This window comes from Psammomys obesus, unplaced genomic scaffold (assembly GCF_907164565.1).
Source record: "Psammomys obesus unplaced genomic scaffold, mPsaObe1.curated_primary_1811, whole genome shotgun sequence".
Taxonomy (NCBI): Eukaryota; Metazoa; Chordata; class Mammalia; order Rodentia; family Muridae; genus Psammomys; species Psammomys obesus.
Window position 1 is genome coordinate 50,550,173 of NW_026585644.1, and position 123,084 is coordinate 50,673,256.

The 123,084-nt window shown below is 50.0% G+C and overlaps 3 protein-coding genes across 5 annotated transcripts in view; 1 reads left to right on the top strand and 2 right to left on the bottom strand.

The window, feature by feature from the left end:
- Mcfd2 (multiple coagulation factor deficiency 2, ER cargo receptor complex subunit) overlaps positions 1-1,211 on the bottom strand; it is an 8,302-nt gene extending 7,091 nt beyond the window's left edge. The window contains exon 1 of the mRNA XM_055619428.1: positions 1,116-1,211. Within this exon, the coding sequence (XP_055475403.1) occupies positions 1,116-1,154 (39 nt within the window). The 5' untranslated portion in view covers positions 1,155-1,211. The remainder of the gene's footprint in view (positions 1-1,115) is intronic.
- Positions 1,212-14,421: 13,210 nt separating this feature from the next.
- Positions 14,422-15,146, bottom strand: LOC129687731 (uncharacterized). The gene is made up of 2 exons (XM_055622291.1): positions 15,023-15,146; positions 14,422-14,927 (listed from the first exon to the last, which is right to left on the bottom strand). Exons 1-2 carry the CDS (start codon positions 15,144-15,146, stop codon positions 14,422-14,424), a joined length of 630 nt encoding a protein of 209 aa, XP_055478266.1.
- Positions 14,608-116,677, top strand: Ttc7a (tetratricopeptide repeat domain 7A). 3 transcript variants are annotated; one of them, XM_055619378.1, is made up of 20 exons: positions 14,608-15,348; positions 22,690-22,853; positions 25,546-25,714; positions 39,498-39,628; positions 41,154-41,269; positions 53,764-53,842; positions 54,743-54,900; positions 55,393-55,456; positions 65,012-65,149; positions 65,673-65,756; positions 69,910-70,014; positions 75,818-75,935; positions 76,881-76,938; positions 78,199-78,271; positions 83,011-83,171; positions 95,148-95,264; positions 98,211-98,305; positions 99,753-99,887; positions 105,828-106,030; positions 114,738-116,677. In XM_055619378.1, the coding sequence occupies exons 1-20, from the start codon at positions 15,165-15,167 to the stop codon at positions 114,957-114,959; spliced, it is 2,574 nt and encodes an 857-aa protein (XP_055475353.1). In that variant the 5' UTR covers positions 14,608-15,164; the 3' UTR covers positions 114,960-116,677. The 3 variants fall into 3 exon arrangements, with proteins under 3 accessions (XP_055475353.1, XP_055475359.1, XP_055475366.1); XM_055619384.1 differs by lacking the exons at positions 14,608-15,348; positions 22,690-22,853; positions 25,546-25,714 and adding exons at positions 26,244-26,503; positions 26,995-27,052; XM_055619391.1 differs by lacking the exons at positions 14,608-15,348; positions 22,690-22,853; positions 25,546-25,714 and adding an exon at positions 36,103-36,267.
- Positions 116,678-123,084: the final 6,407 nt, after the last annotated feature.

Consider the following 123,084-nt stretch of genomic DNA (forward strand, 5'->3'; position numbering starts at 1 on the left):
AACTAAAAGCCTAGTAACAGGAAGAGCAGCACTGAGAAGGCTGTGAGAAAAGCGCTGTTGCCCGGCAGGACTCTTCTCTCACAGGTCACGGCCTAACGCAAACAGAGGCCACTAAAGGGACACCCAAGGGCTATCACATAAACCCCCACCCACACTTGGAATAACACAGGAGGGAAGAGATATTTCAACCAAAAAAAAAAAAAAAAAAAGTGTGCCCCTCATAGAAGGAACATACAGTAGTGAACACCTAAACTCAGAAAAGACTTGGGTCCAATCTAGGAGCAGAATACTCAGTTGAGGAGAGCCTGGTCTTCAGTAAAGCACATAGGCGAGTCACAGCAGGCTTTGCAGGCAGGGTTGTAAAAGCCAGAGCTTGAAAAGGCAACAAAAACCCACAGAAGGACAATGCAATGGGGCAGGGGTGACTGAACATATGAGATTTGTTTTCAGAGAGTGTCTCTAGCTCCCCTGTACTGGAAGAATTGAAGAGGCTCAGAAAATAGTCAGAGGAGCAAAAAGGGGCTGCTGATCAGCTAACGCAAGAAAGTGTCTAGGAAAGTCAGAGTTCTGAATGGGTTCGATGTATTTGAGGAAGTTCATGGGAACGACGCCCAGGCCTCTGGTTTGGGCTTCTGTGTGGATGGAGGTGCCATGCCCCAGGGAGCGAAGAGAAAAGGGCATCCCCTTGTCTACACAACCGCTCAGGCTCAGGCTGGCCAACGCCGCCGCAACAAGACCTGTGGGTCTGCCCCGAGGAAGATGGGGGAGCCAAGGGCAGGCGGAGTAACGCCCGCGGCCCGCGAGCTTCCAGGCCAGCCGGGGCCAGAGTGCAGCCCACCCAGCTGGCCCCACAGCCTGGTACTGAGTCGCCCTCCTCCCCGCCCGGTGGGTAATGGGTACAACCAGCACCGCGGGGCTCAGCCCGGCTGACACGTCTGGCCCGGAAGCCCCCTCGGAAGATAGGCTGCCGCCGTGGGCCACAGGTCTCGCTTGCACCCCGGTGGTCGGCGCCTTTCACCCCGCTGCTCCGGCCTCCCAGCCCTAGCCCCAGGCCCCGGGTCCGCCCGCCGACCTCTGCCCCGAGGGTCAGTCCTCCCACCCGAGGCTTCGCTCACCCAGACAATCCCCGACCCAGACGCGAAGCACTCCAGCATGAGCCTTTCCAGCTGCCGTCCCCCGGACACCTTTTCTCGGGCCGCCAGCCCCGCCCCGCCCATCCGCGCACGCGCGCCGCCTCCTCCCCGCCCACTCGGCCCCGCCCCCTGCGTGGCCTGCTTCCACGTTTGCCCCCGCGGCTGGCCGGGCGGGACCCGCCCCTAGAGGGCGACACCCTGCTGCTTGGGCCGTGGGGAGGCCCAGCGGCGCGCATGTTGCTAGGCAACCCCGGAAGCCCGAGGACGTGGCTCGACGTGGGTTGTGGACTGCAGGATCCGGATGGGGTGACCTCGCGAGCTGGCCAGCCCCGCCTTCCCTCTCCTTTGGCGTGTCTCTCGGTTCCTCTGGTCCTCCTACTGCAAACTGGGGAGAGAGAGTGTGAGAGTGTAAAACCCCATCTCCTGACCTAATGAACCAGCTAGAAAATGCCGGTGCTCGCCCTGGCTCCTGCCTTTCCTAGATTGACCTACTTGCATTTTCTCTTTGCTGCGTTCCTGAAGCCGCATCAATCTCTGCCCATTCACTCTCAAGCTCCACCAGGATTCTATGGGCGACCCCGTTCCAGAAATTGGCTGTTTTTATTTTTAGCGAGAAGGCAAAATATTTTCAAAAACGATCCTGCCCTTTACTCCTACACAAAATTGTCATTCAGCAGAGGCAGGCGGATCTCTGTGAGTTCGAGGCCAGCCTGGTCTACAAAGGGAGTCCAGGACAGACAGGCTACACAGAGAAACTGTATAGAACAACAGCAACCAAAATGTCGTTCAGTGAATGTGTATGCGCTTAGGACTGTACTTTTTTTTCAGATGCCTGTGAACTGAACTGCCACCATGAACTAGAGCTTTGCTGTAGGATTTAAATATCCAGTGTCTTTGTGTGCTTAAGTTCCAGCCAGCGCACGTGGAGAAAGAAAGTTATTATGAGAAAAGACTGAGGCCCCACGTAGACAGCAAATTTCTTTCCTCAAGCGTGATTTTTAATTGCCTGAAAATGATGTCTATGTCTACGGATTTCTGGATGAGGAAGAATAGGATGAAAACAACACTTCAATTTATGGTTTTGAGTGTTGCTATGAGTGTTCAAAATTATATAAGTGTATGATTGATGGACACAGGGAAAAATCAATTTGAGGCCGATACAGAAAGTGCTGCTTTAAACATGTATTTTGTTGCATATCTGTTCACATCTGGAAAAAAATAAATTGAAATATTTAATACAAAGCAATTTAAGATGAGCTGTTCCTAGGTGAGCTATTTCAGCATGATTACTTACACATTGACTAGACATCTAATAAATGACGAAGTCGCGTGTCCCTGACATTTTAAGCCTTTTCAGCAACAGTCTGCTGCTGCTCAACCCTGTGGCAGTCTGCAGACCCCAGACTTTTCTTCCATCAGGAGTGGAAGGCAACTAAAGTGTGATCTGTAGAATTAGAGGACAGATTGAGGGCGGGGCTTCTGTGTTCTCGCACTCAGGACTTGCTACCTTGCTACAACAGAAGGAACCCTTCAATTCCTATTTGGCGGCCCTAGTAAATTGCTGACTGACCGTACTGTGTTTTCCATCCTCCTCTGTTTTTTTCGTGAATGGAAACTCTTGGCGTCTGTTCCCACTGCAGATTGAATGTTTTTCCCTGCAGGCTTATTCACACTGTGTTAATGTACAGTATAGACAAAGAAAAACACGTGTGCAGAAAAATGTTCCAGTGGGGTAGAAGAGGTTGCTCAGTGGTTAAGAGCACTTGTTCTTGCTAATGAACTATATTCGGTTCCTGCACCCACACTGGAGCTTCACAGTGGAGTTACAACCATCTGTAACTCCAGTGCCAAGGAGCTCTGATGCTCTCCTCTGGTCTCCACTAGCACCGATGTGATACACAAACACATGTGCATTCAAAACACCTATTACATAAAAATCATAGAAATGTCTTCAACTCAATGAGTTTTCAGAAGCTGCACACATCAATGGAACCAGCACCTAGAACAAGAATTGAAACTTTATCAACACACCAGGTGTGGTGGCCCACGCCTTTAATCCCAGCACTCAGGAGGCAGAGGCAGGCAGATCCCTGAGTTCCAGGCCAGCCTGGTCTACAGAGTGAGTTCCAGGACAGCCAGGGCTACACAGAGAAACACTGACTCAAAAAAGCCAAAACAAAGCCAAATGCTATTCTTTCCAAGGGTAATTGTTATCCTGACTGCTAACACTACAGGATAATTTTACTAGTTTTTGTCTCTTAAATAAATAGAATCACACACTACATACTCTTTTGTCTATGGCTCCTTTGCTCAGATTTTTTTTTCTTTTTCTCAAGATACAGCCTTGTATATATCCCTGGCTGGCCTGGAGCTCACTGTGTAGACCCAGCTAGCCTCTAACAGAGATCCACCGGCCTTTGTTTACTAAGAGTTGGAATTAAAGGCATATGCCACATTCTCAGGTACTCAGGATAATTCTGAGATCCAGCCAGGTTGGTGTAGAGTTTAAAATCATTCCGTCTCACTTCTGAACACTATTCCATGGGGTCACTATATATTACACACTGTTGTACTACTGAGGAACACCCCAGGAAGTTTTCAATTTTCAGGTTGTTGTAAATAATTCTACTCCGAACATTGCAGAGCGTGTATGCCTTTTGTTGCAAACATGCTCACATTTGTTAGAGAAGAACTGCTGACTTGTCAGAAATGCAGATGTACATCTTTGTCAAATACAATCAAAGTGTTCCCAGGTGGTTGTGACAACATATGTGTGAGTTTTGTTATTCCACATTTTCCACAACCCTTAGTATTTCCCATCTTTTTTTTTTTTTTTTTTTTTATGTTGGCAAGGAATCTGCTCTTTAGTTTAAATTACCAGAAACCATCCCTAGGCCTGAAATAGGAATGCTGTGGTCTGAACATGGTTTGTCCCTGCAGAGCTCAGGCTGAAACTTAATTACCACTGTGGCAATATTAGGAGGGAAGGCCTTTAAAACATGTTGGATCATTAGAAAGATTAATGTCTATGGAGGATGGGTTGAAGCCTGTGGGACTGGATTAATTAACTGCAGAGAGGCTGGTACACTCATGTTCTGTTCGCTCTGCATGGGAGGTCTAACCAGGACCTCTACTTTCTGGAGTTGGAGCATCAGAAGGCCACCGATGGTCTTATACCCTTGAACTTCCCAACATCTGGAGCCATGAGCCACAATATTCTAAAGGAATAACTTTTATTCCTTTAGAAAATATCTAGACTTGGGGATTGTTTTCTTTTGTTTTTATTTGTTTTGTTTTTCGAGACAGGGTTTCTCTGTGTAGCCTTGGCTGCCCTAGACTCACTCTGTAGACCAATCTGGCCTTGAACTCACAGAGATCTGCCTGCCTCTGCCTCCCAGAGTGCTGGGATTACAGGCCTTTGCCACCTCACCTGGCTATTTGACTTGCAAATCTTATTCTAGCAACATAAAATGGCCTAAAACAAGAGGCCTGTGTTTTATAGAGAGTACCTAGACTCCCAATATAGGTAGAAGCTTAGGGTTAACTCCTTCATGGATGCCTGTTTACAAAAGAGGAGTGTACATGAATTTTAGGTAAGCAAAAAGTAGCAGCAGGGACATGCTGATTCTTTAGTGGGTAGTAGCGTAGTTTCCATTTTCAACTCCCCTTCTGTCCCACCCATCTCCACAATAGAAGCTAAATACATTAACGACCGTCCCATCTTTCCTCAGCTGTCAAAGCACCATGTGATGCAGCTCTAAGCATGACACATGGAACTTGTGAAATCTGCTTTTCTGATTGGTAAACAGTGGCATCTACAGCCCCTTCTCTTCACAGATAGGGATGGAATAGTCATCACCTCCCATGCACCAAGAAGAGCTGTGGGGACCCTCACAATGACTGGCCCAGTGCGGCTGGGCTGCCAGTGCAGTACCAGCATGGCCTCCCTGCAGCACCTCAAGAATCTCACGGTAGAAGAGGACTCTTACTTGGCTTATGACAGTTACTTGCCGTTGAATGCATTCTTAAGCAAGTCAACAGTTAAACAAGATACCTATCTAGTGTGAACTGAATTTACCAATCTCAGTTGTTGGGGGCTCAATGCAAAATTTACAGAGAGAGCATGCAATAATTTTAAAACCAGAAGGATAGCATTTATAAAAGTTCACATATGTTATGGGCTATAAAGTCTGAAGATTTGCAGGAGATGTCAAGATAGGCTAGCTAGAAGCATCGCAGGAAAGGATAAAGCAGATGAAAAAGATGCAAATTTTCTAACAAAAGTTTTAATAGGGGAAGGTCATAGAGGGTGTTTTGTAGCAAAAATTTCCTTAGAAAAACCTTTAAAGCTACCTGGTTCTGTCCTCCGTATTCTAGGGAGAGGGACTTCAAGAATTTATAGGGTGGCCCCTGATACTAGATACATATGCCAAGCCTGGTTCTGAGAAAGATAAGAGGGCATGAAAGATGAGGAGAGAGGAGGGCCTGCATGTGAATTGTGTCCTCTGGGGCAGCTCAAGTGAGCAAATCCCAGGGCTCAGGTAGTTAATGCAGAGACTCATAACTGGTCAGAGCACTGAGAATAAGTGACTACAGAGTGCTCAGCCCTAAATGGAACATCTGCTCAGGTACATCTTGGAAGAGGGGGTGGAAAGAATGTAAGAGCCAGAGGATGGAGAGGACTCTCTGGAATGTTCTCTTCCAGAGATGACATGGCCATTGCACATGTGACCTGCACATGATCCAGCCAACAAGATCAATCAACATCTAACAGAGCACTAACTGGACTCAATGAAGTACAAAAATAAAAAGAGAAATAAAGATCTGATTGAAGAAATGGAACTGTGGAGAATTCTTTGGGGGGGGCAAATAGAGAACAAGAGTAAAATATGTATTACATATTATATATAATATATATACAATTTTCACTTAAACTACATTTATACTACGTGTGTGTGTGTGTGTGTGTGTGTGTGTGTGTGTGTGTGTGTGTGTGTATAGCTTAAATTTCTTATCTGGACTGACAATGCTTCCTCCAAGAGCCAAAGACCATCTAACAAAAGCCCCAATACCAGACATGAGAAGGTATCTTTTGAGGAGTTGTTCAGGGCTGGCCAAGAGACTTCTAAAATATACAGCCGATTGCTACTGTCCTTGATTGCCCCCTCCCCCAGAGGTAGGAGGTAAGTCTGTATTGCTGAAGACGCCATGTACTTCAGATACGTGGCTCAGAGTCCCCTGAGCTGGAACTGACCTGAATGCTTCTTCTCTGAGGACTAGTTTTCATGGTACTGGAAGGCATCACGCAAGCTTCTGGAGGAGGGAAGCAACCAGCAGTCCTGCCCAGCTCTAACACTCATGAACCGCAACAACTAGCATGACACAGTCACCCTAAGAGTGTAGCGGTGGCACACATACGTTGGCAGTCACCAGTAGCTCTCTAATTGGCCTTAAGATCTGGTCAACATAGGGAAACCGTGCCTGGTTCTAGAAACCTAGCTAATTTCTCAGGGCTAGTGAAGTCATAGATCTTGGAAGAGAACCTACAATCACTGCTTTCTTTCCTATACTAGCACAATCCCTAACTACATTCTAAACATTTGTCCTTATTCTCACAGGTAAGTGTAGTCCTTTTCCCACACTAATTATACTTCTCTTTGAAAAAAAAAAAAAAAAAAAAAAAAAGCTTACATGGAACCACAAGTCAAAATACAGTTGTGGAGCACCTTCTCAGCAGATAGTGCTACAAAACACTCCCATACCCGAGGCTCAGTGAACGCTGTGAAAGAGGGAGTGGAAAGATTGTAAGAATCAGGGGACCAGATAGTTTGCTTTGAGTTTGTGTCTCATGGTAAAGTCAGAAACTACACCCATAAAATCTCATCAACATGGCTGCCTAAACAGAAGCTAAACAAGGCCAACAGCAAAAGACATGCTAATATGTACTGGAGAAAGACCTCATGGCCTCAACCCCACAGAAGAACAGCCCCTAACTAAGGAATGCCGAGATAGGGAGGTTCTCCAGGGTCAGGCACACCATCGGTTATCGAATACCAGATGGTCAGCCCAACACACATGAGTAACATTATTCAAACTGTGCAGGTCTGAACATATTCCTAACAATATTTAGGAAATAGATATGTATATACATATATGTACAGACATGTATATATGTATATATAGATATGTATATACATATTTCTATATGTAACAACACTATTTTTTAAAGCCATGAATTTGAAAGAGAGCAAAAAAGGGTATTTGGGAGGGCTTGGAGGGAGGAAGGGGAAGGGAGAAATGATGTAATTATAATCTCAAAAATAAAGAGAAAATGAGGGAGAAGTGGGGGGGTTGAGGATGGAGTTGATCAAGGTACATTGTTTACAGTTGTGACATTTTCAGAAGGGGCTGTCAAGATGCCACAAAAGTTAAGAGTGGGTGCTACTCCGGCGGACTCAAGCTCAGTTCTCAGCACCCAGGTCAAACGGCTTACACACCCCTGTAACCCCTGTTCCAGGGTATCCAACACTTTGGCTTCCTCAAATAACTGATTCATCTGCATATACACCCACTCTCTCACACACACTAATAGTAAAAATAATGTTAAAAGGAATGCATCTCTGCTGATCAAGTTTAAAGTATTCACTGTGGGATTTTGAATTGTAAAGATTATAAATGTATGCTGTTTTGTTAATTTATTACATCAGCCATCAGAAATTAATGCAACCAAGTTTATACCAGAAATGCAAGGATTCTTTAACATCTAAAATACTTCATCACATGAATAGATTTAAAGCTGAAAAGTCACATGACACTATAATAATTTAATTTACATCTCGGTCATTTATTTACTTACTTACTTATTTGGTGTTTTGAGACAGGGTTTCTCTGTGTAACAACTGTGGCTGTCTTGGAACTCACTACGTAGACCAAGCTGGCCTCAAAAATCACAAAAATCCACCTGTCTCCACCCTCTGAGTGCTGGGATTAAAGACTTGTGTGCTGCCCACTCCAATCATAATTTTTTAGAAACTGGGAACAAAAAGATTTTCTTTAATTTGATAAAGCTATCAGAAAGCAATAGCATAATTACCATAAATCCAACAGTTATCTTCAAGAAGCAGAAGGTTGTCTGGAAAGGGACATACTGGAGGCTCCAGGACGCTGGTAAAAGCCTGACTCTTGACTCTCATGGAAGGCTTACAGGTTTCTTTATAACAATTATCTATCGTGGACTTTTCTTTAATTGCGATGTTTCTTTACAGCAAAAAGCATTATCTTCTCAGCACTGGAAAATGAACCCAAAATTCTAACTGCAAACTCTCCACGGTAACATCTCCAGCCTTTGTGGGACTTTGTGGTTTTGTTTGTTTGCTTGTTTGTTTGTTTTGTTTTTTGAGACAGGGTCTCACTATATAGGTTAGGCTGGCTTTGAGTTCATAGTGACCCTGAGCTCATGAGCCTCCTTAGTATAGTCACCCAACTGCTGTGATTACAGACCTATGTAATCATGCTTAGTTCATAAAATATTTTTGGAAGACGGGAGAGAGACTGGGAAAGCAGACCTAGCAAAACTGTGAGGCGCAACTGCTGTCACCAGAAAAGCTAGACCCTCAGAGCTGGCTTGAAGAATGGTGTGCCAAATCATAAGCCAGCTAAGGAAAACTGAAAAGGTCCTGAGCACTCTAGCTGAGTACTCTCTCTCTCCCTCTCTCTCTCTCTCTCTCTCTCTCTCTATCAGATGGGGAAACAGACAGGGCCCTGGCTCTGGGAGGGAGCCTTTGGCATCAGTCTTATAAGATGAACAAGAGTCACTGAGATGCCAAGAAGCAGAAGCCTTGGGAGTACCTTCTCACATTCTAAAATTAACAGAAGAAGTAATTACTGAGTGTCTACCCTGTACAGTAATCCACGGTTTTGAAGCTTGCCTGTGTTGGACTTTAGTCCTCAGTCTACTGATTACATGTCGTTTTCCTGGCAGCTGACAAAAACTGGCCATCCACCAGGGCCTGGTGTTTTAACATCAAGCTCTTGAGAGGGTTGTTCAGTACTAACAGTTAAGACAGCCAGGGGAGCGGTGAGCCGGGTAACCATGACGGTAGTAAAAGGGGATTGGCTCACAGGCTGTGGGACACAAAGGAGACTGGGTTGGCGTGTGGCTCCGTGGTACTTGTCTGAAGAGCAGGAAGCCTTGGGTTCAGTCTGCAACACTGGGAGCAAAAGGGAAAATTAGGGAGGCTATCAGCCATGTGTGTCACACACACTGATGACCTGAGCTCCCACAGCTGTTGGCCATAAAGCAAAGCTCCCATTCATATTCATAGTCAAGAAGTTTAGGATGACAGAGAGTGGGAGTCATGAAAGACAGAACTGAAGTAGCATTCTGGATTTTGCTGGATCTCCTACATGCAGGAATGAAAGAAGAGGCTGGCATAGAAAGTAAAGGAAAGCAACTTCTCAGACTCCATGTTCCATTTCTAGACAGCTGGGAGCATTTGGTGGCCTTTGGCCTCACTGTTCACAGCCACTGTACCATCTGGCACAGAGTGGCGTGATGGGGCAAAGGGAATAGTCTGACTTACCAGAGAGTTGTCTTGGTATTTTCAGAAAGTTATCATTCAGTCATGGAGGTCCACTGAAACCAAGACCTCAGTTCGACTACATTACCTTTCCAACACCGGGAAAAATACATGACAGGAACAACTTTATAGGAAGAAAGATTGTTTAGTTTTTTGACTCGTGGTTTCAGAGGGTTACGTCTATCATAGTTGGAACAGGTGGAGAGGTCAACTTTTGGCAGCCCACAGCCCGACAAGACAGGAAGTAGAAGGCAGTTAGCACTAGTGGCCAGGATCTTCAAACTATCCCTCATCAGTGACCTAGTTCATTTGCCATGGCCCGAAACTTCCAGAAACAGCACCACTTGTCAGGGAACAAGGGTTCACAACACAGGTTTGTGAAGGTTCAAACAATAATATAGCCTAAGACTCCTGACTCAGAACAGTGTGTCTCTGGCCTGGACTGTATTCTGACAGTGAAGGATAGGAGTCTTATATTAAGCTCAAGCTCCTTCAGTTTTTCTTATTACATTCCCCAAATAGTGAGTAAATTTTGTCCCCTAACAATAAAAAAGACTGTTCTAGGAGCTTGTTGATTGCCTAGCCTGATTGCAAATCATTCCTCATTAGGATGTCTGCCTTATTTACAGCACTAGTTCTGTCTGCCTCCTGTTCCTGCCATTTTTAGCCACAGAGGAAAGCATCCAGTAGAAAGGACAAGTGTGGACCCCCACTACATCAAACCTAACTTGCTGTGGGACAAATTTTGTCTTTGTTCAAAACTTTAAGAGAGCTTTCCTCAGGCTTGCTTCATTTTGCCTGTGAGTTCAGGAGAATCTTTCCAAATGTTCCTTCAGCAGAGAACTACCAGGCACTGTGGAACTGTCTGGCTGTGAGCCCATGAGCCCCTGAGCCATTCTGTGCACCGGCAACATAGCTCACTATTTGAAGGCTCTCATGTGTTTGTCCCTGAGCAAGACTTTCTTCCTCTGTACTTTTCCTGGACCAGACATCGTACATGCAAATGTGTCCACTTGACTAAACTGCATCCTTCTGTGATAAAATAGTTTAGAATTGAAGTTTTAAAATTACAGTGGATACTACAACGAACTTCTGATATGAACAAAATTCACTTGAGGTGCTTTAGAATGGAGTAGAACAAAAATGCAACACTCAGGAATCTTTATTTTATTTATTTTTTTATTAGCATGAGGAAGTGCTCAAATGAATCAGATTTCAAAATGATTCATGAATAGATTCATTGACCAAAGCAAAATGAAAACAAATAGCATAAAGCCATACTTTATGTGATCCCACACCACAATTCAAACCTTCTATTCTCTTCTCCTACTACCCTTCATGCTTCCATCCCCCTGTCTATTTCTCCTTCTGGATAGCCAGATACCATGACACTCACTCACCTCTTAAAGATAAAAGTTCATCAGAGGAGAGGGAAAAACATCTCTATAGTACAATTACTTTTGGTTTCAATCTCAGTTGAAAGCCATTGTTCATTGTTTAGGATTTAGGATTGTTTTGAGAGTATATGATAAACTCTCAAAGATATATGCACACACACTCACGCCAATTAATTCATTTGGTAGTTGGCACTTCCGATTCAGAAAGGTCAATAAAAAACAAAGGTAGGAAGATCCCTATAGTAACTTAAAATAGAGGTTGGAAAAGCCAAGGATGTTGTTCAAGGTCTTTGGAAGGTCATTCTTCCATTTCATTCAGAGGAGTCCAAAGGAGCCTTAGGGGCCCTGACACTAGGGAGAGCCTTCAGCAGGTCAGGAAGCAGGGGTGCTCTAGCCGTGATGTTTTTCTGACTAGCTTCAAACCATAAAGTGATTTAGTCTGCGAGCATAAACTAGAGTGGGAAACAGCCCTACAGCTAGGCCTTCCACAGCAGGCAGGATATTTTGAAAGAGCTTTAGGTGGGGGTTGAGGAGAGGCAAATCACAAGTGAGGGTATTCCAGCTCCCATTTTATCCTTAGACCTACAAGGGAACATGTCTCTAGAGATTAGAGGATAACCTTACAAATTCATGATCGACATAGGTACCGATGTAAGACAATCACTCTCCACTCCCACAGCACTGGGCTCAGATGCTATTGTGAAGTCTCACAACCTTACAGTTATTATGTGCATTGCTTTTCTTGGTACCTCTTTAGATTAAAGCCAAACCAAACCAAACCAAACCAAACCAAACCAAACCAAACCAAACCAAACCAAACCCTCAACACTTCTATTTGTATTCTCTAGGGGAAAATCAACACTGTCCATGGGTTTCCGTGTCTGGGAACTACTGAAGTACCTCCTCCCCACTCCCAAGTGCCCAACCAAGAACCCAAGGGCCATAATGTTCTCTGGGGCTCTCTCTATTCTTACTCAGTATGTGGATGACCTTTCTCAAATCCTACACAGGAGGTCATCTGCAACACTGATTCAACTTTCTGCTCCTTCAGCCTCAGAGTGTGCCACTCACAGGCTGTTAATTTGTAAGCAAAGGCAAGATGGTCCATAGGGGTAACCCCTTTAGAAAACCAGGTGCCCCAAAGGCTCCCAGGCAAACCAGAGAAAAAGGCAATTACAGGGGTTTCTCCCTTTTACTGAAGACTCAGGCAGCTGTGTTGTGAATTTGACTTAACCACATCCCTAGTAGCCTGTTTCCTGTGGAAGCAAGCATGAATAGGCTTTCTGTGAGTTAGCATTAGCTCTTCCATATTGTGTGTTTCTGGGCCCACCTAAGTCTCACAAACCTTTCAAGGTCCACCGAGCCCTTATCTTCATAAATCTCATTAATATATTGTTAAGCCCTTTCTCTTGTCTAGGGACAGCAACTAAGTATGCAGTCAGACTAGCCCTCAGGTCTGTTTTAAGCTTTATGCCTTTTGTTGCTCACTAAAAACTGCATATACCCTTCTGCCTACAGTGGTGGTGCCCACAGTGGTGGTGCACACCTTTAGTCTCAGCACTAAGATGCAAATCTCTGAGTTTAAGGCTAGCTTGGTGTACCCAGTGAATTCCAGGCCAGGCAGGGCAATATAGTGAGACCTGTCTCAAACAGCCACCCCCCACCAAAAAACAAAACAAAACAAAACAACCCAAATCCCACACTTCCTCCCATGCACTTCATTTTCCTTGTTAGAAACACCAATAAAACTGTTACAGGTCAAAGCTGGTCCTCTCTACCATGAGCAATAAAGTCAGCTTAGCAGGCCACCATGCTGCTGGGGCAGTAGGTTTGGTAAGGTGGTATGACAGCTGTCTTGACCAGAATTTACCCTAAATTTTTATCTGTGAGATTTAAGATTATTAAAAAACCAAAAACCAGAACAACACCACCACCTTTGTTTTTTTCAAGGATCTTGCTATGTAAAAGTAAAACATCGCCCCCACCCCCCTTTTTAGGATCTTGCTACGCAATCCTGGCTGGCCTGGAGCTCACTGCTATAGCCCAGGCTGGCTTTGAATTCTCTGTAATCCCCCTGCCTCTAGTTTCCAAACGCAGTGACAGCAAGTGTGCACCACCACATCCAACAAACACCGCTCTGCTATTTGCCTGTATCTCGGCACATGTTACTAATACAATCTCAGCCGCTCTTTTTCCTATGGGTTTGCACTCTCTTGATAATTGTTGGTCTTTCGGTCAGTATTGGCTTTGCTGGAAAAGAGCTGAGGAATGGTCAGGCACGTGGAGGAACCCTTGCTATCAACCTGAAGCAAACTGTGTCCTCCCCTAAGCTGCACACAAACTGATGATGGCAGGGTCAGACAAGCAGCGATGCTCTCTGCAGCCAGCCCCCCAGTATTTGCCACCGTGGACAAAGGAGCAGGAAGGAAAGAGGGGGCTCTCTCTTTTCTGTCAGGCTACCCTCCCCTCTTCAGTCAATCTTGCTGTTCCCTCTTGCCTCAGGAGCAACTCCCAGGAACAATCTGACTAGGGTAAATTGACTGTATTCTCAGGCTACCCAAATCAGTCTTTCACTCTCTGCCTCCTTCCCGGTCACCTAGTTCTGAGGAACCCTAGGTGCTCAGGACAACACACAGGGGTGGGGAATCTTGCCTTCCAGGACGGAAAGGGGCTGCAGGTAGATCCGAGGGAAGATATCCGTGGGGAAGCTGGAGTTTGGATAGAGACGGGCACTGTGATGATGGCGTCAGGAGCCTGAGGTCTGAAAAGCCCGAAAACCTTCATCCCTTACGTCTGCTGCGAAACTTGCAGCGGTGAGTTTCCGGACAATGAAGGGCAGGGAGTGGGAGGACTTCCCGGAGGGGTATGAATCGGTCAGTTTCGAACTTCTGGGAGTCTACCGAAAAGCTTGCCTTAACCCCATCGTCCTCGAAAGTTTTCGGACTGGTCCACACAACAAGTGATGTAAGTACGGGTCTTGGGCGTTTTCAGAGTGATACCCTCAGTTCTCGTGCAGGACTTGACAGCTCCAGTTTCATCGAATGCGGGGTCACGATACCTTCTAGTCCGGACGGTCCCGGCCGCTCCAAGCCCCGCCCCCCGTCCTTTGAACTTCTGGGCACCACTTGCCTTAGAGCTAAGCTGAGGAGTCGGGCGCTCCCTGCAGCTGATCAGTCTTTAGACACCAAAAAGAGTGAGTGGAAAAGCTGCTCAGAGCCTCTTCCAGTGCCCAAAGTAGGGAGACCGACTGAAAGAGGAGTCCGGCCGCTAAAACAAACATAAGCCCTCTCCACTCGGGGACTTCCGAGGAGCCTAGGACACGGCCCTGCCGTTGCATCCGGCCGGGATCCCCTGGAGCTCGTGACTAGGGCTGTCCTGCCGGCCGCTCCTCGGATTTGTGACGTGCGGCAAGCTGTGGCGGTGACGGGGCCACCACACAAAGCAGGGCGGTCCGGGCGCAGGATCCCAGGCTGAGACTGCCAACGGCATGGGGAGGGGACGGGGGGCGAGGCGCCCCCGGGCGCCCGGGCTCCCCGCAGCATTAAAGTGAGCACCCAGCCAGCGGCTGGGGGCCGGCGGAGGGCGGGCCGAGGTCGCCCGGCGCGCGCCTGGCTGCTGTGGCCTCGCTTGCTGCCCGCGCGCCCGGCCCTGCGGGGGATAGCCACGCCCTTTCGGGGGTGGAGCCACGGTCCCGGGAGGCTCTGCAGCTGGAGACGCCCGGGCCCGCGGGGGCTGTGGCAGCAGCTGCAGCTGCAGCGTCGGCGGCGGCAGCAGCGCCAGGAGCTGCTGCAGCAGCGGCGGAGGCTGCTTCTGGACGCCTTAGGGTCGCGCAGCCGCAGCCCGAGTCCGGAGGCTCAGGGCGGTGCGCTGGGCGCTGCCGCCGCTGCTGCTGCTGCGGGCCACCGGTCCTTACCCGGGCCCCCACTGCCGCCGGGGCCGCGGATGCCGTCCCCACTCCCGTCGACTCTGCCGGAGAGTGCGCCCCAGCCTGGACGCCGACCCCGACCGGGTCTCCACTCCTCCGCCGCACCTCCCATGACAGCACCCGCTCGAAGATGGCTGCGAAGGGCGCGCACGGCTCCCACCTGAAGGTGGAGACCGAGATGGAGCGCTGCCGCGCTGAGGGCCACTGGGACCGCATGTTCGAGCTGGTCCGGCATCTGCAGACTCTGGGCATTTCCGGGGGCGGCAGTAGCAACCGGCGAAACAGCCCGAGCGGCAGGTTCTCTCTGGACACCGGTGAGTGAGGGAAGGGCAGGTTCGCCGGCAGCGAGCGCGCGAAAAGCACCGCCTCCTCCAGGAAGCGCGGCTCGACCCACCATCCTACTTGCCGAGGCAGTTCGGAAAGTCCTTCAGTTCCTAGAGAGAAGTCGAGTTCAGATTGGGTGTTTGAAGAGGAGAGAGAGAAAAAGCTTGTGCTCTCTGGCCTTTAAGGTCATGGGTAACCCTACGGTGAAATGGAGTTTTCTCTAGGTATCAGAGAAGTGCACTAGACCGGACTCTTGCCTCCCTAAACCGCCTAAACTCCCTCATGTTGAAGTTTGTGTCATCTCTTATTTTCCTCTCAAAGTTGAGAACCAAGCTCTGTCCACAGCAGACTTGGACCGAGGCTTGTTGAGGACCAGGTAGGTCGGAGAAGAGAGGCGGGCAAACCTTAGTTTCTTCACTAGTGGCGGACACTGGCCCCATCCACTCCTGGCAGTCTGTGTGGCTTTAGCAGTAGGGCTGGTTTAGCTGGGCTGGCCTCCTGAGCAGGGGCGGGAAAGAACCCTGATGGGGCGGAGGAAGAACCCCGCCCAGTCTCCAGCCCCAGATCCTGTTTAGGGTGTTTGGAGAGAGAGGTTCAGACTCCCCCCCTCCCCGTACACACCTACCTTTTAGGCAGAGAATAAGTCCGTATATAAAGATTTCCCCAAACCGCCCAGGCCAGGACGCTTCTGCAGGAGAGATGGGATGATTATAATAGCAATGATAGGCTGCATCAATATCGAGCTTGCTGTGTGACGGACAAGTCCTCAGGACTAATCAAGTCATCACTCGACAGCTCCTCCTCTTTGCTGTACTTCACCGTCCAGCCGTAAACTGTGCAATCTGAACCCGGGATTCCGAGTGCATCTTTTCTGTTTGTGCTGTTCTCTCCGAGGTGCACATATACCCATATACCCTTGTAGAATACCCAGAGTGGACAAGGGGCGGGATGGTGGGTGGTTGTGGCTTAGCTCGTAGGGCTCCAAGGGTGGAAGGCGCTAGAGACCTTGCAAGGGTGATGTTTGGGAAGGGCAAGTGTCTGCTTAAGGGAAGCCCTGGGTGCAGGGAGGTCTGCGCATGCCAGTGGCATGGCAGTCAGTCCTTTCCTCTTCCAAGGCCCCAGCAGGACATTTGCAGGAAACCCCTCGGCAGGGCTGGCTCAGGGGGGGCTGAGAATTGACAGAGTATTGGTACCTGGTAAGGTGTGGGAGTCTGAGTGAAGTTGGCCCCACAGAGCAAGGTGCTGGCCCAGGACAGGAAGCAGGCCTCCTTTCGTCCCCATGGGGCTAAGTTGTTTAGAGCTTCCAATGGCTAATCAGTATCCCAGGACAGAAAGATGTAGGGAGCCAAAAGGGAAAGGGAAGAATGGATTTAAAGATGGACTTTAAAGTCTGACTGCAGGCCTGTTGGCCAGGGTATCACGTGTCTGCAGTCCTACCACCTGGGAGGCAAAGGCAGAGGGTGGTTTGGAATCTGAGGCTAGCCTGAGCTCTGTGTGGATTGGTGAAATTCGTCCTTGAAAAAACCCTCCAAAACTAAGAGGACAAAGCTGAGTGCTAGATCCCTGAGTTTGATGCCCAGCATCAACAGTAACCCAACAAAAACTCTCAGGATTTCTCTGATTCTTTAATGTGCTCATCCAGTGTGAGGTGAAAGAAAGGTTAGACTATAAATGCCAAATTTCCCAAACCTAATCCTCAGAACACTTTTGGGAAACAGAGCCACAGCTTGAGGATGGTGGGAGTTTTTTCCTTATCTTTGATGTGTGGACACCAAGGTTCAGGGGTCACACAGTATGTATGTTGGCAGAGCTTGTGTTCATTAATGCACAAGTCCTTGCAAGCAAACTGGCACTAGTGGTAGAGTTGGGGCCTGGAGCTTGAGTTGTCTTTGGCTGGGAACTGACCAGTGTATACAGGGAGACTGAGTAGTGAAAACAGATGGCCTCCCCTGCTTAGCTCTGGGGGTGATGTTTCTCTCATAGTTAAATCTGGATACACAACCCCAACCTACCTACATACATACATATACATAAAGTGTGTGCATATGTGCATGTGTACACACACACACACACACACACACACACACACACACACACACACCAACAAGAGGAAGGAATTAAGTAGTGCCAGGGCATGCAAGAACCATCTTTGGATTGACTGCTATTTCTCTTTCTCTGGATTTTGTAGTTACTCAGAGAATAAGAACCTCTTTTGGGAAAAAATAGTGTTGGTGCTCACCCCCCTAACTGCAGCCTAGGATGGAGAATCTTTATTTTTTGTAGGCGTCATGGCACACACCCTTAATCTCAGCATGGGAGGAGGGCAAATGCAGAAGGATCTTTATGAGTTCAAGGCCAGCCTGGGTTACATAGTGAGTTCCAGGTCAGTCGGATAGGGCTACATAGTGAGACCCTTGACCCTCTTCCCCTCCCCCCCTTTATTTTTAATTTTGTGTGTTTTACTTATGTGTATATGTGCATGTGGATGTGCCCACGGAGGCCAGAAGAAGGTGTTGGATCTCCTAGAGCTTGAGTTAGACGGGACTGTCAGTTGCCTGATGTGGGTGCTGGGAACCAAGCTTGTGTTCTCTGCAACTTGAGCAATATCTCCTGCCTATATGATGATTATTAAAAACTCAACCTGCCAGAGTCTTATAGGCAATGAGTGACCTGAAGGTGACATAATGTGGAAAAGGGCAGAAAGTGCTGAGGGAGGGCTGGCTGAACCCAAGAGACCCCCATTTTACTGAGGGCCTGCTGTGTCAGAGCTTTCTGTAGATACTTAGGGTGGCCTCAGAACATAGATTCCAGCAGATGCTGAGAGGGAGGAGCTGGCCGCTGGGCAGTGGGACTGAGGGAGCAATGCTGAAACAGAACAACCCCAGGCCCTTTTCCTGTCACAATGGGGCTACTCCCACCACAGAGGAGGTAGTCACTACCTTTGTATTTGTTCTTCAAAATTACATACGGGGTATCTTTGTTGATGTGGTGAGCATGGGAGAGCGGAACTTCAGAGGTTTGGTCTTGTGAAAGCAAAACCGGCCCAGTATTTTGATTTGACTTTTAACAACCTTTCCCGTTACTTTTATTTATTTCATTTGAGGGGCAGGATGTCCCTGAGCCACAGCCTTCATGCAGAAGTCAGAGACCAGCTTGTAGGAAGTCAGGTTTTTTTTTAATTTTTTTATTGTTTTTGTTTTATTGCCATCATTTAGGCTCTGGGATCTAACTCAGGTTGTCAGGCAGGGTTAAAAGTTTTGCTCAAGCTGTCTGAAAGCCATCCAGTGTTTGGATTTTGTTAACACATTATTATGAAACATTTACAGAACACCTTTAAAAAAAAGAAGGAAGCCCATCTGTTACCAGCCACATTCAATGGTTATGAATGCAGGAACAAGCTTTAAAAAAATTAACTCACATTTTAGTGTGTGTGTGTGTGTGTGTGTGTGTGTGTGTGTGTGTGTGTAGGTCAGAGAACAACTTGCAGGAGTCAGTTTTCTCTTTCTAGCGTGGGTGCTGAGGATCAAACACAGCTTGTCAGGCTTGGTAGTAGGTGCCTTTAATTGTTGAGCCATCTTGATCCTCATGATCCATCTTTTTCAGACTGTTCTCCCTGACTTTACCGTTTTAGGAAATAACCCATTAAAAGTATAAACACTATACCATAATTGTCTCTTTGGTTTTGCTTTTCATTAGAATGATGTGTTTCTTTAACTGGAAGGATTGCCTTAAATACAGCTTCAGTTTAAGTGTCTGAGGCAGGTTGGTCTTTCACCTTTTTCTCCCAAGTCCATGCTTGGAGGGCCTCAGTCCCTGCAAGCCTTTGGGGATAGAAGCCACAGAATCTCTTACCAGTTTGATGTGAAAGAGAGAGAAGGCTGATTTGGCCCACACTTCCTAGCTGTAAATGTGCATGTGTGTTTTCCAAAGGTGGCCACTCAGTGAACCCTGCTTGCCTCTGCTAATTGCAGGTGTCCTGTGGGGCTGCCATGGCTCTGACAAGAGGAGCTAGATCCTCTGACCCAGACCTGGACAGGGCTGAGCTGATTCACCCTAATTAGATGATTCAGGCTAATTGAAAATTTAGGACTTGAAATTCCCAGGGGCCCTTTACTTTCATAGACTTCTCAATGGAGAATAGTATGATAGGAAGAAGAAGGGAAAAGAGTAAGGAGAAGGGGAATTGAGAAAAGGAAATAACGTGATACTTGTCGAGTGAGTCTGCCAAACCAACAGATTTGGTAGAGGAGGCTGGGAGGGAAGCCTCCCTGAAAAGGACTGGCATTGAGAGTAGACAGCCAGAGGGGCTGGAGATGAGGCTCTGGTAGAGGCCACCTTGGCACCACACACAAACAGTGCTTCACATCCTTGCAGTAAAGCGAGAGGCGCTTGCCCCTGCTGTGGGATTCACTGCTAGCGTTCAGCCTAATCATAGAAGATTGCAGACCTTTCTTTATTTTTAAACTGTCTGAGGCCAGCAAGGTAGCTCAAGGTGCTTGTTGAGAAGCCTGCCAGCCTAGGTTCCATCCTGTACCCACATGGTGAAAAGTGAGAATCAATGGACTCCTTACAGGTTGACCTCTGACCTCTGGCCAGACATGACCAATGGGGTGCCCTAGCCAATAAGTAACACATTAGGTAAATGTTTACATCTTTTTCTTCCAGTTGTCAAGATCTCTGCTGTGAGTGAGATACAGGACAGACGCTCTTGTTTGCCTATGTCGTGTTGTCACTGTCCTTGGTTGCTACCCTAACAAAACCACAAATATGGGACACCCAGCTACCTTAGAGGGCTGTGCAGGCTAAATATGATTACACAATAAAATGCCTGGCATGGAGCAGACCCACAACAGATGTTAGTGTCCCTTCCACAGTTCTGTCCCCTCAGGGCTTAGAGCAGTGCTCATCAAACAGACTTGGAGAGGGGAGAGTCCTTGGTTAAGTCTCTCACCTGCTCTGCTGCTTACCGAGGAGAGGAAGGGAGGGAGGGAGACACAAAGTTCTGCAACCTCTTTCTGATTTATTTAGTTATTTTAATCGTTCGATTCAGCCAGTTCAATGGTGTTTGTCCGGTTTCTACAAGTGCACTCAGGTTTTCATACCCGTGGAGAAGGTGCCACAAGCTGAAACCTGCACGGAGCATACCACCCTAGGCCGCAAGGGTTCAGGGGGCACTCTGGGAGCAAAGCAAATTTCTTTTGGCATGAAAAGTAACTAGATGGGGACCAGGACCTCTGGGAGGGCTAGGTGAGTTCTGTGGCAGGGTGGGGGGAGTTAAGCTGCAGGGGATGGAGAGGCTTCCCCTCTTTGGAGGAGCCTGGGGAGGACACAGTTTCCTAGAGCTGGCTTGGAACCCTGCTGTGGGTTTCACAAAGCAGGGCAGAGCCTTGAGCCAGAAGCACAGAGGTACACAGCTCTGGTGAGAGCTGGGACTGATGATGCATCCATGCTAGACATCAGCTGCTCTTCCTGCTGATATTTGGAAATGAAGGTCACTTTCCAGGCCTGCGTTGGTTTAAATCTTATTTTTGAGTAGATGGTATATTTACAAAGGTCAAACATATTGCCAAAGGTGCCACAAGACTGAAAAGCTCTACTGTGTCTCCAGCCTGTTCCCAAGGCTTCCAAAGGTGTCTGTGCATGTGTATTTCTGTGTATCTGTGTGTGTGTCTTCTGTCATGTGCATACAGAAACACACAATGGCTTATGATTGCGGCACCATGGTGCACTCAGCTTTTTTCTTTCCTTCTGTTTTTTTGTTTTGTTTTAATGAGGCAGGGTTTCACAAAGTAGCCCTACCCAGCCTGGAACTCTCTGTTTAGACTAGGCTAACCTGGAACTTGCAGACATCTGGTGCTGCTGTTGATATTAAAGGGGTGTCAGTTCCATGACCTGCTCACTGCTTCCTTCTTTCGATGATGGGCTCATTACCTAACTCTGGCAGGCCTTGGCCAGGATGACCTCAAACTCAGAGATCTGCCTGCCTCTTCCTCACTTTGCTTTGTTATCAGTTTAACTTGAAGTTCCTTCTACAGTTGCATATACAGAGCATCCTCAGCCCATTTTTGTGGATGCAGGGGTGTCATTTTTTATGGACATAGGGAATTTTAATTAAGCCACCCATTGATGGACATAAAGCCTCTCTGCCTTTTTCTTTTTTCTAGTATAAATGTTGCTGAGGAATTATGAGTAGGTTGTTTTACACATGTGCAAAAACATCTGTAGAATGTTGCCAAGTAGCCCTTTCTAGAAATTTCTTCAACTTATAGTCCATCACCGGATGAGAATTTGAAAGTGGCACTGTTACAGGCAGGTCCTCAAATGTTAATTTTAAAAATCCTGAGGTTGGTAGCAAAGGGTCTGATGATGCTTCTTCAGGGCAGCCCCCCCTGCCCTGGGGATTGTGTGGCTGCGTGGTTCAGGGCTGCGTGGTTGTTAGGGAGAATCCCTCTCAGGAGTGCAGTTTTGGATCTGGCCTTGAGACTGAACAGAAGCAGGGGTTCTCAGGAGGAGGGAGTAGTGGTCGATGAAAGCATTGTGAAAAGGTGGGGCAGAGCAGGCCCCACCTATATTCCTAGACATACACACCCAAGTCTGTCGGCTCCCTCCGAGCTAGGGGGAGTCTCATTCACCAGACAGGTGTTTATGAGATACTTCCATCGACTAGTTCCTCATCCTGGGTAATGGGGCAGGCACAGCCAGCTGAGGCAGTTGGACTTAAGCTCTGTATACCAGACACCTGGCTCGTGTGTGGGTGTGTGTGTGTGTGTGTGTGTGTGTGTGTGTCCCTCTGTCACAGGTAGCAGGAATGTGGTAGTGACAAGATTGGAATTTCATTGTGGTAGGGGAAAGTACAATCAAATCCTCTAAAGCTACTTGCCAGGTTATGACGTCTGCAGATGAGCTCCTTATGTGAGAAGACATTTGAAAACGTGATCAATGACTTGCCTTGCTACGCAAGAAACCAGACATGCCACATTCACTCTTTGCTCTAGCTGCTGGGTCATCTTGAACCTGAAAGTCCCTTAACATGGAGCAAATCAATTATGCTAGACCTAAGAAACTAGGAGAATGCGAAATGGGCTATTAAGCCATACAATACAGTTTTCCTCTTCCATGGCTTGTCTGGGAGCATTTATTTTTTTAGGTGGGTTCTTGGTTGGTCACCCAGACAGGCTTAGAACTCCCTTCAGTCTAAAAAGCCTATTTAAGTTTATGGAAAATGCATCTTTATTTTCTCAGACTTGAGCCATTTGGGTAGGGGCAGTTCCGGGCCCAGGATATTTACCATGTATGTTCAAGCAGTCAAGGATCCTTGTCCTGTGTTTCAGATGACTTTGGGAAATTGCTGCTAGCAGAAGCCCTTCTGGAGCAGTGTTTGAAGGATAACCACAACAAAATAAAGGACTCTATTCCTTTGTTGGAGAAAAATGAGGACAGGCTGAAAGAAGCCAAAGAACATCTAAGCAGCATCCTTAACAATGGGAAGCTGCCGGTGAGTGAGTTACCCCACTCCCAAAGGGTGGGCGGAGCTGGGGACTCTGGGCAGCAGGTGGAATCCTGTGTATGCCAAGTAGCTCTGATGGATGTGGGGGAAGGTAGTCATCATGACCCTGCAGCCTGGGTGACCCCTCAAGTCTGTCTCGCTCAGTTATCACTGAAGATAAGCCACCGCCCTAACTTCAGCTGTTCCCTGGTTCTGGGATTGCAGTGTCTCCTTAAGGCTTCCCAGGGACTTTTAATAATGGGATGCCGTTAGCCCCACTTCTGTGACCTGGAAGAGGCGATGACTCAACAGATACGGTCCCATCTGCTGTGACATCCAAGCAGGTGCCCCTGCTCCTTCTTGGTGCAGACTCCTGAAGACCCGGAATGGAGTAAAGTAATGACTGAGAAATTTGCCCTGGTTGGAGGATGGCTTCCACAGGCCTCACTTTCAGAGCGAAATACGTTCTCGTGTGTTCTTTCCTATTGGGCATATTGTGAGCTTGCAGGGACACGGGTCAGGGACAGGACAGGTGGCTAAAGATCTGGGTAGCAGGGGGATCTTTATCCTAAGCCCAGGAATTTCTTCAGGCACCTTTTCCCTTGGTCAGGATTAGTGGTTCTGACTATTTAGGTCGACAGACAAGAAGACTTCAAATTCAGAGCCAGGGTAGCTGACGTAACATTGCAAAGTGAAGATATTATACAAGTCACAATATAGCGGCTACCATTGCTCCATATGGGAGAAAAGAGACACCCTCACTGTACTCACTGTATGGTTCTGGGTGCCCTGTTGTGAACTGTCCTTAGTCCACCGGGATGTGCCAGCAGCCACACCCACTCATCATGCCCTGAGCCTCGCTGTCCTTTCACCCATGTGCGTGATCATAATCACTGTTCACAGCCTGTATTTATCATGCTCCTCTCTCAGGGGAAGTTTGAAGCTGTGTTCTCAACTTTGCCCTGTGAGTTCCTTAGCCTCACTGTGATGGGAGGCAGGGATGGGTGTTATCTCTCCTTGTGAGTAGGAAGACGTGAGCTTGTAGCTTGAGACCACCACACGGAATGGCAAAGACACCACACAGCTCATGAGCACTTTGGGCTGGATCCCTCTGGGGATGTGTTTTGTTACCTGAGGCCCTGATTGAGGAAGCAGGTGGCCTCTTGGGGGCACTAACAAATGGCTTCTAACAAACCAGCCTTTGAGAGTTAAAGGTAGTCAGAGAGAACAGGATAGGTGTGTAGGTCTTCCTCAGTGCTGTGGGCACGTCACAGGAGGGAGCTTCCTGGGCGCTGGGGAGGCTTCCAGGAGGAGGTGAGGCTAAGGGAACAGGTGACAGTCTGGGCAGGCATAGGGAATTGTTCTGAATGAGCAGAGGCAGTAAAGGAATAGTATTTTCCAAAACCAGAGACTAAGGGGGATGGAGAATGGAAGGGTGGCTTCCATGGGGCTTGGCTTGGCCTCACCCTGTTTCTCTTACTTGGCCCTTTAGAAGGAAGAGGATGGTGAGAGTGGTGGAGAACCCTCCCTGGGATCACAGATGCCTTGACCTACCTACCCACTCCAGCCTGTGGGAGAGGTTAGGGGGTGGGACCAGGACTCCACCCCCAGGGAGCTTTCTAGTCTGATTGCCCTTGTACCAAGGACAATGGCCAGAGCCTGGCCTGATAGGCCAGTTGTGCCCAAGGCTGTAGCCCTCAAGAGGGGGAAGACCTTAAGTAGAATAGACTGTTATCTAAGGCTGGAGTTGAGGGCTGCGCCCAGCCAGCTCAGCTCAGCCTCCCTCGGCCGGCAGTATTGGGTGATCTGACAGCACGTGCCTTGCTAGGGTAGCTGGGCCAGGGCCAAGCAGAGCAGCTGAGTCCCTAAGGATGCTGTGAGAGGCCTGAGCTAGTAGAGCAGGCTTTGTACTAGCTATTTGGGGCCTCCTGGGCTCTGTGCTTAACCCTGATGAGGACGGTGACCTCCTATCCTCTGTCCATGAGGTTAATATGGCTGTTCCCCCTTCCAGAGCTCCTGCTGCAGGGGTGTAGATGCCAGCTTCAGGGTGCTCATGAGCTCTTTCTAAAGCCTTTCACGTAATTTCTTTAATTTTACCTAACACACACACTATACATTTTGGACTCCTAGCCAGGCGTGGTAGTACATGCCTTTAATCCTAGCACTCGAGAGGCAGAGACAGGTGGATATCTGAGAGTTCAAGACCAGCCTGGTCTATAAAGCGAGTCCAGGACAGCCAGGTTACACAGAGAAACCCTGTCTTGAAAAGCCATAAATTATCTATCTATCTATCTATCTATCTATCTATCTATCTATCTATCTATCTCTAGGGCTGCCATAAAATTTGGCTCACTTCCTGTCCCCAACTATTCAGAATAAGTGCTGAATTTCCGGGAGCCAGCCTGGGTGGCTGTGAGGGCTTGTGAGGGCTTCAGGAGAGAAGACAGGCCCAGATCTGCAGCTGCCTGAAGTCAAGACAAGAAGCAATTAGGGACATTGTAAGCATTTCAGGAGGAGCCACAGTGTAGGCCATAGACTAGGCTGTGGACTTGGTTGTGGAGGCAATGGAGCAAGGCATCATGGAAGACTGCCTGGAGGAAGAGTTTGAGCAGAGTCTTAGGCAAATCATGGCTTGTGGCTCAGTGGGAGAGAGATGGAATTGTTGGAGCTGGAACCTGCTTACACACCTTTGTCCTTTCAGCCACAGTACATGTGTGAGGCCATGCTGATCCTGGGCAAGCTGCATTATGTGGAGGGCTCATACCGGGATGCCATCAGCATGTACGCACGGGCCGGGATCGATGACATAGCCGTGGAGAACAAGCCCCTTTATCAGATGCGGTTGCTGTCAGAGGCGTTTGTCATCAAAGGTAGTTGTGCTCTCCTCTTTGGGGCCCCCACTGCCCAGCTGGTCCACTCTGCACTCAGGTGTCTAGAGCAGGCAGCAGCGCAGGGCAGTGAACATGTTGAGGGTGGGACCTGTAAGGCAGTGTCCAGATGTTAACCCCAGGCACAGCTGCACAGTGCTGCTCAAGGGACTGTGGACTCGGGTTCTCACCTGGGCTCTGTTGACAACTGCTTAGCAAACTGGATGCCCTTGGGCAAACTGCCTCTTCACCTTTCTTGGCTCCAGTTGACTTATTTGTAATTAGGAGGTTGTGCTACCAGCCCTTCCAGGCCCTCGTGACCACCTACGTTATATAACCAGGTCAAGAAGACTGCTCTGCCAGGATCTGTCACTCTCCAGGTGTGGGGTCCCTGTCGTGAGCAGAGAGGGGGTGCTGAGATCCAGTGATAAGGACTTTCTGTCCCTCAGGAGTCTCAGCCCTCCCTGGGCAAAGCACACTTTAGAAGAAACCCTGAGGACAGGGTCAGTGAGAAGAATTTCATGAAGGGACTGTTTTCCAGTAGTGTTGATAACCACACCACACACACACACACACACACACACACACACACACACACACACACAGCACATTTGTTTTTAGACTCTTTCACTTCCTCTGCAACCCTGGAAGGGCCTGCTGTTAGTGGCAGTGAGATCCCTCCTCCTAGCCTGTTGCTGACATTCTGGGATGTTTGAACATCTCTCTATTTCAGAGAGAGAGAAGTCTAGAAAAGCCACCTGTACTCCGATTGGGATTTGGTGCCTGGCACGGGTAGAGTATGTGCTACTCTTTCTACATTGGGAAACTGAGGCCTAGAGAAGAAATGTACCTTGCCCAAATGTAACCATTTGGAGTGAGGAGCAGACCCTCCAGTCTGTGATGCTGGCACTGGAAAATGAGCATTCTCTCCCTGTGCTGGACTCTGGCTGGAGGAGACTGAGGTCCCTGAGTCCTTTCTCTGCTAAGTCCACATTACCCTAGAAGCCTCCCAAGTTGGTTTCCCGGGGCAGTGGGCTGGAGGGCAAGGACCCACCTCTAGAGCCTAGTCTGTGAGGGCTGCCCTCTGCCTACTCACCTCCCTCTGTGCCGGTGGCAAAGGCCAGGCTTGGGAAGTGATCATTTTTGGGTGCTCAGGTCTTTGGGGTCTCTTGGGAACCACTTCATCTGTGGATATCCTCCCTTGGGGGCTCCTTTTCAGTCCTTTCTCCTGTCAGCCTTGCTCAGTACATATTGCTCTGTGTCCTGCTCTCTACTCTCTCCAGCATGCCTCCAGCTTCTTGGGGGAACACCGTCCTGGTGGTCAGAGGTCCTGCCAGGGAGGTAAGGATCCAGCATTGCTTGCGCGGGCGGCTCAGTTGTAGGCTGCGCTGGCTCTCCCATCCCTCAGTGACTGCATGTGTCCCCCTCCTGCCCCTTGCCTGACTCCTCTCTGCTTGTATTCCCAGTCCTATTGCAGTGACCACCCCTGCTGCTTGGCACATTGGGGTCTGCCTGAACCTGTGCGTGCTCAGCGTGTGCATGCTTGTAGTGTAACCGAGTCTGCGGGATCTGGTGGGTCTCTTCACCCAGAGTGCACAAAAGGAGATGGGGAGGGCTGGTTTGGGGGCTGGCTTGAGGGCATGAGGGTAGTGACAGCAGGGCCCCGAGCTCATACAATGGCGGTGAGCCATTGTATCCTCACCTCAAGTCAGATGTGGCCTCACTGGAGTCTCCAGACCCCTGAGTTGGTGCTCTCTTCTTCCCAGGCTACGCATGAGGAGCTGGGGTTGCTGCAGGTGGCTCCTGCCAGATCTCACAGCACCGGTTTTGAACCTGGGCAGCCAGACAACCTCTGGCATAGGTGGAAAGGAGTTACCCCAAATCCTTGTCACAGACAAGGAAAGTGAGGCTGATGGAAGGGAAGCCGTTTACCCAGGACATCACTTAGCTTCTCCAGAACCTCTGGGTGTCAGGCTGTAGCTTTCTTTTTCTTTTTCCGTTTTTTGAGTACGTGGATACTTGTGTGCCAGCATGCATAAGAGAGAGAGAGAGAGCATGTGCGTGCACGTGTATGTTAGATGCATGTATGTGTGGAGGCATGTTTGTGTATAAATATGTGGGTTCTCGTGCATGTGTGTGCAGGCATGTATATGGCCTCAGGTTGGTGTTGGGGATCATCCTCAGTTGCTCTTCTGCCTTATTCGCTGAGGCAGAGTCTCTCAGTTAAACACCGAGCTGGCCCTGAGGACCCCACCTCCTGAGACTGGGATTACAACCAGGCTGCCATGCCCACCCAACACTTATGGATTCTGGAGATATGGACTCTGGTCTTTTTGTTTGTATGGCAAGTCCTTTAACCACTGAGCCATCTCCACAACCCTAGACTACAGCTTGAGGACCCTTTTGTGGGTGGTTCCATTTGGGGCTACCCAGTGTGCCCCTGGCTAAGAAGGAGAGGACACAGCTGCTGTGTTAGAGGGGAGCCTGAGCCAGCTAGCTTGGAAGACTTGATGGGAACAAATGTGAGCTGCTGTTGTTTTTCCAGGGTTTGGGACAGGCTTCTGGTCCCTCCATTCCCATCCTCAAGGATGTGAAAGCATACCCAGCCAGTTATCCTTTTCTTCAGAGCAGAGGAACTTGGCATGTGGCCTCAGAGCATCATAGAAGGACATGAGGTCCACCTCCTTATCAGATTGAGGCTCTTGTTCTCAGGAAGGCAGAGATGTGGACCTTAAGAGATGGAGACCTTGAGAGAGGGGTGGCTGTAGGAGTCCTGGGTTTCTGTTGATTAAATATCAGCATGTGTGACATGTGTATGTCTATAGGATGGGAAATACATGACCATTCAAATTCTTTAAGGGTAAAGAGAGGTATTGTCTGTGTCAGGTTCATCAGAAGCCAGAGCACTGTGAAGCTGGCTGTCTTGTTTGGTAGCATTCCCAGTGGGTTAGGGCTCTTGCCCATCAAGCAAGATGTCTAAGTCACTGAACAGTGCTGTGCAGAGACACCATGACCAAGGCAGCTCTTAAAAAATAAGGCATTTAATTGGGAGCTTGCTTACAGTCTCAGAGGCTGAGTCCATTGTCAGTGTGGCAGGGAGTATGGCGGCAGTCAGGTGTGCTGGAGAAGCAGCTGAGTGTCTACAGGCTGGGGGTGGGGGATAGCCTGGGCCCAGCATGGACTTTTGAAACCTCAAAGCTCACCCCCAGTGACATACTTCCTCCAACAATAAAGTGCCTTGTAATCCTGCTAATCCTATAAAAGAGTTCCACTCTTTAGTGACTGGGCATTTAAATGTATGGGCCTTTGGTGTCTCACTCAAACACTACACTTGGTGACTGCCTTTAGTCCCTGGGACTCAAATGGTGAAAGGAGAGAACTTCTGAAAGTTCTCTGATTTTCATGCTGTGTGCACATAAATGAATAAATGTATAAAGAAGCCAAAACAACAGAGAAATATATTTCTTCCACTAAAATAGAAAAATAAAACACCTTTATGAAAAGACCTGCCACTTCTGAGATTCTTTCCTTTTGCTTTAGTCTTGAGTCAGTGTCCTTGCTGGTCATACCCTTCTTTCTTTATGTATGGATGCCAGCTTGCATTTGAGCAGATTGAGTGATCCCTGCACAAGTAGCTTCCTGGGTTATTCAGCCTGTAGCATCTCTTTTCCACCAAGCTCACTTGGAACCATTTGCAGTGTGTTCATCCTTTTCTGTCTGCTCAGTGCCCTCCTTCCTCCAGTGTTGTTTCTGGAGGTCTCTGACCCACATCCCACTAAGAAAATAGCATTTGTCAGCAGTTCAGTAAGCAGGTACCTGTTAGGGATGCCAAGGTGAAGAGCTGGGTCCATTCCCTGGTGGAAACAGTGAGCAGGTGAGCGAAGCCAGCCTTGTGTGATGTGGCCCCAGAGGAAGCAGTGGTCTAGGAGGAGGGAGTATTGCCAGAACTAGTGGCATGAGCTCCCTGGTGCCATTCCTTCCTGTCTAATCCTTAGCTTAGTAAAGATCTTTACATCAGTGAAGTCCGCTGTCTCTAAAAAGCAGGAAGTAGAAACTCTCAGAGAAGGCTGTCTGTAGCTTATAGCTGTGGACTCTGTGGCCATGATGTGGCCTGACCCCAGGCTTTTTTCATGGGAGACTTTGTCCTGGCTCTCAGCCCTCTGGGCATTTGAGGGGACAGTTTGTGAAGAACGAGCTGCTGCTGCTAGGTAGTTCCTCTTCTAATGTGAGTGGAGTACTTTACGTGTCCTTATGGGCCCAACAGGTGGAGTTTTTGTCTGCAACTTTAGGATTCTGTCTGGTTTTTGTGGCTCCCTAGGACTCTTGGTTATTGGCCTTTGGCAATTGGCGTAAGATCCATGGATGAGAAACCAAAGCCACTGACTGTTCCTCTAAGTCCTTGGATCTATTTCAGGCCCTGAGGGGGTCTGCCCTCAGCAGCAGGCCTTGGGGCTTCTCTGAGCTGAGGGTGGGGCTAGGTACACACCCCACTGCCAGGCTCCAGACCTCAGGCTCTCACCCACAGTAACAGGCTGCACCTCAACCTTGGTGCTGAGGCTGTATATGTGGAATTCCAATTTTTCAGCTGAGAGATAGCAACATCCTTACAACTCCTCCATGACCTCTGCTCAGGCAAGCTGACATTTTGGGGATTGTCCCTTCTGACCCCATGCTTCTGGAAATCAGTTTCTGTGTAACCAGACTTAGCTTTATAGTGACAGAAATGCTGGAAAACAATCATACAAAGGAGGAGGAACTAAGTTTGGAATGGTGTCAGGCATGACTGGACCTAGAGACTCACAGCAGTTTGGATGCTGTCAGGATTATGGCCTCTGCAGATCAGCACTTACTGCCTCTGAGAGGATGTGTCTGGGAAGGTTGCATCCTCCTGGTTTGGTGGTGCCTGTCATGGTCATCAGCTAGAATGCTGGTGTGGTCCGTGGTGACATCCCCTTATCTCATCTCTGGCCTACTTGGTAGGGATGACTTCTCAGAGGGAGATCAGGGTGCTGGTATCAGAGTATTCGAAAGGCACAGAGGGCAGAGCTCAGGAGCCCAGGCTGCAAGGGCTCCTCTCAGACCACACAACAAACAGCAGGTCAGGGTGCCAGCCCAGGGATAAGTTATCCACACTGCCAGTCCAGTTCAATGCCAGTTCAAGCCACGTTAGAGTAGGTAAGGGCAGGTTTACTGGGGTCAGAGGAGTGGCCACGCAGAGGGAGACAGAAAAGTGGGATGGAGGTTGGGACGCAGAGAGAGACAGAGAAACAGAGACAGAGACAGAGAGAGAAACAGAGAGACACACAGAGAGAGAAATCAAAATGTCTGGATTATATAGTGAAAAGCCTCTGGGGAAGAGGAAGCCCATCCCCTGGGCTGGAAAGTTCAGGGTAGAGGGCGGGGTATGCCAGCCATGCCCTGTAACAGGTAGGGACTGAGGGATGCTGGGAGAACCTGGAAGCCAGCTTTGGTTAAAAAGGCACCTCAGCCACTTGCCCAGGTCTGAATCCCACCACCCAGCTCTCTCTGACTGCAGCTTTGGGCTCATCTCCTGTGGTAAGAAGTACCAGGACATTTGAGCCGCTATGGGAGAGGGAGGTGACAGGTACTACCTGACTATAGAGCTAGGAGAGTGACCTGAACCTATAATGGCTAAGCGCAAGGGAAAAGCCCAGGAAAGTGGGGGCTGGCTCTCTGGGAGGTGGGAAGGGACCATACCTCCTTGGAGGTCAGTGGGTGAGTATTAGAGAGAGGAGACATGGCTGGAGGCCAGGTGTCCCATGGGAGGGCATTGGGAGCAGAGAGCTGGCAGGGAGGCTCGTGTATCTTGGTTGGTGTCCTAGAGTTTTGGCCCAGGGTTGCCCCACCCTAACGTCATAGCCTGTTCCCCCTTCAAAGGTCTGAGTGCTAGACTTCTGTGGGCTCAGGGTAAGAAGCTGTCCTCTTTTCTGTGGGTCTTAGCCCTGAGGTTTTAACCAGCTCTAACATCTCAACATCTTGGGCCTGTGGTTTAGAGCACCATCACCTACCTCAGAGGGCTGTTTGGCCTCCTTCATCTCTCTTCAGGCTTGCCCCTTTCATTTCTCATAGAGTCCCCTTCCTCTCCAGGCATACATTCTGCCTGGAACTTTCCAGGCCTTAGCTATTGCTTCCTAATTTGGGAATCCTTGATGGGATTGGGGCAGGGATCCTTTAGGACCAGAGCTGTCCTGTTTTTCAGCCATGCTGGCTCCATTTCTCCTGCTCAGCTTTGGGCAGGCCAGCTCATTTGCTCTGAAGAAATGTGACCTTTGTTCCCCTCTAGTTAACTTTAGGGGAGGAGGGATGTAAAATAAGAAGTTGTGCAGGCTCCAGTGCAGAGCCCTTTTCCTCTTCAAGGCTTTAGGTGTGGTGATGGTGGTTTGTTCTATTCACCTTCCGCCAGTGCAATCCTAAGGTTTTCTGTTCTCATCAGGGATTTTATGGTTTATTAAACTTGTTAAAAATAAAAGAACAGCAGTTGCTCCCAGGCCAGGATCTGGTAGATTATCCAATTTTTGTTTTGCTGTATTTTGCCCTGGTATGGTAGGAATTAGGTGTTGGCTCTGGCTTCTTTCTCAAGGTGTAGGCTGTCTGGCTTGTGGGGAAGGGATGCTGCTGCTTTGGCCCCAGGCAGTGGGCCGCAGAGCAAGAGGCTGGCTTCCAGTGAGAGAGGAGGCATTTCAGGAGAAGAATGGGCGTGTTCACTGTGTACACTAAATGCCAACTGGACCGAGGGACATCAAACAGGTCAGAGATACATCTTCCGCTGACTGCAGCACAGAACGCAAGATGGCCGCACAGGAGGGAGGCCTTGGGTTGGGGAGCCAGAAGGCAGGTGGAGCTCCTTTTTTTGTTACATTTCTCGGTATTGTAAGCAAGTACCTGACAGAAGCAAGGCAAGGGAGGAGAAGTTTCCTTTGGCCTCCGGTATGAGATGGTGTGGTCTCTTGCAGTGGAGTTAGCATAGCAGAGCAGCTTGATGGCAGGGGCTTGGGCTGATCAGGGAGTAGAGAACTGGACAAGATTTAAGGTCAGGTTGTAACCCTAAAGGGCCACCCCTAGAGATCTGTGTCTGGCAGCTAGACCCTCTTTTGTGACGGTTCTGCAACCTGAGGTAACCATCAGCTATCCAGCACGTGTCAGAACACACGAGCCTGCAGGGGACATTTCATAGTCAGCCCACAGCACCTTTCCTCCATTACTGAAGACCACCCTTGGAAGTCACTGGGGACGTGGGGGGTAGCTAGGGCTCAGGGAGTGCATTTGAGAAAGCAGCATGTACACTTGGACCTCTAGCAGGGTCGGCAGCTGCAGCTCAGCCATCAGACACTGAGAGCAGAGCCTGGGATTTGGAGCACCTGAAGTCTGGCAGTGAATGTTGACGGCAGAGGACCTGCATTTGGCCTCCATCCTGATGTTTTTAACCTCAGGGTTCTGAGAATGGATCTGTTCTCCCTGAGTTAGAGCTCTCACCTGTGTGCCTAGAGAAATGTGTGCTTATTAGGAGGTCATTGTGAGCATCGTAGCAAAGCAACTTCTTTATCATATTTCATTTGGTTTGATTGACATGGCCTCACTACGAGCTAGGCTTTATTAGTGACCCTATCCTTTGTTTGGTGAACTAAGACTTTGGTCTCTGTAAACATTTTGAGATATGTCCTAGTCACTTTTCCTTACAGGTTTATATGGAGTTTTGAAAAATGAAAATAAGTCCATAAGCTATGCTTTGTTTGACACCCATTCTGAAAACCTAACAGGTTGCAGTCCTAGCTGCTGGAGAGGCTGAAGCAGGAGCTTTGCAGATTTGGGTATCACAGAGGCCCTGTCTGAAAATGATTTCAAAAATATTTTATGAGGGGCTGGAGAGATGGCTCCGTGGTTAAGAACACTTGCCACCCTTGCAGAGGACCTCCTCCATACTGTTCCAGGCATTCACATGGAGATTCACTACCACCTGTGACTCCAGTCCTAGTGGATATGGCCGATGATGCCTTCTTGTGTCCACAGGCACCAGGCATGCATATAGGGACATGCAGGCAAAAGTTCATATACATAAAATAAAAATAAAATAAATCTTAAAAATAATAACATTAGGGTTAGGAATGTAACTCAGTTCGTAGAATGCTTACCCATCTTATACAAAGGCCTGGGTTTGTTCCCCAGCACCGCATAAGTGGCACATGCTTATAATCCCAGCACTTGGAAGGTAGAGCCAGGAGGACCTGGTCGTCCTTGAGGCTAAAGCATGCATTTCAGCACTGGGCAGACAGTGTTGTGCAATCCATCTCCAGAACTCCTTTTCCTGTAAAACTGAAACTGTGTTCATTAAACAGTACTTCCTCTTTCAATACCCTACCACCCCATCCTTTTATTTTATGTAATTTTTTTTAATTCATTTAATTAGAATTGCACAGAGTCTGGGTCGTGTCCGGCTGATACTGTTGTACAATCATCTGTCAGTGGATACTTGGAGTATTTCCCCCTTGGGGCTGTTAATAAATAATAGTGCTGTGAATCTGTACGTATAAAAATATCTTCAAGACCCAGATTTCAGTTCATTTCTTTTCAGTCTGCTCATGGAGGCAGACTGACGCTGTTTCCTACCATTTCCACTCTCTTATATTCCCACAGTTACCACTTTTGAGTGTAATCTGTGACAGCCATTGCCTACCAGACCCTCTCCCCTGCCACTCAGGGTCCCCATGCTTGGTAAATCCAAGATTGAACATCTCTAGGTGCTGTGGGTCCTCTTTCACTGGAGGGTGGGTGGGTGGATGGGTGAAGAATGTTACCCTTTGGGAAAGGGAGTTTCCTAGCAAAGAAAGCCTCCTGTCTCCACTTGTGTATCCAGGACCCAAGGCTTCAAGGGTGGGCCTAGTTGGAAGGCCTGCTTCAGGGATGTGAGTCATCCCACACAGGAGCTGGGACCAGCCTGGTGCCAAGCCCAGGGTTGGGCCTGAAAAATGCAGAGCTCACCAGCTCCTTTGAGAGAAGCCTTTCCTTGGCTTGTTGGTTTGTGAGTTTTCAGAGAAAGTCGCTATCTGCCAGTGTGACACAGGAAGCAGTGCCTGGCATTTCCTGGGAGCTATTGGCTTCCTCCCAAACCACAGGGTTGGTCCCCAACCCCCAGGAACTTTGAGGTGGCCTCAAGAGTTGCATGTCTCCACTTGGACCTGGTGCTGTGCTATCATTTGGCCGCTTATGCAGAAGGACCCATGGGAAAAGGGGAACTCTCAGGATTGGTGTAGGTTTCCAAACACTGGGCAGGAAGTGGGCCTTCTGAGCAGTTAGACCCAAGGACATCTGGCTCTACGAACTGGTCTTAAGCATGTTGAAAGTTATCTTACAGGGTCTGGAGGGATGGCTCAGTGGTTAAGAGCACAGACTGCTTTTCCAGAGGATCCAGGTTCAATTTGCACCACCCACATGGTGGTTCACAACCATCTTTAACTCTAGTCCCAGGGGATTCAACACCGTCCTCTGGCCCCTGGACACAAGGCACACACACGGTGCATAGACAGACATGTGCAGACATACATGTACAGACATGCAAAGCACCCATACACTTAAAATAAAAACAAATTAAAAACAATCCTACAGAGGCTCACCTCATTGAATATATCTGCTTGACCTCCATCTTTTACTTCTTTATAAATAGACATTATCTCCATATTTTCATATACAATTCCATATTAGTGAGGTGCATATTGCAAGTGTATGATCTGATGATTTGGACTAGTGTGAACACCTACAGAGCCAACACCATAGAAGTAGAGTATTCCCTCTATCCTAGAAGGGTTCTTAGCACCCCTTCCCAGCTGAGCCTCACCGTGTACCCCAGGTGACCGCTGTTTCTCTCTCACTAGTGAAATCATATAGTATGCAGTTTTTGACAGCTTGCTTCATTTGAATATTATAATTTAAAAAATTTTATTTTTATTTTATGTGCATTGGTGTTTTGCTTGTGTGTATGTCTGTGTGTGTATCTCCTGGAACTGGAGTTACAGATAGGTGTGAGCTGCCATGTGGGTGTTGGGATTTGAACTCAGGTTCTATGGAAGAACAGCCAGTGCTCTTAACCACTGAGCCATCTCTCCATTCCTGAATATTATAATCTCTAAGAAATAAATGTATGTCAATGTTTGTGTGCATGTGTGCATTGTGTAGCTGCACATGTGTGTTCTGCAGATGCGTGTGCATGCCAGAGGACAGTCTTGGGTCTTACTCCTCAGAGGCTGTCTTCCTTTTTTTGAGACAGGGGCTCTCACTGGTTTGGAACTCACTAAACAGTTGTTGCTAGCTGAGAAGAAAGCCTCAGGGATCTGCCATAGTTTGTTTGTGAGTTCTTTAAGAAGTTTTTTTTTTTTTTTTTTTAATGGAGGAAGAGCCTCTCCCTGCAGGCACCACATTCAGCATGCCTGACTTTGCTCATTTCTGTTTGCTCATTTCCATGTACTCTCCAAACAACGAGCTTTGAGCTGTTGCTGGGCTGGAAAGATCAATCAGAAATAGCATGGTGACGAGACAGGGCAAAGGTACGTACACAGGAGATATGGGGGCTGGAGATGTCGAGCATTGGTAGAGCTCTGCCTAGGATGTGCCAGTCTGTGTTCCATTGCAGAACCACCCAGATAACCAGACACAAAGAGGGAAATGCAGTGAACATTCTCTGCTGAGTCAGAGGGAAGGGAACTTAACAGCCTGGAGACGGGATTAGTTGCTTTCCTAGTTGCCGAGACAGATCACTGACAAAGGCAACTCAAGGAAGAAAGGGTTTATTTCAGCTTAAGGTTGGAGCAGAAATCCGATGATGGCAAGGGAAGGCATGGCTGGTCACGTTACATTCCCAGTCAGGAAACAGAGCAGTGAATACTGTTCTGTAACCATATTCCATAGAACGGTTGTGCCCACATTTGGGGTGAGTCTTCCTGCCTCTGTTTACCCAGTCTAGAAAATCCTTTTTATAGATGTCCTCAGAGGCACAGACAATGTCATCAGTGTGCTAGTCTATACTAACTAAATACCACAGAGGGTCTCAGGGAGGAGGTAGTTTTTGCTTTGAGCCTACTAGAAACAGTGCACTTAATTCTTGGAAAAGCATGGTGGTAAGCTCTGGCTGGGGGCAGGGGCTCTGGGAATGGGGACAGTTGTAGTACAGGGAAGGTGGAGGCCCACAGTGACCTCAGTTCTCCTTTGCGGGAGCCAGATCATGGGAGACTTGAGCCAGCAGCCTGACCTAGAAGTGTGCAGAAGGGAGTCCGCCAGGGCAAGTCTCTGGGGACTTAGGACTGCTACCTTAGGGCAGATCCACTCTGCATCTCCTCAGAACTGGCTAAGTCCTGGCTATAACCCGCAGTTAGTCTTCTGGGCTGGTCTTCTTGATCGGCTTTGCTTTTGTCCTACCTTCTTGAGTGGTGACAAGTGGCACACCTGGGGTGCGGAAGGTCAAGCCAGCTGTAGAAGAAGTGATGGCGCTTGCTTCCTGCCTTCTTTGTTCCTCCTCCCTGCCCCTCCAGAGTGAGGAGCTTTTTGCTCTCCATGTTGACACTCAGTGACCTGGGAACTAGGTCTTTGTGTTGAGCAAAGACCCTCATTTTCTGCGCCTACCTTCCCCCAGGCTGAGGTTCCCAGACTTTGGATGTGGTCACACCCCAGCCTGGCAAGAGAACAAGGTCACACTGAATCTGTATGTGTTGATATCTAGCCAAGAAAAACTGCTAATTCCTTTCCTTGTATTTGCAGAGCACTTTGTACTCTGTTGGCCATGATTGGACTTTTTTCTTCCACCCGGACAGCCTGTACTTGTCTGGTACCTACCATGTACCAGGTGGGGGACAGCTGAACACCATTAAGCTGGCACCAGGAGGAGCTGCCATCTACTTGGGAAATCATATGAAAAATGAGCATAAGAAATAGTGAGGCATGAGAGATATAAGCCAGGGCTGAGAAAGGACAACGGCTGGCTTGGGGCATTCAGTAGGTCAGAAGGTAACTTCATGGATGTGGTGAAATCCAGGTGGGAAGAACAACTTGGGCAGGCCAGCAGGATGAAGCAGGTGGGGTAAGAAGAGAGGTTTGGAGAGGTGATCCTGATGGGTCTTAGAGGGCGTGGTGTGAAGCACCCCGAGTTTAGACCTTCTCTATAGCAGGGAGACCTCCTTTGAAAAGGTCCCCTTGGAAGCAGTGTGCAGTTGGGGTTAGAGTGAAGTGAGACCATTGTGGCCACGCACTGGAGAGATGGGAGGGGGACACGACCATCTAGTTGTTGAGGCTTAGAGGACTGTGCTCCCGATCTGCTCCGTTAATTAGTTGTCTTCGGTGTCTGATAGACACAAGGCTATATGGGGCACAAAGGTGACAGACACATTGATTCCGCCCATTGGGAACCCTAGTCCCAAGGGCAGTGGTCTCTAGTCTATGCAAACGACAGAAACAGCTCAACAAAGCCGGGAGTGGGGGTGGAGGGGGAAGAAAGAGGAAGGAAAGAAAGAAAAAGAATGTATGTGGGATGGATGAATGTTGGCTTACACTAGGACATTGCTGGTAGGTAGAGCTTCAGAGAAAGCAGCACCCCGGCGTTCCAACACTGTATTTTGGAATCTGCGCTTTTCTGTCACGTCCGATCATTATTCTATGTGGACTTTCTCTCTCCTCCACCCCCAGTATGACCAACAATGCTTTTCCTTTGTTGTCTTTGGCAAATAGATTCATTAATTTTTATTTGGCCCTTGGAGCTATATGCTTATTAATTTAAATACATTCTCACTGTAGTAAAGAAAATGACATGATGTAAAACTTTATCATTTTTACATATGTGATTGAGTGGTGTCATTTATAGCCACTCTGTAGACACTGTTTTTGGCTGGGTGGTTTGGTGTTTTTGTTTTCTTGAGATGAGGTCTCAGTAAGTTGACTCAGGTAGCCCTCAAACTCATGATCCTTCCTCAGCCCCTTGAGTGCTAACCATGTGCCACCAAGTCCTGCTAGGTGTCAAACATTAGATTTATTTTTTTATTTTACGTGTACAAATGTTTTGCCTTCATTCTATAAGCCACATGCATGCCTGGTGCCCACTGAAGTCAGAGGGCACTCGATCCCCTGGGACCAGAGTTGTAGAAGGTGGTGAGCCACCGTGTGGGTGTTAGGAATAGAACCTCAGCCCTCCAGAAGAGCAACAAATGCTCTTAACTACTGAACCAGCCCTACACTTCTTTCAAGGCATTTCCTCTAGCATTTCCAGGTTAGCCTCTGGTGCCCGCTCCACAATGCCAGGGAATGAGGAACAATCACGAGACTGATTTCTATGGGCTCACGTTGGGCCATGTTCCTACCCCTATCCTGTTACCATGTTCTCATGCTGAGACCTTGGAGGGGTGATCAGAGGGAAAGTGGGTTGCTACTGCTGAAAGACAGGGGCCTGAACGATGGGTGTCCACTGCAAGCAGATAGCTTGTCAACACAGATGACTCCCAGGAGCAGACAATCGGCTCCACGGGACTGATCTTGTACTACAAGGATGGGCAGGGTTGGCACAGTAGGACTCACCATGTCGGGCCTTGGTGCCCATTCTTGGGTCATCTCTTGCTTCCGGCTGCTGCTAACACCACTGTTGCTTCAGCTTTGCCTTCCCCTCCGTGGACCTTGGCCTCACACTGGCTGCTCCATACTGTGTATCCCCTCAGATGCACCTCCCCTGTGTCCGTGGGAAGGGCCTGGAGTGCAGGACTAAGCAGGGCAGGTCTGAGGTTCTCTGTTTCCCCTGCAGGCCTCTCCCTGGAACGCGTGCCCAGCTCCGTTGCCTCCCACATCCGCCTGACTGAGCGCGAGGAGGAAGTGGTGGCCTGTTTTGAGAGGGCCTCCCGGGTAGCTCAGGTGTTCCTGCAGGAGCTGGAGAAGGTGAGCTGGGAATAGGGGTGCTGTGCAGACAGCTGCTCTCTCACAGTGAGTGCAATGCCTCTTTGTCCTCCTGGGGATTAGGAGAATGCACCTCCTCTCCCGACACTCCACTTCTTTGGTGGAAACACTCATTATGTTACACTGACTCTGTTAGGGACTTCACCACAAAAGGAGATGTTTAATACAAAAGTGGGTCCTTGTCTCCTGTGAGGGACCTGGAACCCCTGAGCTTGCAGGGCCAGCAGTAACAACTTATTTGTATCTATTCACTTGCTCCTGACAGCAGCCCTGGGACAGAGGTGTGACAGAGGTGCAGTCTTGTGTAGCAAATGAGGTTTAGAGAGATCAGAGCACTGGGCTCTTGGATAGCACAGGGTCAGGCAGATTCTTGCCATTCAGCCTCCTTCCCTGCTTTCTGACACTGCAGGAGAGCTTTGCTGAACTTCCAGAGAAGATGGGCTGTGGTGCCCATTCTCCAAGCCTTTCAGAGGTAGATGAAGAGCAGCCAGCAGGACTTGAATGAATTCTCAGCCCCACAGTTCCCACCCTCCCACAGTGGACTGTCTTGTTTGTACATAGGGCGCCAGCTCCCTCCTGTATTGAGTACCTGCTTTTATGCTGGTACCCTGAGTGCTACACATGCCCTTTATCACTTAACCCTCTCACTGCGGGATAAAACAGATGCTGCTGTTATCCCATGTTTTTTCAGATGAAGGTCCAGCTGAGAGAGGTTACACAGCAGCAGTTCATGCAGTCAATGTGTAGTGTTGGCAGGAACTCCACGGCATAATCTCCAACACTTGCGTGCATTTTTGTAGTGCTCAAGCAGAAATTCTGCTCTGTAGATATTTAGTCGCTGTTAGCTGGAAGGTTCTTTAGCTTTGTGAGTTATAACTGGCATGTGACGGAGTGGTGGGTGGGAGCTGAGAGGCATGAGAGCCCAGGAGACACCTGAATGTCTTCTGCTGTGTAAATGGCAGAGTCTGCTGCCAGCTGTTCTTGTGATGGCCCCCTGCAGAGCAGTCCGCCTGGGTCCAGTTATGTCCTTAGTCAAGGGACTTTTGACCCGGTGCTATTCACGTTTGAATTGGAATCTTCTTTGCAATGGGGACACCCTAGTATTGTCTGATGTTGGCAGCATTGCTGTTCAGAACCTCTGGACATCAGAATCTCATACCCTGAAATAGAATAACCAGATGTCCTCTTGGGGCGAAATACCCCTTTGGGAGTGCCCTGGAGCTTCTGAGCTTGGTTGGATATCAAGAAAAGAGGGGGAGAGGCTGCAGTCAGGACCCTTTTTCTGGCAGAGGCTGCTAAGAGATCTGGTTGAGTTGATCCCCCACGAAGGGCGTTTGCAGCGTTGGCAGACAGTGGGGGAGGGGGGATCAGAAGCTCCTTCTGTTTATCTTTTTCCCCTTCAAGCCACATGCTGGTCAATGTAGAGAGTACCTTATGTCCAGCCAGGACTCCCAGGGCTCCGCTGAACTCTCGGATGACCACTGTCCGTTTGCCCTTCCCTTCTCAGACTTCAAACAACAGCACATCAAGACACCTGAAAGTCAGTCCCTCGGTTGACTATGAGCTCACTTACTTCTTGGAAGCTGCGCTCCAGAGCGCATACGTGAAGAACCTGAAGAAAGGGTAGGTAGCTGTTGGCCCAGCGAGACTGTGTGTGTGCGCATGGGCGCTCTCCTACAGGACTGCGTAGGGCTGGCTTGGGTCATGTCTCGTCACATAAGGTATTCAGAGGACCGAGTTGTAGGAGCTGAGAGGTCTTTAAAGCTCCTGCGTCAATTTTGGTGTGATGCATTGTGTAAAATTGTCATTTCATTCTTTTCATTTAACCTGTGTTTGAGTAGATAATTCTTGTACGTGGCATCCGTTTAGTTAGAAAAACCAAATACTGCATTACTCTACTCCTGTTCTCAAAACAGACCACATCTATGATGAAAGGCGGGTTTTTTCCCCCCACCCACAATGAGTTCAGTCCCTTGCAATTTATTTCAACCTTAACATTAACCAATAGGCTCAAAGCCGTAGACCATCCACTAGTTACTCTAGGTGCCACTCACAAATGACGGGTATCAGGTCACCCACAGCTTCTGTCCCACTTGCCTGCAAACCACAGCCCTTATGACCTCCTCGGTTCAGTGACTTGCTAGAGCAGTAAACAGGCCTAAGAGCCTCTCATTTCCTAGGTTACCAGCTCTCACACAGTGACCCAGGGGAAGAGATTGCTAGATGGCCTGGAGGCTCCATGCCCTCTCAGTAAGCCACCTCCCTGTGTCCTGCAGCCCCAAAGCTCCCCAGACCCCTCCTGGATGCTCTGAGTTGTGACACCAGCATGCTTATGGTTGATACCCAGAATGCTGCGGGGCAGGCATGGCCCTGCCTGCTTTTTCACAAGCCTGGGAAACGGGTTTGGAGAGCTTGGGGACTTCCATGGCCACACAGGTTCTGACAGCAGAGTGGATTCACTTCCAAAGGTGGTGACTCCAGGGCTTTCTGTCCTGGTGGCCTACCAGGCATGAGGTGTGTGAGGGGGCGAAGTGCTTCTGCTTCTGCCTGGGACCCCTTTATTCTGCTCAGGGCTCCATATAGTGCCCCTCCCCCCTTAGCATGCCCAACGTCAAGAGTGGGAGGGGAGAGAGACAGACATAGGTCTCCCAAAGCCAGGCCACGTGCTTGCCAACGTCCATTTCAGCTACTTCTACCTCCCAAGAGTGGCCTCGCTTAGCTGAACTCCGAATCTGGGAAAGGACTCTTGTATTCTAGGCATTGAGGACAGAGTTGAGAGGCATCCCACATCCTGAAATTGATGTAGTTCTGACTGTTCAGGGAAGCCCTTGGATAGAAATGCTGATTGCTGTGCTGGAGGCCCAAGGCACTTGGAATACCCAAATACCAAATAATGCCTACAAACAGGAGACTCGGATGGAATAAGGTCCAGATGACTTTACAGCTTTTGCCTCCTCCTAAAGGTCTACCACCTGCTCTGTTTCGTCTCCTGTCAAGAGTCTGTGTCTTTCAACTCATTCTTTCCTCGGCTTTCTTTGGCCAGAACCCTTTCCTGGAGGTCAGCTTTCCCTGGTTCCCACGAGTCTCTACCGAGGGCCTAGCTAAAGCCTGCAGCCACAGTGGCAGGTCATTGTGTTTCTGTGTCTACACAGCCCTGGGTTGACTACAGGAGTAATGGACTCAGCCACAGTTCTCTCCCCCCAAAAAGCAGGCAATGTTGTGAGAAAGAAAAGAGGCCAGGAACATGAGAGGCTCACAGCTACAAGCAGCACGTACTTTAGAATAGTATTTTGTTGTGTTTAGAAGTGGGGAGAAGTAAATCTATACCTGTATGCATTGGAAAACACAGGCAATAGACCCCAAAATGTCCCTAGTGGTTTTCCAGGGCAGGGGCCACAAGTTTTCTCTGTAAAGGGTCAGCGAGAGGCTTAAGGTTAAGTTGCTCACCAGTGATTGCCGGCTTTGACCAGCCATGCCTATGTAATGCCTTCCATAAAAGCCAGCACCCTTGGAAACCAAGACACACTCTGCTGCCGGAGCCTGTGTGGCCATGAGCATGTCCCCTCACCGCCAGCCTGTTTCCCTCGATTGTGAAATAGTGGGGAGGTCCATGCCTGCCCCACAGCATTGTGGGTATTAAGCCATAAATGAACACCTGCCAGAATGCTGGTGTGACAACTGCTTAGAACATCAAAAACAGGAACACTGGTCAGCTATTTTTAGGTTTTTTTTTTTTTTTTTTTTTTAATTTTTTTTTTCCATGCAGTTCATGGTTGGCTAGGCTGGTAGCCTGGATATAAATTTTACACCTTCAGTTTTTCTTATTATAGTCTCTTAGGTACAAGGCCAGGCAGTGTCATTGTACCCATTTGACACAGACGTGTGGATCTGAAGGCCTAGAAAGCCCAGGCAGTTCACTGCTCAGGGTTGGGCCCATCCCAGACCACCTGTGGCTATAGAGGCCCCCCAGATTACAAAAGGCATGGAGGAGCCCAGCTGTCCCTGCTTACCTCCACATCTGTTTTGTTTTTTGTTTGTTTGCTTTTCCAGATGCTCATCATCAGTTTCAGAGACAGTGGAGTAGCAATCTGGTTCCTGTTTTTACGGCCCAGAGACTGTAGCGGGGTTTGCAATTGTCCTGGTCTTGCTGTAGGTCTGGGAGGCCATCTGGCACCCTTCCCCTCAGAAGCCTCTTCAGTTGCTAGTTAGAAGCTTTCAAGGGCAGGGAAAGGTGATGCCACCTTCAGCTACCTGCCGCAGAGCTTTGAGGGAGGGTCAGGGGTCATTTGGTTAAGGCTGTCAGCCTCTTATGAAGCCCAGTGTGAACCTTCGAAGCAGATATGCTATAGTCTCTTTCTGTAAATAAAGATGTCATTAGAACAGCCACACCCATCCACCCACCCACCTATCCATCCATCCATCCATCCATCCACCCATCCATCCTTCATTGTCTCTTTACAGATCTGAGTGTTTGGAAACCTTAGAGCAAAATGGTATTTCTCTTTTTTCTTAGTCTTTCCCTTTCTTTCTTTCTTTCTTTCTTTCTTTCTTTCTTTCTTTCTTTCTTTCTCTCTCTCTCTCTCTCTCTCTCTCTCTCTCTTTCTTTGAGGTAGTTGGGGTATTTCAAGTCTCGCTGTGTAGCCCTAGCTGTCCTGTAACTCTAGGTGCACACCAGTACACTCAGCTCTATTTACCATCTCTCTGCCTTAATAGAAAACTGTACTGACCCCTACTGTAGAGCTTAGGCGTTGACAGGAGCCTGCAGGACAGAAATGAAAGTGAGGATGTTCTTATATATGGAAGCCTGGTGCAATAAAATTTGTAGGGACAGTTCTAATCAATACTCTGTCTCTAAACATTCATTTAGTAAACAGTCTTTATAATAATTGTGCCACATAACCACATGTTAAATTTCCAGCAGGCATTTGTTAAGTACTTTGCTTGCATATTTTAGTCCTTCCAACAGCTCTCTGAGGTAGACCGTAGTTAGCATTGCTACTTTTCATATCAGAAACTGAGGCACAGAGAACAAAAGTAGCTTGTCTTGGCTGGAGCTAAGATTACACACGTGGCATCTGTCTGACTGGTATTTGGAGCTAGAGTTCCTTTTTGAACTCTGTGCAGCTGGGAATGATCTTGAGCCCCCGATCTTTCCACCTCCATATTCTGAGTGCTGGCATTACAGGTGTGTGCCACCACAACCGGTTTATGTGGTGCTGGGCTCGAACCCACAGTTCCGTGCATGCCGAATGAGTGCTCTACCGGCCGAGCTGCATCCACAGTCCATAGCTGGCACTCTTACTGATAGGCTGCACTGCTCATAGAATAAGTCCTGGTCTTACGACCTCACCCCACCCTCCACATGCCTGAGGCTTAGCTTTGGTCTCCCAGAGCCTGTTCACGCTCGGCTGATGCTGTGGCCAGGCTCCTGATGTGGAAAGTCAGTAGCTGCTAGAGAAAGTCACAAGGGGACCTGAAATCAGAGGCTGCTCAGTTACCCTGAATGAGTTCCTTTACTCTTTGGCTCTACCCCCTCTACTCCTGTCATTCAGGGGACTGTGAGGGGCCAGTGGGAGACGAATAGGATTAATCTGTCTGGGGAGGTATTGCTGTAACCTCACCCCAACCCCTCCACCCGCAACAAACACCATGATGCTTTCCCGCCTCCCCCCTCTTTACTTTGATTCTACAAGTGTAGCGATGTTAGAGCATCAAGGACAGCCCGGAGGGAAGGAGAGAAAGAGCAGTTGGGTATCATGCATCTGTTGGGTGCCTGACTGGATCACATGCCTGGCAGATACGCCCCTGAAGGTCATGTGACCCTACTTCTCTCCTGAAGGACAGGCCTTGTAGTTGTGGAGTAATCGGCTCAACCCCACCCACCAAGACTCTGGGACAGGTCTGAGGGCCCTTGGACCCACCCCTTTCCGAGGTTTGGGGTGTGGAAAGGTATGCTGGCCTTCTGAGCAGTGTGTGAAGGACTGTGCCCTGGTTTGGCATTCAGGTCCATGAACTCAGTGCACTGATTTGGTTCCCTTTGCCCCTCGTGACTCAGTCACATGCTCAGGCTGGCTCTGGCTGCAGTTCCTCCCTCCTTAGTGTACCCCAGCTACCTGTTTGCTCCCTTCTGCATTCTGCATACTCAGGCAGGAAGAATGTGAGAGAGAGCGGGCAGGAGGTGCCCCCGGCAGGTGAGGTGTTGATTTGCCACACTCTCTCTGAAAGGGCAAGCCAGTCCTGATGCTTTTCTGTTCCAAGTCACTCGGCTCCCCTCCCTTCATCTCTTTTGCCCCTGAAGCACATATTTCAGTCCCAGAAGCCAAGACACTGGCTCCACCCTAGCCACGGCGCATAGAGAGGAATGGAAATTAATCATCATTTCTTGCCAAGGAAACAGCTCAAAACTCTCTGGGAGTGAGCAGAAGTCCCCAGGACACAGGGCAGTTACTCAGCCCTCTCAACATTTCCTGTGGCCCCATGCAGGCCAGCCCTGGGCTCTGCATTTACAGACATTCTAAGCACAGGCTATAGTGCTCTGGGCCCATCTGGGTTACAAGTTATTTCTTGGAACCCTTTTCTTATACTAGTAGCTGTTATTTGCTCCCTGTGAGACTGGCAGAAGCCTGTTGCCCTTCTGTGTAATCCTGTGAAGGTGGAACAGATGCAGTCCCAATTTTACCAAGGAAAAGAAGAGGAAAGGAACTTGTCTGAAGTCACAGGCCGTTAGGTCCCATAAAGCCTTGGAAGCTGGCATGTACCTGAGTCCAACCCTCCACCTAAGGCTGTGCTCATTACATAATCCCAACCCAGCACACCCTGCCCACTTGACCTTTGTAAGTACACATTATTGTCCAAACCCTGGGGGATCACAGGTTCTAATATTGTTCTTAAATAAATATATTAGTTTCCTTAGCCCAAAATTTCTCTCTCTGCCTTAACACTGTTTTTGTGTTAGTTTTGGGGGCTGTCTGGGCCATGGTAGGTTTTATCAACATCTCTGGCGTTTACCCATTAGACACCAGAAGCACTCCACCAAGAATGACAACCAAAAATATATCCACAGGCACAGGTGCATGCTGGGGTGAGAGGGCAGGCAGCCCCCAGTTGAGAACCATTGTTTTAGCGTAAAGTGCTAGAACTATTGTCTTAGCCTAAAAGGCAGAAGTTCTAGGGTGAGTCCATTAAGTTACAGCCCTGCCCATCTGAGTTCCTGGGAAAGTAAGATAAACCCTTTCAGTGTGCGGGAGGTTTCTAGACCAGTGGAGGAACAGGACTGGTCCTGAGAGAGCAGAGGCCACCCAGCAGCTCATTCCTAAAGAGCCCCCAGTACCCGCTGTGTACAGGTGTTCACCTTTGCTGTGTGGTTGGACCTGTGAAGTTCAGGTAGGCCCCAGAAGCAGGAGTGGGCTGCTGCCTGGGACAGGGTGAACTCCAGAGGTGGCTGAGGTGTGTGGGGTTGGAGCTGGCTGTGGTGTTGCTCTGTGTCAAAGGAGCTTCCTTTAGTAGAACCTTGGCTTGGTCCTCGGGGAGGATCCTCTGCTACGAATGGGGTGGGGCCAGATCAAGCAGCCCCCACCGGCCCACATGAGCCCTTCCCTCAGCAGAACCTTCCCCTGCCTCCGCCTGTGCTGCCCCCTGCCCAGTAAAGGATGTTATTATGCCCAAGACTGGTCTTGTCCACTGTTCACAGTGGGTGGCATTTGCTTGGTCCCCACAGTTTTCCTCATGTTCCAGAAGCCTAGGTTTCTTTCAACCTGGTTAAGGCTGAGGCTGATAGGAAGTTACTCATATGTCTGAGTGACACTCATTCTTTCCAGGGGCCTTGCCCTATTGATTTAGCAGCTGATTCCTCCAGATGAAGCCCGCCCTTTGTGCTGTGGTGATAGTGTTCCTAACTGACCTCAGTTAGAAAGCCCCAGTGAACAGGCTGGGGCCCAGGAAGCCTGAGGGCCTTCACTTCTCCTCTGAGCCACTAGAGGGCAGGCATGGATTCCAGTTGGAGCCTGGCCCCAGACAGTTCTGTGGCCACTGGGCCTCCGGGAGGGGGCGCCTTTCTGAACACTGGAGAGGGCGCAGACAGGCAGTTGGCCCCGGAGTGATACTTGTCAAGGAGGCTCAGGAAGGCGCTTGGGTCTGCAAGGAGCAGTTCCAGGGGTGAGGCAGCAGAGGACTGGGAGGTGGGCAAAGTAACACAATGTGAGCCAAGAAAGCTGGTGTCCCCAGTGCTGGGACCACAGCAGGACTGAGGGCCCCAGGTACCTACCAAGAGCAGGAATTAGAACAGCTCTGCTCCTTCACACCTCGCAGGCAAGCAGACATTTCTCTTTAGGTTGTTGTTCCCCTTCCTTGTGCTTAGAACTAGCAGGACCCATTTTATACTCAGGGTTGGGGTGAGTGTGAGCCAGGTGGGCTATGTGCTTTTTATAATGTATTGTTTAATTACTAAGGGGTACTTTACACTGAACCCCAAACAAGGGAGAACAGAGGGAGTCACCTCACTCCCACCCCAGCTAAGTGGCTCCTTTAGACCTGTAATCAATCAGTCAGTCAATCAGTCAATCAATCTCTTACCCCCAAGTTGCCCTACCTTTTCTTCCAGGTGCTAAGTGTCACTTTAAATAGGCAGTAATGTTGTCTTGTTCTCAGTGGCCATGTATCTGCAGGCCTGGAGTGAGGGGCCAAGATTGTTCCCACTGGGTTTCAGAGTCCAGAAAAGCCTGTGCTATGCCTCCCTGCCTTCGATGTTGGTGGTCTGCTCTGGGGGACAAGAAACCCTCTCTCTAGGCACAACCTGTGTTTGATGCTTGTGCCCATTTCCTCACCTTCCCTAACTTGCTGGAACAGAAAGCCCACTGCCTGGGTGAGCTCTATGCCCAGCATCCTCGGTCTTTCATGCCTGGCTTCACTCTCGAGGTGGGAAATTTTGTTTTTGAGGTAGATGGTTTGAATCTCTGGTGAAAACGAACATCTGGATAACCGCTGAACTTTGCCTGACCTTGACCTCCAGTGGCTGGGACTTGCCACTTTGCCACACTCCTCAGGGCGCTTGGCCAGAAATCCCTTGTGCACAGCGTCAGCCCTCAGATGGGGACTTCTAATTAGGCTTGTAGTACCAGTGTCCCCTCAGTGATTAGTTCTGCCTGACTTAGCATTTTATGCCAAGTCATCATTAAGCACCTACTGTGTGCAAAACGCTAAGTTCCCAGGAAATCAGGAGCACAGTTATTTTAAAAGAACGCAGACACCTTATATGCAAGGCCATAGACGGGATATTCACTCATTCAGCCTCTCTTCACTTGCTCCACATTGACTGCCACTTGCAGACAGCACAGCTGGCCAGGCACCTAGCATGCAGAAGGCACTTTGTTAATGCCATGGTGAAATGAGTCGCAGGAGTCCTGGAGCTCAGATGGCTAGGAGAGGGAAGGGTGAGTGTACAGGTGAGAAGACAGATATTGTCTTTCTCCGGGGTCTCAGAGCTAAAAGTGCTGTGCATTAGCCTGTCGGCCTTGGGCACATGATTCCCAGAGAGACAGGCACCTGGCTTTAGTTTCCCATTAGAAGGGGTTGGAGTGGAAGCATCTTAGAGATAGATAGATAGATAGATAGATAGATAGATAGATAGATAGATAGATAGATAGGAGACAGGGTTTCTCTGTGTAGACCAGGCTGGCCTTGAAATCACAGAGATCCACCTGCCTCTGCCTCCCAAGTGCTGGGATTAAAGGTGTGGGCCACTATGCCTGGCCACAGTGGTAATTTCTCAAGGGCATTGAGTACATCATGCATTCTCCTTGGACTTAAGTGATAGAGCCTTATGAAAATTTTTGAAGACTGAACATAGTCAAGGGCTTTGGAAAATGTGTAGCACTTCGGGTTAGTGGGAAAAGAAGGACTTGGTGGTTTATGTGTCCCACCTTCACCTGAAGTCCTCTGCAAGCTGAGCTGTATACACACACACACACACACACACACACACACACACACACCACCCGCCTCTTGGCCAACTGGACTTGACTTTAGTTGGAATAACCAGCTTCCTGGCTTCTCCCTATGCAGCCTGTTTCTGGGCCAGGGTTTATTTGAGGCTTTGTTTGGATATTGTTAAAAGTGGGCAGCTTGGCTCAGAAAGGTCAGCAGGAGAGACCAGAACAAAGAGATCTTTCAAGCTGGCTTCTCACGGGGCAGCCAGAAATGGCTGGGGAAAGCCCCAGCTCCTCCTGGCGAAGGCAGCTGCAGGTTGGGCTAGGATTGCTTTCAGGCTGTGGCCATCTGCGACGTTTGAGAACCCCCACCTAGGCATTCCTTTGAGGGGCAAGCTGAAGCAGGGGAAATTGTCAACATGCAGAGCCAGGCAACCTAGGCTAGAATCCCAAGTCTCCCTGTGTGGCCCTGGCCGCTGCAACCTCTTATGTGGATTGTTTCTTTAAAGGCAGTAAATAATAGTTGGGATTTACTCACAACGCCTGAGGGTGATGATTTACTCTGCAAGAGCATTCCTGGGAACTTATTCAGATGCTGAAATCTCTTATAGATCTGAAAATTATTAAAACAGGCAAACAAACAAAAAGGCTTTGGGATACAGGATTGTGTTAGAATCAGCCTCTGTTCCTTCTTTGTGTCCTGGGAGTGGTCAGTTCCTGGACATCAGCACCCCTTCCTCAGCATCCGGGAGTAGCCTGTCTGCTGGTCTTGGGACATGAAAACTCTTTGGCAGCGATGCTCCCTCCTGTGGCGGAGAAAGGAGAGACATTAGGCACTCTTGGCTCCAGTCTCCTGGTAGCAGCCTGGGCCAGCATGCCAAGGAAGAGTCTGGCAGGTCGCCCATTGAGTGGAAAATCACCCGAGGCCCCAGGAGTGGCCTGCCTCGGCCTGTGGACCCAACTGTCAGGATGCTTATCACCTCTTTCCTGGGAGTGCCCATATCTGCCTTTATGGTCCCCCCTTGTGTGGGCATGGTCCGTCTACTGGGGCATCTGTTCTTCAGGTTGAGGGAGACAACTGTGAAGCTAGGGCCTGTTTGACAAACACTTCTGAAGCTAGTGCCTGTTTGTCAAACATAGTCATCCAAGAAACACATGGATGTGGTGATTTAGCTCCTGAGCACCCTTGTTAAGTATAGTGAAAGTTACGATGTCATTAGCGGAGCATTCAGAACCCCGATTAAGAGAAAGAATGGTTTGTAGGGACACCTCTGCCACATGGCTTGGTGTGCTTTGGTGTGTCTTACCACATTCCCAACAGCTCCGAAGAAATGAGGGATCTTCCTATAGTCAGGGAGAGGTAGCAGCCACCTCATATTTCCACGAGTGTGGTGTTTCCATACCCAGTTGCCCCTTCTGAAACCTGGCTTCTCTGACTATGAGAACACTAGTTCTCCTAGTGGGGGTGGGGGCCAAAATCTGTGTCAGAGTTCTCAAACTCGAATGTCCCCTGGAAAGTACTGGGGCTTTGATCAAAGCCAGATTCCCACCTGAGTTTTCCATTACAGATTGTAGTGGGGCCTCAGAACTTGTATTTCTTTTTCTTTTTAAAAATATTTTTACTGATTCTTTGAGAATTTTATACATGCTTGCAATGTATTTTGATCTTACCTCCTCCTAGGTCCACCCTCCCCCCTAACCCGCTCCTCACTTCATGTTCTTTCATTTTTTTTATAATCTTCCCAGTCCAATTTGTATTGAATATATTATATGCTCCTGTGTGGGGGAACATCCAGGGGAATGTTGTCGACCAAACCAGGAGCCACACCCTTAAAGAAAACTGGTCCTCCCATCTCTGGAAGCCTCAACTGTCAGTAACTCCTCAGCCAGGGGTAGGGGCTCAGGGCCCTCCCCAGTCCGTGCTAGAATGTTGACTGGCATGATCCTGTACAGGCAACTACAGATGCTGTGAGTTCAAGAGTGCAGAAGTCCTGTCATGCCTAGAAAATCCTGCTCTAATCTGGACCTCTGGCTCTTACAATCTTTCTGTCTCCTCATTGCAGTGGTTCCTGAGTTTTCTTGTGGGGTCGGGTGGGGGAGTGACATGACATAGAGCCTGCATTTCTTTTTTAAAATTTCTTTAGTTTATTTTTATGTGTTTGTGTGTTTTGCCAGAATGTATATATGCTATATGTTTACCTATGGAGGTCAAAAGAAGGAGTTGGATCCCCTGGAACTGGAGTTATGGGTGGTTGTGAGCCCCCTGCGGGTGCTGGAAACAAAACCTGGGTCCTCTGCAAGAACAACAGACTCTCTTTAACCAGCCAGCCATCCTTCCAGCCCCTGAACTTTCATTTCTAACAAGTTCTTGGCACTCTGCTGGTCCAGGGACTGACTGTACTTTGAAAGGCTCTGGTCTGACTCATCATTTCCTAGTGTGTAGGCTGAGCACCTTTAGTGATAAGCATGATGGAATTAAGTAATACACACACTGGCTTGTAAAAATTACTTTTGCTTAAAAATACTTCTGCACTTAATATATTTTGAGAAACAAAACCCAACTCGCACAACAAGCCCATGATTTCAAGCATTTAAAAAAAATGATAGTAAGATATCTACTAGGTTAAAAAGAAAGAAATATAATCAAAAGTACTACATAAATAATGATGCTGGTGATGGACTAGTAGTAAAATTTGAGAATGTAGCATGCCAACAAGGAGTCTTGCGACACAGAGCTGAGCATAGGCCCATGTTTTGCAGATGAGATCGTAGGCCAAAGAGGTAAGCTTGCTCTTGATGCAGGATAGAGTTAGTGACATTGGGCCTTGAGCCTCAGGAGGCTGAGGTTCCCCGCCTGCTTTATGGTGGTTTCTTCTGCATACTGACTGACCTTACTCCAAGTCTCTGTCTGCATTCTTAGACTTACAAAGGTCTGCACTTTCAACCTTGGGAGCATGTACGTTTTTTTAGCTTCCAAAGTTTCTCTGAACACAAAGGGGTTGATCTGCACAATCTTGCCATACTGTAGGCCCTGGGGGCTGAGAAGTTAGGGAGTGACAGTGGCTTTCCTGGTTCCCAGCTACAGCTTGGTCCCTCTCTGTGCTGGCCCAGCAGCCTCTGCTTTCCCTTGTCTGATGTGGTCCCAGGAAACTTCTGTTCAAATGAGCAGAGCCATCTCCTGAGCTTGCTTCATAGAAGGAGCTTCGATAGACCAGAGCTTTGGGAACACATGAGACAGTTCTTGCCCACAGCCAGTGTCTTACCTAGCCACAGTGACCTTGTGGGTCAGTGTGTGCTTCAGAGGAGGAACCAATAGGCATACAGTGCCGTGGGAAGGAAAACGAAGTCACAGAGGAAGGAATGATATTGGAACTGATGTCTTCAAGGATGGTGGGGGAAAGGCCGAAGGCAGTGGGGGAGCCAGTCCTAAGACGTGACTTTGACAACTACAGTCATCCAGGAAACACGTGCTTATGTGGTGAGAACTGAGATGTGGGAGAGGAGGCCAGCCAGGCAGCTCCAGAAGGCCATGCTAAGGACCCTGCCTTAGGGGGAGGTTCCAGACACCTCCAAGAACCTGAGACCCCTTTCAAGCTCCAGGACACAACCTACTTGGGCTGCAAAGTGGAGCAGGTAGGCTGCAACCAGCATTTAAAAAGGCAGAGTAGGCAGTGGAGTAGGTCAGGGCATGTCAGAGTTGACTACACGTAGGTACTGAATCAGGAACCCAGCATTAGAGAAGGGAAGCATCCTCAAACACTGAGTTGTGATCTGAGGGTTATTTCTCACTGTGGGTCATGCCAAACACCCTGAGGGAATGGGCCTGGCTGGTGTGGTCATCGAGGTGAGGCAAGCTGTAGTGGTAGGGACCAATGAGGATGAATTTCAACATGATCCAGTTGCAGCAGGGTTAAAATGAAGAAGCCAGAAAGTCCAACATAGCACTTGGGCCAAGATGACTTGTTTGTAGTACTGAGTCTTGGTGTCTTGAGCCCCTGCGTTGCTAGGGGCTCCCTCATCAGCTTATCAGTTCTGGACCTTGAGGGTCCTGGATTTACAACTCTGGTTTTCATCCTATCCATTGAAGGTGTTCAAAGAAAACTCAATCAGACAAGCTGCCTGATAGGTGCTGGGTTATAAGGGTATCTGTGGAGCTCGGCTAACAATGAACCCACCTTTGCTCTTCAACTCCAGGAACATTGTGAAAGGCATGAGGGAACTCCGGGAGATTCTGAGGACTGTGGAGACCAAAGCAACGCAGAACTTCAAAGTGGTAATGTGGCTGTTGGCTGTGACAGGTTTTTGCAGAGGTCAATTTCAGTGGGAGACAACACAAGTGCTAGCAGGAGACCTAGAGATGTCATATGCATGCCTATGCCCATCCTCTTCTGCTCTCAGCAGGCATTGTTAATTGTTCCGAGGGTACTTTCCATCAAGCCTGGGAAGCACCCTCTTCACCCCCTCTTCTTCATCAGGGCAATGGAGATGAATGACTCCTAGCATTAGAACAGTTGAAATCTGCCGCCATCCCTTGCATGAGCAAGATGTGGTATGGCTCGCTTTTTTATTATCTTAATAAATGTCATTGATCAGCCAGGTATAATGGCGCATGCCTTTAAGCCCAGCACTCGGGAGGTAGAGGCAGGTAGATCTCTCTGAGTTTAAGAACAGCCTGGTCTACAGAGTGAGTTCCAGAATAGCCAGGGCTGTTAACACATCTGTTTATCTAAACCGTGTCTTGAAAAACCAAAAAATAAAATAAAAATAAATGTCATTGACTCTTCGTTCACATCCCAAGTGAGGCCAGTGTTCCTAGACCCTTGGGTCTCCAAAATCAGAGCCACAGCTGTTTTTATTATTCTCTGTTGTTTATTATTCTCACTAGAATTTTAGGTCAACTGTCTGTCTCTAGGAAGTCTTCTGTACCTGCAGCCTCCGGCCTTCTCCCACCTCTAGAAGGAACTGCAGAGTCTTCAGTTCCTAGAGCTAGGAGAGGAGAGAAAAAAATGGGATAGAGCTATACAAGGCCATCCATGGGAGAGGTGGGAGGCTTCCATGCTAGAGGGACTGAGAAATAAGGGACTTGGGAGTAGAGTTGTGGGGACCCCCGGGAGGCCGGGGACAGCGTGCGGACGACCACACAGGCAAGCTGAGTCTCCCCCCTCTCTGGCAGATGGCGGCCAGGCACCTGGCAGGGGTCCTGCTGCATTCCCTGAGTGAGGAGTGCTACTGGAGCCCCCTGTCCCACCCTCTGCCTGAGTTCATGAGCAAGGAGGAGAACTCATTCGTCACCCAGACCCTCCGCAAACCTCAGCTCTATGAAGGAGACAAGTGAGTGCCACCTGCCCTGTTGTGCCACGCTGGTCTCAATGTGTGTACAGGCTCTGTTCCCTGGCTCCTCACTGTACCCTGCTTTCCTGGCCTCCAGCCTGCACAGTGCCAGGCCGACATTTTAGACTCTCTGGTGGGGTCGGGGGAGAATTCTTCATAGCTCCTGGAAGCCACACATTTGGAGGTTTCCTGACACGTCTCTCTGATGTGCCAGTTGAATGTGGAGTCTGTAGCCAACAGCAGAGCCTCTTGCTTCCTCCCCGTGGTTCACCTCAGGCCGGGGATGGATGGGCCATTTCTAGCAGCAGCCTTTGAGGTTCAGAATTCCGGGGCTTGTTAGGAGCTGCACCTGGTATTCGGTGCCTGTGAATTATGCAGGAGAGGGTCACCTTACCAGGCTGATGTTGACTTGGGGCACAAGGACCGCTTGAGGGCCAGAGGTGCTGTTGGTGTGGGCTGGGCTACAGCCAGGGATGCTGTTGTGTCTTCCAGCCTCTACTGCCCAAAAGACAACATAGAGGAGGCCCTCTTGCTGCTGCTCATCAGTGAGTCCATGGTAAGCCCCAGGCACCACTGACCCCAGGGGGTTGGGGTTATGGAGAACGATGGGGTAGGCACAGGCTATGCGTGGCCTAGTCCAGCTCTGCCTCCCAGGGATGCCCTGAAGATGTGAGCTTCTTGGCCCTCCCTACACACACACTGTGAGTCTGTCTCATCAGTCTTGGGTTTGGCCCCACGAGCTGTGCCCGGGCTATGCTGAGAGACCTAGTGGCTGTTCCCAGGTGGGTAGGGACTGAGTGCATATGAATACCTCTTCTAGGATCACAAGAAATGATTCTCACAAATCAGTAGTCTGCAGTGAGCAGCCGTGTGCTGGCCACTGGGACGGATGGGAGAGCTCACATACGGGGCTGAAGCTTAAGGAGTGTTTTGGAGGCACAAGATCTAGATTCGGGCTCCAGTGCTGTGCTAGTTAGCTGAGGGCCAGAGACAGTCATCCTGCCTTCTTGAGCCTCAGTTTTCTCTTCAAGAAATGGTAACTTCGAGTTAAGTGTGGATAGAATTCACGTTCTTGCAATAGCTGTTGATTATCTGCCTTGTGCCTGGCCCTGTTCTAGAACCAGAGAGGCAGCAGTGAGCAAAATGGAGACAAGCCCCTGCCCTCATGCAGTTCACGTCTTAGTAAGGGGTGGTGGTAATAAAGAAGTGAATGATTCCAGTATCCAGGCTATCCAATTGCATTTGCATACTGTGGAAAAATAAGGCAGTGGGGACCACCTCCCACACCCTGAGCAGATACATGCATGAAAGTGTGCATGTGCACATGCCATGGTGACCTCAATACTCAGCAGTGTTTCACTGTGCTTTGGAGGCTCCTCCAAGGAGAACGTGATGTGGTCAGGTAGCCCTGCAGGTGTGAGATGAAGGACGGACCTCTCGCTCCAAGGGAAGCTCACGAAAGGAGGAACATGGGTTGCAGATGCCTGCGTGGCTGGGTCCACGTCCTTCCATGGCAAAGCCCACCAGTGCTGGTGAGCTGGGAAGCCAGGCTGAGAGACAGGGGTCTTAGGTGACCCATCTGGGAAGCAGAGGTCCATTCAGTGATCACACGTGTTTCCTTGGCTGTCAGTATGGATGATGCCAGGGCTTGCCCAAGGCACTTGTGTGGGCCACCTTTGGCTATACAGGTCTCTTGGTAAGTAGACACGGGGAGGGATACTGGACTGTAAGGCAGGGAGACTGCCCTTCCTGAGACCAGCCATTCTAGATCTGAATGTCACTGAGTGAAGGGCATCCTGGGGTGGGATACGGCTGACCAGGCCAGGCATTATCATGAAAGGCATGCAAGGGCTGGAGAGATGGCCCAGAGGTTAAGAACACTGGCTGCTCTTCCAGAGGTCCTGAGTTCAATTCTCAGCCACCACATGGTAGCTCACAATCATCTGTAATGACATCCGGTGCCTTCTTCTGGACTGCAGGCATGCATGCAGGCAGAACATTGTATATATAATAAATAAATGTTTAAAAAAAAAAAAAAGGCATGCTAGGGGCGTGCTTGTAGCTTCAGGGGGAGGGACACCTAGCAGCTTAGCCGGATTTGGAGACTGAAGTACTGAGTGTCGGATTTGTTCATGGGGACCTAGAAATGACTTCTTTCTCTGAACACAGACAGAATCTTCTTGTTCTTTTCTTTCTTTCTTTCTTTCTTTCTTTCTTTCTTTCTTTCTTTCTTTCTTTCTTCTTTCTTTCTTTCTTTCTTTCATTCTTCCTTCCTTCCTTCCTTCCTTCCTTTCTTTCCTTCTTTCTTTCTTTTCTTTTTTGAGACAGGCTTTCTCTGTGTAGCCCTGGCTATCCTATCCTGGAGAGATAGCCTAGAACTCAGGCTGGCTCCGAACTCCTAGAGATACTGCCTCTGCCTCCCTTGTGCTAGCATTAAAGGCATGTGCCACCACTGCCCGGCTTAAATTTCAGAATTTTGATGTAGTATTATTGGAGCCCCCTCCATGCAGCCATGGCATCACCTATAACCTCCTGTGAGACTACAGTGGTATCACTGTCTTTGGAGATGTGGGCACATTTGCCTGTGTGCCAAGGGATACAGTGTAACTTACATGTAGATGATAAAAGTGTCTGCTAGGAACCAAGGAGGCTTCCTCACCGGTAAACATTTATGTAGAATCATATGAAATTACCTATTTTCAATTATTTATGGCATACAGAAACAAGTTTTAGGGTTGGGGACACCCCTCTGTTGTTAGAACACTTGTCCAACTTGCACAGAGCCCTGGGTTTGTTCTTAACACTGCATGAAACCTGGTTTATGCCTCTAACCTCAGCACTCAGAAGGTGGGTTCAGGAAGGGCAGGAGGATCACAAGTTCAAGGTCATTCTCAGCTAAAAAAGGGAGGTTTGTGACCAACCTGAGAACCTGTTTCTAAAAACAGAAGGAAGGAGAAGAAAGGCATGCCAATGGTTTCATGTAGTTCAGATTAATACTGTTGTGTCCCCATTTTACAGATGAGGAAGGTAAGGGACACAGGATGAGTATATAAACTGGTAAGGTCACATAATAATAAGCTTTGCTTTCATGACATGAACCACATCACTAACTGGTTTCTACAAGCACAAGACACAGAGCCCAGGCTCTTGGCTTTCATTCATGGACTTGCCCCATTACCTGCTCCCATCCTTATTTCTCGCACACATAAATGGGCCAATGAGGTAATTTTGAAAATAAAATGCATCAAGTCTTGGGAGAATCTGTTAGCAGGGCCAGGCCAAGGCACTGTTGTCTGTCTCTTCAGAAGACAATGAGGCGGTTTGGGGGTTTTAATCGCCAGCTTGACACAAGCGAAAGTCAGCTGGGAAGAGGACTCAGTGAGAGATAGTCTAGATGGGATTGGCCTGTGGGAGGGTTTGAGGATCATCTTGATTATATCAGTGAGTACCTGTTGTGGGTAGCATCATTTCCTGGGCTGGGAATCAGGGCTGTAAGAGTGGAGAGGATGATCACAGCCCTAACAGGCACACATGTGTTCCCTAGTTCCTGCTCCTGAGGCCGTGACGTCCCTGCTAGGATGAACTGTAACCTGCAGCTGTGAGCTAAAATAAGCCTGTACCCCCACCTCTGACTTTGGAGCCCTGGCTCTGTTGGAACTCACTGTGTCAGTGGTTCCCAAGCTGTGTGTTGAGACCCCTCTGGGGATCACATATCAGATAGCCTGCATAGCAGATGTTTACATTAGGATTGTACATTACATTGCAAAGTAGCAGCAAAATAATATTATGGTTGGGGGTTACCAGAACGTGAAGAGCTGCATGCATTAAAGGGTTCCAGCATTAGGAAGATTGAGACCCACTGCAGTATGTAGACCAGACCGGCCTCAGTCTCACAGAGATCCACTCTCTCTGCCTCCCAAGGGCTGGGGTTAAAGGTGTGTGCCACTGTGCCACTATGCCCCAGCTAGCCCTTTCTCTCTAAGTTGCTCTTGTCACATACTCCCTACCACGGCCACCAATTTTTATGGCTTTTTATGGATTAGAGCCCAGGACCAGAGCTCAGGTGACTCTCCTTTAAGGTTATTGACACTGCTGGCCCAGATACCTTAAGCTGCCCTAAGTCTCAAAGCAGAATGGCCTGTTATCAGAATATGGCCCACACCTGGCCCCACATTCCTTGAATACAGACCTTTCTCCAAGCAGCTCTTTCTTTTTTAGCTTGAGAGTAGCCCGTTGACCTGTCCAGGAGTTGCAGAGCCTCCATGCTGGCTAGCCAAGTGTGGCCCCGGGAAATTCTTTGTAGTGTGCTGTGTAAGAGGCTGCACGGTCTGGTTTGCGTGGCTGCAATCCTAGGTGCCTCCTAAGATTGGCGGAGTTGTTTCCTCTTACGCATACCAGCCCCAGCAGTCAACAACAGAGAGAACTGTAGGGTCCCATCTTCAGACTCCCTCTCCCTCACTGAGGTTCTGGCTAGAGATCAAATCAGCCTTTCTTTCATATCCTCCTTCCCTCAAGTTACATGCTTTTCATCTTGTTTTGTTTAGAGACAGGGTCTCACAGTGTAGCTTTGGCTGGCTTCAAACTCACTATGTAGACCACACAGTCATCGAACTCATAGACATCCCCTGTCTGCCTCTTATCCTACGTGTTGGGATTAAAGGCGTGCCCCTCCATGCCCAGCACATTCTTTTTTATTAATTTGTTTATGTTATCTGAATTTTGTGTATTTGGGCATGTACACATCATAGTGTGATTATGGAGGTCAGAGGACAGCTTGTAGAAGTCAGGTTTCTCGCTGCGTGGGTTCTGGAGACTCAGATCTTTCATCACACTTCACCTCCTGAGCCATCTTGCTGACTCCTCCACTTGCACTGTTTAGCCAGAGGAGAGCTGAATTATGGGTCCTGTCAGGTTCTGCTCTGACCCCTCAGTTCAACCCTAAGGTTCTATGAACCATGAACATGCCCTCTGTGCATGCTGAGGGATTGTCCTCATCTCTTTGCTGTTGGCTGGTTTGGGCTGTACATGATGGGCTTATAGAAGAACCTGTGGAGCAGCAGCTGGCAGCCTTGCCCATGACTTTGCAGTATGTCTTAGACTAACTCCTGCAGCGCCAGCCCAAGGTCACTGTCACCATTGCTCCCCACCTCCAGGATGTCCAGAGCAGCCACCCAGCAGAGGGTATTTGTGGGTTTCTGAGTGCTGCAGCCCCACTTTTATGGTTAGGAACTCAGAGAGTGGTTGTATGGGGTCTGTGTGCATGTCTAGTGCTGGCACATGGCTTTTGTTATGTGCTAACCCGTGTGATAAGATGAGGAAACCATATCTTCAAAGAGATAAATAGAAATCACCAATGTCTTCCCAATGACATAAGGGATTTGATTTATAACTGCTTGAAGATTTATGTTTTGGACCCAGTTTTGTATCTTTAGGGCTAACAGAACATTTCAAATTCTACTCACATCTGTACATCTATCAAGGTGCCCACCAGTTACTCATCCATGCACGCACCCCTTTGCCCACCCACCTGCCATCCACTCACACACTATCCAACAGTCTTCACGGACTCAACACTGTTCATCACTTCATCTTCTTTTGAGCAGCTGTGCAGTGTTGGACTGTGCTCAACATGGTAAATAAAATAAAGAACAGTTTAAAGTCCTTGTCCCCAGTGCACACACACCTAGAACATTCAAGCCAGCTGAATCTTTGGTACTGTTTTTATTGAGCTGAGAAAGAGCTCATTGCTGGTGTGGCCTTTCAGAACTGGGAAGGTACAGAGGCCTGATCTGGAACAAGTATGGGAGGTTGGTGGTATCTCTGAGGACTGGGGCCCTGCACCTTAACAAACTCGCTCTGTGTTGTGCCAGAACCAGGCCCGTGGCTGTGTGGATCTTGTACTTGTCATCTATAGCTAAGCAATATTCTTCTCTCCCTGTTTTCTTGTCTGTAAGATGGAGTTAATAAAGCCTCCATGGAAAGAGTTTGGCTGGTTTAAGTAAGAAAATGAACACAAAGCCATGTGTTTGGGTTGTTCAGTGCATGTTTTTGTCCTGGGGTCGGAAGGCTTGATTCTGACTTAGTTGCCCTTGAAAACGTTGTAGGCTTTAATCTAGTTGGGAGGCTGAAGGTATTAGTCTGTTTCAAAGAAAGGGGCTTCCTAGGTGTGCTTCCAAATGGGACTCAGCAGATGAGACATCGCATCCTGGCTTTTGGCTCCTGGTTGCTCGAACACGAGGCCTTGCCCTACAGGAGGCTGCCAGCTCAGAACCCATGGCTCAGTACCCATGACAGAAAGACTGTGACATCTGCCACGGGAAGGTGTCGCTGGGTAGATGAAAGCTGTCCCAGAGCATGGTCACTCTTGGCTCGGCGGACTGGCAGCTCAAGAGCTGGTGGTAATTATGTCTGCCGAGTGGGGGTCACCAGCAGGAGCCAAACGTGACAGTGTCCTCCAGGGAGGGGAGCATCACTGGGCACACATTTCCCAGATGGTTCTTTCTGGGGTGTCAGCAGCTGGTCAAAAGGTTCCATTGCTTGATGGAGGGGCTGAGTCTATGAAGCCTCTGAACAGGGCTTTGGGTATCTTGAGTCAGGAACCCGTTCTTCACAAGGAGATGGCACCTAAGACTTGACTGGGGAGACTCTATCTGCATTTTGCTTTGGTTCCTTCAGCAAAGCCAGCCCAAGGCCTCCGATGGTATCAGTCAAGACTACCGGACACTTAGGCTGAGGAACCTGGAATCAGGGGAGCAGCTGGGGTGAAATCAGACCATGTGGGTTTCATTGAATTTCTGCCCTTTGTGTATCAGTCCCCTTACCCGGCCTCCCTCGGTCTTCCCTGAAGTAGGATGAGAGTAGGCAAGGGGGTTGTGGGACTGACTTAGAAAGCGTTCTCCCACCTGGATGGGAATTCTATCTGGGTTCAGGGTTAAGAGGACCGAGCTGGGCAGAGGTGAAGATCAGTGCCAGCTGAGCCACATCCAGTAGACATTGGGAACTGCCAGAATAATCTACTGTTGTTTGGGAAAGCATCAGGGCCTGGACTGGCCCTTAGTCATTAATCTTCAGGGTCTCGAGTCCTCTGCTGGGAAGGTTATACTTGTTCTACTGCTGTCTGGGTTCATGGGCCAGATAAATTGATGGGTGTGAGAATTCCCTTTCTGAGAGGGCAATGGAAGTCCTACACCTAGAGGGGGTGCCTCAGTAAGAGTTGTGCCTGCCTGAGGAAATGAGGATTCCTGTATTTGTGTCAGGGACATTTGTCCAAAGAGCACTGGTGGGTCCTGCTGGGGATATAGAGCTGCTACATGATGGGAATGTGGCTGGACTCTTGGCAGTCTAAAGCTCTAGTCTCAGTGAAGTTATCCCAGGAGAACCACTAGAGGGACAACAGTGAGGAATAGGAACCCCTCTGGGGCGTTCTGCCTAAGGATCATATGCTTGGCTTAAATAAGGACAGAGCCTCCCACAGCAAGAGCCAAAGGCTGGGTGTAGGAGTCACAGCAGTTCATGGTAGGCAGGGTGGGCAGGGAAAAGCCCAGGGAGAATAGTCACCTTTATCCCAAGAGCACCGCAGAGGATGATGGTGAGATGGCAGGCCAGTGGCTGTGTTTACTCTAGCAAGTGCATTCGCATTACTGCATTGGATCTGGAAGCCTTCACTGGATCTGAAGTCTTCCTGATTAAAGCAGGCATCTGAGGCCGTGTACACAGACAGGAAAGGGAAAGAATGTGGCTGAGACTAACTCCAGACCAGCTACTTGTGAAGTCTGTGGACCTCTGTGGCCTAAGGGCAGCAAGCCGGAAGAAGAGGGATGGGGAAGGCTGGGAAAGCTTCTGGGGAGAGAATTGCGAGCCTAGTTGTAGTACCCCCTGCCTCTGAGGTTTGTTCTGGCTCCCGAGCCACACATGAATTCAGGTTCCTTTGTGGCTCACTAGCTAGCACCTAGGACTTCCTTTTTTTTTTTTTTTTTCTGCTCCAGTTTCCCCACCCAACCCCATTACCATGGTTACATACACAGGCACTGCCCAGCAACCAAGCCCAGCATGTGTGTGTGTGTGTGTGTGTGTGTGTGTGTGTGTGTGTGTGTGTTTTGTTTGTTTGTTTGTTTTTTAAATGCTGCCCCCAAAGTCATGGTAACAGCTGGGCAGAAACCTACTTCTGGTTTCCCATGGGAACTCTGTTCCCCTCTTGCACAAAAGCTCGATGGACCTTAAGAGCATGCCCTTACTGTCTGCAGGTCGAGGGGCAGGTCATCTTGAGGACTTGCCCTATCTTATGTTTCATTTTCCCTGATAACACCCAGCTCTGGAAATCCACCCCTCCCTCCCACTAGACACACCCAAAGGCCTGTCCTCTTAGAGGGCAAGTTCTAGAGTAGACACAGGAAGCAGTTTCTATGCCAGCCCAGAGCAGTCTCCCCAGGGTATTGCTTGCTCTACAAAGGTGGATTTATAGAGTTCTGTGTTCAAGGATCTTGGTCTAGAAATGGCATGCCCTGTCGAAAGGAGTGATGAGCCAGCTGTCGCTGCCAGGACCTGGTGTGTGCCAGGGAAACGGAGGTGGTCGGCTATAGAAAAGCAGCCTTCCGAGCTGGGAGCTGCCAGCAGGCTGACACAAGAACAGCACAGTGACCAGACTGAGCCTTGAAGATGGGAGGTTGTAGGGCGTGCCCGCCTCACTACCCCCAAACATGGCTCCTATGCAGGGTGGATTCCCCAGTCCTTGAACGTGCCCTGCGAGGCTCCCTCTGCCTCAGGAGATGCCGCCCCCACAGAGCGCCTGGCCTGATTTCTTCCTCCTACCAGATTGCAGTACACCTGTGCAGATATGTCCTGCAGCCCCCTCCTGAATCTGTTCTTCACCTCCTCATTCCCTCCCCACCACTGCCTGGAGCTAAGAGCTGCTGGAGGTGGAGGAGGAGGGGGAGGAGGGGGAGGTACATTACTAGGGATGAGGCACAGGCTATGTTCCCACATGGCTGTGTGGGTGGGTTTCACTGGGAGGGAGAGGGATTTCTTGGCACTTTCCCTTCCTTGACTGTTTGCAGTTCCTGGCTAGGTTTACAGGTTGGCTAATTGATCTTTCTGAGGATTTCCTGCCATTCCTGGTACCCTCTCCCAGGCATCCTCTCCAGGGCCATCTGTGTTTCTTGAGGAGGAACACAGATCACTGTTCTGGCTGAAAGGACAGCTGTATAGGTCCATGGCTGCCAGATTCTCTTCCTGCCTCAGATGCCTCTAAGGTGTTAGTTCTTTGGGACTAGGGGACACATTTCAGCCTAGGACCCCCAAGGAGTGGAGTTTCTGTCTCCCCACCCACTGGTCCATGGGAGCTTCAGCCCCCTGCCTGCAGGAGGGAGGGGCCTTTGAGCAGAAGGAGGCAGTGAAGAGGCCTGTGGACAGGATGAGACCTTGGGTCTGGTGGGATACTAAAGTTTCGGGGTCGGCAGCTCCTCTGTTCTACCTGTCAGGCCAGTCCTTGATTGACAGCCTCTGGGGAGCAGAGCAGGCTCAGACAGGGATGGTGAAGGAGAGGGGTCAGAGGAGGATGCTGGGAGTCATCAGCAGGAGTGTGGGGCCAGATCTCAGCTTTGCCAATCGCAGCCTGGGGAGTGTATGAGAGTCATTTCAGACCCCAGAATGTCCCTGTCCTGCTGCTGCTCAGAGGGCCCAACACTACTGTGATTGGTTCGCTCCTCCTGGAAGGCAGAATATGAACATTAATGAGAGAAACTTAAGTAATATCATGCTTGAAGCAAAGCAGGGGTGCTGAGTTGTCAACATTGATGCATTCAGGTGAAAGGCATGTGGCCAGAGTACTGTCCTTGCAACTTCTTTGTAGGTTTGAACTCTTGCAGCGTTCCGAAATGAATGCTAGCACCTTGAGCCTTAGGATGACCTTCCCTCCTCCTGGACCAAGAGTTTCTTTTTCTTTGGAGAAAGCTTTGTGGGGATAGGAGAGGCCGTTTCTGAGAGTGTGGTCAGACACCTGGCTTGTGGGTAGCAGTGAAATGTGACCGTGAGTGGGTTTGCAAGATGGGCCTGCTGAGGCTAGGTACTTATTTTCTATCCCCACCATCTCTCCGAAACCACATTTTACCCACAGGCAACTCGGGACGTGGTACTGAGTAGGGCACCGGAGCAGGCAGAGGACCGGAAAGTGAGCTTGCAGAATGCTTCGGCCATCTATGACCTCCTGAGCATAACACTGGGCAGGCGGGGCCAGTACGTCATGCTTTCTGAGGTAGGCTCAGCCACTCAGCCGACCCCACTTCCTGGGATTTTGGCAGTTCATGAAGGAAACCACATGACGTGACCGTTGGTTCTTCATCACTTGCCATTTTCTGCTCAGGCTGGCCTGGCCCTTTCTAGCCCTGTGACCTTAACCTCATTCACAGATTCAGAGTCTGTGCAATGGGGGCAATTAGAGATCTTACCTTAGGGTGGTTAGGAGGAGTAAGTAAAGTAGGCACATGTAACAAACTGAGAGCCCCACCACGTCCCACGATGATAAGCACTAGTTGTTATTTTTATTTCACAAACCTTATTTCATTTGCAAGTCAAGGTAGCCCCGTGAAATCATTCACGTATTAAGGAGCAGGGAGCAGAGGACCACAGAGGGTGAGACAGCATTACAGTGGGTGCCGTGGCAGGGGCACGAGCTTCCTGCTGCTTTCTGAAGGCAGTGACTTAGGTTACACTGTAAGGGACTGGGATGGCTGGGGAGGGTTCTGGTGGGGCAGTGCTGACTACTTCTTCCTCCGCAGTGCCTAGAGCGAGCCATGAAGTATGCATTTGGAGAATTTCACCTTTGGTACCAAGTGGCCCTCTCCATGGTGGCTTGTGGGAAGGTAAGGCCCAGGGCTGTGGAGGCTCTGGTCCCTCCTGGAGGTGAAGAGCAGGAGTCTCTGTGAGTTAGGTGCTGGAGAAGTTTGGTGTTGGTTGGGATGGCTCTGGGATGACCAGGGAAGGCCCTATAGTCATGTGCTAGTGGCGGTGAGTGTGCTCACATGCAGGTGTGAGTTTGGGTGCTTCTTTCTTCCTGTGGTCCACCACAATAGTATTGCAGCACTTCTGCCGGTGTGGCTCTAGGAGAGGGGAACACTGGTCCTGCCCCAAATAGTTCTGGGTTGGGAACGTGCCAACTCACAGGGGAGTCTGGAGGGGAAACTATGTGATGGGTGCACCCCACCTGGGTGGGGACAACAGAAGAGGCTGCCTAGAGCATGCAGCCCCAGGGTAGGCTTTCAGCCTCCATCTGCCCAGCCCCTTCTCCTGCACCCCTGATTTTCCCTCAGATCAGAACTACACTTATGTAAGTGTCTATTTTAAGCTGCGACATGAAAGGAAAACCTTTCCGGAGCTGGGGGCTGAGGGAGATGGGGCTAAGGATGCTATGAATGCAGGAAATAAGGTGGCATGAGCTTGCAGATGGTTCCAAGAGCTGTAAATACCCAGGGCCCTTTCATGGGGCTGAGGGAATCCCTCGCCCCCTGGCCCATCTGTGCCACATTCCATTTCTAGCCCCACAGCCGTCTCTGAGGAGGGCCCTCCCAGTGTACCAGTGCCGCCTCCGCAGATGGAGGGGTGCCAGCCAGCTCTAGGTCTGTGCAGTAAGACAGGCCAGGGCCTGGCAGGGAGGGGGAGGAGGACCAGGTGCCGCGTTCTTGTCAGACTGTTGGCAGGGAGAGGCTGCAGAGCACAGCCAAAGTTGACAGGGAGTCTCTTTGGGTATCTTTTGCTGGGCATCTGTCTTCTCAGTCCTTCTCCATCGCATGGCCATCTCCCAGAGCATCTTTGAAGTCACAGCAAAACCTGCTGGCTCTGCTCTGCAGGGTGCTGTCAAAGCTCAAGGAGAATTCAGAATTCAGACAGGGCTGGCCCTGCAGGATTAGAGGAGATTCTCCTAAGGAGCAGGTAGTGGGGAAAATTTGACTAAGGGGAGGGGCCCAAAAGAATAAGCAGAAGAAGCTGTGGAGCATGTGAAGGCAGGAGTAGGTAGTAACTGTAGGCTGGGGAGCTGTGGCTGGAACTTGTGTGGATCCGATGCATACAGGAGCATCAAGCAGCTTCTTCCTGCCCCCCCCCAAACAGGAAACATCTTTAGCCTTAGAATAGCAGAGATGAAGAAAGGCCTAGAACAGTGCACTGTTCTGTGGGTTATGGATTTTTTTTTTTTAAGCTACCCCCTTAAAACAAAACAAAAACTATCCATGAAAATTAGCTTTAATTTGGAGGGAGTTCCTGGAGGCCCCGGCCTCAAAGAAAGGTACCACATTTGTGGGGTCTTTCACCTTCTCATGGGCAAGCTGGACCCAAAGAGGCCCAGGCCACCTGGCACCCTTCCAGCCTCTGAGAAGCCATTTCCTACTCTGGTTCCTTTATGATCCAGCAAGGTGGGCATAGGGACTTGGAGTGGTTAGTGAATTCTTTACATGTGAGTCTCCACAGGCTGCAGGCACTGGGCTCCACCCACTGACACACTCAGTGCACGGGGAGATTGTTCTAGAAGGCATTCTTCAACCCCTCGGGGAATACTGCATGCCAAAACCATTTGCCTGACTGTCCTAGCAGTCCTCAGAGGAGTTCGTGGCCAGAGTTTGCCTTTGCTCAGCCCAAGGTGGGAATCCAGGTTCTGTACCTTCCAGAAGGTACAGCTGGGCAGATATAAATATGCCTGGTGCTTTACCCCACAGGAATAACGGATGAGTTCTGTGGCATGATTTAGGTCGTTCCCTCTCTTGGTCTCCACACGGCAGTTGCATTGGCTGCGTTGCTAGGTAACCAGCTTGACAGGGGGATAAAAAGAAGCCGGCTGCTCCTACTGCTGGGTCCTCAGATGGCTCCTTAAATAGCAGTGTTTTTTGGTCTGCGTGGGAGTCGGGTGGGAAGGAGTGGGTGGACTGTAGAGGGTCAGGACTAGAGAATCCTGTGTTTTTAGGATGCAAAGGTCAGCAGCCCAACGGGAAGCCGAGGGGAAGCCTGAGACTTGCTGGGGTTTGTGGCTCGAGGGACAGTAGTGAGGGACTTAGTGTGGCATTCCCAGGAGAGGGTCTCTGAGGAGGTGGGCCCTGGCAGCTTTCACACAGCCTTCCTTGCTGCACTCCTGTTAGGCCTGCGGCCTGCCATTTTCTGTCCTTTGCTTTGTGCTTGTCCTACCCTCCTGTGTCTGTAGAGAGCTAGTGGATGTTGGCATTTGTCTTCTCTGCTGCCCCGCTGCCTGTGATCTCTTTAGAGGTCTCATCTCTCCTCTTATCTGACTCCACTATCCCAGCCCGGTACTGAGCCCAGAAGAGGCCCTGAATGAAGATACCTGTAGTTAGTATCATGGTCTGTTTTCTGTTACTTATAATAAAACAAATGAGGCTGAAGAATTTATGGTGAAAAGAAGCATATTTGTCTCATAGTTTTGGAGCTCAAGGAGAAGGTGCCAGCATTGGCCACCTCAAGGTAGATAACATGACGAAATTGTATACAAGTGGGAGAAATTGTATAGCAAAAGCCAGACAGGAAGGTGCAAGCCTCGTTCATTGCATGCAAGAACTATGAAAATATCCAGTCCATTTAGGGCACACACAATGACCATAAACTATCTCCCACGAGACCCATCTCTTCATGGTTCTACTCCTCAGGGCTAACCAGTCCAAGGATGAAGCCGCCAGCACATTCATTCTTGGAGAACACACTGAAAATGTATGCAAAGCATAGGTTAGTCACAGCCCAAGGCAATCTGTAACACTGGGTGGAAGAACGTTCTTCCATAGATGGTGGGGAACAGAGAGGTAAAGGGAGTCAGGATGCACACATTCCAGGCATTGCGTACTGCAGGCAGAGGAGCCTGCCAGGACCCTCCTCTCCTTAGTGGCACCCCCAGAGTTGCTAAGTTCAAGTTAGGAGCTCAGCCCACAGTAGGACCCAGAGCATGGTAATTGTCTACTTACACACATGTACCTGAAGGTCACAGGTGCTTAGGAGCCTACATACCAAGAGAGTTACTGTTGAGTTTCCCTCAGAAAATGTTGGCTTCAGAAGGCAGAAGGTTCCAGACTGGACGGACACACACACATGCACACCCTCTCTCTCTTCAGGAAACCAGCTTTCCCTGGCCAAGGTCATCGCCACAGAGGCCACATAGGGTAGTGTTTAAGAGACCCAGAATATGTTTAAACCCTTTCTTGGTCACTTACTGGCTATGTGGCTTTGAACAAGCTGCTGGACTGCTCAGCTGTTTTCCTAGTTGTAATGGTGCCTGTCTGGTAGGAATGTTGTAAAAATCCAACACACTCATAGAGAAGTCAGCAAACTTTCTGTAAAGGGCCAGGCAGTAGTCAGTTTCAACTGACTATTCCTAGCCAGTCTGTCTCAGCCATTCTACTTTAATGTGGCATCATGCAGCAGCTACAGGCAGTTATATAAACGAATAGGCATGACTGAGTTCCAATTAGACCATATTTATAAAACTGGACAGTGGGCTCGATTCAGCTGGTAGGGTCTTTAGGCAGCCCCTGACTTAGAAAAAGATCTGGAGCACTATCTGTCATTCGTAAGTGGAATGGGTGTCTGGGCCTGGATGCACTTCCCTTCTGACCCTCTCCACCTCTCTCCTCAGCAAATCCTGGTTGAGTCCTGTGGGGCCTCAGCTTCTTGTCTGGAGGTTCTCTCTGAGCCTCCCACTGTCTCACCTTCTAGCCTTTGTCCATCTGTCCACTCCTGTTACCTCTCTTCTCGGAGTGCAGGTCTAGAGCCCCTGGCTGTTTCTTTGATCTGCATGGTTCTCATCTGAGTCTTTTTTGTCTGTTATCATGTAAGCTGTTGTCACTCACTCCTGGAGAGGAGGACTCTCCTGCTGTGAATATCACTTGGACTCCTCCCAGCGCTCTCTTCCTGATTGTTAGAAGGAAAGGGATACAGAGCGAGGACTGTTGGGAGAACTACCCCTGAGGCACTGAAGACTATGGAGACAGGGGTGGCCAGTGACTGTGCTCCCTATTCTTTCTTCTGCAGTCAGCCTACGCTGTGTCGCTGCTGCGCGAGTGCATGAAATTGCAGCCCTCGGACCCCACGGTGCCCCTGATGGCTGCCAAGGTCTGCATTGGGTCCCTGCACTGGGTGAGTGACCTGTGGGGGTAGGGCAGGCAGAGCCCAGATTCAATAACCAGCAGGTGAGAATAAGGTGGGGGGTGTGCAATGAAGAAAGATGCCACCATTGTGTAGGAACAGGAGGACCCACTAACCTCGATCTTGACAACATGGACCCAGTTAGGATGCTGTCTGGTTGTGGTTCAACTTTTGAATGTGATCTCCAGAGAGTCAAACAGATGGGAAGTAGTGGGGGTGATAAGCAAGACCTCAGAGTTAGACCAGCCCATTAGAATGGAGGCTTCAGATGACTTCATAGTAAAGAGAGAACGGGAGAGGTCAAAGTTAACCCTAGCCTGACACAAAATAGAGGTCACCTCCTTGCAGCCCTTCTTTGTTCTTATTGCAGCCCATCTTCTTACCTGGGTCCTGCGGCCAGCTCCCCACTCTCTGCTGGGGCAGCTGTTAGGAGAATATAGCTCAAAGGGTACTTCTCCTCAGCTGAAGGCCTTTACTGGGGGCTCGTGGAGGTCTCCCCAAAAGGTCAGCAGCTTGAAGCAATGAGAACACAGGGCCTGGAACCCTGAGTCCCATGCCTTTGATGGGATCAGACCCAGGCACTGGACCCTGAGAGTACTACACTAATCCTTGCTCTAACTGCTAACTATATCCTGATAACCGTCACTTTTCTTGGTCCCAGTGAGCTTCCCGATGTCAGGGAGAGTCCTTTTTCTACACCCTGAGTGACAGAACAGGGCCTCATCCCTCTCACTTGTCATCTTGTACCCCACATATCCTCTCCAGCAGGCTAAGTAGCCCCCATTCCTTCCTCTGCATTCTAGATCCAAAGTAGCTCTCACTTTGTTGTAGGTGGCATGCAGCTGCAGTCTGCAGAGTCCCAGGCCACACTCTTGCAGCAAAGGCTGCTGGGAGCTGAAGGTGCAGAGGGCTGAGTTCCCAGCCCGCAGCCCCCAGCTCAGACTCCTTCTTCAGGGCTTCTGAGAGGGAACCTTGGGCTGATCCCTTAGATGATACCCAAAATACCCGTTCTCTGGGAGCAGGGCTGGGGAGGGCATGTGTGCTACCCTGAGCTGCCAGCTCCAAGGAGCTGTGAGTCCACCCAGCCAATGGTGCCCTTGCCAGGAAGCCCTAAATTTAGGTCTTCCCACCATGAAGAAGCTGTTTCCCTCCGCAGCATAATTACAGTGATTATGTGCATTCAGATTACATGGTAATAAAATTAGGATCAAATCAGTCCAAATTGAAATCAGATGAGTTAGGAGCAAAGTAATCAATGACAACATAAATAGAAAAGCCCAAAAGGAAGCTTAAACATGGAGACTTGTCATCAGAAAAACGGGAGAAGGGCAAGCTGTTACCAGGAACTGAAAACATTTGAATGTTGGCTGGTCAGAGTTTGGCAGGGAAGTGAGAATCAGGTGAGCAGGGCTCTTTAGGTGAGTAGGGATGAGGGTGGCTTCCAGTGGCTGTGGGCAGCCTTCCTGACTTGGATGCTTCCATGGCTCTCTCTCCTCCCCCACCTACACTCCATTCCTTTCTTTCCTTCCTTCCTTCCTTCCTTCCTTCTTCCTTCCTTTCTTTCTTTTTCTTTCTTTCTCTTTTGTGTTTGTTTATTTGTTGGTTTCTTTGTGTAGCCTTGTAGCGTTGGATGTCCTGGACTTGCTTTGTAGACCAGGCTGACCTTGAACTCACAGAGATCCAGGTGCCTCTGCCTCCCAGCATGCAAGCATGCACCACCCACCACCCAGTTCCCACTCCATTTCTTTAAGTTATTTTTCCTTTGTTTTTATTCTGTGTGACTGTGTTCCCTGCAAGCATGTCTGTGTACTGTGTGTGCAATGCCCACAAAGGCCAGAAAAGGGCGTCAGATTCTCTGGGATGGGAGTTACCATAAGGTGAAACACCATATAGGTTCTGGGAATCGAACCCAGATCCTCCTGAAGAGCAGGTAGTGCTCTAACTGGCAAGCTATCAGCTCCACCTTGGATGTGGCTTGAACTGTAGTGTGAGCCTCTGTGCTTCTCCAGGGTAGAACCATGTCTTTTCCTGAGGCCAGTGACGGGTACTGGTGAGAGCCTGTGCCCTGCTCTTCAGGACTCCACCTCTTCTGCCTGCTTCTGACCAAGAACCCCCTCCACTTTCTCTGGCCATAGGTAGGTTTGGGGAGCAGATAGAAAAGATGTAGATAGTTTCTTGGCTCCCTCGAAACACACATATTTTAAATTGATTTACTTTTAAAAGTGGGAACCCCTTCAGGAGGCATAGAGGACGGGCATGCTTGTATACTGTATGCCACACAGACACGGAAAGGGTTGTGAAGTGGGGCGTAGGTGAGCTCGCTATGCAGAGGCCTGTAACGTGTCTCTCATGGGGTCTATTTCCCCTGAGGAAGCAGCACGGGTACCGGAAAGAGCATAGGCTGTGGAGAACAATAGGGTTCGAGTCTTCCAGTCCACCCTACTCACGAGCTTGTATGACTTTGAAGGAGTGACTGCCTCTGTGTGCCTCAGTTTCCTCATTTATAATCTGGGAGCTAGCATGCGCACAGGGTGGCTGTGAGGTGGTGTTCTCTGTGTGGCACATTGCAGGGATGTGACAAATGGTTGCCATTATTTTTTTACAACACTTTCAAAATAATAAGTACTTAGAAAGGAAATGTCTTTGCTTTCATTTTTCAAGCCCAGGAAGATGGATTACTCACAGAGCAGGGAAGAATAGTAGCTCCCTTGTAACCATCTTGTAGAGGTTTGAAAGTGTCTGTTATTCCCTGAAGGAAAAAAAAAAAAAAAAAGCAGATTTCCCACAGAACAGTTCCAGACCCTATAGGAAGGGGCTCAAGAGAAACCTGCAGCGTCAGGAAGGGGCACTCTCCCGTCCCTGGGAAGAGAGGAAGGGGCTGGAGAATCAGGCCCGACCTCTTTGCAGGTGAATGAGGCTACCCAGAGATTGGAGGCAGCCCTGAGCCCAGCAACTGTGCCAGCTCAGCTCTGAGGCTGCTGTGCCGGAACCAAATTAGGAAGCCCTTGGAGACAGAAGAACTCGGGAAAGCACAGAGTGTTTCCTTACTTACGAAGAGCAAAACCAAACCATCGAAGGGTTACCCTGTACAGCATCAGAGGAGAAAACTGAGAAAGCCCAGAGGGTAGCCGTGAACCCCTCAGACCTGCCTGGGTTGGAGTCACAGTTCTACCACTTGCTGACTGGCTGACCGTGGGGTTGGGGTTCTCACACAAGGTCCCTGTGCCTCCTAAGCTCCTGCTGTGGCACTATGGCTGGCTGTCAGGCTTCAGGCTGCTTAGAATCACAGAGGCAGGGAGGACCTTCCCTAGGTGGCGATGGCCACCTGGCTGCTCCTGATGAGACAGTGTCATGGCAAGGGAGGGGGAAGAGACAACCCTGGGAACCCCTCAGCAGGTGGCAGAAACAGTAGCCTCCAGAATGATCACTGGTTGCTAGATTTGAGGCCATAAGAGGAAGTGTCTGGAGTCTAGACCTGGCATCCCCAGCAGGAGGAGGCTGCCAAGGGTACTTGGTAGAAATAGTGTTGGGCGGCTCGGAACCATCAGACTGAAACAGCGTTTTCAGAACATGGGTCAAGACTCAATGTGTTATGGAATAGAACACTTTAGAGAATAGGGTGGGAAATGCCGATTTATTGTCGCCTGTGCAAGGGGTGAGGGCGACAGTGGGAGGTCTTCGGTTGCATGTATCCTTGACCTCAGTTGGATTGAAGAGAGTGAGCCTGCACGGCGGACTGGGCAGGACTGTGGGGTGCCCATTTGTCCTGTGTAATCATTGCTTTTCTGGGATGAGCACCAGGCCCAGAGACAGAATGCAAGCAGCACTAGTGTCCTCCATTGGATCCCAAAGGTCCTTTGATGCCTTTTGCAACTTTTTCAGCAAGATGATGTGTGATTGATGTATGCATATGCACACATATGTGCAGAGTAACTGTGGCATATGTGTACATTAGATATAATCACTGCTATCAATCTTAGTTGATTAGTGGAGCACACAGAGCTTCACCATGTGGTTGCATCAGTCCTCCCGGCAGCACCCTGAGGGAGACACTGTTGTGCCCAGCGTACAGAAGCGGGAACTGAGGCCCGCAAGATAACCTCAGAGCACGAGAGCCCAGGCCATGTGCTGCACTGCGTCCTCATCACCGCACTGCCCCTCTGCGAAGACAGCTGACTTGAGAGTCAGGAGCTAGTTCTGAGCCTGGCGGGGGTCCTAACACTTTTGAGCCAGGGTGGCAGAGCCAAGTTCTAAAGCTTTTGGATTGCCACACCTGCTCTAGACGGAGACAGAGGTGCCTAATAAAAACGGTTTGTTTTTATTTAGTTTTCATTTTTGCTGTAATGGCATTCTCCCCATTTGCTAGCTAAAGTACCCATGTCTATTAATGCCATGTGTAATTATTGTACATTAATGAACTTAGGATTAATACTATTTTTCCTTCATGATTAAGGCCATGAATTCACATGCAGAAAGCCTGCTCTGTGGGTGGCATCAGAACTCAAAATAGTGTTAGCCCTGTAGGCACGTGGTGTGTTCATGGATTTTCTTGGTTTTTGAGCAGTGGGTACTCAGCTCCTTCAGGTTATAGGAGTTCTGTTTGTTTTCTTTTCTGCCCATGCCTCCTCATAGCTGTGTCCACTAGGGATTCCTCCCATTCACTGATCCATGGCTATTAGCCTATGTCTTGGGCAATTCCACCACAACCCAGGGAGAGGGACCTTACCAGTTGCGCACTCCCTAGCTGTGGCCAGCAGTCAAATTTACCTACTCGTGCTGGGGAAACCACATCAAGTTGGGATGTGAGCAGGGTTGGGCATGGCTGGAAGCCAATGTGAGTGTGAATCTCACTGCTGGACTACCTGTGGCTGGGGGGAATACCTGGGATTGGGGCATGGATGTCTGTCTTGTGGTGTGGAAGTAATGTGTGAGTGGGAGGATGATGCTGAACTCAGGAAGCAGCCCTAGGTTCCTTGGGAGCCAGTATTCTGGGTGATATGTATGGCTGTGCTCTGTACCTAATAGGTCAGAGGTACCTAGGGGAGAGTTGGTGGAGACACATGAGAGTGGGCACAGTCTTAGCCCCAGCTGTACACCCCAGCCAGCCTCAGAACTATGGGTGCCACAAAGTATCCATAAATTCCTCCTCATGTGCCTTCTCCTGTGTCCCATGTTGTGTGTGACTATGTGTGTCCACATGGCTGTGCCAGTTGGGCCTTTTCCAACTAGACTGGTCCCCCTGCTCCCAGGACAAAAACAGCCCAAGGCCTTTTTCCCTTGAATGTTTAAGCTCCCTGGCTTCCTGCTGAGGAAGGGAGGGAGCAAGCTCTAGACTAGCCTGTGTGGCAGCCTGCCTACTCTGCAGGGTTGGCCATGGTCAACAGATAAATGTTCCCAAGGCCCAGCACCAACCCTGGCTCCCCTCTGTCTGCTGAGCAGGCCCTACAGAGACCACGTGGGGAGGGAGCCACACATACTGGCCTGTTTTGAGTTCATGCTCTCAGCACAGCAGGCTTTGGGGACACTTCTCCCAGACAGGGCAAGTGTCTCTCTGGAAGATCGGCACTTGTGACCTTGAGCACACTGGCTCCTTGGAGGGGAACAGGTCCAGGGAGGCACTTCCTGGTAGAGCAAACAGCTGCCTCTTCTGCTCTGGATAAGTTGCATTGCCTACAGTTCCAGTTCGAAGAACTGTTCCGTTTGTGCCTACAGCTGACAGTGTCTCACGTTGTGTTGCCTTTCCTACCTGGGACAGCAAAGCCCACCCAGTGACCACTACCTCTGTTCTCTGCAGCTGGAAGAGGCGGAACACTTTGCCATGGTGGTAATTGGCCTTGGAGAGGAAGCAGGAGAGTTCCTGCCTAAAGGCTACCTGGCCCTGGGTCTCACCTATAGCCTGCAGGCCACCGATGGTGAGTGCCAAGGCCCAGAGCAGTCTGCCTGTGCATGTTGCCTCAGGTTTCCCGGCTGCTTCCCAGGCATCTCATTCCACTAGTGATCTATCCTCACCCCCACAGGCGTGAGCACTCCTCTGGGATGTGTGCATGCATATACACTACACACACACACACACACACACACACACACACACACACACACACACATGTCCCTTAGTTCCAAGAGGTTCCACTCTTGCTCAGACAACCACCAGTGTGCCCTTCCTCCTCATGGACCCCAGCTCTGTCACCATGTAGGTCCTGCCCAGCCTGTCTGCACTGTTTCCTGTGTGCAGTGCCATCAGCCCTCCACTGCCCCAGTGGCTTCCTTCTGCTCCTGCCAGTCCTGCCTTTACGCTCAGCTCTGCAGCAATCCTCTAGGGTCTTTGAAATCCTCAAGCTTGACAGTCCCAAATACCTACAGGAGTTTCATATGGTTCTCATCCTTCTTGTCCCAGGCCTCGTGTTTTGTTCCCAAGCTATTCTTGTTTAGCCCTGTGCCTTTGAGCAGACTGACTCCTTATCTTGTGTCCTTGAAGTCTGGAAGGGAGGGAGTGATGAAGCCCACTTGGGCTTCAACCATGGCTCCTAGTACCAGCCCCTGTGTGTAGCCACAAGGGACCCATGAAGCCATATGGGGCCGTCTGGTACTGGCTGTCTTCTGCCCCTCACACCCTAAGTCATGGGAGCTTCAGGTACTGTCATCCTTGCTTGAGCTGAGGTGGTCACCACTCCCTTAGTTCTAGTCTGCTTCTGCCACAGTAGTCTTCTGTGCCTCGTGCCCTGTCACTGGAGCCTGAGGTTTGCAAACAGGGCTCTGATGGGCTGGCTCCTTCCTGCAGAGTTCCTGTGCCTTGGGGATGGGCCAGGGAGAGATTTGTACTTCTCTAGTGACCCCTCCATTGATCGTGTCTCCTGCAGCCACGCTGAAGTCCAAGCAAGATGAACTTCACCGCAAGGCACTGGAGACCCTTGAGCGGTAAGGACACCCCCTACCCAGCCTTTTGCTTCTTCGCACACAGAGTGATAAAATGGAGGGTTCCACAGTGAAGTTTCACACTCTGAAACAGATGTTTCTGTCTCCCTCTATGGCTAAGGAAACCAAACTGCCAAGAGGTCACCCAGCAGGCAGGGGTGAGTTGCTGTGGTCAGGTGACTTGGCCCTCAGAGCTGACCCAAGCTCTGAGCTGGGTTACCTCAGCTTCCAGGCCCAACCCTTGCTCCTAGGCTCTCAGGCTTCCTCTGGTGTTGTGAAACTTGACTGAGGATAGGAAAAACAGTCAATTCGGCAGCAATTCTCAACCTGTGGGTCACCATCCCTTTGGTGGTCACAAATCGGATGTTCTGAATCCTAGATATTTTCATTATGATTCCAAACAGTGGCAAATTACAGTTATAAAGTAACATTGAAATAATTTTATGGTTGGGGGTCACCGAAACATGAGGAACTGTCTTAAAAGATCACAGCCTTAAGAAGGTTGAGGACCATGATGTCTTTCTAGCCCCTGCCTGACCACATCAGAGCTGCAGGAACCTGCCAGCCACAACCTCACAGAGATTTCCTGGAGTCCGGGAGCAAAGAAGGCAATAAAGCTCCTTCCTCAGGTCCTACCTTGCTCAGACCCAGCCCACCTGGGCCTGCCTCCCTGGCCTGATTTATGTGTTGCTCTAAGCCCCAATCCCCCACACTGAGGTGACAGGGCTGTTACTGGGGAAGACCTGGCTAGGAGTCCTTGTACCACTTTGATTGGAGCATGTGACACATCGGCCTCCCTCAGGGTTAGGTGGTTCCCCAACCGAAAAACAGAATATTTCAGCCCTGAATAACACGTGAGACTTCCCCACCTCTCCACACCAGCGTTGTACTCCCAAGACTTCTGGCCCTGCATCCTCCTCAGGGCAGTGGCCAGTGCACATGTCCATTAGAAGGAAAGCTATAGTCAGGCCGACAGGCGCTCGCTCATAGCGAACCAGCCAGGCTCCGTTCGCAGATGCTCTTCCCCCATCCCTGGCCTACCCTTCCTGTGAGGTCTGTCACCTTAGAGATGCCCTACCTCAGCTTGTGCCAGCTCTCCTTGAGCCACTGTCCTCCACCATGAGCTGCTTGTGGACCTGTCTGAACCACTGTGTCGTCTGAGAGGGGCTGGCAGGATCTCCCACCACATTGCCCACAGCACCCAGCACAAGGCTGCCATGCTTCAATTGACAGTAACTGACTTTGACTCCCTCTCCCCTGCAGAGCCCAGGAACTGGCACCCGATGACCCTCAGATTATCTTCTATGTCTCCCTGCAGCTGGCGCTTGTCCGACAGGTGTGTTGTCACAGTTCCTAGTCCTCAGATTTGCGGGGCTTCTCAGCTCCTCCGTGCGACTGTCTGTCCCTCAGTGATCCTTAATGTGAGCATCTATGTGTGAGGGGTCTTGTGAGGATTTGGCCGATGTGGGTACATCTCACCCCACTTACGGAGGCACACAGGAAAGGGTTATTCTATTCTGTACCCTGTCTTTTCTTAAAATATTGTGGTCTCCTGAGAAATGGATGTGACCCCAACATCATTTGTTGTCCCCCGATCCCCAACGTGGAGAAAGTGTGATTGGCACATGGGGCTATTTCTGGATGGCCTTCCGTGTGACTCAAAGCTTTCTCCTGACCCTGAAGGCACTATTGCAGGCCCTGGCCCTAAGGGTTCAGTAGGATCCTTCTATCCACTAACCACCTTTGCCCTAACAAGATCAGTACCAGAAACAACCACCCAGAGCTCTTCAGGTAGACGCACCCTTTCTCCTAGTCATCCATGAGCTCAGTGTCAGGGGACCCCAAATGCCTTTCAGAGTCTCTTTTGACCTCCTGCACCCTCCAGCTCTTAGGCTGGTACTCTGGGCATCTCTGGTGGCCTTGACCCAGTGCACGCTGACTCTGACACACCCTGACCCCTTGGGGACTGTGGGTGGCCTGAGGCCCTGGTGCAGATCTCCTTTCTTGCCACTGGGAAGCATGCTAAACTCCAAGCTGCCTGGGAGAAGCCGCATAGGCCCTGTCTGCGGCTCCAGGCATGGTGGTACAACCTGCAATCCTGGCGCTTAGAAGGCTAGGGCAGAACTCTTAAGATTGAGGCCAGCCTAGGCTGCAGAGTAAGTTCCAGGCCAGCCTGGGATACACTGCCAAACACCGTCTCAAGAAACAAGGAAAAAGAGGTGCACATTCATTCATACATAGGCAAATGAGGGTAGCCCTGGTAGTGGCTGCTGCTTCATCTCCGTGTAAACATCCCAGGAGGGACATGACCTCACTCCACGTCTGAGAAGCCAAGGCCCTCCTGAACTTAGTACCTAGGAATTGGTGGAGCCAGGGGTTTTTGATCCAAAGTCCACTCTGCCCAAGCTAAGAAGCCCCTGGCCATTTGGAGATAGCACCCTTGATTCCTGTCAGGAGGCTGGTCTCATTGTCACACCCGACCTTTGAGCTGCTCCGCCAGCTCTTTCCTCTGACCCCAACGCCCTGGGCTCTGCTTCTACCTTCCTCACCTTCCCCTGGGGCCCACATTTTCTTGCTTTCTCACTGAATGGTAGATCTCACCATTGGAAGCTCTTCCTTCTTGCTTTACACCCGGACTCTAAGCCAGGCGGTGCCTGTCCAGCCTAACTTGTCACCCTAAATCCCCCATCTCTGTCTCCATCTCCATCCTGCTATCTCACTGTTTTCTACCCAGTGGCCCTGCTGTCTGTTCCTTCTCTCCCTTCCTCTCATTCCTCCTCCTCCCCTGTGACTCATTCATCACTCAGCCACTTCCATCATATCCCAGATCCTGACTCCCAGGTCCTGCCCTAGGCCCTACTCACTCTGCCTCTCCTCTAGGAACATCACTCAGCTTCTGGAAAGTTACCTGGACAGCTCTATTTTTAACCTTCTGTAAAGGAACCTGGTGCTTTTCTTGCCAATTATGTTAATGATAAACCTTCTGTGGTGCATTTTTTAATCTGTTCAATTATTCACCCATCTTTGGTAAAGAGTGCCCATCTTCCCAAAACAATGCTTACCAGGCCAGTGGAGTCTGGTGCTCAGTTCCCTTGGGACACCAGGTCTCAAGTCTCAGAAGGCTGAGGACCTTGAGTATACTGTTAAGCTAGTATCCTCACCTATTGGGGTCGCTGTGACCCTACCTTCTGGCTTTTCTGCCTAGAGCATGGCTGGCTGCCCTGAGCGATACTATCTAGGGATTTGGATACCCCTACCAGGATAGTGGGTTCTGTTCTGGTGAATCACTGGGCAGGACCAGCCTTGGAGAGTCACTTAAACTACAATGGTAGCCACACTGATCTTAGCTGCTTCTTTATACTCTTCTTGACCTATGTACAGTTTTAGACTTTAGTGCCTATGGCCTGCTTAGAGGCCAGAAGGGAACTGCGTGATGGGCCTGGCACACTGGAAACACATGAGGCTGGTGTGAGTGAGGTTCTCACTCAGTGGTAGAACAAATACTTCCCATATGAGAAGCCTTGGGCTCAATCTCCAACACTGCATTAAAAAAAAAGAAAAAAAGTCCTGTTGTGGGCAGAGTCTAATGCAGCTGCCGGTGAGCATGAGCCCTCGGAGTAGCAGGAAGAGTCTAAGGTTCCTTTGTTGTGAGGTCTTGGGAGGCTTAAGAGGGAAACACAGGCTTTGTAAAATCCACTGAGGCGGTGCTCTGTGGGGTGTCTCATGCCTCAGCCTCTGAAGCAGCTGCAGGAAGCCTGTCCGACCACATCCTACTGCAGAGGAAGTGCAGACCAGAAAGCTGTTCCTACCTTGTCCTAGGCACCAGCAGAACAGCAGAGCAGTGAGGTAGATGGGGTGTACACACTCCACCCTACACTGGAGCCAAAATATTTGGCCCCGTGAAGATGTGAGTAGGGAGGGTGTTTCTCCATTGGTGTCCTGTAAGGCTGTTTTCCCCGCTGTGGCACACATGAACAGAATAACAGAAGAACCTGGTCTGTGCTAGGTTTGCAGATAGCCTTCCTAACCCTCCTCCGTCCTACCTGTCTCTCCCAGTCTCACTTCTGGTTATGTAGTCACAGCCTCCACAACCACTGGAGGTACAGGTGGCTGAGAGGAGGGCAAAGGAATGGATGGGCATTCCAGCAGAAGCAGGCCTTGCAATGAGGGCACCATTTACTAAGGCAACAGGGAAAAGCCTCCTGCATTCTGGGGAACTGAGCCGAGTTGGACCTCCTGAAGTATAAGGAAGGAGGTGATGGGCTGGCTGCTACTACAGCACTCTGACCCTGCAGCCTACGGAGAGCTGGCCTCCCTACACCAGAGGTTCTCAGCCTGTGGGTTGTGACAGGGACTGCATACCAGATACTTAGATTACAATTTATAACTAGCAACATTACAGTTATGAAGTAGCAACAAAATAATTTTATGGCTGGGGGTCACCACAACATGAGGAAGCATGTTAAAGCAGTGTTAGGGAGAGTGAGAACCACTGGCCTGCCCTGAGGCCCTCACTAACCCAGTGCAGCATTAGCAGCCTGTGCTAACCAGAGCTGAAGTGCCAGCCCCTCAGGATGGGGATGCTTGTGCAGACGGCTTAGAAGGTGTAGAAGTGTGTCCATCTGGCTGTGCCCTGTCAGTGTAGTTCCTTTCAGGTAAGGCATATGCCTAACCTGTAGGAAATGGAATTCCCGGAAGCAGGAGCTCCCAGCAACAAGAGATCCAGATCTTTCAAATTCACAAATAAGGTATAGCTTTCCCCAACAGCCCAGTAGTCCCCCAAAGACTCTCTTAATTCAAACAGCAGGTGGCAGGTAGCCCCAGGTAGGCTGGGAGCAAGAAACCGTCTTGCCTGCCCTTGCTGGAGAAGGAGGAGCTAGTAAAGAGGGTGCATGGCCACCTGCCAGATCACCCTGGACAGTTAAAGAGTTGCTGGACACCAGTATGACCCAGGCTCCTTTGAAGGAGCGTGTTTCTATCAGTGACTTATCAGAATTTCTTTCACTCCTTAATATTTATGGAAGTGTCCCAGAACCTGCCAAGGGTTCTCAGGCCAGGCCATGTGGGGAGAGTTCAGCAAACTCCGTGACCTCTGTGGCTGAGCAATGGTTGAAGGTACCAGGTAGAATCAGATGGAGGAGAGCAGCTAGGAATGAGGGTTGGCAAGGCAGCAGGCCCAGGGAGTCTCATCTTCCTTGCCGGTCTGCAGGGTTTTCAGAGCAGTGGGAGCCTGTCATCCATCCAGCTCCAGGAAGGGAGGCAAACCCATGCCAGAAATACTGCCCCACCTGAAGGGAAGGATGCCTCACCCTTGAGCCACCTGTGGTAGCTTCTCTGACTCTTTACAAGTAGCCCTACGTGATCTGGCCTCATCCTCCCTATCTAATCTTACTATGGAACTACCCTTAACTTTTGAGTTGAAAAACACAAAGTACAGAAAGCAAGCCTAAGGTCGAGCGAGGCTCCACCCTGCCCACATTTAGAAGACAGTCTCTCTCTCTTTCTCTCTCTCTCTCTCTCTCTCTCTCTCTCTCTCTCTGTCTCTCTCCTTTCTACCACTCACCTCTGCAGCCTCCCTGCCTTTGGTCACACTGCACTGCCTACCTGGAGCGCCCCCTGTTCCTTACCTTCTCCCTGAGTAGGACTCTGTTGATCCCTGTTATCAAAGGGGAAGGAGCTTCCCATGTGGCAGGCAGCTTAAGCCTGTACCTAAGGCTTCCTACTCCTCATTCATAATGCTTGCATTTGTCTACCCAAGTCCCTTGCCAGACTCACATTGCACTGGGGCAGGGCAGCAGCAGGTGGGGTAGGATTAGGTCTCCTTCCTCTACCCTCCATCAAGGGACCTACTGCCATCATACAGGATGGCAAGGCTAGCCAAGGCAGAAGCCCCATCTTGGCCTTTTGAAGGGATCTAGAGGAAGGTCATGTCTTGATGATGATCCCTGAGTCCCTTGTCTGATGGGAGATATTTATCAATAGCCTTGCCCCAGGCTCACTTGAGTTGCTGAGCCATTCCATGGACTAGAATCTGAGGTTAGGTCAAGATCCTAAACCCTCCATCTCTCCTGGCAGATCTCCAGCGCTATAGAGCATCTTCAGGAGGCCCTGACGATGTGCAAGGATGATGCCAATGCCCTCCATTTGCTGGCACTGCTCTTCTCTGCCCAGAAGCATCACCAGCATGCTCTGGATGTCATCAATATGGCTGTCACCGAGTACCCTGAGAATTTCAAGTGAGTCTCCTGGGATCACTCCTCGATGGAGGGCTGCCTTGGATATTGCATGGCTGCCTGTGCACACCTTAGCTTGTCTCATTGCCATCCAGTACACAGAGAATAAGTGTCCACTGCATAAGACACTTCCTGGGTAGAGGAACAAGGTGGTATAGGAATGGCAAGGGGCTGTGGCGGGATGCACAGAGGGGTGGGGACTTTTGAGCCTGTGGTGTTCCTGTGACCTCCACAGAGTTCGTGGGCCCAGAGGGGAGAAGTGCTGGATTGCATGTGTGCAACACAGTGCTTTCACCAAGCCCTGTAGCCTGGAGGGTACCACTTGGTAAGGCATGTGACTTAATCAGTCATGACCCTGACACAGCCAGCCAAGATGAAATCCTAAAACTAGCTCAGCTGGTGGAGGACAGAGGAGCCATCTCAACTGCATCCTTTTCTGGAGGAATAGTTAATCTTGCTCCAGGGCCTGACCCCTTGTGTTTACTACCCCAGCTCCATGCCCTGCTTCTTGGAGCAGGGCTCACATTGCACTGGGGCAGGGCAGCAGCAGGTGGGGTAGGATTAGGTCTCCTTCCTCTACCCTCCATCAAGGGACCTACTGCCATCATACAGGATGGCAAGGCTAGCCAAGGCAGAAGCCCCATCTTGGCCTTTTGAAGGGATCTAGAGGAAGGTCATGTCTTGATGATGACCCCTGAGACTCTTGTCCAGACTGTCTGATGCCTGGGTTCACAGCTGGGTATAAATAGAGTGTGTGTCCACTTTGATAATCTGTCTTTGTATTGGGTGAGCCTTGCTCCAGCCAATAAAGAAATGATGATTCACTTTATAAAACCATACCATTCAGGAATTTCAAAATGGAGATAAATCAGGTGTGGACAGTGGTAATCTCAAGTATAATACAGCAATACTAGGTGGTAATGTTTTATTTTATCTATTTTTAATTTTTAAAAACTACGTTTATGTGGGGTGGCACACATGTGCAGTGGACATGTGTGGAGGTCAGAGGACAACGTGAGGTAGTCAGTTTTCTCGTGCCATGCGAGTCCTGGGGATAGCCGTGGGTTTTCGGGCTTGGCCTTCACTCACTCAATTATCTTCCCAACCTTACAATTTTTATATATAGTAAAAATCCAGAAAAGAAGAGGCCTCCAGTCTCCACAAAGGTACCTTGCTTTTTCCAGACTTACCTGTCAGACAGGCAGGTCCTGACTCACTGCTGTTGGTATTCATGCCATTGTATGCATGTGTCCACGTGCCTGCGTGTATCTGTGTGTACCTGTGCACGAGTGTGTGTTTACTCTGTCAGCTGGGCTAAGTGGGAAAAGAAGCGCCCCAGGAATAAAGCTTAGAACCGTAGGATGGAAATGGAAGGAACTTCCTGCCTGCTGTCAGGCCTGAGTAGCAGCACTGAAGAGATGAGGCACCTGGAGGGCCACAGTGTTAAATGTTGTAGAAACCCAAATGGGAAGCAAGGAAGAACAGGGCTACACCCTTCCATTCCTGGGTCTCCCGTTTTGCTCCTCAGCGTCTCTTCCTGGTGTCAGCACTGACTGTTGTACCAGCCCAGTGCACCTCCCTGGACTGCTGTGGGAAGCTGATTCCCTTGCTGAAGGTCTGGTTGAACCCCAAGCTGTGTGAGGTGTAGTGGGATCTACCCCTTGCTTCCCTGGACCACTCCAGCAAGATGCTTCCTCCCAGTGGCTTCCTTTTCATCTTTCGGCTCTGGAACCGGTTGGGCAGTCCCCCAGCTCCCTTGTGAGTGAGCGCCACTGCTCTACCCGGCTGCACTCTCCATGATAGGACCTTATGTCCCTGAGTGTCCTCACAAGTAGACCAGGTAGATGGAGAGGTCTTGAATTTGAGCGTGGTGCCCACCACTCTGCCCCTGCCCCTTCAAGAGGAATTCTGTGGGTGTACATGAATGAAAACTTTTTCTAATTGCTTTCAGCAGGTTCTTTGAGACCCCAGGAGATGGTGATGGTGGAGATTGGGTGTTGGTATAGACTGAGGTGTTTGCCATTGTGCAGCCTGACTGTGCTCATTCCCTGGTGCCTCCTGCTGCCCTCACGTGTGGTGCTTCCTGGAAAATGGTGTCTCTGCTTCTGCAGGCAGAGCCTTAAGGGGGCAGCGTTTGCCATGGGAAGTGCTTGCCATCATCCTGCAGTGAAGGGCAGCTGGGGCTCTAGGGTGTGAGATCTTGTTCCTGGTTCTTACAGAGCATTGTTCTGCAGAGCACAGAGTGTATTCTACCCGGGAGAATCCCCTCCCCCACCCCCTGCCACAGCTCAGTTTGCTCAGTTAGGGGCATCAGATGAGGTGGGAAAGTCGTTCCTTACCACAGCCCAACTGCTTCCAGATCAGAAGCTTTTGGTTTGAACTGGCCCTAAAAGTCTACAAAACGAAGCACGACAGGGATTCATGCCAGGGGAGTATGAGAAAATAAATCTTTCTTCTAGAAAAAAAAATTATAGACATACATGTCAGTTCTATTGAGTAACCAAGTCAATTATTTCCAAATAAATTAAAACTGTTCCCCACAGATGAAACCCTGGAGTACAGAAGAAACTCATGGATTAGCAGGAAATGTCATTGAGTCCATTACGGGTCAGGGATCACTGAAAAATGTCATTGCTTTTCGACTGTTTGTCCTGCTTCTCCAGCTGCTCCCTGTGCTAGGAACAAGCCATGTGTGGCTCCAGCTGTTGCTAGCAGTTAATTAAACAGCCAGTCCAGTAAATATCACTCAGCAAAACAGCATAGACCAACCTCCTTGGCCTGGCCTCATTAGCCCCAACAAAGTGTATTGTCAGAGGATTCTTATAGGCCTATGACATAGGTTGTTTCCCACGAAGTACCTTGCAGTGGCTATCCTTCTAGAGGCTTTTCCTTTCTGCAAAGTCATCAGTGCAGCAGACTCAGGAACTGTCCCCCATGGAGGAAAGAGACAGCAGGTCAGTGTAGAGGTGCCTGCTCTGCCTGAGAGGCCGAGGCAAAGGAGGAAGCTGAGTGGACCCTATCTTATGAGTCTGTCCTGGTGTGAGAACCAGTTAGGTCACTGCCCTTGAGTTACTTCTGTTAGTTACTCATGTCTCCCCACCCCCATTGCAGCAACATGTTCCTCCTTTAGCAGCAAGAAAATAGATAGATAGATAGATAGATAGATAGATAGATAGATAGATAGATAGATAGATAAAACCCACCCTGCCTCTTCTGCTTCTGAAGAGAACAGACTGAAGAAGGTCACGGGCTGGTGGACCACTTCACTCAAGGTCACAGTGTGGAGGGAAGGCCACAAACATTCCCATTGCCACCTGGGACTGAAAGTGTGCAGTGAGCAAGGAGCTGAAGGAAGGGGATAGAGGTGAGGCCGGGCTAAGCAGCTAAGCAGCAACGCAGCTCTGGGGAGCTGGGCAGAAGCTTTGTAGGGAAGTCACTGTTCCCACTGTCTGGGCACGCCAAGCAGAAACCCGCTTTTGTTTGTGGACCCCAGTGAACAGACAAAGCAGAATCCAGCCTCCATGGAGCCCCACTTTGGAGAATCCTTTTTTCAAGGATTAGGAAGCAAAGTTGAGGGCCTTTGGTTAGTGGAGGGGGTCTCGGTGTCCATGCTGTAGGACAGCCTTTGCTTAGTGCTGCTCAGGTTTAAAAAGGCAGAAACATGATGAGGCACAGACTGATGCCTTCTTGGGAACAGTGTGAACCTGGTATGGTGGGAACCAGATAGGATTTCAGGAACCAGCAGCTTCCTGAAATCCTATGGGCTTCTGACTAAGCCCTGGACACATGTGCTAGCTGGCCACGAGGCCCAAGGCCAAGAAGTCCACAGGCTTCTTGGGGAATGTGAGAGTTGTAGCAGGCCCAGAGTTGTCTTTGCTGGCCCTCCTCAGGGAAGAGGCAGCTGGGAAGCCTGACCAAGAGGGACAGGGATATGGAGAGGAATGGGCCACCAATGAGTGAGTATGCTTCCTTGAGGCCATGAACACTGGAGGCAGATGGTTTTAGGTAACACATTCCTTCAGCTTTAGCCAGGCCCTTGTAGTGAAGGTCACCATAGAAACCAAACAAAGTTCCTCTGCTAAAGATGGGAGCTTTCCAATAACCAAGTTGTCAGTCATTTCCCCGGCCAGCCCTGGCAACCTGCCAGGCTGACTTTGACGGCCCAGGGCATACCTGAAGTGACCCAGCAGTAAATGTATTCCCTTTCCTGCTCCACAGTGGGCAGAGCCACTACCCACATCTTATCTGGACCAATAAGCATTCCTGAAAGTCCCTGCTGGCCCTGCCCCTAGTCCCTGGAGATGTGGGAAGTCCTGAGGGAAGGTGGTTGGAGCCCTAGAGGCTCTCCCAGTGTAGGAACAAAACCAGCCCTCTCCACAAGCTACTGCTCACCCCAGATAAACGAATTACTGCATCCATCTGCCCCAGGAAACCAGGGCTGTTTTGGAAAATGTTTGAGGTGATATAACTAGGTATTAGCTGCAGCCAGACTACAGGTAGATCCAGTCAGGGCGAAAGTTGAGCCTCCAAGGCATTTCTCTGAGCTTCCTGACCCCCCTCACCTATTTTTCAGGTTGCACTGATATATTTCTGGAGGTGCAATCCATCAAGCAGAAGGAATAAGAGTCCTAGGACTTCTGTTAACATTTCTGCCTTAAACCCAGTGTGTTTATTTGATTGTTCTTAATAAGGACTTGTGGCACATCAAAAGGATGCTTAAAATACCAACGCTGGAGGAGGGGGTTGGAATCAGAGGTATTAACACAAACATAGTTTATCACTCTGCTGGGTTCATTAAGCATGCTTGGCTGCCACAGTGTGGGGACAGCGGCCAGGACTCGCTGGCCATGTGGCCAAGGAAGTGCTAAGCCAGGCATAATCACTGGCACCATCGGATACTTCTCAAAGGTCAGCTCCTCCTTGGCTGAGCGGGGTTGACATTCAGCATTTCCCGTCCTCGGCTGTCCCGTGAGCACCTCCGTGTTCTCTCTCTGTGGAACTTGAGAGGACAGAGCCCTGTGCTCTGCCCACAAGAGCAGGCCTAGCCTGCCTCTCCGGGGAAAGTCATCAGGTCTTTGAGGGCTAGCACACTGGATGGAAACACTAGCTGTAGAGACTAAGACTATCCCCAGGGCAGAGCCTACCCTTGTCCGGACAGTCTCCCTGAAATGGCATGGTCCTATGTTGTATGTTTTCTGTTCAGGTCTGGAGATGTGATGCGGGGGGGGGGGGGGGGTTGTCTTATCTTCAGTAGGGAGAAGTTGGGAGGCTGGTGGGGTGGGGTCAGCCAGCACCTCACACAGGTGGGAATAGCCCATTCCGGGCGTGGTGTGCTGGATCTGCAGGCTGGGGCTCCCCTCCAGGTGGAGCAGGGCCCTTGAAGGACAGGAGCTGGGACTTTTGGGCTGTCGCTTTTTAAAGCTTCAAAGTCGGATCAAGTTAAATTCATTAAGAGGTGGAGGATTGCTGTGAGCCTTCAGGGATTAGGGAACATGGGTCAGAGTAATCCTCCACAGCGGGGAAAATCATTAGCTTTAGGGTTAGGGACTACTACAAAGGATCCCTGGGTGTTAAGATGAGTGGGAGGGGAAGCAGCAAGCTTCAAGAGTAGCCCTCCCTCCCTTCAGGGAGGCCATTCCTGCTAGAGTGCCTGTAAAAAGTCAAGCCCTCAGAGCATGTGCAAGTGTAATCTGCCCCTTGCCCTTGTGGCTTTCCTAGAGCAGTGCAGTTTGGGGGATCTAGGGAGCCCTGCACTGCTTAGCATGACCCCGGAATGATTGCAGGCCAAAGGGGGACCCTGAGGGGCTGGCTAGTGCTGTCTCCGTGTCTCCGTGCACAGCCTGTCACTCTGTCATGAGACGGGGACCTACTCCAGACCTTTATCCCTGCTTTTCAGCCCTCCTTGCTACCCTCCTGACCTCTTTGGCATCCAAATTCACTGGTTCCCTGAGACTCCTCTGTTCTTGGCGCCTTCACATTTCAGAGCCTTACTTTATACTAACCTTCCCCCATGCATAATTTGAGTTTGAAAGTCTTTCTATGGCAGAGACTGTGGCCCCTCCTCCGACTACTGCCCTAATGGAGGGTGAAGGCTATGTGCAGGACTGGACACTTGTATACCCCAGGAGACCATCAGATTGGCAGGACTGGGGAACTCATGGGATGGAAGGAAAAGGAGAGGAAACAGGAAGGCCTAGGGCCTCTCACAAGCCCTGATTTGCTTAATTGTTTTGGTTTGACTTTTTGTTGGTATCGTTTTGGTGTTGGTTTTGTTTGTTTGTTTGTTGTTTGTTTCTCAAGACAGGGTCTGTCTGTGTAGCCTTGGCTATCCTGGACTTGCTTTGTAGACCAGGCTGGCCTTGAACTCACAGCCTGCCTTCGACTCCAGTGTTGTTTTTAATAAAACAAGATCTCATATAGCCTAGGTTGGAGTTAAAATACCACTGATCCTCCTGCATCTACCTCCCGAACGCTTGGATTATAGGCTTGTGATAACACACCAGCATGATTTGACCTTAGACTCTCATACGAAGAGGTTAATGGCAAAATGAGATAACATATCAAGCACGATTACCTGGTGAGGGGCAGTGTAGGGACTAAAGCCTGAGCCAGCCGTAGCTGGATACTGTGACATGCTTGAAACCCTTGGGGCATCATCATTCCTGCATCTATTCCTTCTCCTCCCAGCAGCCCCAGGAGTGATAATCTGTTCCCATTTGCATTTTACAGATGGGGACACTGATGAGGCTCTGAGTTCAGGTGTCTTTCTTACCCCAGGCTCCATGGCTAGAAGCAGCAATGCCTGAGTCATCAGAGCAGGCCCAGCTCTGAGGCCGTGTGGGGAAGCCAGGGAAGCCTTCCCGTGGATTCTGCACTGTGTGCAGGCTCTGGCCTACGGAGTTACACTTTCCTGCAGTGTGGCCTTCTCACTCAGAGAACAGCCTGCTTTTTCACTCAATTATATGTTTTCTATAAAAATAGAACTTTTCATTAAAACAGTGCATCGGGCCATCAGCTAGAATTACTAATTACTGTCCTCTAAAGAGATAATGTCCCCTTCTATACACTTGCCACACCTGCTGCCACCCTTTAAGGAGCCAGGGAGAGCAAGAAAAGCCTCCCAGGACCTCAAGAGCAGAGTGGGGTCGAGTGAGGCCAGGAAGAATGGAACGTTCTGGAAGCTTTCCTGAAGCTTTGCTTCTTTCAAATCGCTCCAGCCCTAGGGACCCACAGTTTCCTAGGCCTGTAGAATCCATCCGACTCTACTACCTTCTTCTATGCGTTGGCTCAGGTTTGTTGAGTGTGAAGGAAAGGCACTGGAAAATAAGGGCCTGGCAGGAAGACAGGTCTCAGTAACAGAGAAGTTGTGCCATGGCTGCCTCTGCCTCGCAGCTGCACAGGCATGCGTATCTGGAGAGGCTGGGGCGAGCTGGGAACAATGAAGTACCCCCTCCCATCTGGCAGGAAGTGAGCCAGAGCCAGGGTCACTCCCTTACCTTGTCACAATACACAAGGTGAACAGTCAAGGATGGGGAGGGGGAGCTGGAACCTGGCAACCTGAGAGAGCTGAGCTCCTAGACAGTGGGCTTCTGTCTGCACTCTAGCTCCCTGCTAAGACCAGACATTTACAAGAAGGTTATCGCAACCATTCGTCACAGGGGCTACTGGACAGGCCAGGAGCTTTCCAGAGCCTGCAGAGGCAACTGGCCTGGAAATGCGCTCTTCTGGGTCAGATAGGGTCTCAGCTTCAAGGCAGGAGGCCTGCCCTGAATGTCAGGCAGGCCAAGCTCTGGACATCTGTGTGCTTCCCTGGGCTTTCTCAGCCGCTGCTCATGGCTCACCAGGGTTCAGCCTTATGGGGAGTAAGTGAATAGGTGATTTCCCTCCTATTTTACAGGTGTGGAATCAACAGAGGTGGACCTTTGGTTCAAGTTTCTGCCTCTCAGGCCAGTATCCATGGTGTAGTTTAAAGATAATAATGTGATCAAAGTTGGCCCTCCCTCTCCTGGAATAGCTTTTGTCCGAGCATGGTAGAGTCTGGTATTCCAGTCCTACAGACATGTTTCTATTATACTTTTTTGCCTTTGACCCCAGAGGTGAAGACCCCCTAGCCCCAGTCAGACAGAGCCAGACACTTGCACATCTACAGCAGACAGCACACCTCAGGCACGTGGCTCCTCAGAGCTGTGAGACAAATGGTGCATTTCCCATCTACACCAAGACTGGCCGCAGACATTTTCCTGGAGTATCTGACTAAAAATACTTCATGTGAATGTGCCGCCTTAGTAAACTTTTAATCAAGAGAGACAAGGCATGTAGTGTTGCCAACTGGACATGCGGTCACCTTGGAGTTTCTTGGAGGAGGACCTGGGCCTTGGATTGTTTTCCTAAAGTCTGACAATTCACTGAAAGACATTTTAGACTCACCTGCATGACATAAGATGAGCTTGAAGGTGGGAGAGAGCTGAGAGCTCCCCTGGAAACATGGGGTTCTGATGAGGCTGTGACCATGACTCCAGCCAGTCATGATGGCATGCCAAGGGCTCTGTCTGAATAGCTGGGCAGGGACTAAATCTGCAGTCTCTGGGCTAGATATAAACATCTTAGTGGGAAGAACTGGGTCCAGAGTGTTTACAGCCCTGTCTGTAGGTCCCCGTCACCACCGTGAAGTCTGATACTGAGTTCGAGACAGGCCTCTGGTATGCACTTCCAGATATACTGAAGACTTACACTCGGAGGGGTGAATATAACCACGTGGAGGTACAGAAAAAGGTGCAAGATGACATCTGTGTAGGAGTTGGCCCAATGGGGCAGGGGAAAGGTTGAACCCCTGCAGAGGCCACAACATGAAATGAAGCAGGGAAATGTGTCAAGGAGCAGATGACACCAAGTGATCGGGCCAAGGTCATGGGGGAAGAGGCAGGAATGGGAGGTAGAGGCCCAACGAAAGGCCTTTTGTACTGATGGCGCAGACATCAGGCAGGACAAGTTCTGCGTAAGATTCCCCCAGGCGGTGCTCAACTACCAGCCAGGGAAGTCTGTTCAGGAGCTAATTTGGAGCCTCGGGACCCTCAGCCTGAGGCTCACACTCCAGGGTGATTGTTTGGAGCTCTTGCCCAACCTAGAGAGGATGTGGTTGGGTTGAGAAATTCCACTCCAGGTCACTCATGCTAGTGGAATGTCAGCCGCTGGGAGGATACAGCCTGCGTTGATGGGGGCTGGTCATCCCACTCCGCTTTTCACTCTCTGTCCTAGGCACACAGGGCCTCCGGCCAGTCTCCCAGGGACCTAGCCTAGTGTTGATGCAGGGACTTAGGTGTGTGACTCAGTGGCAACAGTGGGTCTGTGGAGCATCCCAGAAAGCTGGGGGCTGGTTTGCCCTAGGAACGGGCTCAGCCCTAGAACTTTGCTGCTCTGGCTACCTAGAGAAGGCTGTCTCAGACTGAACCGCCTCAACATCCTTGGCTCTAACTGCTGTTGTCTTCCTGCCCAGAGTTCTTTAACTCTCCCACACTGCTGCTCCCAACTGTCCCCACCCACCTTGTCATCAGACACCAGCTCCAGCAAGGCCCACTTCCCTGCTCCTTCATTTGCACTGGCGTCAGATCCAAAAACATAGCATTTGATTCTCATGGCAAGCTGACATTTATAGCACTCTAATTGTTACCTTGAGGCAGAAGTTGTGTCTAGTTCATATTCCTGAAAGCAGAGGCACCTCCCAATATTGGCAGATTGGGCTCTGCAAGGATCTGGGGAAGGAAGGACAGGCAGCACCCATTCTTCCCTGAAGCTCTCCAGTCAGAGTTCAGCCCAGATTCTGCCCTCAGGACCTCATAGGCAGAGGATGGGTCATGATTCAGGAGAGGTTGCAGAAGGGTTAGGGAAAGGGGGATTTATAGTCCAGGTTGAGCTGGGCATGGTGTTGCTTGCCTGTGATCCCAGAGGCAAAGGCTTATCTATGACTTCAAGCCTAGGCTACATTGAGAGTTCAGGTGTGCCAGGACGCCATAGCAAGAGCCTGTCTCAAGAGCTAAACCAAACAAACAAAAACGTTGGTAGAATATTTTTGTAGTATATAAGAGGTTCAGTCCCTGACACCACACAAAACAGGGTGTTGACATAAAAACCACAGCTGTCATCTTAAAGGGAATAAGAAACAGTTTACTCTGGAGCCATTTTGAGTGACCATGGTCCTGGAACCCAAATTTGGGTTACTGAAAATGCCATGCTCCAGTGTGGAAGCAGATTTTAAGATTTTATAGTTTTACATGGCAGAGAAAGTCATAAATCAGGACAAGTTTCAAATACCCTGATGGATACATCAGAGAGGCAGGTACACCAAGAAGGGGAAGCTGTTCTATAGGCCTAAGTTGCTATCTGTTGACATTCTTAGCTTTTGGAATGGAGGGAGCTAGTTGCCTCCTCAGTCAATAGATTCTAAAAATTTCTTTATCTACTGTCACAAGATGTTGGTTCCAACATAGATGTGGGCAAGGAATGGCAGTTCTGGAGGACCAGAACTTACTCCAAGATCAGTAATTAGCCTCTGGACCTGCAACATTCCAATCTCTCCAGTTCTGAGGTTCTCATCAGCCAGACAGCAGTGTTCATTCACACCCAGATGCAGTCTCTTCGGAAGCTTTGTTCATAAGGGCATTACCCACCTGTAGTCACAGCACTTGGTAGGTAGAAGTGGGAGGATCTGGAGTTCAAGGTCATTCCCTTGAGCTATAGTGTGAGTTCTAGGCAATCCTAAGCTTCATGAGAAAGCCTATCTATCAAAAATAAGTAAGTCCAGGTTGATATGAAAATGGAGAGGGCAGCTGCTCTATGCAGCAGCACAAAAGGCATTTTTGAGGAAGAGTGCGGGAGAGTGTGCTCAGAACCCAGATTTCTGTTCTGAATAGTAGTACACTAGGCTAAATTCCACCTGCTTCATTATTCTCTACCAAGTCATCTACAAAGAGTGTGAATAGCCCAGAGGAATGACATGGAGGCCCAGGTCTCAGTGCAGAGAAAAGTATGGCTGGGTCTCCCTGGCTCAGGATGCAGCCTGGGCACCTCCATGGGGCTCACAGCACAGCACAGCACAGCTTCCCTGGAGCAGGCCTGTGTGTCCACATGGGCCCCAAGCAGTTATCAAGTTCGTGGCCTAATGGTCACGCCGATTCTCTCAGCAGTGGTGCAGTGGATCGAACAGTCTCACTGCTTGTCGACCCCTCTGAGAACAAGGCCATAGCCTTGTGTGTATGGGTCTCGGAGGCTCAGCCATTCGGCAAAGGCTGCCCACAGGTAGCTGATCTATGATATATTGTCAGTATGCTGATCTCAGAACACTGACACACTGTGATACTTCCGTGCTACCAGGCCCTCTTCTCCAGTACAGGTAGACATCCCTAACAAGCGAAGGCTGGCACGTGACACATCTGGGCTTCCTGGTCCTCCCTAATCCTTAGTGAACAAGAGTGCTAATGATCTGGGTCAAATGCTTTGACCTTCGCTGATGTGTTCAAGGTAGTGATTCAAAGCTGCCTTCTAACTGCAGGAATGTGGCACAGACATTCACGCTAAGCAAGACACCCATACACAAGACAAAATAAAAGGCTTCTTCCTAAGCGTGGCTCTTACTGAGGAGCAATCCAGTGCCTTGTGGGACACAGAAGTATAAATCCTGGCCATGTGTTTGTAGGACCCAAGATGTCACTTAGCTGAGCTTGTAAAGAGGGCAGAGCACACCAGGCCGGGCTCGCTACAGCTCGCTATAGGACGAGCTACTGTATGATCAAGGACAGGTGAACAGGGCAGGCACCGACAAACTCTGAAAAGGGGAGAAACTGAGGCATGGAGAAAAGCCAGCATGTGCTGGGTGTGCCTTCTGCGGGCTGGGGATGTCGGCAGGTGGTGTGCCATCCCCCAACCCCACCCTTGGAAGAAAGCCTCCTCTGGGCCTCCTCTGACTGTGGCTCTCCTTCCCCGTAGCCTGATGTTCACCAAGGTGAAGCTGGAGCAGGTGCTGAAAGGCCCGGAGGAAGCCCTGGTGACTTGCAGGCAAATGCTACGACTGTGGCAGTCCCTCTACAACTTCTCACAGCTGGGGTAAGTGGCTGTCATTGTCCCTTGGGTTACTCTAGGATAGTGGGCAGAGTTGGCAGAGGTTAGTTGCCAGGCTAACAACTGCTTAAAAGGCCACAGCACCTACAAAGTGTCGCTGGAGGTTTGAATGCAGATGTGGAACTCTGTTAGGGGAATTTTACATTCGTAGTTCAGTGTTAATTCCCTGGCAGTCTTTCAGAACCCACACAAAACCTGGTTAGATGTTGCTCGAGGCGGTAAGAAGGTAGAGAAGCCATCGTTGTGCAACTGGGGTCCTGCGCTGCTTGCTTTACGTGGTACGCCAGCCACTGACATCTTCATTTTCAGAGGCTGTGACTTTAATGTGCCGGTCACTTACATGCAAAGTGACAGTACTGGGACTTGAATCCAGGTCTTGCAAGTCCCAGGACATGGACCATATGCACAGGGACTCTAGAAGGCCTCAATACTTTTTAGAGTGGTTCTCAACCTTCCTGATGCTACAACCCTTCAACACAGTCCCTTGTGTTGTGGTAACTCCCAACCATAAAGTTATTTTCATTGCTAATTCATAACTAATTTTCTACAGTTATGAATCATAATTAAACATCTGTGTTTTCCAGTGGTCTCAGGCAATCCCAGTGAAAGGGTTGTTCTAACCACAAAGGGATCACAACAAACAGGTTAAGAACTGTTGCCTTGAAGACCCCTCTTCCTTAGTGAAATCAGAGGGGGCCCAGGGAAATAGGATGGAGTGAAAACCCTCAGACAGAGGCAGCCGCCCTTAACAGGGCACTGGGCCTGGGAGATTCCAGAGTCGGACAAGACTAGTGGGTAGAAACACCGCCGAAAGCTGTGGGTGATGGATTTTTCACGGAGGGAGTAGAAACACTCCCTGGAGGCAGGCACTGTGAGCCCGAGGACCATCCCCTGATACAGGGGAATTTGCATACAGACGCCTTCTGGCTGTGGCACCTGGGACAGGTACACAGCCTGGCTCAGCTTGCACAGGAGTCGCCCTAGAGCCTGCTAGTCCTTGTCTTGTTGTCCAGGCTGCACATCCAAGTGACTGGTTGAGACAAGGTCCCATAGAGTGGTGGCTTTGACTCGGTAGCTGTGGAGCTGCCAGGTGTTCTTATAGGGGCAGGGGCAGTTGAGCTCGCCCTGACGTCCTGAGTCACCGCGCACACACACACGTTCCTGAGAGGCTGGTGGGGTTCATAGTGCAGGAGACCTCTTCAGGAAACTTCCACGACTCTCTCACCCCAGCATCACAGCAGGACTCGGGCAGGTCGCTACTTGGCCCACAGCTGGATCCAGTCCCTCCTGGCTGCCTCAGGAGACAGGAAGGGTTTTTCTTTGAAACCTAGAGCTGTAAGCCAGAATCCAGTGCTTGTAAAAATCTAATTTTGGGCAATCATAAACTAAGACCAAAATCCACAGCCTGAGGGTCTGTTCTACCAACCTGACCTAGCCAGCCTGTCCCACTCCCACCCAACACCTCTGCTCACACCACCCCACTGTGCTGATGTTCCTACCACCCCCAGTCCCTCCTTCAGGAAGCAACTGCTACCCAACCCTGTCCATAATAGTCTCAATGACTTGCTTAGCTTGACCCGTTTCCCCATCTAGCACAGGGTTCTTCAGAGTAACATGCTGCATGGTAACCTTAAACTGGTACAGCATAGTCCCCCAAGATGGGCTGTTTCCATGCTTTAGGAGAGGATCTCTCATGGCAAAAGAGAAAAAGTAAGGTGGGTACCTGGATGGAGGCACTGAAGTAGACTCCTATGCAGATGTCAGTCAGTAGCCTGTGAGCTGGACTTCACACTTGTTTTCAAAAGAAAAGGACCTTGAGAGAAGTCAGGCAAGAGGGAGTAGGACATCATTTTAGCCTCATGTCCCCAGCTCATTGGCTCTCCACTCAGGTGCTTCCTAGAATTAGGGAAAAAGTCTTAGCTACTGTTCTATTGCTGTGAAGAGACACCATGACCAAGGCAACACTATAAGAGAGAGTGTTTACTTGGGTGCTTGTTTACAGTTTCAGAGGCTTAGTCCGCTATCATCATGGTTGGGAACATGCCAGCAGGCAGGCAGGCAGGCATGGTGCTAGAGAAGTAGCTGAGAGCATCTTGATCTGCAGGAGGGGAGAGAAAGAGGAGAGAGACAGAGCCCAGTCGCAGTGACACACTTCCTCCAACTAGACCACACCTCCTAATCCTTCTAATCCATTCAAATAGTGCCACTCTGGTGACTAGCATTCAAATGTACTGAGTGTGTGGGAACCATTCTTATTCAAGCCACCACAGTGGCAAAGGAAAGAAACCATCCCTGACCTGCTGTGTTTGGACAGATGGTTTTCTTTGGACCTCACCTAAGATGACTGAGCATCTACAAACCAAGTCAGGGCCACTGTGAACCTGAGTTAGGACAATAAAGATAGCCTGGCCTGTGTACCATTATGGACTCAGCCTCTTTGTATAGCTCTAAAGGGAAGACTCCCTTCTGGCCACCTTTTCTGTAGTGGCTCTCCTGAGCTCCCCGAGCCCATGCCAAGTGCCGTTGGCTTCCTTGGCCAAGAGTGTAACAGCATCTGCCACTTGCATCCTTTCTAATCCAAGCTCCTTTGGGGATACCTGGCAGTCCAAGGATTCCATTACAGAGGGTGGCGATTGGCCCTTCAGCCAGCTTGTGCTTAGAAGCCAGCCAACAGTTCCTGTGCCTGGAGGGTGGAGATCCACCTTCAAAGAGGACATGGCCACTATGAGGATTTCTGTGTCAGCCTGAGTGGTATAGGACGCATGCTGGTCTGTCTGTCCTTCTACTTGTCTCTATCCTTCCCTGCCATTATGGCTTGGCTTACTTGAACTTGGCCTCAGAGGCTGCTGAAATGGGGTTCTCTCACACTCCATGCTGGCCCTAGGGATGCCATCTTCTGCATGATGAGCCCTGCCCTCCATTGCCTTCCAGGGGCCTGGAAAGGGATGGCAGTTTCGAAGGCCTCACAGTGAAGAAGCAGAATGGCATTCACCTGACTCTGCCAGATGCCCATGACGCAGACTCTGGTAAGATCAGGATTGATCTTGGCTCTGGGTGGAGCTGGCAGTTGGCCCACAGATGGGTGGTGGCCACCTGTTGTGGGCAATAGAAGAAGGTCCCTACCTCTACGCGTACTAAAGAAGGAGGAGAATGGGACAGAAAGTTGGTCTGGGCATTGACCCTTAGACCAAAGCCAGAGGCCAGAGTCTGCCCAGTGTCTGACTCGGGAGTTAAACAGAAAGGAATGGGCTGAGCTCATTTCAGTTCAAAGCCCAGTGCTCATGAAATTCACATGAGTTCAGGAATTACAAACGTACACCTTTAAGCCAAGGACCTGCTTCAAGCAGAACACATTCCTCAAAGGCACAAGAGGAATGAGTCACAGAGTGGAAGTGTGAGTGCTGTTGGACTTGGCGGAACTGCTCGCTTATCCCCCAACTTCCGGGACGTGAGTCAAGCTGCCCTTTGCTGTTGGAGAGATGGAGTGGATTGCACTAGCCAAACCCAGCACTTGACTCGAGACACTTGCAAGGGTGCTCAGCTGCTGGGGGAACCACTGTCCCCAAGGAAGGGCATGGGGGGTGGGCGGTTCCCGAACAACTAAAGAGAGAATGGCATCCAGTTATTAGAGCTTCTTCACATGTTCTTGTCTCATAAACCGCTGTCATCTGTGGTTTGTCCTGAGTTTATTGGAGCCTTTATTGCCTCTGAGGAAGCAAAAGCGCTCATGTTTCACCTGCATGGGAACTTTAAATGTCAACAGCTTATATAGCCTGGGCAGGGCCAGCCACAGCAGGGAGGCTCTCTGAAGGCCTAGGCTAGCTATTGCCCAAGGATCTTTTGCTTCACAGCTTCAAATGGGTGGGGTCTTAATATATATGAAGCAGTGTGTACTGTGAAAACAGAAAGTCAAAATCAAAAAAAACAAAAGAAAAAAATCATCCTTCAATTGCCCAGCTAAGGGAGGCGCTTCGGAATTCTTCCCGTGTCTGCTCATATATAGTTGTTATAAGTGTGACCGTTTTGTGACGAGCTGGTCTGCATTCACCTGTACAGTGTGAGTTCTTGGACATTTCAGGGCCGAGGACCTGTGGTCGTGATGTCTTCGGAGCCTTATACTTTCACTTATTTTTAATCAGCCCCTACTGCTGAACACTTGGGTAGCTTTCTGTTTTCTGCATTAAAGGCAGGAGTCAAATGAGCATCTTTGCTGACATGTATGATTATTTTCCCTGGGGATAAAATCTCAGTGGGATTTTTACCAAATTGCCCCTTAAAAAGTTCACCTGCCCAGCTGTAGAGGTGTGGGCAGAAGGTCCTCCTGGGGGGTGGGGGCTCTGTGAGCTGCTTTTTGGTAGCTGCCCTGCCCTGCCCTGCCCTGGATGCCCTGTCTGGGTGCTGGACGATGACTGCTCCTCGGCAGGCAGCATGTGGCGCCCTAACATCTGCTCAACCCTTTGCCTTCTTGTGCAGGCTCTCGGCGGGCATCATCGATCGCAGCCTCAAGGCTGGAGGAGGCCATGTCGGAGCTAACCATAACGACCTCGGTCCTAAAGCAGGGCCCCATGCAGCTGTGGACCACACTGGAGCAGATCTGGCTCCAAGCTGGTGAGTGTCCCCTGATCCAGCTGGGTGGTCGATCCCGAGGATGCTCATCTGTCTGGCCAAAGCCACCAGATGCCCAGAGCCCCGCCCTGTCCTGTCGCTGAGAACAAAGCCGAAGCCGGGGAGGTGGAGATTTCTGGGGAAGCTTACATAGGCTTGCACTCTTGGGTTCTATAGTTCTAGCTCTTTTCCAACTCACTTTCCCCACACATACACACCCCTACTTAAAACCTCAGAGAAAGTTTGCATTCAGAACTCAGATACTGGGATCTTGTCCTGAGGCCCTAGGATCTTTGGAGCAGAGAGGCGTGTTCCAGAAGAACAAACCACCTACCTCCTTGTTTCTGACCTTTCTGCTTGGCTGTGGGTTTCTGTTTGGCTGTGGGTTTCCTTCTTTGCCCAGTGGGGAGAATGCTTGCCTCCCTAACATGAGAGTTCTTGATCAGGAGAGGTTGTGTGGGTAAAAAGTCTAGAGGGTTAATGACAGGGAGACTGCTGTCCAGGTGACATACATTTTGATCATCAGCCAGCACTGTTCCCACAGGCAAATGAGGGCTAGAGGGATAGGTTTCCAGAAGCCCTGGCTTGAGTCACCTAGATTAGAGTCCCAGGTTGCTGGCTAGCCCACATGTGAAAGGAGTTAGTGCTGTACACAGTGGGCCAGAGGCTGTGAGGCACCCATAGACTGTGTGATTGGCTCAGAAATGCCAGGGAAAGTGTTTGGCAACTGACTGTGGTGGGGTGGATTACAGGGAAAAGAGAACTAGGAATGAGAATGAACAGTAGAATAAAGCGGCTTTGGCAGAATAGGGGAAAATGAGAGACCTGAACTGGTACCAGGCTGCCCTTCCTTTGGCCTAAAAGTGCCACAGACTGGGCCTGGGGTCCACTCTGGGTTAGTCGCACCTTCCTCCTTTTTCTCCCGGGGATGGGCTCTAATCCCTAAGGAGGAAGTAGAGCGTAGAGAGCAGATGATCAGTTGTTCCCTGGATAGGTGGTATTGGCAAGTCAGAGTTGGGGTGCTCATTAATGGGAACCCAAGGTTATTCATGGTGTACTTTCCTTATATGGACACATTAGCATGCAGCCTACACCCACTTTTCCTGGACTCTGAATGTGGGAGTGGGGGCATTGGACCACGATTCGTGGAAAGCCTAAACATGTTAGCATTGTAATAATGCAATGTAATAATATTGCCCCACTTATCACCGCAGGGTTCCTTAGGACGCCTGGGGAGCTGGGGTTGGCTGCACAGTAAGAAAGGAAGTGTTGGAGGACATAAAGGCATATTAAACAGATGCTTCTGCTCCCGTCAGAGAGCGGTGGCGCCACATCAGGCTTCTGAGAGGCATAACAGCCCGGGCCAGAAAACCACACCCATGCTAGGGGTCCGCGCCAGCTCCAAGAACTGCACCCATGTCCCCCTAGGCCTTTTGTTTTACCAGTGTGTCTTGGGTTTGCACTTAGATGCATGGTTACAGATGCAAAACCGTGGTGTCTTATACAAGGGAGAAGCCTGTTTCAACAATATAGAAAAGCCTCAGGAGATGCTCTTCCATCTCTAGGGTATTGTTCTCATCTGTGTGGTTCACAGTGGCCCCTTGCAGCATTCACATTCTGAAGCATAAGATAAACGTGGAGGGGAAAACACCCTCCCTCTTTTCCCATAAGGACATACCGTAGAATTTGAGCACATCACGCCACCTCATGATTCATGGCCAGTGCTTCATTGTTTGACGGTCCCTAACTACAAAGGGCTCTGGCATTATTCTGCATGTCCTTATGCCTTAGTATAAATCATGAGATCTGTCCTGCCAGAAGAAGCAGGAAATAGATCAACGGAAAGCTTCCATGGCCAAGAAGGGAATGCCCTAGGTCACATTATGAGCATATTAGCACCCGTTCATATCCTCTGTCCCCTGGCTGCCATCTTTACCAGCATCTACGGAGTACCTGTTGGAGTACCTGCTAGGACCAGGTCACTAAGTCTACGGCTTCTTCCCAAACTGCTCCACCTGACCCAGGCTAATCATATAGTGCCCCAGCCTCATTCCCTAACACTAATAATGCTAATGATCCTGAAAGATGCTGTTAACGTGCAGGAAAGAAAAGGACCCTTTATCGCTTCTGAATGAGCTAATCCCCTAAATTTGGCTAGGAATAAACTGCAGCCCAATCTGGGCAATAAGTCCCAGTGTGACGCAACTCTGGAAAGTCATGTCCTTGCTCTCACTGACTTCCCATTTCTTCTCCCTCAAGCTCTCACAGACTTCCTATTTCCTTTCCCTCAAGCTCCCCAGCCTCAGGAAGAGTTTTGCACTGAGGCAATTGGTGGAGATCTTGCTTCCTGAGCAGTGGATCTGTGAGAATGGGGCACTGCTACTAAACCCATGGCTGTTCCAGAATCTTCATTGTGGAGAGCAATAGACACACACACACACACACACACACACACACACACACACCCCTTTTCACTACTGATAGCATCTCTGTGAGTTTACAGTGTACCAGAGCATGGGGTATGGAGACAGATTTCCCCTGCACTGGAGGGCCAAGGACTCCTGGATAGCTCTAGGATCTCTGTGTTTGAAACTGACCTGGTCTCCAGCCCCCACCTGAGTGTGTTAGGGGTCTCATCCTGAAAGTGGAAGCCACCTGCATGTGTGTCTGAATTGGCTATTAGGAGGGCCCCTTCCCTGAGAACACAGGGTAGAAAAGGGCTATAAAAGCAACCTGGCACTTACATCCTTCCCCTCCGTTTATCCCTCTTTGCTCTTCATTCTTTTCCTGTCTTCCTTGGCGCTCTGCCAGGCTCTACCCTGCTTGCTCCTCCTGCTTTCAGTGCCTTGGATGACTCCTTCACTTGCTCTAGCATTTTCTTCTCCCCTCCTGCTACAGTCAGCTCCTGGAAGGAGGCCTGCTTCTCAGCGTAGGGCCAGCCTAAGGACAGGACCCTCCCTGTTGCACAAGAGCATGGAAATGGGCCTTGGAGAGTGAATTCAGCCCCCAGCCTGCAGCCGAGAGCCTTGTTTTTGGCAGGAATGCCAGGGCAGGGAACCAGCTCTGGATGCAAAGTTAAACCAGAATGTCACTGAGAAGAATAATAAAAGGGACTCCAGGGAGCAGATGTTTTCCATTTGTACTCTTTGGAGAGAAAGCACAGAGGAAAGGGAGCAAGGTAGTGAGGGAACCTGGGAGCCAAGAGGAAGAAAATCAGAAACAGGATGAAGAGGAGGTCGAGAAGTGGGCAGGGAGGAGATGAGACAAGAGCAAAGAGAGGAAAGGAGCTGGGAGAGGGGTAAGCTAGCTGCTCCCAGATAAGGCTAACGGATATAGCAATGAGTGCTAATCCATCCCTGGCCAGAGGAGCATGAGCGTGGGCATCCAGGCCTGGAGGAAGAGGATCCAGGCAGTGGTGGGCACCATGCCACCAGGCTGCTGCCACAGTCGCAGTTGGCTGGCGGGCTGAGAGCACCATGTTTGGTAAAACAGCAAGCAGTAGCTGGGGGCACCTGCAGGGGGACACCGAGCTTATGAAACATAGCACACTGAAGCCCCCAGAACCTGCATGGCTGTTTTCAAGTCTGAAGCCTTGCCAAGGAGGCTGGACCTTTGTGTGAAGGGGCTGTCCTCAGCATGGCCAGAGCCCCAGGAGACCTGCCTCTCTGACTCTGGCCAGTGTCCCCTGGCTTTAAGTGGTAAAGAGACACATCAGAGAGAGGAGTAGCCCACTTCTCAAGGAGTCTTCCTTGGTGTATAGCTTCTCAGTGGGTCCCAGGGCCTCAGAGAGCCCCGGGGTTCCCAGCACTCTCTCTAATTGAAATCTGTTGATGTGCACACACTGAGGAGTACCCAAGGCAGGGACCAGGGACCGTCTCCTGGGTGCTTGGAGGACAAGGCAGCAAGTTGTAAACAGCTTAATTAGCCATGACAGCGCCAAGTGGGCCCAGCCTGGCGGGGGCTGCTGAGTGAGATCTAGGCATCGAGAGTCTGACCCTGGATTCTCAGAGCTCCTTCTGCAGAGACCACCACCACAGGTGCCGGTAATATGTGCGGTGCGGGCGTCCGCCCTGCACCAAGCCCTCCAATGCACCATACCCACAGTGGAACCTGGCTGCAGCCTGGCCTCTCTCCTCTCTGCCTGCTCAAATGTGGACTCTAGTAAGAAAACCTTCCTGACCGCTGTGGCACAGACCTGGCCCACACTGCACCATTAGCACCCAGAAATGGTACCTGTCATTGCACTACCCTGGACCTGTCAAGTGCTTTAGCGGCTCAGTTGCCATTGCCCCTTCCCTGTTTGCCTTCCTCATGGGTAGATGGGAATGAAAGCAGTGTTCCGTAGCTGCACACAGTACATTCAGCCTGGTCAAAGGCCCATTAGCCGCTCAACAGGAGGGTAGGTAAGGAGGGCTCATAGGGAGACAGCCAGATCCCTAACCACTGACCAGCCCTGCCCTGTGAGGCCCTGACTCAGACATCCCTCTCCGGGTGTTGCTTTTCCTCTAAGGACAGGACCCTTGAATGTACTCTGGTTTTCTTTCTCAGATTACCCCAGCTTCTTATCACCAGTAGAAGAAAGTGCTCCAAGAGCTCTCCGTAATATTTTGGGATGAGGCAAGCTGCTTGGATCACACAGTGAACTTTAGGTAGCGTTCCTGCCCCCGCTGCCGGCTGCTGCAGTCAAGGCCTTCCTTGGGCTTTCTTCCTGACAGGCTGAAGGGATGCCTAAGTAAAGTGTGTCCACCTCGTTCTGGGAGTTTCCATTGGAAAAACGTCTGTTACCTTCCCCACCCCAGACATGCTCTGAACTGGCATAACCTCATCGTTCAGCCGTTCAGCCCGTGCTAGGAAAAGCTCTTGGCAAGAGCCTCGAGCCAGACTCTGCTGGCCTCCCGCGCTCCCCATCTGTGTTGCCATGCTTCTGTGACTTCCGCATGGGTACCAGCTCCGGGAGGGGGCAGCCGAGCTCTGGAGGCTGCTTGGAGAGAAAGGCAGAGTGGGCCAGCGAGCAGCGTTTCTAAAAGTGTTTGTGGTGGGCGAGCGCCTGTGCGGTGTGGGGCTGAAATGTGCAGTTCTGTGGGCTGCCTGGAGATGGGAGAAACTGCACCTTTTCCCATAGATCTGCATCTCAGGAGACTCTAATGTGACCTGCTGGTCAAAAGGTGTGAGAGAGGGAGAGAGAGAGAGAGAGAGATATTTAGCTGTGGGGGAAGGAGTCCAGTCCTACAGTTGTCCTTTCTCTAAGAGGAGGTGGAGCAAGGCCCTCTCCACCTCAGCTTAGTTGTTTAGAGTGAAGATTTTAATTATGCATGCCTTTCTCCAAGACTGCTTGTCAGAATTAATGAGACAAAATAGCTTGTGAAGTTAGGGTTTGCCCCCAGTAAGCCTCCTTACAGATAGGTGGTAGCTATGTAACCACTTGGTTTGCACTTTGGCTTTGTGGGCCTCATGAGAGGTCCCAGGCTTCTTTGCTTCCATCCTTCCAGTGCTTCTTCCTCCCACCTCATCCTGAGCATGCCAGGGCCTAGTAAACCCCTCAGCTAATCTGCTTCAAGACTGACAGACCTCCAGGAAGAGTCACCTGGCCTGTTTCCATCCTGTCATCTGCCCAGAGAAGCCATGAACAGATGCAGTAGACAGACACTGAAACATGTGTCAGAGACACGCAAGCAAGCATCCAGCCCTGGCCACACCATTCCCAGATGGCTGACACAAACTCTGAATCCTTCAGTTACTCCCTCCCTCTGCAATTCTGGCTTTCTAAAGTGGGGTGGTGAAAGTACTTCATCCAGGGTTTCTGTGGCATTGGCTGAAGCTGTGGGCAGCCTTGTGCTGTGACTCTATGGCTTAGTCGGCCTTCTTGGCTCAGGGATGCCGGCTGGGGCCGCTGCCCATGACTTAGCACCACTCACACTTCCCTCGGCCCCTCTGTTTTCCCAGCTGATCTGTTCATGGAGCAGAGACAACTCAAGGAAGCAGGTTTCTGTATCCAGGAGGCCGCTGGCCTCTTCCCCACCTCTCACTCGGTGCTCTACATGCGAGGCCGGCTGGCTGAGGTGAAGGGCAACTTAGAAGAGGCCGAGCAGCTGTACAAGGAGGCGCTCACCGTGAACCCAGATGGTGTGTGCATCATGCACAGCCTGGTGAGTCACCCTCCCTCCCATGACCTCCCTTCCCATCCCCCTCACTCTTCCTGCCAGCACCTTGCTGCAGCAGCCATCTCTAGGAGGTGGCTTTCTGCCAGTTCTGCCGTGAGAGACATCTGTGTGTGTCTTGTAGGTGTGAGCTGTCTCCCTCCCATCAGAGTCTGTGTTGATGAAAAAAAAAATTCTAGAAGGGTTAGTTGGCATTTTTCTGTGACTTCCATGTTTCTGTGAAGGTCTGTGTGTGATCGTCTCCCAAAGATTTCATGGCCACTTGTTAGAGCCTTACCCTGTAGACTGTAGGCAGCTGTCAAAATGCGTTTTATAAGGGTCCTCAGACTCTCCCATTTTTTGGGCTGCCTCTTCCATTCCCGGGGAACCCTGTCTCCTTGGGGGACTCAAGGTTCTCAGGAGTGAACTGTGTTGGGTCTGGTATGAGTATATGTTAAGAATGACCCCTAGGTTGTAAAAGGGTCCACCAGACCCCAGGTCTGGAACATGGACACAGCCTTGGGTACCAAGGGCACAGTGACACACCCACAGAGGGAGATTTGGTAGCTGAGAAGCGTTTGATCACTTGTGGGTAGGTGAGCCACTGTCTGAACCTTGATGTTGCTTACTCATCCAGTGAAGATTGATCAGGGAAGTGTGATTGTGTTTCTTTCTCTGATAGAGTCAGACTACAGAGGACCTTTCTTCTGCTTTCCTTCGCTGCTTCCAAAGAACAGAGGTTGGGACAGATGGAGTAGCGGAAGAAAGGCCCTCTGCAGGGGCATAAGTGATCCTGAAAGACTATTTAGTAGCTCACAGTAGAGAGAACTTGTTGAGGTCTAGGTTCCATTTGGATGGCCCCTCACCGTGAGAATGGCTACTGCAGTATCCCTAACATCTGCCACCTAGAAAACAGAGCGGGGATAGTTCCATATGGTCAGAGGGTTTCGGTTGCCCGAAGAGGTCTTATTTATCTCTTCTAGGAGCTGGGTTTCAAGTTGGGTTTAAGAAGTTTAGGCACACACTGAGAGGATGGGAACCTGACTCCAGGGACAGGCTGGATCAAAGTGTCTTTATATTCTTCCTAACCCAACTAGTTCCTGAAAACAGAACCAAGCAAAGATTCCCTGCTGTCTCTCACTCCTGCTGCCAGGCTTCTTCTTAGGCTGTGTGAATTTTGAGCCCTAGCTTTTAAAAAACAACAAAAAAGAGGCCACACATGACACAGCCCTGTCCCTGCCCACAGTTCCTTCCTGTCCTGTGGTCAGCCCAGCTAGTGTTTGCTTTTTCACAAGGCACACAGGCACATTCCCCTTCCTCCTGCATTTCAGACATTAGCTTCACTGGTTAATGCCTCACTAGAGGTCATGTCCAAAAAACTTGATTATTGAGGAGGCTGGCATTATTCACGGATCTGAGCCTGCAGCCTCAACCCCCAAACCCAACAAAATCCAATAACAAGTACAATTTTGAGGTAACAGTGTACCATTTTTCATTTATGCTTATTATTGTTTGTAGCTATTTTCTTGAAATTGAAGCAGTTTTCCAACCATGGGTTTCCATGGTAACCCAATAGCTGTCCAGAGTAGCTCCCTGCAGATGTTACTGAAATGGTCCCTTTTCTCTTCCTGGGGAGCCTTGCTGATTTAATGAAATTGGAGCAAGTCAGAGCCAGGTCTACCCACTCTCAGTTACCAGCTACCAGAGGGGCAGTCGGCTCCTGCGTGGGCAGCCCATCCCCTTTCCACAGGCTTTGTTCCTGCCAGCACCCACACGTATGCATAAAGAAGAGCAAATTACAAGCCTGGAGAAGATTTGCTAAGCATATTTTCCTAAAGACGTGTGAATGTTTTAGCATGTTGATCTCCAGTGTTCCCTCATCTAAATGTCTTCCTTGTGCTGGCCTGCGACTCAGGACATCTGGGCTCTCATCCTGACTCTGGCTTTGGTTTACTTGATGACATAGGAAAAGAGTTAACTTCCATGATCCCAGAATCCCCTTTTATAAGTGGATGATAAATGTCCCTAGACTGTAGTGTTTTCTAATCAAATGAGATAATGCACATGAAAGTGTACAGTGAAACAGGCAAGATAGCATACATCCCATATTCTCCAGTTCCCCTTCACTGACAGACATTGGTAATCGATCATAGCATTCCCACATGCATCAATAGAGCTTGGGATCTTTTTAAATGTGATACAACACAGTGGAAAACACTTCCAGTAGGTTAAGTTGGCTTGGTGTTTGTACCAAGAATTCACTGTGAAACCATCCATGGAGAATAAGAGACACCATTTTGTGTATTCTGGGATAGATACATCCTTAGAGAAATTATCTAAAGAGAAGAAGATAGAGGGGTATTGTTTTCACCATAAAGTCATTGCCAAGGCAGGTTCCTAGGAAGACATTCTAGCTATACGCCACCACCAAACCTTTATGAAGACACCACCTACCATAGGCACAAAGGAGAGCCATCCTTCCCTGTGGGAGCTCAGCCACATACAAGCCTGGGCTGGAGAATTATTCTGAAGCCCTGGGAAGTCCCCTCCCTGGGGTCTGGAAAGAGGAAGATGGTTATTCCTAAGGTACTGTGTAGGAGCCAGGCTTGACCCTGTAGTCATAGGGTGAGGCTGGCAAACACCAGGAGAAGAAGGCTCCCTGGAGCAGAAGGCTGCAAAGCTTTCCAAGACAGGAGCAGGTGCTCACTTCCTTGCTCTGTCCTGTTCCCCCATCCACCCTCCTGGATGTGATGGGCAAGCTCTTCCTGGTCCTAACTTTGCCTTCCATGCAAGTTAGGGTTTTGTACCAGACCTGGCAAAAAAAAAAAAAAAAAAAAAAAAAGTCTTGCCCTGCCTTCTTCATAGTTCTGTGCTGGAAAAAAGAAAGAAACCCAATAACAACAACAAAACATCCACACACATGCACACAATAAACTCTCTACTGTGCCCACAGTAGAACAAGAAGACCCATGATCCCTCCGTCCTGGAGGCTGTCCCCCATGTCTCACTTGGTAGTTTCTGCATGGAAATCAAATCATAGGAGTGTCTGCCAGCCAGTCTCCGCCTCCCTCCAGCACCTGAAACCCCTCACAGCCGGAGTACCTGGTACTCAGGGTGTTGGCGGAGGATCTAATCAAGAAGCCTGCTGTTGTCTGCCCCACAGAACATGAGTAGAGAAGCAGGGTCTTCACCAACGTCAAAGGGAGGAGTGTTGCTCTTCAGGAAGGGCAGGAAGGGACCGCAGGCTCTTGCCTTACACCTCTGTCAGCAGCACTGGACACCCCTAGAGGAAAATGAATACAGGAGCCAAGACAGTGGCCAGTGTTGGAGAGAGTTCTCCCAGTGAGTCTCTGTGTTGACACCTGAACAGGGAGGATCATTGCTTGTTTGTGAGGCTGAGATGGAAGCTTGACCCCGTTTCCCAACATAATGGATGAAAAAGTCATTTCTCTCCATCTTCCTGAGTTGTTGCCAGTCACCCAAACCTCCCACCAAACAAATGGCAAATGAACAACAGAGGAAGCAAACAGTGGTGGATGAGGAATGGATGAGGGCTCAGGGGAAATGAATTGATCTCAGAGGAAGTCTCCTACCTAGGCGGTCTTCCACAGAAAACCTACAATGTTAGAAAGGTGAGAAGTCCTTGAATCTCTAGGGACAGCAGATTTTGGGAAGACACAGGGGAAGCTAGTGGGGGATGAAGGCACAATAGTGTATGCTGCTGTGGACGTCCCATGGTCCTGGGGCCCATAAAAACCTGAGGTTGTTTTCTATAACCAACCTCTGTCCCTCTGGTAGAGGTAAAGAGGACTTTGTAGATTTGTTTGCTCTTAGGCAAATAGGCAGAAGGCCTATATGTGTCTGCTTCTTGTTTCCGCTTCTTTTCAGTTGTCTTTAACCCAAAATAGTCTTGCCAAGATGGCATATTTAGGGATAGCATATTCTGCAGCCATGCAGCTCCACTAAAGAAGACTCAAGCCCTAGCCACAGATGGGCTCACTCCCTCCACTCTTGGCTTGCCGAAGTGTTTTAAGGATGCTTCTCTGTCTGCTCTAGAGGCAACTTGAGACCCCTTGGCACTGAATGGGTGTTCATGGCCATGAAAGGTATTTGTGGATAGCACAGCCAGAGTTCAGAATTTCCCCTCTAACCCAGCCTGGCTTGCCTGGCCGGGTACAGGTTCAGATCAGGTGACAGTTAGGCACAGGTGACTTGATTAGCTTCGGAATCCAAAGGAATGGGAAAACCTTTGTCTGGAGGTTGCCTTTAGCCCCCTTGTCCAGTAAGCTACCCATTCCTCAAATGGCCATTCATCATTCCACCAAAGCTCAGCCTCCTACTGGACCCCAAGAGGATGAGTCAAGACCAGAGGTAGCACTGGCAAAGGCTTCCACTTCCTGGTTCTCTGTAAGCCAAGTCACCAGATGTGACCTGCCTCTGGGCAGTCTACTGCTTTTGTCCTCATAACCCAGAGGCCCCTCCGAAGACGGATAACCCCAGCCAATCAGGGAGGCCAGCTCAGCTAGATCTCTTGACCATCACCCTGCATCCCCAAGTCCGAGGAAGAGAAAGGAATGGGCAGCTTGGGTTTGGCAACACAAATATGATAGTCGTCAGCTACCCTAGAAGGCTTCTAGGCTGGCTCCCAGTGAATCTGGGTACCTTCTCAGCACAGGCCTCTTCAAGAGACCTTGAGATAGTATACCAGCTGGGCAGTAAGTAGGTGGATCTCGAAAGATTTGTGCTCTTTGCCTCCAACAGGGAAGGAGAACTGGCCTGTGGCTCCAGCGGCTATGTTCTAGAAGGGGTATGTGACTTGAAGGGTGTGTCCCCGGTCTGTTTGGACAGGCTGAAGGTGACACACTTGGGCAAAGCTGGAGCCAGCGCTGCCCTAGAACCATGCAGTCTCCGCAAGTGTGCCTGAAGAGCCTTCCAGGGCACTGGCTCCTCCATGTTCCCCAGCGGCTTCGAACAGGGCCTCCAGGGACCTGCCTGCCCCAGCAGCCTCCCGGCTGATTCCCAGCTTCCCAGCTGGAAAGGCTGTTTCAGAATCCCAGCAATGTGCCTGGAGCTCAAAAGAAAATTTCCAAAATAACTTCTATAAATACTTCAGGGCAGGGGTGGGTAGTAGCACTCAGCTTGGCCCATAGCTGGCCCAGCACTAAGAACGGCTTCCCAGGGCAGGCTCCCTAAAAGATGGTAATGCCTGACCACCCCTGCCTGGCCTGGCCATGCCTCTACTCTAGGAGACATAATGGGGCACTGAATTAATAGGGTGAGATACTGTTTAATAGCAGAGGGCAGGAAAAGGCTAGCAAGACCCTTCCTTTCCATACCAAGCTGGAGCCTCTGGTCTACCCTTGTAGAGCAACAGAATACCTAACTCCTAACAGGAAATGCCCCATACCCCTCAGTCTCTAGACTGACTAGAGAACCAGACCTCAGCCAAGGCAAGGCTCCTCAGACCAGCTGCTTGGGGGGCCCTTGTAGGCCTCCTGAGCTCCACAAGTCCAACCCAGGAAGCCCTTAAGGCAGAGCATGTCCCTGCTGTGTCCAGGCCCCTCCCACCTGGCTTATAACAGAAAGGCTGACAGGAAAATGGCGCTGTTGCTCTTCTGGAGCACAGGCCTGGGAAGGTCCACAAGAGCCCCACAATAACCAAATGTGATGTGTGTCTTTTAAGGTTTGCTGAATTCAGGAAAGGTTTCCTGGGAGAGCAGAGCCCTGAAAGATGGATGAGGGCAGGTGCCCCCCCCAACCCCCAGAAGCCCCAGTGATGGCTGTTTCTAGCCCCAAAGTGTGCCTTGCACCTACTGTATTCCATGTCACAGATAACTTTTACATGGCTACCAAATCCCTGTGAATGGGTAGCCCAGTTCTGGCACCACAGTGAAGGGTCAGAAGCAAAGGTCCTCTTCACAGGACTAGATCCCTCCCAGCAGATGAGGGGCAAGGAGAGAGGGCCATTCCATGGGGATGTGTAGGTGGAACTGAGATACCAGTTCTGTGTTCCCACCATCTCCCTGGAGACTGTTCTCACAGCCAGTGAAGTGATGGCAGGGTGCTGATGGACCCTGGGGCAGCGCCAGGCTGGGGACAGCAGGTGAGACCTTGCATCCTCCTGTGCTTGGGCCCCACCCAGTTGTCAGGCAGCAAACAGCACTGAGTTGCTACCAAACACAAACGCTGCTGGTGTCAGGGGCAGGTGGCCACAGATCCTGTTACAGGCCCTGGGCCTCCAGGACTTAGCCTGACCCCAGCCTGGCCTGGTGTCTTCTTTCAGGTTCTAAGGTCAGCATGGTGAGGCAGGGGGACAGGAGCCAGCCCCACTGCACAGCCCTTCCTAATAGAGGCCCAGTCATCTCCAGCCTCTAAAGAAATGGACAGTGCTGGGCTCTCCCTGCCACACACCCGCTGTGCTTCTCCTAGAGAGGCTGCCCTTTGCTAGCTGCCTGCTGTGTGTCTAGCTATACCTTCTCCAAAACCATCCTTCCAGAATTCTCAACAGCCCTGTGAGAAAGGGCTCTCCCATCCCCTGATTTGCAGATGAGGACATCACAGCTCAGAGATCTGTGACCATTTGCTGGGGTCACAGTATATGTGAATGGCAGAGCTAGGATTCAACCCAGCTAGGCCTTCTGGCTGCTAAGTCCTGGGCTTTGTCCTAACTGAAACACACATCAGCCTCAGACACATCTGACTCCTTCCCAGACACCCACACCTTTTCTCTCTTTCTCTCTCTCTCTCTCTGTTTTTCCACTTTGTCATCCCGGGATTGAATGTAAGGCCTTCTATTTGCTAGGGAAGTAGTATACCACTGAGATATTACCCACCCCTCCCTTCCAGCTCTCTTTATTTTGATATGGTTTCACTAAGTTCCCCAGGCTAGCCTTGAATTCTGTTCCCTAGGCAGGCCTCAGCCTCACAAGTGGCTGAGATGACAGGATTGAACCACCAGGCCTAGCTAGAGGTCCGGAGTTCTTGATCTGCACTTCAGTGGACTCTTCTTGCCAATAAAGCTTCCTGTGGAAGAAAGAGCCAGAAAGAGAGCTCAGAGAAAAGAAGCAAGTAGGCCCACCCTCTCTGATAGGCCTTGCTGGCTGCCTCTGGCCTCTGTCACTCCCTGTGGGCAGCATTCCCAGGCTTCAGACCTCCCATTTTTGGTACTTCATTTTGCTGTCTGACAGCCATCGGCTTCCTTCAGCCCGTGGGCCCTGTTCCCTTGTGAGCTACTTAAGGTCCTGCCCCAGCCATGTGGGCATAACAGTGTGGCCTGACCACTGCCAGCCAGACAGACACTGCCCCAGGCTCTGGTAACCCTGAGTCAGCACTGCTGTGTGCATCTGGTCAGAGCTCCGAATGAGGTTGCACCCCGCCCCCACCTGCTGTTGTACAGCCTGAACTGAGTGGCTCCTTGGGTGTGTCTATGCTTAAGGTCAGAGGAGGGGGCCAACCTGGAAGTCAGTTGTGTCTCCCTGCTTTCTGGCCCCAGGACCTCCAGCCAGCGCCTCTGGAGACAGCCTTTCCCAGTCTTCCTAAGCACCATCTTTCTTGCCTAATTGGTCACGTTCCAAGCTCTCTTAGGACTTTATGAAGTCAGCCATGTACATCTTTCCTGGTGCGTCTCCATAGCAACCAAGGGCCTAACTCTGGGGAACTTGGGGAGGAGGAAAATAATCCAGCTAAAAATGTACATGGCCATCAGTGGGCGGGCTGCAGAGAGGGGGCTTCAAGCACAAAGACAGTCCCCGCCCCCACCCTGGTTCCCTGCCTGCCCAGGAAGTCAAAGTTGGAGATTTACCTCCACTCTTTGGAACAAAAAAAAAGGGCCCACTTCTCAGCATCTTGGGATGCCTTCAAAGCTTGACAGAGATCAGTAGAATGGTACAGAGCAGCCTTTCTGGGATCTGAAGTCTTCTTCATACCCTGACCCTGTCTACTGTCCCTGGTGTGGAGGGAGGGAGGAGATGTTCAAGGCTGCTAGTTTCACTTCCTTCTCTCTCATTTGACAATTCCTGACACTCTAGTTCCCTGGCAACCGTCCTTTGAGCTAAACTGCAAGGCCACACTTCCTGCCTCTTGACATGGCCGTCCAGGGTCTTTCATCCCTGAGCCCCCTCTAACTCATTCATTCAGCAACTGCGTTCCACACTTACCCCCTCCCTGCTGTGCCCCTCAGCTGCCAGGATGTGTCTGGCTGTCAGGACCCAGTAGTCCCCAGGAAGACGGGCTGCTGATACAGGCAGAGAAGCTTCCCGTCTGTCACAAACTAGATACTTCATGCTGTCAGTGCTCCGGGGTGAGGGGCAGCTCCATGCTGCAGGCATGAGCTTTTTTGACAGCTTTGCCTCCGCTGACTCAATTCAGCGGCGCCATCCCAGACAGCCATGCTGTGATAATTTTCATTATTCTTTTCCCTATTTGTTGAAGAGTGAACAGAGGGCCCAGAATTTCCTACATGGGACCACTCAAAATCAGGTCTAGGCTCGAAGGCCTGTCTTTTAAAGATAACAGGAGCCTAGCTCCTCCAGAGCTAAAGCGGGGCTTGGGCGGGGACAGATGGGTTTTGCATGAGTAAAGGGCATGGTCATTTGTGGCCAAGCCAGGCCTAGGGCCTCTCTGGCTGGTGGCCAGGAGCAAGTAACTGCAGTTCTCCCCTGGTTGCTAAGATCCCTCTGCCCAGCCTCGTTAACCCTGTCCTGTGCTTTGTTTCTAGGGTCTGATGCTGAGTCAACTGGGCCACAAGAGCCTGGCCCAGAAGGTTCTGCGGGATGCTGTGGAGAGGCAGAGCACCTGCCACGAGGCGTGGCAGGGCCTGGGGGAGGTGCTGCAGGGCCAAGGCCAGAACGAGGCTGCTGTGGACTGCTTTCTCACCGCCCTGGAGCTGGAGGCCAGCAGCCCCGTGCTCCCCTTCTCCATCATCCCCAGAGAGCTCTAGCCTCGGCAGCAGCCACAGGCTGCCCAGGGCAGGCAGCAGACACGAGCAGAGGGCAAGGAAGGACAGCTGCGCTCAGGAGTGTGGCCTCAGGGAATAGATGACTAGTGAACACTTCAACGGGCTTCGACGCCACTTCTCCCCTCCTCCCACCTCCAGCAGGGCCAGCTGAGCCGGAGCTCCTCCTGTCTGAAGCTGGGTGGACAAGATTTGCATCTGAAGCAAATGCCTCTCTCCCCTGAGAAAGCATGGGCTCCCTTTGGATAAAAGGTGTGCCTTGGAGCCAAGCCCTGCCCTTAGCCTCCCTGACCGCTGAATTTCCTGGTTTGAGATGAACCAGTCTTGAGTTGGTGCATCATAGAGATGAACTTGCCAGCACCCTCTGGCTGGGCCAAGCTTTTCCTGGATGCCTTTCTTGGTGCCTTAGGAGATGAACTGGTATGAATTTAAGTAACTTTGCAGAGCTATAATTCTACATGCTTGACAACCTTGGACACACACCCTCCCAACCCTCTCCCCTCAATCTCAGGGCAGTTCAAGCTTGAGGCCTTGCCCAAAACAAACACAGTGTGAGGTTCTAGACACAAGGCGGACAGTGGACTCCTGCTTCCTCTCAGACTGAGTTAGGGCTTTTGATGCCTGGTGTTACCTCTGTGGGGAGGTCTCCTATGTGCTTTCTCTGTACCATCAAGTGCCTTTGGGGCTCAGGTCCAGCCAAGCCCCTAAATAGTTCCTAAGTCTTCCATTTTCACTCACTCTCATGACCCTGGAAACACGTCCCAGCAAGTAAGGCCAGTGGCCTCTAAGATAGGCCTGAAAATATAGAACCTAGCCATTTCTAGTGCCTTAGGTACAGTTCCTTCAAGGCTTTCCCTACAGTGCAGGTCCCTCTTGGGTGAGTGACATCAAAATGACAGTCTATAGGACTCACCCCAGTACACCTCATCATTCACAGCCCAGCTTTCACTTGGGCTTTGTTGAGTGACCCAAAGCCCCAGCCTGGCCCTTTAAGCTCACCTACCCAGATCTCCACAGAGGCCATGGTTGGATAGAGATGGAGGAGGAACCTGGCCTGCCTCAACTTTCTGTTGCCCATGTGATCTGTTTGCCAGGGTCTGGGTGGCTGGGCAGATAACCCTCACTGGCCCATCAGTCATCCACTCTGCTTTTGACACTTTCCCTCAGGAAGCCATTCCCAAAGATTTGGCGGAGAGCTCCCTTCTGTCTGCCCTGAATGCTGCTTGGAAGCTCCCTCGGGTTCACCTTGCTCCCAATTTAAATGCAGAAAGGGGTTGAGAGCTGCTCTGCTTTACCATGGCCGGCCATAGCTTCCTTGAAAGGAAGAAGCCACTGGGCGTTGCTTGATGCCCTACTGATTTATCTTGTGTCCCCAGAGAGCTGGTGTCTCCTGGCCACAGCCCCAGGCCAAAGGTAGACTATTCAATCCTTGGTCTCTTGCTTAAAGGGTCTCTATGTGTATGTGTGTATATAAATATAGATATATATGCTAGAGATCTATATTTTTGTGGAATTCTGTTATAGTAAAAAATAAGCAGATACTATTGGTGTTCCTTGAAGAAACAGTGGTTAATCTTGGCGGTGGGAAAGACACCAAATGCATCTGACTGAGCATTCCCTCTTTGGAGGCCATGGTAGACAGGCCCAGTACCTAAAAGTGACTTTGGAAAGTGAATAAAGGACCCTTGAAGGGGAAAACAGTACTGTCTGAAGCAGTGTGTTCATTTACCCAGGCCCTGGAAAGGAAGGCCACGACAGAGGAAGAGCTAGAAGGCAGGAGGGTGAGAAAGAGAAAAGAGGACTGGCCTTCAAGAGGGTTGAGCCTTGTTGGATGAGCCGAGAGAGAGACTAGGGGTCAGGGCCAATGCCTGGGGGGTGTAAGGAGGCAGAAGGTCTGGGCAAGGGCTGGTTCTGGCCTGTAGCCTGTCCTTCAAATAAGCCTATCCACTAGGGAACCTTGAGGATTGGGGGTGATTGGACCACATCCAGGTGAGCCTGTCTGCAGAGAAGCCCACAGCAATGCATCTGGAGTAATTATACCTCACTAATTATAATTGTATAATTACACAATATAAGCTGTTACAAGGCGTGCACCAAAATTTTTCAAAGTGATTTAAATTCACAGGGAAGCTCTGTTCTATCATGACCCCCAAGGGACTGCCTCGTACACCCCCAGAGCAACACCTGTACCTTGAGGACAGCCATTATGTCCAGAAGTCAGTGCTGCTCTGGTCCGAGCCCTCTGCTCTTCTGGTTCCCACTGCAGCCAGCCTCCATCTCTACCCTTGCCCATGTAACATGACAGGGTCCCAACTGTGTTTGGATTTTTCCCCCTTCAATGGTAGCGGTGTGGCACATTGAACCCAGAGCCTAAGAATAGCAAGCATATGCCTTTTACTGCTGAGCCTTAAACTCAAGATGTAGCCAAGGACCACCTTGACTGTTCCATCCACTGTGTTCCAAGTGGTGGAATTGCAGGCATGCACCACTGCCCAGCCCTGAGGACTGTCACCTAGCCCTCGGGCACCACACATCTCAGTGACTGACAACTGGTGTCATATTACTCCTTACACACCCAAGCCCTTCATGTTCTGCCCTTTCAGACTGCCGCAGAGACAATGGAGATGTCTGCCGGACCAGGAGAGAGACAGGAAAAGCTAGAGGCTTGGCCTTCTGTTCAACAAAGTGTTGCCCTTGCTGACCTGGAAGTAGTCAAATGTTGGAGGGTCAAGCAGTGGAGACTGACTCCTGGCATTTCCTGACACCACCAACCCCACCCCACCCCCCGGCCTGCTCCAGGCCATAGACCATGTTCACAGTCCCTCATTAGAGGACCAGAAAGACTGCTTGGAATTTAAACCCACTGTGCCTGCATAAGGGCTTAAGTCTGTGAACAAGACTTAGGCCTGCCTTGCACTCTCCCTCCCTCTGGCCCTCTAACCACCCACCATTTTCTAAGGCATCCACCCCCCCCCCACACACACACACAGTTGTGGTTGTCTGAATTAACAGTGTTAATCTGCAGAAATGAATATGAATGGAATTTCAGCTGCCACTACTCCAACTCTTTGGGTACCAAAGTGCTCATTGTTGAACAGGCTCCCTGACAAAGCACTCAGATATCACCACCATGCAAATATTTCTTGGCCTTCAGAAGCCTCCCATTTATGCATCCCAGCTGCTAACTCTTCTCTTTGCCTGAGCAGCCTTGAGGCCAGCCCCACAGTGCTGAACCAAGGATCCCAGGAGTCTGGGGAGGTGCCTGCAAAGTCTCTGTTGTTCCCTGCCAGAAGTCCTCTGAAATTGCCAAGTGCTTTTAGTTGTAAAGAAGAGAGGTTCATTGAAGGTAATGCAACAGGCAAGAGTTGCTCCCAGGAGCCCCTAGGCCAGGGGCTGGGGCTAAAGCAGCCGGTGACCTTGATCCTATGATAGAAGCAGGACGGTGACACCATAATTACCAGCTGAGCTGGGACTTACCTATCCTCTGCGGCTGTGTGGCCTTGAACAAGTTGCTTAACCTCTCTGTACCTGTTTTCTCATCCGCAAAGAAACAGTGGCACGGTACCTGCTTCGTGGATTATGATCATGTAAAGAAAACATTTTGAGGACTCCGAACACCACCGCCCTGGCCTTTAGCCTCCCCTGCCTGCCCTACCACCTACAGCACTATGCTTGAGCATGAAGATCTACTTGGTCCCACTTGTTGTATGGGTCACTCGGCCTTCAGCATTCTATTGGTTGGCTTCCCTTGGGGGTGTGCATTGCCATGATCCAGTCAGTTGTGACAGAAGCTGTAGACCTCAGGACACAAAATATAGCAGCTTATATAACTAGAATTTAGTCCCTTTCAAGACGCTCAGCAGAAGTCCCTTTTGAGATGGTCCTTGAGAAGTAGCAGGCCCTTCTGTTAAGGGGCAGGCAGAAGAACACACCCACCTTCCTCATTGTCCCCGTTTCCTGTGGAGCAGTAGTGGGGACCCCTCCTAGTGACAATGACGAGCCTACACACATCCGTGCATTGCACATGGCCATTTTCATGACGCTGGACTCACAGCTGCTAATCACCCCTTTGGTAGCCCACACCCTCGGGGGTGGGGGGAGCCCTGTCCCCAAGAAAAAGATCATGTCTTAACCACCCTTGCATGGTTTCTAACAGGGTCTGTGCTCTGTCCTCTGCCACTCTCTAAAGAGCTCAAGGGCTCTGGGGATGGAGACACAGGCCACTCACTGCCACAGCAGAAGGAAAATGGGCTCCTGGATGCTACCACCATAGTCTTCTCTGACAGTGTCCCAGGGAAGACCACCACCAGTCTAGGGCCTTGAGTTCCTAGAAGCCACCAAACTGCCAACAGAGTCACCAGGCTGGCTGTTAAGAGGAGGACTGGATGGTGCTCCATGCCACCCATCACCCAGCCCCTCTGCAGCTAGAGTGGTGATTCCTTAAGCAAAGATCTGTGGATTTCCTAAACAATGATGGTGCTAAGATGCCAGGAGACTGGGAGTGTAAATAGACTGTGGGAACTGTGTGTTGGGCTATGGGACTCCAGAATCCTGATGTCAGGTTGGCTGGACGGGCCACTGTGGGTCTGGGTGAGTCCACAGCCTGGCAGGTGGACTGGGCACCTAAGCAGGTGCAGAATGTCACCACCTCTTTTTCTCAGTCACTCGGCCCTTCCCTCTCTCGAGTACATCTTTAGACTTTAGCAAGCAGTCACTAATCACCTTCCAAACCACATGCTTTGTTGTGAACCATTTGAGGCTAAGCGTGTGTAGCGACTATGCCCCTATACTCTTTCACACTGTGATATATTTTTCAAACTGAAAACTTTGCTGTGTTACCTTTTGTCTAAGGCTCCTAGCTAGTCCTATCCATCCTCTGAATAACGAGGGTACCAAGACCATTCAGTAGCAAAGGGCAGACCTAACAAACATGGCTTGAAAACCTGGATATCCATATGCAAATGAATGAGGTTAGAGTCTTGCCTACAACCATACTCAAAGTTAATAAAAAAAAATCAAAGACATTTTTTTTTAATCCTAGAAGAAAACACAGGGAAAAAGCTTTAGAACACTTATATTTGATGACTTCCTGGATGTGACAGCAAAGGCACAGACAACAGGAACAGAAACTATTTCATGAATATTTAAAAATCTTAGGTAGAGATGGCACACATCTTTAATCCCAGCACTTGAGAGGCACAGGCAAGCAGATCTATGAGTTCAAGGCCAGCCTGGTCTACAGTCCTGGTCCAGGACAGGCAGGGCTGTGACACAGAGAAACCTTATCTCGGAAAAACAAACAAACTTAAAACACAAAACAAAACAAAATGTTATATAGAAGACATTATCAACAGTGTAAAAAAGCACCTCATAGAAGAGAAAGCATTTGCAAACTGCGTCTTACTGTTAAGATACTATAGCCCAGGTCCTGAGGATACAGGTTAGTGGTGAGCCTGCCTGAGATGCAAAGACCCTGAGCCAGGACCCCCCAGGACCCCCAAAGCACAACAGAAACCCCAACACAAACAGAGAACTCCTCCACACTAATGCCCGGTAAGTTCATGAGAAGATGCTCTACATCATTAATGACTAGCGGTATAAAAACCACAACTCCTACCTCATGCCCAGTAGGATGGCTACTACCAAAAACAGAAATTGTTTTTCTGAGGATATGGCAAACTGTAAACCCTTTATGCACTCTTGGTGGGAACAGAAAATGGTTCTGCTACTGTTGAAAACAATATGATAGTTCCTCAAAACTACCATAGGACTATTGTATGATCCTCAATTCTACTGGGATTCCCTTGAAGAACTGAAAGTTGAGTCCCAAAGATATTTATACATTTGTGTTCACAGAAGCTAAACCATGGAAGCAATCCAAGTGCACAATGACAGATGACTGGGTAAGCTAAGGACACACACACATGCACACACACAGAGACACACATATTACATACACACACACCACACACATACCCACACATACCACACACATACCCACACGTGCACACATGTACACACTCATACACACATGCACATTGCCATAGGTGAGTGTATTACACAGATGAGTCTGGAGACAGGACTGGGCACTTGGGCAACCTATGGTCCTTACCCTCAATGTCTGTGTCTGTGCCTGCCACGTAGCCACTGGAGCAGAAGTAGTTACGCCTGTGGGTCCAGAGCAGTGACAGGACAGGGTTGGGAAAGCGAGAATGAGGCCAGGCTGCCCACACCAGTGCTGTGACTTTTGACATCCTCTGCTTAATGAAAAGGAAAGTTCACACGGGCATAGTATGAGGCATTTTGCAGCCAAGGAGACATATTCCCTTTGGTTGGAGCCAAATACTCAGAGCAGCTAGAGGAGGGGGTCAAGGGGAAGAGAGCTGCTCCAGGAAACCAGAGAAGAGGCCTGGGGAAGGCCTGTCACAGCCAATGTTGGGGAGGAGGCAGGATTTCTTAAGACCCTGGAGAACCCCTCCCGAATTTACGAAGGGTTAAGATGGAATGGGGACCAGTCCAGGAAGGTCTGTAGTCCCTTAGATTTGTGGGGTCCTAAGCCAGTCTCTCAGACATGCCATTTGATTGCACAGATTATTCTGAGCTGCTAAGTGCCAGTGTCCCGATGTCATAGCCAAGCTCAGTGCTTTTTTCTTTTTAAAGACAGGGTTTCTCTGTGTAGCCTGGGACTCACTCTTTAGAACAGGTTACCCTTGAGCTAAGATATCCGTCTACCTCTGCCTCTTAAGTGTGTTTTGTTGGTTTTTGGTTCTCGTTAAGTTCAGTGTCAAACCAGATCTATCCATTTCTCTTTCTCCTCCTCTTGAAACTCCTCCTCAGGAACTCGGACTCATTGGGGGAATAAAACTTGAGACCACTGGGTGATGGTGGCATATGCCTCTAATCCCAGCACTCCTGAGGCAGAGGCAAGTGGATCTCTGAGTTTGATGTCAGCCTGGTCTACAAAGCAAGTTCCAGGACAGCCAGGGCTACGCAGAAAACCCCTGTCTTGTAAATCTATTTTTTAAAAAACAGACGAACAAACAAACAAACCTTGAGCCTTTCTGCTATGTCACTATGTTCAAAGCAGGAAAAAAAAACAAACCAAAACAAAAAACAAAAACCTCTTACATTCCACAAGCCCAGGATGGTTTTGTAGGTGGGAGTTTCCTCCCAACGGTAAAGACGGGAATAGAACATGTTATGAGGACTTCTAAGCCCAGAGACAGGGTGTGCCCTTTTCACTTTTTAAATATGAGAAAATAAAACTTTTTTTAGTTTTATTAATCTTTAAAGTATTTGCCAAACTCTGGGTTGTTTGTCCCCTCTGAGCCCTGCTGCCTTTCAGAGGACCTATCTGGTGACCCTCCCGGCAAAGGACGTTCTGCTGTGCAAGGCTCACTGCCCTGCCTCCCACGCCCTCTCTCCCCTCCACTCTTGCAGGACCACACTTCCTCTGCCTCTCCCTCAGCAAGTGTTTATCCCAGCCTTGGCCTTTTGCCCAGATGGCGATCCTCGGCCCACACTGGCCTCCCCTTTCCTCCCTGCTCATCTCAGCCTCCTGGGTCCCTTGGGCACTAGCCAGGCTTCCATTTGCATGTGTTGGGGCTTGTCTCCTCTGCCTTCTCCCTCCACTGAACACATGTGGCAGGTCACAGCCCTCTTCTGGACACCAGCAAAGATCTGCATGTTTCAAAGACTAGAGGTGGTCTTCACGTTAGAGCTGTCACCTGCGTGAGGACAGTCTCGGAGCCTCAGACCTCCAGGGTCTGCTGGAGCATCCTGGCACCGGTCGGTCCCCCAGCTTCCTAGACTCCTCCTAGGCCTTGTTACCCTGCCAAACTCAATCCCATGACCCTTCATCTCTGTCTCAAGCCCCTCAACCCGGCACAGCACCCGGCATACAGTAGATACTCAAGGTCTCCATTGACCAGGAATCAGAAATACAGTCATGGGCACTTAGTGGGGACATACAGGTTTTGGCTACTGTAGGCAGACATAAAGCTAAATGTTGTATGTTATATGATATATATGTATGCATATTTACGGCATACCTATGTAATTGGTACGCTTATGCTTCTAGAACTGTGATGAATAAAAGATGACATTAAAT

Excerpts from the sequence above, each read along its gene's own strand:
- LOC129687731 (XM_055622291.1), bottom strand. The coding sequence starts at position 15,146 with ATGGGAGGTGCGGCGGAGGAGTGGAGACCCGGTCGGGGTCGGCGTCCA. Across the intron at positions 14,928-15,022 it reads CGGCGGCAGTGGGGGCCCGG|GCGTCCAGAAGCAGCCTCCG; the intron begins GTAAGGACCGGT and ends CGCGACCCTAAG.
- Ttc7a (XM_055619378.1), top strand. The coding sequence starts at position 15,165 with ATGGCTGCGAAGGGCGCGCACGGCTCCCACCTGAAGGTGGAGACCGAG. Across the intron at positions 78,272-83,010 it reads AGCTGGCGCTTGTCCGACAG|ATCTCCAGCGCTATAGAGCA; the intron begins GTGTGTTGTCAC and ends CTCTCCTGGCAG. Across the intron at positions 98,306-99,752 it reads TGCCCATGACGCAGACTCTG|GCTCTCGGCGGGCATCATCG; the intron begins GTAAGATCAGGA and ends CTTCTTGTGCAG.